Source organism: Cajanus cajan, chromosome 2 (genome assembly GCF_000230855.2).
Source record: "Cajanus cajan strain Asha chromosome 2, NIPB_CcT2T_4, whole genome shotgun sequence".
NCBI lineage: Eukaryota > Viridiplantae > Streptophyta > Magnoliopsida > Fabales > Fabaceae > Cajanus > Cajanus cajan.
Window position 1 is genome coordinate 60,584,532 of NC_138518.1, and position 123,371 is coordinate 60,707,902.

Here is a 123,371-nt window from a genome sequence, read left to right on the forward strand (position 1 = left end):
ACAAAAAATCTAGGGCATGAAGCATAACTTGTTGAATCGCCTTCTGAAAACCACAAGTGTACTCCTCAAACATGGCATTCTCCAATGTAATCACGTAGGCCTAATGATCCCTTCTCTATGCCAACAATAATAACTGCTCAAATGACAAATTGCCCACTTCCTCAGCAAAGCTATCACACTCTTGCAACATTGTATCCTTCTTAGTAGTGATCTTTGCCACCAGGGTAGTAAGAGTGTCTTCCCTCCTCCTTAGAGATCACCTATTGCCAATCAACCTCTCCTTATCGCCATCAAGACTTGCACACATAATGGTTAGCACAACCCTTTTTGATCGGCTAGTGTCCAACTCAAAGTGAAGCATCCCAATTTCTACTATCAACACATCTTTCTCCACATGATCAAAATCGCCATTTCTTGACCCAAGCTTCACATTCTCAACCTTGGCTTCAAACTCCCTTGCTTTGACATAGTATCTGGATACACTACACAGACAAAAACTCACATCGCAAGAATCTAGAAACCTAAATACATGGTCTTGCATAAACACTCACAAGATAAATTCCAAGAAATGAACAAGAAAACATTCCACCTCATCTTGTCTCCAGCAAACATGACAAAAAGGAAGAAAGATACTTCAAATCTTCCAAACTCAAAGCAAGAAAAGAACCCACCACCAAAAGGACTGTCAAAGAAACAACGTGAAAATAACAATAACTAAGACAACACCCTCATTTATGGAACACCATAACCATCACTTCCCCATACAAATCAACAGCCAACATTCCCAAGCAATTACTGGTCAATGACCTAGATTCTCGGGTAGGCAAAGCATTTGGCCATTAAAACATGCAAAAAAAATTGACAACAAAAACAAATTAATTACACAAATACCACCAATATTGTCAGCAAACATCAAAAGAGTGTTCCTAATCTTCGTCGCTCTGAAGAACTCAAAAGCTTAGGGGGTTCACATATTTTCTTGCTCAAATAGTTTGAGCTCATTTCACGAGCTCGCCCATACTGTGGGCTCCAAACCACCAACATTGCAAGTGCTTATTGATCACTTCATCACTATGATCACATGTTGATCACTACAAGGTGATCACTTTACCATTATGATCACAAACTAATTCCTTCAAACTTCTAAAATTTTCAACTACAATAATCATAAACCGAACTCTTCATTGCAATCGCAACTTATGAGCCTTCAAGGTTATCATCTTAAATGATTGCATATTAGTCATTACTACTAACTTATCACTTCTAACAAGCTAGGCATGTATAATTATAAGCTAGAAAATGACTATTACAACCTACAAACATACTACCTCTAGTAGACATAAAAATGTTTACTAGCAAAAGGCATAAACCACTCATGTAGCATAAGTGATAAATAAAGTGACCTAAACACAAATAACTCCTTCCTTTTAAAGAGCTTGGGGCTTGGGGGACTTATGTATCGCCTAACTCAATCAGGTCGAGTTGGCCTTCTCTTGCTTCTCCATATTGGGCATCCATCCCATCATCAAAAGCAAAATCTTATACGGCTAATTGTCGCAACCCAAAAATTTCTGATCTTGCGACCTATGGTTTAGACATCCTTTTAAAAGTCTCATTAATTAAGGAATGCCCGAGCACCAGACTAATCCTTAATCAATGATTTTGAAAATAGGTTCATGGAGTCGCCACAAATATTTTACTCAAAACATTGGAAAAAGAAAAGGTTTTTAAAGATCCAATAATGGCCTTGATAACCATAATTGGGTTCGGGGGTCGGTTACGTGTAGGGAAGGTATTAAGCACCCCTACAACGCCCTCAATCGGTACCCTATGATGAAGTTAATATGATAAAAATTAATGAATTAAATATTGAATCCCCTTTATTAATATTTATTTACATATTTAAAATATAAATTAAACGATTAACCCTAAAATATCTACATTATGAAGTTTGTTATAACAAAAAAAAAGATAAAGATGAATAATAAAAGAGAGAGAAAAAGATTGACTGAAATACCTCTTGAACGAGCTTTATTGAATCTTCAAATATGGAGAAGGTGCTTTGTGGCGACCTTTCACACTACAATATGCCTCACAGATCTCAAGAAATACAATAGGAGGGAGAGAGAAGATAGAGATGCGACACAAATCTCAAGAAATACAATAGAAGGGAGAGAGATAGAGAATTTTCGTGCTCAAAGGAGTCTTATTCGAAATTTCTATGGCCGCCTTGAGAATTGTGCCCGAGGCTTCAATTTATAGGCATCAGATGTTGGCCGGAACGTCCTGTTCTGGATTCGAAACGGCCCGTTCCAGATCTGAACGTTATGTTCAAATTACGCACTCTAGAACGGCCCGTTCTGAAAACGGAACGGCCCGTTCTGGTATTGGAACGGCCCGTTCCGATATTGGAACGCCCTGTTCCGGTATTGGAACAGCCTGTTCCGGAATTGGAACAGCCCGTTCCGGAATTGGAATGACCCGTTCCGATATTGGAACAGCCCATTCCGGTATTGGAACGGCCCGTTCCGATATTGGCTTTTTAGGTGTTTTAGTCTCGTTGGAACGCCCGTTTTGATATTGGAACGGCCCATTCCGAGGTTTGGAACGGCCCGTTCCGATTCTGGAACAGCCCGTTCCGGGCTACTAAAACAACCTTATTTGACCTTTGGGCCTTCTGATATCCTGTCTTGTTGTTTGCCTGCTTCGGGAGCTCCTTTCCTTCATGATGTAGGTCCATTTTCTTGTTTGTGTGCCCCCGGACGAAATTGGGTGTCTACAGCTGTCCCTCTTTACTTGTCCTTTGGAGTAGCCGTGTTGCTTTTCCAAAGGCAAGTAAAGACGTAGACATTTCGTCCGGGTCTTCTTCTCATCTCTGTGTTGATGCTTCTACGTTGCTTCCCTTGGACAGGTGTATTTGCTCGTATTCTCACCCTTTAGAGCAGTTGAACATTGATTGCGTACTCTATTGGGTAATAAGGTTGACAAATTGTACACCTGATCTTCAGTCTTCGAGTAGAAGCTCCATTGTTTCTCTTGTGATAATGTGTCCCTTTATTTGTAGCTTGTTTAAGAGGGAGTATTATTATGGCTGGCCTCTCCAGGCTGCCTGCTGAACGGGGAGTATTATTATGCATGGCTTCTCCAGGCTGCCTGCTGAATGGTGAGTATTATTATGCCTGCCTCTCCAGGTCGCTTGCTAATGTTGAGTATTATTATGCCTGGCCTCTCCAGGCCGCCTGTTGATGCTGAGTATTATTATGTCTGCCTCTCCAGGCCGCCTGCTGAATGCTGAGTATTATTATGCCTAGCCTCTCTAGGCCGCCTGCTGAATGTTGAGTATTATTATGCCTAGCCTCTCCAGGCCGCCTGCTGAATGCTGAGTATTATTACGCCTAGCCTCTCCAGGCCGCCTGCTGAATGAATGCCGAGTATTATTATGCCTAGCCTCTCCAGGCCGCCTGCTGAATGCTGAGTATTATTATGCCTAGCCTCTCCAGGCTGCCTGCTGATGTTGATGATGCGATTGTCCTTTTCCTATGGGAGGACGTCTGATGAAGACGAGGATTGCTAGTAGGTGGTGCCCTTGTGATGGTGGGCAAATGAGTAAATGATGGGTGACAGAGATTCTAGTGTTGCCCCTGCCATGTGAGTATTGTGATGCCTCTCCAGGCGCAATGTTGAGTCCTTTTGATTCATTGATGACTGATTGTTTGATTGTTGATGGATGATTGTGGAATGAAAGACTACCCATAGGTGGATGGGCAGGAGATGTTTGTTGTGCCCCTGTGTTGGTGGGCAAAGAAGTGGATGACTGGCAGAGATTCCAATGTTGCCCCTGCCACTTGAGTATTGTGATGCCTCTCCAGGCGTCTGCTTGTGGTAGGTTTTTTTTTTTTTTTTTTGAATTGCATTTTTTGTTTAGCTTCGGCTTTTTCACATTTGAAGCTTGCCTTTTCTGGTATTTTTTCTTAAATGCTTCGGCTTTTTCAACATTTGTGAAGCTTGCCTTTTTCTCATGTTGTTTTTTGCTTTTTTTTCTTTATTGTCATCATTGGTAGAGGGATCTAATCACATGATGTTATTTGTTGAAACTTTATTGATGAGTATTACTTTGGAAGCCACTCCTGGCTCTGGTTAGGAAGTCATTCCTAGTCTTTGCATTTTTTGGATCATCCTTTATTTAGTTGAGGAGTAAGGCGCGATGGCCTCTTCATGCTTACAGACTTGCTTGTTTGGTCGATTCTATTCTATTCCACTGTTGATATGTCTTTGCTCAGTGGGAACATAGAATCACTTGGGGTTGTCGTTTGCCACTGCTTGGCTCATGGTTGGCTATTTAGCTTGTGCTTCGTCCTGATGACTCCTTCTGACTCATAGCAAGCAGAATGCATGGATGCATGGATGCAATGAAAATGCAAGACAGGAGTGATTTTATTATTACTATTATTTTTTGTAATGCCCTTCCATATGCCCCTACCTCATATGCATGCGATGTAGTGTATGCTCATGTGTTTGTTCCTAAACATGCGATTCAATTTTTTTGTTGGGAAATTAACCTGTGCGCGTTAAGGTTAATGTTGACGATTCCTATTTATCCGTGCCGATCTTGATTACTGTTGGGATATGTTCTTTTGAGCCCAAGCTTCAATGGCTTCTTGACTATCCAGTCGATGTGTGGTCAAGCGTCTCTAACCTCTATTTGAGGACATCTCGATCTTTCCTCTGTGAGTATTCACTGTGCATTCTCCGTGTATATTTTTGGTGCCATTTTAATGCCATAAGGGTCAAGAGAAAAGACAGAAGGGATGTTTGTATTTTTTCAGAAGGGTTGTTAGAATGGATGTTTTTTTCCAAAAGGATTTTTTAGAAGAATGGATGTTTGTATTTTTTAGAAGGGTTGTTAGAGTGGATGCTTTTTCCAAAAGGGGTTTTTAGAAGAAGGGCTGGCCAAGGTAGGCTTTGGTGTTTAGGGTTATTAAACAAAACGTATTTGCTGCAAGGAAGCTATCATTGTGTTTTAGCCTTTTTGGAAAGTGGAGTGATGACTTGGGGTTGTGCTTTGTTTAGACGATCCCTTGAGCTGCCTTTCAGTTTTCAACTCAGGTCGCTGCTTTGACGTCCTAACTTTTGCCTAGGTTACTTGAGATGCGTTCCCTAGCGGACATTTTCTTTTGATCATTACTTTTGCCTAGGTTACCCTTTTTGATTGTGGGTTGCCTAGCAGATCTTGCCCTAACTTTTGCACAGCCCCCTTGGTGGGTTTCCTGTCGGGCTTTCATTTTTGCAGCGTTTGTGTGGGACGCTCTATTTTTATTAAACCCTAGTCATGTTTGAATTTCTTATTGTTCCTTTGTTATCCTTTCCATGCTATTATTGAATGGCCTCTTTGTAGCAAATACATCTTGTTAATTAAGGGTTAATGGATGAGGCCTAGAGTGAATATTTAAAGGGAGAAGAGAAATGAAAGAATGTTATGGCATTTAAAACAGTACTTCCAATTTACACGTGCCCCTTTAGCAAAGCTCGGAGGCCCGGGCATGCCCCGAGTTCGTGATTCGTACATAGAGAGATTAACCGAGGTTTCCCCCTAGAGAGGCATGGTTGACGATTGGTTGAACTACGTTAGGAACACATTCCCACTTGCTTGAATGTGAGTGTTTCGACTTCGGAGTGAAACCTTTATGAATTCTTGCTTTTTGAAGGGAATACCAAACCGCCTTTCAATTTTCAACTCAAGCAGACATTGCTTTTTTTTTTTTTATATATATCCCTAACTTTTGCATAGGACGTATCCTATCGGGATTTTGATTTTGATTTTTTTTTTTGCCCTAGTTTTTGCCTAGGATGCCCTTTACGAGTTTTCATCCTAGCGGGTTTTTGTCGCGCAATGTCTTTATTCCTCAATTAGACTTTGTCTTGTAATTCCCTAGAAGCAAGGATTCATTCATTCTTGTTCATTCCTCCTATCCCGACAATTATCATTTCGTCATGGGAAAGTCTCGCTGTTTGAATCGTCGATTTGGGCGTGTGATGCCCCTGATTACTGATAAGTGTTTCCCGATTTGATGTATCAGGTTCGCATTTGATTACAGTAATTTCCATTATCTGGCTAACACGCACAAATTAGATTTCCCTTTTTATTCGTATTTATTATTTACAAGGAAGACGTGTTATCTATATGAAAAGTAAAATAGGATGCAAAGACATATGAGAAATTCAACGGATATCATTCTCATTGATTTTTGTTTAGAGAACATTCTTTGCATACTATTACATGTGTCTTCCATTTCTAATGAATGTATGAAAATGTACTATCCTAGGAGAAGCATGATATTTATTTTTTGCCTAAATTTTATCATGTTTTTAACTAAGAGTTATGATGCATGATTTTTTTTTGCTATATATATATATATATTTTATTTTATTTTTTTGAAATAAACTACCCTATATGATGCTTCAAAGTTAGGGTATACAGAAGGGAGTTAAAATTTTTATCATATTTTTTTTCATTAATATCTACTTGTTTGTAATTCTTATTTATTTGAAATAAATAAACACAAACAAATGCAACACGCATATGCTCAAACAAATGTATACCCGCGAACAGTCACGTTTAAATCCTTGGTCTGTGGTCCCTGCAAGAAAAGTGCATTGTATAGGACAGTTCTAATCTCACTGGTCTTAAGGCCCCCGAGGTGCCCCCATTATAGGAACCCAGTATCTCTGTCGCCGTCACCTGGCAAACTCTAAGGTCTGTCGCAGTATTTCGGGCTAGAGTAACCGGTTATCACCTTGAGTGTGATTTCTGACAAGGCTCGCAGGCTCCAAGGCCAAACTTGGGCCGGTCGTACGTCAACTACTCCCTATGTTTATTACCCTCATGCCCCCGGGTGTAGGGAGAACTGTTGTGTGCAAAGGTTTGTGTACATTTTTATTCAAACAGGTGCAAAATTTAAATAAACAAACAAACAAATATTAAATCCAAACAAATAAAATAAATAAAGAAAAGGGGAAAAATATTTAAATTATTATTTTTATTTTATTAACTTCATCAATTAAATGGGCCTGACCCTCTTTAAACGTCCCCAGTGGAGTCGCCATCTGTCGCAACCCGAAAATTTCTGATCTTGCGACCTATGGTTTAGACATCCTTTTAAAAGTCTCATTAATTAAGGAATGCCCGGACACTAGACTAATCCTTAATCAATGGTTTTGAAAATAGGTTCATGGAGTCGCCACCAATATTTTACTCAAAACATTGGAAAAAGAAAAGGTTTTTAAAGATCCAATAATGGCCTTGATAACCAGAATTGGGTTCGGGGGTCGGTTACGTGTAGGGAAGGTATTAAGCACCCCTACAACGCCCTCAATCGGTACCCTATGATGAAGTTAATATGATAAAAATTAATGAATTAAATATTGAATCCTCTTTATTAATATTTATTTACATATTTAAAATATAAATTAAACGATTAACCCTAAAATATCTACATTATGAAGTTTGTTATAACAAAAAAAGAGATAAAGATGAATAATAAAAGAGAGAGAAAAAGATTGACTGAAATACCTCTTGAACGAGCTTTATTGAATCTTCAAATATGGAGAAGGTGCTTTGTGGCGACCTTTCACACTACAATATGCCTCACAGATCTCAAGAAATACAATAGGAGGGAGAGAGAAGATAGAGATGTGACACAAATCTCAAGAAATACAATAGAAGGGAGAGAGATAGAGAATTTTCGTGCTCAAAGGAGTCTTATTCGAAATTTCTATGGCCGCCTTGAGAATTGTGCCCGAGGCTTCAATTTATAGGCATCAGATGTGGGCCGGAACGTCCTGTTCTGGATTCGGAACGGCCCGTTCCGGATCTGAACGTTATGTTCAAATTACGCACTCTGGAACGGCCCGTTCTGAAAACGGAACTGCCCGTTCTGGTATTGGAATGGCCTGTTCCGATATTGGAACGCCCTGTTCCAGTATTGGAACAACCCGTTCCGGAATTGGAACAGCCCGTTCCGGAATTGGAATGACCCGTTCCGATATTGGAACTGCCCGTTCCGGTATTGGAACGGCCCGTTCCGATATTGGCTTTTTAGGTGTTTTAGTCTCGTTGGAACGCCCGTTCTGATATTGGAACGTCCCGTTCCGAGGTTTGGAACGGCCCGTTCCGATTCTGGAACAGCCCGTTCCGGGCTACTAAAACAACCTTATTTGACCTTTGGGCCTTCTGATATCCTGTCTTGTTGTTTGCCTGCTTCGAGAGCTCCTTTCCTTCATGATGTAGGTCAATTTTCTTGTTTGTGTGCCTCCGGACGAAATTGAGTATCTACACTAATTAACTTCTACTGGTTAGCAGGGGTATCTTGACATGAATATCTTTTTAGAATATCATAATCAAACACATTATATTTATCTAATAAAATATTTTCACCTATTAAGAACAATAATATATCCACTAATCAATAACTATATGTTCACTCAATCATTATAATATATCTCCAAGATATCATACAACATTATCTCAAAACCTAGATATAAGAACCTATATATATGAAGCACCAAATATCATTATACTCTAATCTCATTCTTAACTTAGACTCCCCTCTAACTTGAACTTTAGAATGTCTTTACAGATACTCTCGTTAAAGTAGATATTGGAGTAACTATAATATTATAATAGATATATATGTGTGTGTATGTGTGCGCGTGATACTTTACAGAGACTAAATTAAAAATTAAATAAATTGACATGTCATCGTAATATGACAAGCATAATTTCTATGACTAAAAAGTGTGATATTACATACTGAAGTAACGATTAATGAAAATTAGCTAATGACAAAAATTAATGTAAAAAATTGAATATTACATGGATTAGTTAAAATAATAATTTTAAAATGACTATAAAAAAATAGTATTTCCTCTAAAAATAATTCAAACCAAGACATAATTTTTTTAAATCCTCTCGTGAAATCAATTAACCTAGCTAGTGTGTACAATACTTAAGTAGAAATATATTCTTTACAAGCGACAAAATCTAGTGAAGAAATATATTTTCATCCATTTATAAATAATGACATTATAAAAAGCAACAACTAAAAATAACAAATTATAATTCACTCATCTAATCTTTTTTGAATGGGAGAATCTTCTAAAAAGGAATGAAATATAGTATTTAACATGTACAACAATTCATCATGATTTGCTTTTGATAGCTTCCAGCTTTGCATTTGGTGTTTTGCTAGAATTGCACATCCTCTACTAATCTGGATCTGATAGGCGAACAAATCTATAAATAAACACAGTATAATTTGTAAAAAGTTACTCAATAAACTTTTATAATTCCACAATCACAATTAGGATATATAGCTTTTGGTTATTCAATTGTCCTCTACTCCGTTTGTTTTAGATTGAATTGAACGCCACAAAATGCTCCAAGAAAATCCTATGCATATGATGATGAACAAGTTTGGCACAAATCTCAATCATGGTTGTGAAAAGGAAGCATATATTCCCTTGCATCAAAGTTGCTCTGGGGCAAATTAAAATTCCAAATGAACAAGCTGATTAATGATTATGGATTATTACTCACCAGTCACTACATAGATAAATTGTTTATGTCTATTTTTAAAAAATGAATTCATTGAATGCAAATATGAGACTAATATATGCATAAATAATAAACACTGAAATATTAGAGTCGGCCTAATGTTAAAGATTAAGATAAAATGAAAAAGATATATTAAGTTCAAGTTTTAGTATAATGTATATTGATAGAAAAAAAAAAAACACCGACTTTCGTGTCTTTTCTACTGCTGTTTGGCTTTTGACATTCTTAAATACGATTTTTGTTGATATGAATGGAGGTTATGGTTTTTCTTGGTCTGATGTTCATTGTCTCACTCATGGCTGCACTCCGATAAAGTAATTCAATTTGATGAAGTAGTTTGTGTCCAAGACTGAGATGATATATTTATGAAACCTGTTTGTGAAACAATTTTTAAAAAAATCAAAACATAAAATTCTCTATTTAGAAATTATCTTTTAATTCAGAAAGTGTTCCGATTGATAGAGCAGATCATCATCTCCGAGAGCATTCAAGTGAAGTTATCCACCTCTTTGCGCGCGGTGAGTACTTTAAATGATCATGTGAATGCTAATTAACTTTCATAATCTTGATCATTGATGTATAAGTGTATGGTAAATACTGCTTATAAAAAAAAAAAAGTGTATGGTAAATACTTTTAACTCTCATTCCTCACGATAATCATGTGTATAAACATGTTTATTGATAAAAACTCATATTTATCAACTATTTCAATAGATAATTTCACCTGTACTATCCGTACTGCGAAGTCGAGCTCTCAGCTCGGCATCACAGCACAAGACGACCTCGGATACGTGTTGTATGATGTCAGCTCGTCACTTAAACAGGTCACAACTGATCTCGGGCCCAAGGCCCAACGCAACCCTAATTCACACCAAAGTACGTGCATTACTTATACGAGACTCACACTCATACAAACCCTAACTTTAGCATCGGAGTCTCTTTTGCAGGTACTACCCCCATCTTGGAACATCAAGCGTACCAACGAAGGAGGCTCACCGACCTTACCCAGCGGATCAACTCTACCTCAGATCCCAGGTAAGAACATTTGGCGCCCACCGTGGGGCCGATCAAGACAGCTCTTATCGGCCACGCTTATGGTTTGCACCAGAAGCCATAGCAGATGAATAACAGACGACCTAGATCATACATCTACCATGGATAGCGAAGCCACATTGAGGAGACTGATCGACCAGGTCGAACAGATGCGGCAACAACATGACGCCGATCTGCAAAACATGCGTGCCAAGCACGAAATCGACCTAGCCGCAATGCAAACTGCTAATGAAGTTGACCTAGCGGCACTACACGCTGAAAACGAGAGGATTCGTGCCCAGCTCCCTCGATGCCCCTCTGATCATCCTCCTCAGGAGAGCAACCTCCACGAGGAAGAAGGGCATTCAGTCTCTCAACCCTGGACTGCGACTAGGGCACCAACTCCACGACTTGCCACGCATCGGTCTCATGCACCGACAAACAAGTCGGCCCATGAACTCAGCAAGGCCCCTACTTGATGGAGCTAGGATGAAGAAGATTAAAGTTCTCCAAGTAGTTCCATGCTTAGGACCGTGAACTCTTGAGGTGTTCTTAGAGACTTTGAAGCTCCACAAAGAAACCTTCCATGGAGGAGAAGTCTTCAAGTTGATTCGGTTACTTCTAGCTTTGTGTAGAAGCTTGAGGAACCAAAGTTAAGGTTGAAAACCTTGGATAGAAAACCTAGGAGAGAACTCTCTACGGTTTTATGACTCTTGAGTGGGAGAGAAATTCAGATTTTATTTCTCAAATTTGTCAAAAGTGAGTACAAGAGAGGTAATTACAAATATATAAGGTAGAGGTAGCTTCTAGGAGAAGCTAACCTTAACCATGGTTCACTAGGAACCATGGTAAGGTGTACTTAACTCCCTACGGTTTAGCAAGCTTGCAGGAGAAGCTAACCTTGATCATGGTTCACTTAAGAACCATGGTAAGGTAAGCTTACCTTACTTGATTTTAGAAGCTTGCAAGACAAGCTTCAAAACTCAAGAAGGAATACTTGAAATTTCGGCCAAAGGAGAACAAGAGAGCTAGGCGGCCTTGAACCAAAAATGCTCCATGATTTAATTTGAAAATCCTTGATTTGGTTTAGTTAGGTTCATCATATGATGATGAGACCTAGCTAAATCAAATCTATGAAAAATTAGGAGCAAAATGAGTTCAATATGCAAATTTTTGCCTAGGCCCAACTCAGGCCCAATTTCTAAGCACACCCTCAAGCATTGCTAAATGTCACCCCCTTTTCTCTACTGAAAAAATACAAAATGAATGTGTCAACTAGGGAGGTTAAATGGAGTTAAACTCTCCAAGTAACCTACCTCAAAATCAATATACAAACACTAGGAAAAGCAAGTAAAGTGCTTCACAAATACAAAGGCAAAAATAACCTATACAAAAGACTATGTATAAACTGTACAATATAAACAAGTAGAACTAGGCCTTCTCTTCATGTTAGAGCATTCCAAGTGAAGATTACCTTGGACTTGACAAGCCCACTAGTCTTCACAAGGTCCAACTCTTCCTGTATTCTTTTAGCCATAGCTCTAGTCACTAGACCCTTGGTCCATGGTCTATCACTACTCATGTCACGAGGGATCAAGCAACCATCCGCCGTCACCCTTTCGTGGATGGCATCATGGAGACGCCACTCCCTCACGGATGAAAGCCTCTCCACCTCGACCGTTATGATGGCACGACGGACCTGGATGAGCACATCGACCTGTACACAACGCAGGTAAACCTCTACACCAATAACGATGCTATTCTGTGTAGGGTTTTTTCGACCTCGCTGAAAGGGGCCGCACTCAATTGGTACACCCAATTGTCAGCTGAGTCCATTGACAACTTCCATACTCTAGTGAGGCAGTTCATGGCCCAGTACGCCACCATTCGACCCCACCATGTCCCATCGGCCGCCTTGGCTAGCCTCCACCAGGGCGACGATGAGTCACTGAGAGCGTTCATGGAGCGTTTCGCCAACACCTCGGTCAAAATCCGAAATTTAAACCCTGACATCGCCCTGCATGCCATGCTCATTGCACTCAAGCCCGGACCGTTCGTCGACAGCCTATGTCGTGAGGCTCCTCGCGACATGGACGAGCTTCGCGCCCGTGCTGCGGGCTACATCCAGATGGAGGAGCACTCCGCTTTTCGTGACCAAGTCCGTGGCAAGGGGCCAATGAAGCCAGAACAGGCCCATAAGGACAAGATCAAGGTCAACAATGACACCTAGTTCAAGAAAACTGCTAGGACAAGCAATGGGGGAGATACGACTTCTACACTCCCCTGAACTCGCCCAGAGTCCACATCCTGGAGGAGGCCAGTAACAACAACCTGCTCACCCTGCCACCACCAGGTCACACCCCCAACAGTGCCGACAAATCCAAGCACTACCGGTACCACAGAAATCACGGCCATACCACTGAAGAGTGCCGCACACTCTGAGACCGCATTGAAGAACTCATCCAGGCGGGCCACCTCGGCCAATATATCCAGCGACAGCAGGGTCACAGAGGAGGCTACGACGGACGAGGACGAGGCAGAGGCCGTGGTTCGGGATCTCGCACGGACCAACTTTCTGGCTCTCAGCAAAATGACGGTGGAGCAGTGCAAGCCGATGTAAGCCTGGAAACACGGTCAGCTCCTCTACGAGGAGTAATCAACACCATTGCAGGTGGCTTTGCAGGGGGAGGCTCCAGCAGCTCAGCCCGGAAAAGACACCTGCACAGTATCAACGGCGTCCACTCCACCACCTCGGCCTCGCACCAGAGCTCATCGCCGATCACCTTCACCAACGACGACTACGCTGGCGTCTAACCCAACCAGGACGACCCGATAGTCATCACCGTGGAGGTCTCCAACTGGGAGGTCCACAAGACGTTGATCGACCAAGGAAGCTCGGCCGACGTCCTCTAATGCCGACGTTCCTCAGGTTAGACATCCATCACTCCCTTATCCAGCCTCACACAGAGCCACTAGTTGGATTTGCAGGAGAACGAGTTCACACTCGAGGGTACGTGGATCTGCTAACGACCTTCGAAACCCCTCCGGATACGAGGAGAATCATGATCCGCTACCTCCTCGTGGAAGCCAACACCTCCTATAATATCATCATTGGGAGGCCGATGCTAAACCAACTCGGAGTAGTGGTGTCCGCCCCGCATCTCACCATGAAGTTCCTGGGGAGTGACGGTAAGATCATCTCCGTCAAGGAAAATCAGAAGACAGCTCGGCAGTGCTACGCTGAAAGTCTCAAAGTTTCCTCACCCGACGAGCGACGCCGAAGTGATCCCCCCATAGTGGTTCACATCACCCACGAGGATATCACCGACCTTGACCCAAGGTCCGACTCCCACAATGAACGACCAAGTCCCATCGACGAGCTCAATGACCTCCAGATCAGGAGTCTTCCCGGGCAGTGCACAAAAATCAGCAGGCAGTTGAGCCCGGAGTTGCGACAGCAGCTCGAAGCTGAGATCCTCAAGAATGCCGACCTCTTCGCCTGGTCCAGTGCCGACATGCCAGGTATAGACGCTGACTTCATCTATCATAGGTTAGCGATACACAAGGAGGCAAGGCCAGTAACGTAGAGGAAGAGGAAGGTCGGTGGTGAAAGGCTGGAGGCCATCATCACCGAGACACAAAAGTTGTTGAACGCCGGCTTCATCCGCGAGGTCAGGTACACCACATTGCTGGCAAACGTGGTGTTGGTAAAAAAGAGCTCGGGGAAATGGCGAATGTGCGTCGACTACATCGACTTGAACAGAGCATGCCCGAAGGACTCATACCCCTAGCGAGCATTGACAGGCTGGTTGACGGAGCATCCGGGCACGCCCTCCTCAGTTTTCTCGACGCCTACTCCAGGTACAACCAGATAATGATGTACCCGCCTGACGAGGTTCATACATCCTTCATCACCGATCACGCCAATTACTACTACCGAGTGATGCCTTTCGGTCTCAAGAACGCAGGGGCCACTTACTAACGGCTGATGGACAAAGTTTTCCACCAACATATCGGGCGAAACATGGAAGTATATGTTGACGACATGGTGGTCAAAACCACCTCGGCCGCGGAGCATGCTGCCGACCTCGCCGAGGTGTTCGGCCAACTCAGGAGACACAACATGCGTCTCAATCCAGAGAAGTGCGTCTTCGACGTCCAGGGAGGTAAGTTCCTGGGCTTCATGATCACTAGCAGGGGGATTGAGGCCAACCCGGAAAAGTGTAAAGCCATCATTCAGATGCAGAGTCCCCAGATCGTGAGAGATGTCCAGCGTCTGGCAGGCAGGTTGGTCTCCCTTTCCCGGTTTATTCCCAGGTTGGCGGACAAGGCAGGGCCCATTTTCACCCTACTGCACAAGCCAAAAAACTTTGAGTGAACAGACCAATGTGAAGCAGCTTTCAAGAGCTTCAAAGCTTTTCTCACAACCCCGCCAATCCTATAGAGGTCGGATCACAAAACCGACCTCCTCCTCTACTTGGCCGTGGTAGAAAATGCCATCAGGGCAGTCATAGTACAAGAGCACCAGAAAGTACAAACGCCAATCTACTTCATCAACCGAGTCCTCTAAGACACGGAGAAACGGTACCAAATGATCAAGAAGCTGGCACTGGCACTCGTTACCACGGCTCGACGTCTCCGACCCTACTTCCAGAGTCACCAAGTAGTCATCAAGACCGACTACCCAATCAAGCAGATCTTGAGGAAGCCACAGCTCGCAGTATGAATGATTGCATGGTCGGTCGAATTATTCGAGTTCGGTATCCAGTATGAAAGTCGTGGCGCCCTGAAAGCTCAATGCCTGGCCGACTTCGTAGCCGAGCTCACGCCCACCTCTGCCGAGGAACCACAGGTATGGATTTTACACGTTGACGGGTCTTCCAACTCTAAGGGTGGTGGTGCAGGTATCATATTAGAAGGACCGAACCAAGTCACTTTGGAGCAATCCCTCAAGTTTAGCTTCAAGGTGACCAACAACCAGGCCGAGTATGAGGCGCTTCTCGCGGGGCTAAGGCTGGCTCATGACCTCGGAGCTCGGAGAGTGAGTTGTAACAGCGACTCGAAACTCATGGTAGAACAGCTCAGCGGAACGTATCAGGCCAAGGACGTTCTCCTACAATGGTACTTCCACATGGCATCACGGCAGATCTCGTCCTTTGATGAGTTCACTATACAGCACGTACCGCGAGAACAAAACACCAGAGCCGACCTCCTCTCAAAGCTTGCCAGCACCAAACGCCCTGGACAACATCGGACCATCATCCAGGAGACCTTACACTCACCTAGTCTGGACAACAAGATCGTCAACACCAGCAACATCGAAGACCAGGGATGGATGACGGGCATTTGGAGCTACTTGAAGGCAGAAGTTTTGCCCGAGGACGGGGCGAAGCTCGGAAGATGAGGTTGAGGTCAGCCAAGTTCGTGATCATTGGCGACGAACTATTCAAGCGTGGCATCTCCACCCCACTGCTCAAGTGCTTAACTCCACCTCAGGCAGCCTATGTCATCAAGGAGATCCATCGAGGCATATGTGGCATGCATTCCGGGGCACGCTCGATGGCGACCAGAGTACTCCGAGCAGGATACTACTGGCCCACTTTGAAATCAGATTGTCGGGACTACGTACAGAAGTGCAAAGAGTGCCAAGAATTCGGCAACGCGCATCGACAGCCACCCGAAACTCTCCACCAGATGATGTCATCGTAGCCTTTCGCCTAGTGGGGAATGGACATCCTGGGACCATTCCCCCAGCGAAGGGTCAACTCAAGTTCCTCCTGGTGGCAATCGACTACTTCACCAAGTGGATCGAGGCATGCCTACTTGTTAAGATAACCACTGAGAACATACGAAAATTCACTTGGAAGAGTATCGTATGCAGGTTCGGGATACCCCACGCCCTTGTTACTGATAACGGCCGACAGTTCATTACACAGGGCTTCGAAGACTTTCTTCGGGAACTAAGGGTCAAGCATTTTCCGACCTTAGTGGAACACCCGCAAACAAATGGTCAAGCCGAAGCAGCCAATAAGGTGATACTCCAAGAACTTAAAAAACGCCTCGGGAACGCCATGGGGCAATGGGCCGACGAGCTTCCCAGCATCCTCTGGGCGTATCATTGCACCCTCCAATCAACAACGCAAGAAACACCTTACAGGCTGACTTACGGAACTGACGCAATGATTCCAGTGGAAATCAGAGAGACATCTCACCGGCGCCAAGTCTTCAACAGCGAGCAAAACGCTCAAGAATTAGCAGCCGACCTCGACTTAGTTGACGAGCTTAGAGACGAAGCTCAAATCCACGAAGAAGCCTGCAAGCTCCGAGCTTCCAGAAGATACAATACGCGAGTGCGGCCTCGCTCTTTCCAAGTTGGCGACCTGGTGTGGCGTTTGCTAGGCGAAGCTCGGAAAGACACATCAGATGGAAAGCTTGCACCCACCTGGGGTGGCCCATTCCGAATAGCAGAAGACTTGGAAAACGGAACATACCGACTGGAGGAACTCAGCGAAAAGCCCATACCGCGAACTTGGAGTGCCACGCATCTCAAGTTTTACTTCAGTTAATTTTGTACGAATAAGTTGTGCACTCTTTTCCTGCCTCAGTTTTTTATCCCAAAAAACAGAAAAATGGGTTTTGGCTGAGAGGGTTTTTAACGAGGCACATATTTACAATCAATAAAATAACTCATTCTACTCCATTCATATTCTTTTAGTTTTACATCATGCTTTACGCTACTCCAAGGTCGAGTTCGAACCTTAGCTCAGGTTATTTTACTTTACGCATAGGTCGAGTTTGAACCTCAATCCTACTTACTCGCTCCTAGAGTCAAGGTCGAATACGAACCTCAAAATTATGCATATTGGGCTAAGTCAAGGTCGAGTTCGAACCTTCATACGATTCACTCTCCTTCACTCCGAGGTCGAGTTCGAACCTCGGTATGATCAACTCAAGGTCAAGTTCGAACCTTCATATGATCAACTCAAGGTCGAGTTCGAACCTTCATATGATCCACTCAAGGTCGAGTTTGAACCTTCATATGATCAACTCAAGGTCGAGTTCGAACCTTCATATGATCAACTCAAGGTCGAGTTCGAACCTTCATATGATCCACTCAAGGTCGAGTTCGAACCATCATATGATCAACTCAAGGTCGAATTCGAACCTTCATATGATCCACTCAAGGTCGAGTCCGAACCTTCATTCAAGTTGTTCTACTCTAGTCCGAGGTCGAGTCGAACCCCGGCTAGGTCGAGTTCGAACCATTAGTAAGAATCACCTTACAACAAATTGAGGTCGAGTTCGAACCCTAAAAGGACTTTCCCCACTCTAAGTCAAGGTCGAGTTCGAACCTTGACACGATTCCCTCAGGGTTGAGATAGGTTATCCAAAAGCCGAGGTCGAGTTCGAATCTCGGTAGGACCACTCTAACCTGAAGTCAGACTTGGACTCGAGTCCCGCCGCAAGGTACCTCGTTTTCACCCAATGTAAAACTCGAACCTCGGTTCAAATCACTTTATTCTAAGCCAAGTCTGAGCACCACAAAATGCGAAATGCAAAACAAATTCCGAACAAACTTTCAAATCGTGCAAACAGGCGAAGACTAAGCCTAAAACATAAGCGTGAAAATCGAAATCCAAACAAACTCATCCAAACACAAGATGAACAACTCAAAGGAAATGATATATACAAAACAAGTACGAATGTTCAATACATGAATTCAAGGAAAAGAAAACAACAAAGCAGAAGAAAGTAACAAAAATGGCCTAGGCGGAAGCGTTCTCACTAGATCTGTCCTCGAGGTCGTCCTCCTTCACCAGTTTTCCGAAGCGGACCTCCTTCTCCACATGCATAGCGGAGAGGTCGAACCCCGGCGCAAGCAACCTTGCCTGGCGAGCAGCCTTGAGGAATCCCCTCTTGTGCTCGAAGACGACGGCCTGCTCAGTCTCCTCGAGCTTCTTCTCCAGCCCTGCCTTTGGCTCCTCCAGCTTTGCCAGGTCCACTCTCAAAGCGGCAACCTCCTCCTCTTTGCCACCGAGAAGAACCTCGTCGCAGAGACGCTTCTCAGCCACCGCCACCAACTCGCTCTTCAGGGAGGTCACCTCATCCTCCAAAGAGCGCACCCAGCCACGGGAAGACGTCACCTCATCCTCCAAGAGACGCACCCGACCTTAGGATGAGGCGGCGAGCTCTTGCAGCTCACCCACTTGGGAAGCATAAGCCTCATTGGACCGCAAGGCGATCTCCGAAGACTTCTGAACCCTCGCAAGGTCGCCCCTCGTAGCTCGAAGCTTGGCCCCCTGCATTTTCGCTTCACCGAGGGCGGCACCTAGAACCTTGTTCTCCTCTTTCATGGCCTTTTTCTCCTCCCTCAAGGGTTGAACTCGGCCCCTCAACCTCGCCAGCTCCTCCTGCTGCTTGGACCACTTCTGCTTCCAGTAGTCTACGATGCCCATGGCTCTCTGCAGGAAGACCTCAGTGGCATCTAGACCTTCCACGGGCCTGGCTGACTCGATCATGGCTTGATCAGCCGTGCTCAGCGACCCTCTGGGAAAAAACTTCTCCGAGGTCACCCCTGCACTCCACCACGACTCAATATCCTCTGAAGCACTCAAGTGATCCAGCCTCACCACGGAATCCCCCATTTTGAAGCGCTGAGCAAGGTATTGACTTTTACGGGGCCCCTTTGACGAGCCAGATGGCGGTGCCGACGTCATTGGGGTGGGTGTTGGCACCTCGGAGCTTGGCCCCTTGCCACGATCCTCAACAGTAGCAGAAGCGGTAGCAAGCATCCCATGCTCAGCAACGGGGGCGCCCACCCCTGGCGCCTCTGAACTTGGAGCCACCAGGGTCTCGGCAACGTCCCCTGCCTGCAAAAAATGGCTCTATATCAAAAGACAAAAGAACAACATAGAAGATAGAAGGAAAAACAAAAAGCGAGGCACTCACCACGGCAGCCTGGGCGACTTGCTCAGCAACCTGGGCCACCACCTCGACAGTGTTCCCTGCCTGCAAAGGGCGATAGTACCTCAACGAACCAAGAAAAACCAACATAGAAGAAAGGTTAAAGAAAACAAGACACCTACCTCGGCGAATCGGGCAACAGCTTGGGCAGCCTGCCCCGCAACAGGAGCCCCTTCCTCAACCGACGTTCGAGGAACCTCCCCGGGCAGCGGAGAGCTCCTAGTGAGATCGATCGTGTCGGCGTCAGCGGCCCTCGAGGTCACCTCCTCAGCACTACAAGGAGCAGAGGTCCCCTCGACCTCTTTCTCTCCCCTCTTTCTTTTTCTATTAGTCTTCAGGGGGGAAACCTCCTCCTTTGGAGGCTTTGGAACCTCAATCTCGGCAACATTGTAGCGATGCTTCAGCTCTCGCCACTTGTTCCTGCCCATGATGCCTGCAAACAGAAAGAACAAACACGTCAGCAAGAGAAATCTTAAGGAACCCTCACAATCTAAAGAAGACGGGATACTCACTCTCTAAGCCCCTCTCCTTGTACGCCGAGTTCGCAAGCGACAAAACGAGCTTGCAATCCAGCAGGCGAGGAAGTGCTCCAAGATTGTCAATGGCGGCCGACTCCGAAGCCGTCAATTTCAACTCCCCTACTCCGTGAAACCGAGCCGGGACCGGCTGCCAGTAAAAGGGGAACTTCGGCAACCCACCGAAATAGAACGCCCCATCCTCCATCGGGTCGACATCCACAAGCGCCACCCAAAAAAGTTCTTGTTTAAAATTTTTATATGATTGAGAGTAAAGGGTAAACAGACCCCCATCCTTACTCCCACTCAGAGACAACAAACCATGAGGAGGAACCCCTATTTTTAGCTGGTAAAAATGCAAAAAAACAAGAAGAGACACCTCCATCCCCAAGACCGAGCACAAGACTTGGAAAGCCCTCAAAAAACCCCAACTATTAGGGTGCAACTGGCAAGGAGCCGAGTTGATGAAATTCAAAAAATCACACTCAAATTGAGTGAAAGGAAGACAGACACCTAAATCCATAAAAAAACCATTGGTATACATAGAAATGGGGAGGGTCAGAAGATCTCCCCATATACACACGCTCATCGGGCCGACACGGCTCGAGATGGATGAATTTGGAGACGGAAGGTTCACAGATCCTATGCGTTCTTCAAATCGCATTAATCTCCAGGAACGACTTGAACACGCTCCGGAACTCTCCCACGTCGCGCCTGACCCAGTCATAGCCAGGAACGCCGGGGACGAGATCCTTAGGCGGGTTCTCCGCCTTCTTCTTTTCGGCGGCAGCCGTACCGGTGGCCATCGCCTTGCCACGCGCCTTGCCTTTACCCTTGGCAGGCGCAGAAGAACCGGCACCACCCTCTCCAACCATCAAGAAACAAAAGACTAGAAGAAGATTTGGGAAAAAGGAAAAAGAAAACTGTAGAAAGGAAGTACCTGATACTCTTCCTCAGAAAACAACCCTAACAAGGACTGAGTTGCCGGAAATAAGCAGCAAAAATTGAGAAAATGGAGACGGAGGACGAACAGAAATGAAGGAGAATAGCGTGCGCAAGAAGCCATAAGAATGAAAAAGAGTAAAGTGGAAAAGGGAAGAGGCGCGAATGAGAGAAAAGAGTACCCCAAAATTCAAAACGGTCACAACACGTGTCACCCAAGGGACACGCCTGACCACGCATTAAATGAGGCCCATTATGATAGAGGAAGCCATCATTGCATAACCGTCACGCCCATTAACGCGCCGACCTCGCGTTTCGAAATATGAAACGACAGTTGCAACACGTGGCATCTTGATAGGCAGACATACGCGAAAGTTCATTGCTCCTAGATGAGCTCGGTCCTAAACTCCTCGACCCACAGTCTTTGGAGCTCGGGGGGCTAGTGTACTATCCGTACTGCGAAGCCGAGCTCCCAGCTCGGCATCACAGCGCAAGACGACCTCGGATACGCACTGTGTGACGTCAGCTCGTCACTTAAACAGGTCACAACTGATCTCGGGCCCAAGGCCCAACACAACCCTAGTTTACACTAAGGTACGTGCATTACTTATACGAGACTCACACTCATACAAACCCTAACTTTAGCATCAGAGTCTCTTTTGCAGGTACCACCCCCATCTTGGAACATCAAGCGTACCAGCGAAGGAAGCTCACCGACCTTACCCAGCGGATCAACTCTACCTCAGATCCCTGGTAAGAACATCACCAAACATTTATAATTCATTTACTAAAAAAAGCATTTTTAATTAAGTTTGTTTCTTAATTGCTTTTAACTATATACTATCTAGCTACAAACTTTCAACCATAAAGCTAGCTTTTCGATTACATTTAATAAACATTGCCTAAAATAGACAAGCTTTAATTTGTTCAAACTAAGAAACATGTTGATTCATTAATTTAAATATAATATTATTCTTTTTTACAATAATAAGGAGCTACTAAAAATATAATATGAAATATATTTTATAATGATATAATATTTGTCACTAAAAATTATTTAATATAATATATTAATATATTATTAATAATTATATATATAAATTATAGTAATATATAATATATATTATTAAATTTTATTTAGAATTAATATTAAAACTATATATAATTATATATATTAAATAAATTTATATTTATATATTTTATATTTTTAATAATATTTTATATATATTATTATATGTAATATTTTTTATTGTGAGTTTTTATAATACAATCTCCCAATAAACCGTGGGGATATGGATTTTTGGAATTTTCTTATCTAGTTATGTAATGATGCTCCTGCCTATTCATTAATGCTTTGCTATGACATTAACGATCGTTTTCTTCTCGAGTGTCAACATTTCGTGAACCTTGAATGCTTTTTCCTTATGATTTTAATTGAGTTAGTGCTTTTTGAGATTATAATATTATGGTCATTAATTACCTCATGTCTCACAAGTTTGGTCGCTGATCATTAACACAACTTTTTGACAATTGATGTATATAATAATATGTGTTGAACTTTCAAAAACATTTCTTAATAGTTAGTATCACTAGTACAAAATATACATTTTATGTTGGTTATTTTAGGGGATTTTACGTTGGAAAAACTTTTGACGTTAATGTGGGAGATGTAAATTTACGTCAGTTGTAAAAATTGACGTAAATTTACGTTGGATATACCAAGGTCTGACGTAAAAAAGTCATAAAAAAAATGAGTGCAAGTAGAAAGGGTCGTTCTGGTTGGAGAACGACCCGTTGTCTAAGTAGAACGGCCCGTTGTCCAAGTAGAACGACCCGTTTTGCATGGAGAACGACCCATTCTTCTTGGAGAACGGGCCATTCTCCAAGCAGAACGGTCTGTTCTGCTTGATAGGCCTAGGAGTGGGTTCTCCCAACCCGGACTTTGCCACTTCCTTCTCCAGCTTCAAAAACTTGAAAACATCACCTTCCTATTCCCGTGAACACACTTAGCAGAAGACGCCTCATAGAACCTCCCAGAAAAACTCATGACCAACGCAATCGTCTGAAGAAGAAAAACATCATCACACGAATCAACCTCTTCCCCAACCTTCCTAAGCTCCAGAGGGCGTTGATGCCGGATCACTCGCAGCGCATGGTGTGGAGGAAGGTGGACGAGGTCGTCGGGGGAGTGGCTCTGATTGCGAGGACAGCCACGATTTAAGGAGGAGGCGGAGGGATTTCTCGCGTGTGGCCTCCATTGCACAACGCGCGGGAGAAGGAAACCATGAAGTTTTTGAAATCTAACTAGTGTACACCTTCTTTTAAGGCTGGTCCTGTGGGTTATTTACGTCGGACACAATACATAGCTGACGTAGATTTTAAAATTTACGTCGTACCCTAGAAGGCCCAACGTAAATAATTTAACTAAAATTACGAAACATGCCACCGCATTTTTATTACGTCGAGTTTTTTATGTCCGACATAAAATAGGTGACGTAATATACTAATTTTCCACTAGTGTATTTTCAATATTTGACAACATTGTTGCACATCACCTATACAATTAGATGTCCCTTACACTAATCAAGAGATTGCTTGTATTAGAAATATTATACGCACCTGGTATTTTATGCATGTTGCTTAGCAAAAGTTGAAACATAATATTTACTAATATTTTAATTCGTGTATTTTTTTTTTTAAATTAAGATATCTTTTAACGGAATGTTAAAGATTTGTATTTTCTTTGGTGATTTTGTTAGAACCTCCTGTAATCTAATTAGAACTCTTGAGGCTAATGAATAGGCAGATTCATTTCTTAGACCATAGTGTCTTTTATAACAAAGAAAAACATGGTATATAATAAAGTTTTTTAATAAATAAATATTTTGTGTATAAATTTTATTATATAATTAAATCATAATAAATGGTAATTTATATCTACGGATACTTTGTTCTTACAAACATGATAATAGATAAAATTAAAAACTACTTCTATCTATAAATTTTAGTTCAAATGATTTAACATTCGTACTCTCCAATTAAAACCTAATATATTATAGTTAGATGACTATATAAAACTGTTTTACATCATTAATATATATATTTTTCTTATTAAAAATATTATAGAGACATTACAAAGTGTCTCGAGTAGTTGAGCCAAAAAGAAATTTATTTTGATGAAACCCACACCCAACAGCATGCGCAGGTGTTTTAAGTTTAGGGTTTAGGCCAAATCTTCTAACACCACTTAGAGATTAACTAAAGGGTGGTAAAAAGATGTATGAATAAACATAAGTTAGTTTGAGCAATGTGATGTGTGACAATGATGGTTTCACTTCAAAACCATGACTTTCACATGATGAGGATGTTAGAGCTATGTATTGTGTCCAAAGACAGAATCTCATCACTGATGGAGATTTGATTTTCAAGCTTCTAAAAAAGTGGTCTTTGCTAGGGATCCTGGAACGGTGCCAACAGTGAATGTTGGAAAAGGGGCAACTGCTATAAGCTTATTATCATTGATAGGGTTCAAAAGTAAAAATTACAATTCAAAGTTTTTTTTTTTAAAAAAAAGAACATTACTCTTTTAATGTTAGTTTTTAGTTTTTCTTCGTTGGTTGAATTTTTAATTAATTAATCACAAATTCTAAATTTTTAACTGATTAAATATTTAGTTTTTCCAAAAACATTATAAAAAAAAGCTTTTGTCATTTTTTAAAATTTGTGATAAAAATTAATTTTTCTATATAAAGACATAAAACTTTAAAAAAAATTAAATATTTTACGTAATGAATTATAAAGGATTATTATGATAAATTATGTATTTTGTTTCATAGGTGATGGAAACCACAACAATTTTAGAGAACGTATTTTGTTGATGATAAAAGATAATATAAAAATTTATTAAAATTAAAAATAACTAATACATATTTTAAGGATTTGTTAAATTCTTGTTCACATCATGTTAAAAAAAATATTATTTTTATTGAAATTACTTATTTATTTTATAATACATATTTAAATTTGAAATATTTATATATAAGGAACCTTTATTTATTATATCACCTTGAATTTACAAAATGTTAGTCTTGCGTGTCACATTCATTGAAATCAAAGAGAAACTTCAAATTAAAAATGCTCTTGTAGTCTTGTTGTTCTATGGGTATACCGTATGGTGGCCGACCAGTCCGAATACTCGAGACCATTACTTAGGCCGAATACCCGAACCCGCGAACACATTCCGATCACCCGAACCCGCCGACCACTCCCAAATAAGGCGATACCTGTCGGCGGGGTCGGCCGAGTTCGTCACCCTCGCCAAGATGGTTACGGAGAGATTAATTAACATAATGCATAGGATTAGTCCCCTAATTTTTCGGGGCACAGTCCCTAATCGCGGCCCAATAAGAACTACTATAAATAAGACCCCAACGAGGTATGTATTTAACTTTCAACTACCGCATTTATTACGCCGAGCACTTACTTGAGCGTTGGAGTGTCTTTGCAGGCACACCCCCCCTCACATCGGACTACCCGGATAGGAACGAGAAGACCGAGACCCAAGATCCGACCTGCTACAATAAGGATAATTGAAGTGTGTTTCCTAACACAGGAACAATGGGTTTCACACTTCTTCGAGAATTACTTTGGCCCTTGAAAGCATAATTAGGTGTTGATTTAATTTGATTTCAAAAATTTAGGATTTTAGGACTTAAGGAATTAAGGTGGAGTGTGTATGAAGAATTTATAGGAATTGGCTAGTTGATGACATGTTAAAGACTTGACTTTCATACACCTTAATGATGAGGTTGTTGAAAGTCACATATAAGAGTATTTAAGTTCGATTTTTATTATTGTGATTAAATTTTTAAAATAAAAAATATATATAGAAAAAGATTTCGTTAATTAAGTAAGATAAAAAAAAATTGTGTAAAAAAAAAGTAAGATAAAAATTAGCTATATTTACATATATTAAAATAACTCTTTAACTATGGAATCTGAAGTACCCTTGATGTATGCTAAAAGAACTTGCTTAAAACCATTAAAAAAAAATTCAAATGTTACGAAATTTGGATGTTACCAAAAGCCATGAATAAGTTATTTTTATGGATGTAATATGAGGTATGTGAGTGACAACTAACTTCAAGCAATAATAGAATTCCAAATATAGGTGTTGTCACAAATCACACATTATTTGTGAATGAATTGTCTATATATATGACAATATTAATAAGTGTCGATGAGTCGATACCAATAAAAATAATGACGTAAGTTGTAAGACTTTATCCACCGACGCAGACTGAGTTGTTACTTTGTACAAGGAAACTTAAACATCATGAAATTGGATTGTAAGTATCTTCCATCCCATTTTCTGAGGATGGAGAAGTAAAAGATATAATGATTGATGTAATTTATTATTTTTTATATATTATAATAGAATTTTGTTACATAAATAGATTGCGTGACATTATTTATTCTATTCATGTTTAAGTTTTATTATTTTGTGTTTTTTAATCCATAAGATCTATTATTATATTAATTATAATAATTAAGGTGGTTTTAACAAGTATATATTATGATTAAATTATTCAATTAAGTCTTAAATAGATTTTGATTTTATATAATATGGTAATCAATTTAATAAATTTTGTGGACTGTTTATTATAATTATAAAACTTTTTTATTATCATGATTTTATAATAATTACAGTAAATATATGATAATTGTGAATTTTTATATTACCTTAAATACTAATCTAATGAAACTATTAAAGTCAACTTAGTAAAGGAGATATGAGATAATTTGTATAAGATTTTATATTTAAATTTTATTATCGTCATTATAATTTGTATGAATTTAAAATATATTAACATAATGACTAATAATGAATATTTTTATTCTATTATATAATAGTTATAATATGTAATCCATACAAAAATTTAGTTTTTAGATGCATATGGGACATGTCACATTTTAACATAATTCACACAATTCCATTATCTTAATATCATTTTTAAGGAACCAACACACTTGTGCTAAGCAAAATGAAGATAAGCACAATTATACTTATCTCAAGCGTGATCGTGCTTAATTTTTCAAGCTTCTACCTCAAATCCATGCAAGGTCATGCTAGCCTCAACATGTTTGTGGTTGTACTCTCATATTTCCATATCACAAAACAAACACAGACATGTTCACCCAAAACACACTCATGTTCACCTAAAACATACTCATGTTCACATTACAACACGACTATATGCTCACCTTGAGCACACTCATACTCTCATATACTACAATACTTTAATCAATACATCGAGAATTCCAACATACAACAATCATAAGTATTCATAACTTATCCAAGAAACATGCCAACAAAAGCGTACATTATAGCACAACTTAATAGTGTTCAAAATCCCCCCCAAATCATGCAAAGATACAATCTAATGGATTAAGGGTCTATCCCGCTACCCATATTTGCAACACACTTAAGTGAAATAACTCATTCTCCTTTACCTGGAAAACAATAATGCAAGGAAAGGATTTCACCAATGATCTACTCCTTAACATTCATGTTTCCTCACTTGTGTTTTTAAAGGTACGAGGGTTTTAAAGAGACAAGAAAAGAAATAAGGAAACATTAGACTTAACCTAGTAAATTCTTTTTAAATAATAAAAGGGTTTATTAGGTTGACAAAGATAAAATTTGAAAGCATAAAACATTTTATTTTCTCCAAAGTTTTTTTCCTTATTTTGTCTAAAGCTTGTTTTAATTATAAAATTCACTTTTTCAGCTCATTGACTCCAAAATACACTATTATTTAAAATATTAAAATAAAATATTTAATATATATTTAAATAATTATTATTTTGGGGGGAAAATTAGGGTGTTACAGTTGATGTGACAAGTTGATTACTAATGTGAATTACTGATGTGACAAATAGATGATGATGTAACATAATGTATCATATCAATAGTCAACATGACATGTCAACAATCAATGTTTCACGTTAATAATCAACTAATAACATTAAACAATTAATTGATAGAGTGACAAAGTGTGTGAAAATTAGAAAGTTGAGTGACAAAATGTGCAATTTCAAAACTTGGGGGAAAAAATTGGTTATATATGGATTTTGATGATTCATGATAGAAAGTTTAAATTTGAGAGTTTTGTTAGATAAATATATTTTTGGTTGAGCAAGAGAAAGGCCTAAGAATAGAGATGTCCTCTACCTCATTTTCACTAAGCGACCTCATACTTTCTAAGAAAGAAAAGCCTTAGGAGCAAATGTGTTCTTTGCCAAAATTCTTGTTAGGTGATCAATGGCTTAACCTAGCAATGATTTAGTCTTATTGGAATTCACCAAGTGAATCATAACATAGGAATCAAAGGTGTTTCTTGTCTTAATTTTGCCAAGCTAATATAGCCCTTGCTAAGTAAAGAAACACCCCTAATGCATTTTCGTCTTGAAATTTTAAGTCCCTTTTTTTATTTTATGAAATGAATGACGCTAAATTTATAAGTTCCATTAAAATTTATTAAAAAAAACTTATTTGTTTAAAAAACATTTGAAAATGGTTGAGAAAATTTTGTTGAAATCATTATGGAAGTCCATGGTTGGGATTTCCACAAAACATAATAGGTTGCTAGATGGACTTTTTATTAATGAATTGAATGAATAAAGTTGAATTCTATATGGTTGTTGATGAAATGAATACTTAAATTTATGAGATAATTAGTTTTGTATTGAAATGAATTAATTGTTGTCATTCATGCATTATGCATAGTTGTGGTTGTATATGAGTAGGGATGTAAGTTACGGCTATTTGGTAGGGCCTTAACCTAATGCTAGGAGATTTTGGTGTTGGCTATATCTAAAGGGATATAGAAAATAAGAATGCAAGTGAATCTCCCACATTAGACTATGGTTGTTGCAAACCTAGTTGTGGTAAGCCATTATCCATAACCTCCATTTTTGGCAAAAGCATGTCCTCAACAAGATCAATTGTAGGACTTCTCTAATGGTCAAATATGAGTACCATGTTAAAAAAGGTGTCTATGTTGATTGCTTGAATGTTGAAAATCTCCTTAAAATAGAATTTTCACTATATGACATACATTTACAAATGTAAGTATCATAATTGTGTTGATTTTAGGAGTTATGATGTGTGTTAATGTTTGAAAGATAACCTAAATTTTGGAAGATCTCTTTGAATGTTAATTTCACTTGTTCATCTCTTTTGTACCTTAAGTTTTACTTCAAAATGAGCTTATCCTTGTTGTTTATGTTGTTGGATTTTGATGATTGTGTATTTTGATATGAGAGCATATAGTGTTGATGTAGCGAAAAAACATATTCTTGGTTGATGTAAGCCACTCCAAAGGGGATAATGGTAAACAATCATTATTAGAATGGTTGTTACACAATTGGGATTGAGGTCAAATACTTTATTTTATATATCTTCGTTGTTGTAATAATGGCTAACATATGGAATATGTTATGCTTTCATTTATTTTGATGTACTTTTTTATATCTGGGACACACTTGTGATATTTGTTTTGCTTTATAGCTTTTTGTTCAAATTGTAGTGCCATGAGTATAACAACCTAACAAATCACTGTCCAAGCACAACTTAAAAACAAGCAACATATAAGTTATCTACCCTAGGGTTATAATTCAATATCAACACATGGTATCAACATATATATGTACATGCATAAACATATATATGAAAGCCCAAGGGACATAAACATTTATCTAAGAAGTCCAGGAGAAAACAAGATAAAACAAATTCTCCTTATTGGATTACATTTCCCAAATATATGAATGTACACAAAACATCATGATAACATATCCTATCTTATAACCAATCTATATCTACACAACTATTAAAGTAGCATCTTTAAACATCAACCATCCTCAAGCATGGCCTCCACTACTTCCATGTAACTCCTCAAACCTACTTTTAACTTGCTCTCATATTCAATATGATAACTGCAGTCCAACATGAGAAAAAATTGGTAATTAAGCTTGATAAATAAAGAAACAACATATAGAAAATATATGAAAACTCCATCATTGTCATCCAACATACACCACACCTTAGAAATCTTCAACATAAACAACTTCACAATTTATCATTAATTGTCAACATAATGAGACATGATTTCAACTTACAACTTTACAACTTAAATGCATTGTCACATATATTCTACTTAGAGATCTCACACAACTTTGAGCAACTTAAGTGGTGCAATCCCACCAAACTAATAAAAACTATGGGTCACCTAGACTATCTAACATCTTTTTATTTCTTTTAAATAAATAAATATTTTAGAATTATTAAGTAAAAATATAAAGGAATATTTTATTAATAAATAAAATAAAGGGAGTGGTAAATTAGAAATGATTGGGTTGGATTTTGGGCCCAATCCAAATGGTTTTTTTTTAAAAAAAAAATAAAGGGTGTTAGGTTTCATATGCATCTTTTAAAAAACTAGAGCACTTGTAGAAGGTAAACTTGTGGAGAAAACCTAAGGGAGTGTCAAACAGTGGTCAAAGCTACAGGAAACACCTTGAATGGTGAGATCATCACTTTATGTATGAAGAAGTGAGAATTCTCACATTCGTGGGCATATACGAAGGAAAAAGGTAGAGAGGTAATCCCTTAGCCTTTTATATTTTTGGTTGAAATTCTAATGGATGTCCCTATATGAAATCTATTGATGTTGTCCTATGTTTTATTAATGAATTTGAATCTAAATTTGATTGAATAGGTATGGGAATGATTCACAATGCTTGAGGGTTGAGTTATAAAAATAGGGTTTTTGACATGGTTGGATGAATTTTTTATGGTTTGATGTTGTTAAATTGATGTATGAGTGGTAAATCATTATTGACTAATTTGATGATAAATTGTGGCAAAAAGATGTGTATGGACAAATTTCTGGTAAATGTATCGCACAACTCGTAATTTTGCGATATGCAAAATCTACAACCGTGCTAGACATGGAATGGGTCACATTGGGTGAGGGTATGCCAGAACGGACTCTATCCTTTCAATGTTGAGTGAGAGGTGTTTCATTTGACATCATTTAACATCAATTTTAGAGATTTGGGGATGCCATGTGTGGCCTTGACCACACCAAGCAAGAGGGTTCCAAAGGGGTCTCTGATTCCTCGACATAGGGCATGGGAGTATCCACACCGAGCGACATTAAGATGAAGAAATCTCGAATCTCACCATGTTGGGCATGGGTGACCCCACGTCTGAGGTGAGTTTGGTAAAGCGTTCATAGCCTCTCCATGTTGGGCACAAGCTCGACCTCTCCAAGTGCTACGCTATTTTCCCAAATACTAATAATTGCATGAATAAAATGATGTTTGAGGAGTCGTGATGAGGGATTAAGACTAAGAATTAAGAATATGAAAACAATATGTATTAATTAAATGATGTATTTTGATATGTATGTGTTAATATTGTTATATGAAGTGTTATATCGAGACATGATATATTGCATGAATATGAGTATTATGATGAGAAGTGATGGCTAAGTCCAATGTTACAGACTAGAAAATGAGAAAGAGAATTGTTGCATATTATGATGTTGTGATGTGATTCATGTGTACATACTTTGGTCACAAGATAGTGTTAGTCTATGTAAAAGGGATAACATAGGTCATCAACTTATGCCCTGAGGTGTTATGGTAGGAAACCTCTAATGGGAATAAGAGACAACCATGGTCAGTTGCAACACTTTAACAAAATCATGATAAACGTCCCTTGGTTAAGAGTGATTCTAGGGGGACCACTATAGATGGGTGATCCTTACACTATAGATGAATGGTCTCGTTCCTTTAGTCCTATGCTATTATGAGTTGAAAATGATGGAGAAGATATGACACCACATGCATGTAAAGTCAAGCACATGCATCTACATGAGTTTTTTCATAATTATAAGTGAATAAAGTTTATGAATTGTTAATTGTCGATGATGAAAAAATGTTTTTCCTATGTATTATAATATGAGCAATGTTGTCTTGGATGTGTGAATGAGACAAATATATATCTAAGCATCTAACTAATATGCATGTATGTTATTTGTATGTATATTTCATATATGTTGTGTATGGATGAGATGTATTATCACTCCCTATGTTTTGTGTTGCTTGTGTTTGGGCGTCATTGTCATTTGTAGGGATAGATCAAGTACTAGAAGATGTATTTGATGAAGGGGAAACTTAGAGCTTCACTTATTTTGGGGATTTGCTTTGATTAATGGGACATTTAGATAGAGAATTATTGTTTTGTATTTTAGTTAAAATTATTTAAATTTTAATTATTTATGTTTTATGTTGAGAGTTATGCAATAGATAGTTTGTGCCTTGTTTTAACTTATACATTGTTTAGTTATGTTCATTATATTTAAAAAAAGGTTTTAATTAAATATTTGTGAACTCTTTTAGTATGAATTGATGAATGAGTAATTTTTTTTATACATATCTTCCCTTTTTCTTATATTATTAATTGTATTTTAAATTAAAATTCTTAAACTATTCGAGGTAGAAGGGTGTCATTGACCACAAATACATCATTGGGTCACTTGAACCATAAATGAGTTTAAAAAGTTTGGTTTCTAATGTTTTTTCAACTTAGGCTAAGAAGGTTTGATATTACTGCTAGATATAATATAAGTTGGTTGTGAGTTTACAACGACATTGACATGCATAAACAAGTCCCAAATGAAATTAGTCTACTGCTTATCCTTTATATATATATATATATATATATCACATTCCATAATCAGTTAGGAATTATGATCAATCCCCCAACTTTGTGCTAACTCATGTCTACTTATGTCAAGTATGAATCAGCTCATCCTTCATATTGTTTTGAACAAAATTAAAGGAGATAATTTTAGGAAAATAATTTCCCTTTAGGAATGTCGAAATAAGGATCTCAATGGGAATGTCATAAAAATATTTTTAATGGAACTGTCACCACTATTTCATCTTGGGGAAAAAACATTTGAAATCCTTTGGAGAAAAATGGTCTTTGAAACAAAAATTGGATTTAGAAGCCAATTATGTAATTATGTAGGGAAAGTATTAATACCTTACAATACTTGTTAAAAATAATATCTTTAATTAATTTCACAAAATTGTTAACTTTATAAATATTTATTTTACTCCTATGATTTTTTATTTATCTTTTGCTTTTTTATTTTTTTATTTTTATGAAAAGAAGGGAAAACATTTTTTTCTTTTTTTTATGTGTGAAAAAGGTTTCTTTTATATTTTTAATTTTAAAATGAGCTTTAAATGAGGATTTGAGCTAGCAAATGAATAATATTTAAACTCTCACAATGTTGTTAAAGATAGAATTAATATTTAATTAATGCTATCAATTGTTTCATATATTTTTAAAAATATATATATATTTTATCAAAAGATAACAACTTTCATTTTTACTTTCTTTTTTTTGAAAAAAAAACCCTGCATAAAAATTTATGCTAACAAATAACTAATCATTAAACTTTAATAGTAAAAATAGATTGTTATTCAAATAATGTTATAGATAATCATTAGTATTTTTATTTTTCATATGTAATACAATAAATTTATTACACTTTATGTAACGACTCGCTTGGCCGTCACACACAGCACAACACCACGACATCACACAGAAAAGAGCAAGTATATATATATAAGCTACTAAAATATATACACAAGGTCCAATCCGGGGCTAAAAATCAGAGTATACAAAATACATCTAGCAATGCTACACTAAGTAGCTAAAACAGTAAAATCATCAAAAAGTATAGCTCCATCTGCCAGCTGCAGATCCGCCTCAAGACCAGCCTATCCCTGTTCTTCTCCCATACATAGTATGATCATCGCAGTCCAAACCACATGGAAAACATAAAAGGTAAGCTAGTGAAAGGAATCAGCATATACACATATAATTACAAGAATTAAAATCAGTTACAGGTAGCAGCATATCATCTGGTTCAGCAACATCAGCATATAATATATCACAACATACATCTCACATCATTCAACAATAATAGCAGTAAACAACAGTAAACACACAATGCGTCGTCACGCATATTAGCTCGGAGATCTCCTACAACAGCTCAGCCTTACGACTTACAACAGCTTAGGCTTACGGCCTACAACAGCTCAGTCTTACGGCCTACAACAGCTTAGCCTTACGGCCTACAATAGCTCAGCCTTACGGCCTACAACAGCTCAGCCTTACGGCCTACAACAACTTATATCAGTGTTAAGTCTCAATTATACCTCTTTTTGAATGAGAATTATTGTACAACTCTACTCATTCTTAGCACCATTGCAAGATAATTGTTCCCTTTTTGATTCATCTTTTGTGCAGATATAGCTAACCCATTTTAGCTAACAATACCTTAATACACCTCATTTTTTGTGCAGGTATTGAGCTAGAAATTTGAGGATTGAAGATCTTTGGGATTGGAAACATAAGGAGCCAAGGAGCAGAGCAGAGTGGATGCGCCGGGCGTAAGATGACGCCGCGCCGGGCTTGAGAAGAACAGAGCAGTGGACTTCTGGAAGTCATACATGCGCCGGGTGCGAGACTCCACCACGCCGGGCGTGATCGAGGCAGAGAGTACCTCAAAACTCTCTGGAACGAATTGCGTCGGGCTTAATAGAGAATTGCGCCGGGCTTGCTCTAAGGCAGAGAATGCTTGAAAGCCTCTGGAAGACACTGCGCCGGGCGTAAAAGTAATTGCGCCGGGCTTATAATGAGGCAGAAAGTGCTCAGAAGACGCTGCGCCGGGCGCGAAGACTTAGGCGCCGGGCGCGAAACCCTAATCTGACCTCCCAGGCTCGTATTTGAAGCCATTTTCGAGGGTTTCTCCCCCATTCTCACATTGGGCGCCTCCAGGAGCTGCGGAAGGGATTCCCAGGGCTTGGGATCGTCCGTGTGCGGATCTTTCCTTCGGTTCTTCATCCTCCTTTCATCTCTATTTTGTATTTGCCCTCTTTGTTGAGTGGTTTCACCCATTTTGTGGGGTTAGATGTAACCAACGTACTCTATTGTAATCTTTACGATTTTAATGATATATATACATGTTGTTTTATTCTTTGTTGTGTTTGTTTCTATTCTTAATGCTTGCTTTGGATTGATCACCCTTTGCATGATTTAAGGTTCCATGGGTATTGGAAAATAACCTGTGAAACTAGTTCTGAAACATATGCCTAGTGGTGATTGTATCTAGGGATAGAGCTTGACCCATCAGTAGTCTTAAACCCTAGCCCGTAATGCGGGTGTAGATATTGGGTACTCAAGGGATTGATATTCAATATCCGCACCTAGGCTCTTTCTCTAAGGGATTAGGTTTGAGTAAACTTATGGGTTGACTAAGCAATGAATTCAACAAGAGATTAAGGATACATTAGTGTTACGTTTGGTGAAATCTGACCCCCACAACCTCACAATACCACAATACCATTCCTTACCTTTTCCACTCACAAAACAATATTTATTTACAACTTTCATTCCAATAGTCACAACCTTGCATTCACTGCACAAACTATGAAATTGGAATTATTCTTTAGTCACGAATAGTTAATAAATGCTTATATTACCTTCTAATCCCTGTGGATACGATATTTTTACTACTTGAACGGCCGGTATACTTGCCGTGTTTGAGACCGTTGATAGAATTAAACGAATTTACAAATATTAACAAAAGTGTTTCAACGGAAATCTCAACAATCAGCATGCAGCACAACACAACATACAACAATATCAGCATACAACACAACTAAATAATATAAAACACAACTTAAACAACTCATAGCACGGCTTAAATAGCTCACAGCACAACAATATTATAATTCAACATTATCATCTAACAGCACAACAATATTCATCAATTTTAACTCAGCTCAGCATATATCAACATCTATCAGCAATTCACACCCTATATCAGCATATAACAGCATATAAATCAACATCCCATCTGCGCCCGGCGCACTCATGGTTGCGCCCGGCGTGGCCCAACCAGAGAGCATCAGGGCTCAAATTCGCCCGGTGCAATTCCCATTGCGCCTGGCGTGCTAGGAGACAAAGACCTCAAAAGGTCTCACACGCCCGACGTGCCAATCCCACGCTCGGCGCAAGGAAGGCAGAGACCTTCCCAAGGTTTCACGCTCGACGCAATACCAATTGCGCCCAACGCCACCTCTGGCAGAGACTCCCAAGGAGTCTCCACGCCTGGCGAGACGAAGTCACGCCCGACGCCACACCAGAAATCCATAAGCAATGTCACTTACTAATATCGCGCCCAACGCGGTCCAACCACGCCTGGCGTGGGCCATCTAGAGGCTCACATTTTCAAGCTCGCCCGGCGCACACACCCTTGCGCCCGGCGGGCTTGCTCAAATGGAGCCCTCTGGTGGTCATGCGCTCGGCGCCAAGAACTGCGCCCGGCATGATACTCAGCAACAACCCCCAAACTTCAAAAATTTCTCCAAAACCTGCATAAACAACCAGAAATCCACATGCAATCGGCCCAAAACATCACATTTTCACCAAACAACTAAAAAATACCATCTTTTACAACATGCAACCACAAATCGTTAAAAACCCCAAATTTTCACCCAACCCTGAAAACCCCGAAAACGAGTTTTCTTCAATCACAGCCAAAATCATCAATCATTAGCCTACAAATGAGTTTCTAAACTCATTTTCCATGCAACACAGCCAAGAACTAGCTTCCCTTACCTCTGTGCAAAGAATCCGAGCTTCTGGGAAGGAGAAACGAAAGAGAAAATGGAGAAGGAGAAAAGAAAGCTCCGTTCCTCAGCAAGCTCCACGAGATGTGCACCACCTTAGCTCACAACTTCAGCTTGGGGAAGAAAAGAGAACAAGATCAGACCAAAGAGGCTAGTGAGAGTGAAAAATGAAGTTTTGGTTTGTTGAGAGGGAAGGAAAGAGATGCGGAGGGTCTCACACTTTATGCACAAAAATTTATAATAGAAAATGATTATTTTATAAATTTTTATAATTTAAGTAATATTAAAGGTAGAATTATTACTCAATTAATAAACACACACTATTGCATGGGTTAAAATTATTATATTTATTTATAATTACAAATTTCATTAAAAAAATATACGTTATCATTAAAAAGCTAAAGTCCTAGATTTTATTTCTATTGTTTTTATGCAAGAGCTTTTTAGCCTTAAACATGTTCTCATTCATTTATTAGTAAAAAAAAGATAAAATGGAAAGAAAAAAGTATGAAGATTTTCAATGTCACTTTTTAAGAAACAAAATATAAGACTAAAACAAACTAAAGGCTAAATATCTTATTCTTAACAAAAGAAACAAATAAAAATGTACCAACACAATCATTGCACCAATATCTTGAAATTTCAAGATATTTCAAGTTTCTTCCATATTTCAAAAGAATACTCGCATCCAACCATTCTTTTATGAAGGCTCTTGGACATGGAAGCTAGAAGCCAAGAAGCAAGAAGTTGATCTTATTGTTCCCAGTTTGTGTATTTTACATTGGCTTTTCCTTTGGTTTCATCTTTTTTAGTTAAGTATTAGGAGATTCTTGAATATGCTTAAGGAGTTTTTGGCCTTTGATGGAGAAGACTGCTTGTTCTTTTCATGGCAAATTTTTTCTTCATTCAACTTGATTGCTGTAGGATTTACAAAAGTTTGAGCAACAAAGCATTACCCAAGAGTTGCACCCATTTTAGGAATAAAGCCCTGATACCATAAAGGTATCTAAGAAGTATGTAAGACAAAAAGAATGTACTTGAAGAGATAGAGAGGCTAAAAAAAAAGAATTACTTTTTACTTAATAGAAAACAATTACAAAGGTGAGAAACAAAATTTTTCAAGAGACAACATATTAACTAAAGCTTATATTCCTTTCAATTAGTGACAATATTTGTTCCAATCAATAATTATAAACATCAAATGGATCCATATATTAGAGTTTTAAATTCCTCAATTTTCATAAAAAAGTTAACTTGGAAAATATTGCAGTCGATGAACAAAGCTTAAGTGATTATGAAATTCTAAACAAAATGTTTACAGTAGAAGATGATACAATACTAATTTAAGCATGGTTGAGTGCTTTATAGGACCTAATTAGGGGGTTGATCAAAAGAAAAAAAATGGATTTTAGTCAAAAATCAAAGACAATTATAATGAACATCATAGTCATGAGGAAAGGAAGAAAATGATTGCATTAAAATCTTGTTGGATAAAGATAAATTACGTGATTTAAAAGTTTGCCAGTTACTGTATATAAGTCGCTTGAGGAAGAAAAATGGTAGTTTTGAGAATAATATCATGAATGATGAATTTTCAATTTTTAATCAAGATGAAGGAAAAACATTCAAATTTAGGCATGCAAAATGATAATTGAAAAGTAATCCTAAATGAAATTCAGAGCGTGTAAGGATTCTTCAAAAAGAACAAATATATTTGTTTTAGGAGTGTACACATATCATCTCTGTCGATCATGCTAACAAATTGTGAATTTGACCCAACATCATTTCCTTAAAGAAAAAGATGACAAAAAGGAAGATTAAATAAAATCTAAAAAATCATTTTTCAACCTTGTGCATTTTTTTATTGATAAATATTAGTAATTAGTGTGTTATGTTAGCTAGGGGATTCAAACTCACACTCCCTTCTTATCACTCTTTAGCCTTGTGTCCTTCTCCCGAAACCACTAGACCATCTTATAACTCCAGCCTTGTGTAGATTAAGCTAATATAAGAGTCATTGGATCAAATATTGATGACTCTAGAAGATAAAAAAATGCCTTAAGGAGACTAAAGTCTAACTAAGAGGCGGAGAAAGAGAATAGATAACTTTGAAGGATTTTGATATCCTCATTAAGGACAAATATGTGACGATAAAGACAATTTCAATATCACAACTAATTGCACAAAATAATAAAATTATAGGTTGAGATTATAAGAAAGAGATACATGCAAAATGATAAAATTAAAATAGTTGTGGGATGAAATGATTTGTTGGACCTTATGTATACTTTTACTGTTTACAATTAACATCACACGACTTTGTTTTACTATTTTCTATTTTTTTTACTTGTGTGAAATTCTTAACTCCCATCCACATCTTTCAAACGAATCTTTATGATTTAGGTCCCAGTGAAGAGCTAAAATAAAAGTTTAAAGGATATGAACTACTTAAATATATAATAAAATGTATGCAACAACATGTAACATCTTTATTGTAAAATAATTCATATCATAAAATTGTGATTATTTCTTGCAAGTTTGGTATACACCAGAAATCAATTTTGACAAAGGTTTCAAATGTGAAGACGTGTTCCTACACATCGCAAAAGAACTTGGTAAGAGTAATATGTATTTTAATTTCAAAAAAAGAATGACACACTTAGTAGAATGACTCTTTCATTGTTATATATATAAATACACTCTTGCAATTGACTTATAACTCAACGATATATAGTGTAGATGAGCACATATACGTAATAGTAAAAACACATTAGTAGAATGCTTAGACAAGTATGTCAAAGGAATGAATGAGGTATTTGTAATCAAGTATTTCAGAAGGCCTAACACTAAAACATTAAACATCTATTAAAAAGTAGTAGATGGGTATGATTTTCTTATTATGTTAGGTAATATTGGTTATATTTTATAAGTATTGAGAACAAAAAAAATATATTTTATAACATGTAAGAGTCAATTTTGTTGAAGAGATCACAATTAACCTACTATTATCCTAAAAATAGTAGTGTCAAAGGATTTGTGAATTTGACATTCATTCTTTGGTGTTAATACTTCAAATAATGACATCAACATCTTAGTTGATCTAATATCTTTAAGTTTAATGATATTTTGCAAGAATAAGCTCCTAAATTACAATTTAATTTCTTTTGGTATTACAATACATGGGATACTATATATATGATGACATTTACCCATAATGTGTTGCATTCATGAAAAAATCTCAATGTCATAAGGAGAGAAAATAAAAATTGTTTATTTGACACCAAGAAAGCAGAAAAAAAAAATGTTCAATGAGCTTTTGGAATACCTTCGTCACAAATCACAAATAAATATGACCCAACAAAATCTTAATGAATGGTTACATTGATGTATATAATACATGAGAAGTATAAGATGTGTCAATCTTAATTTTTGATGAGTATGATCATCCAAATAATAATATCCTGACACAAAATTTTAATGGTCCTTATCCTATTTCTAGAAAATACTTAAAAATAAGAGTGAATCTTTGTCAAAATGAATAAATAAATACATTATCATTTTCATAGAGCATATTTGATGACATTTGAATGTTAGAGTCACAAAATTTTAATGTACTTTTAATAATATATTATTTTGTATTTTTTCATATATTTTAAAAGTTATCATTAGTTTTAATTTGCATTATTTTTTATGTATTCTAAAAGTTATCATTAATTTTAATAAAAACTTCCATTAATTTTAATTTTCTTTATTTAGGGATAAAAAGGGTGATTTTTTTTTGAATAAATTTCAGATGTTTAAAAGGAAAGAGAAAAAAAAATTCAGAATTTAAAAATTATAAACTATTTCAATTAACTTACAAAATAAACTACAAACTCCTAAAATAAGTTATCATATTAAATAAATTTATTTTAATCGAACTAATTTATAAAATGATCAAATGAGCTTATAAATTTTTTAAATATTTTATTAAACATATTATAAAATACTCTAAGAAAAATAGTTTATACATTTAAAGTGTAAATAGTTATAAATTTATTAATTTTATAATAATTATCTTTAAAATTATATTTTTATTTCTAATTGGTTGACGGTACATTTCTCTTCTTAAACTCATGATAATTTTATATAAAAAAAATAATGTATGCATCACATTACTAGATTAGACATTAAGATGTATGATCAATAAGATTAATGATATTTTTAATAACTATTCTAAAAATTATACCTATTTTTTTTTATCGACAGTATAAGAGTTATTCTATATTTTCATAAAAACAAATAAGGAAGTGTTTGTTTATTTATTTATTTTTAAAAAAAGAGGGTAATGAATTTTAAAAAAAATATTAGAAAATGATAATAACTATTTATAGAAAATGAGAAGTAGTTGAAATTAAATGTTGTGATGCGTTTGTGCTTTATAATGTTTTTGAGGGATGATAGTGTGTGAGAGTACATTGGCCTTTTTGGGTCTCCTTAAAAGAAACAAATGCTTCTCTTTTCTCTCTATCTCTGTTTGAAGAACAAAACACACTTCTGAATTTCCTCTTGGGGAGAAAGTGAGGGACTTCGAGTGAATTTCTTGCAGCACAACACATTGAGTCACCAACCATGTCTCTGGGGTATGCCGAGAAGCTTTCCTACATAGAAGATGTGGGCAACGTTGGAATGGTCGAATACTTCGACCCATCTCACGTTTTGCGAGAAAAAGTGAGTCCCTTGTCTCCATTTTCCTTCTAGAACCTTCTATGTGTTGCTCTTGTTCTCACTGTTGCTTGCCCTTGTGCCCTTATTGCCTGTGATAACTTTGATGGGTGATGTTGATCTCTCGTGTGAAGTTTTTGTGTCTACGGGGTGCTACATGGAAAGGCCCTTCACTTCAATGAAATGGAGCTTGGTGTTATTTGTTGTTATGTGCTGCATGATTGGTTGATAATGGCTTTAATTTATGTTAGGTTGATTATGCTGAAATTTGGATGGAATTAAGTGGTACTTTTGTGATCACATGTATGATTGTGACTTAGTGAGTGTTTGCAATACTGGATTAGGGTGACTAACACTTTGGAACAAAGTTATAAATTGCATTCGCCGTCATGGTTTTGTCACGATCTTTGACATTGTGAGAAATTGCGGACAAATGAGGCTGCAATTGTGGTTGCGACGCTGTGAGCCCAAAAACCTTGATGTTGCGGCCAAAATTGTGGTCGCCGACTGTATCTTAAAGCCATGCTTTGGAATTTGTGAGCTAGAACAAGAGTGTTGATCGAGTGAAAAATGCTTTGAAACATTGAAATGTTGATCAGGTAGAAGCTTAGGTATTTTTTGGATTGTGTTTCACCTCAATGTGAGAAGGTTTTTCAATAGATATTGGTTAATACGTTGATGATTAATCATGTTAGTGCTATTGTGCATATCTGTGAGACATGCCCTATTGCCTTGCATAAAATTGTTGTATGTTAACCAATTACTTTTATCAGTATGGTTTTCATCAGAAAGGGAAGTTGTGTTTTGCTTTTTTTGTATCAATTGCTTCCCTGTTGAGGTGTGATTTGGGTTGGATAGCCTAGGGGTTAATTTCAATCCACCCCCCCCCCCCCCAATTGAAACTGTCCTTGATGATATATTGCTGGGGGTTGTATAAGTTTTTCATTTCTGTTTGTATTCTTCCTCATTGGCGCTAGGGTTGTCATTACCATCTTAAAAATTATTAAATGAATACAATTTTAGGTTTTCTTTATTCAACAGTTTAGAAAGGGCTCACTGATTTAGGATCCAGAGGTAGCACACATTGAATATATTTGTTTATGCAATTTGATATGTTGATTAGCTTTGTCAGCTGTTGGTTGATCCAAACCTGTTCACTGTTAGACAGTTAAATGGGTTTTGTACCTCGGAGATATATTATATCCTGCCAATGATGAACGTATGTTGCTACCCAATGTATGATTTTGGTACAATGTAAAAGTCTGAAAGGCTTCAATTTCTTTTGAAAATGCTTTTGATATCAACCTAATTGTATATGTAAATACTTTTTTATTTGATACTCTGAAAGATACATCTATAGTTATGCCATTTATCTTCTATTGTTTTATGGATGAAGCTTTCAGTGTTACCTTTTTCTGAGTATGATTTAATCAAGATCCGTTATCCATATCGACAGGGAAGAAGTATGATAATAGAATCATCAGCTAGGCCATTACAATTTATAGTTTCATTATCAGGTGGCTTTAGTACCATAATCATTAGAATTATTAAGCAAGAGTATTTGTTTTAAGATTAGGTTCCCAATTTTCAATATACATGAATTGTTGCCAGCGATGCTTTGAAGGGTAATGTTCCTGTTTTTTGTGGTTATTGATGGTATTTATCTAGGTTTGTCCACAAATGTGTTCAGTACACTGTTATGCAGATATGCATTTTTGAATGTTTGAGTAAATTTATTGAATGTTGATTCCTTTTATTATGATGAATGGTCACTAAATTTTATGACATGAATCCTTTATGCTGTTTCTTTCAACCATTTCTCTTGATTTATACTTTCATATTCTATGCTAATTTTCTTTCAAATATTCAATTGGTTTTCTTATTTTGAATTAGAATATAGTATGCCAATTTATCATCTCGTGACAAGTTTCCTTCATTTCATTGTAAAGAGTGTACATTTATGTAATAAAAGGTAATCATTACCTACCCTTGACCAAAATTAATGCTTCAAATGTTAACATAACTTTTCTTTCTTGGCAGATAGATCAACTTTCTATCATGATAAAAAAGGTATCAATTGCAAATGTTGATATTGGGGAGTTTCCTTTCTCTGTTATAAGTTTTTATATAATCAATCTTTTTTAATTTGTTTTCTTTTTCTACATGCAGAGTAAGCATCTTGTGGTGTTTACAGGTGCAGGAATATCAACTTCTTGTGGTATTCCTGATTTTCGAGGTCCCAAGGGAATTTGGACACTTCAGGTGATGATTTTGAAGCTTGGAAGTGCTTATACTATAATCAAAACTGAGGAATTGTTTACTTGTGTTTTCATTTCCTGTTTTCACTTTTTAATTACAAAATTTTCACCTTGTTTTAAATTTGTTTCTTGTTTTCAAAGATTTGTACAGGAAACAGAATAAAGAAAAAAATGTTGTTTTGTAATTATTTCCTACACAAATCTTTGAAAACAAGAAACAAATTAAAAATAAGGTGATTGTTTTGTAATTAAAAAGTGAAAACAAAATATGAAAACTCAAGTGAATGACTCCTAAAGTTTTATACCTTTTGGTGATTCACCAAGTTGTGAATGTATGCTTGACTATCTTAACAGTTTCTACCAGATTTAGAATGTAAATGCTAATGAATGAGAACAGTGACATTAATTATACTAATTTTTTATGCTAGACTATCTTAATAGTTTCTATCAGATTTATAATGTATATGCTAGTGAATGAGCAGTGTCATTAAATTTAGGATTATATATTCTTATATTAATAGTAGAGAAGTTGCTTGACCAGTTTGTAGTAAATATACATAATATTTCTTTGTAGTGATGTGAACAGAAGAATATAGTGCACCTGTTTTTGAATTCATTTAATTCCAATACTTAAACAATAGTATTCTCTAACAGTTTTAACTTGATTTGATTCAAATAGTATTTCCTTATGTAGGGGATAATGTTTCCTAGTTTCTATAAATTGAAATAAAAGGTATCCCATAATCAAGATAGGGGCTTTTGAACAACTAAATTTTTTGTTAGGAATTGGGATATGTGCAATTTCAACCTAAGTTCCCATTATGCTTATGCTTGCTAAAAAGAACCTTCAAAGCAGTTAATATAGTATTTATTGTTCTAGTTTCACTAGCACTTGATTTATCCTCTTTACAGTGTACATGAATTTGTTGTCAATCCTAACAATTAACAAGGGTAATGTCTTTTATGATGTCTGTAATGAATTTGTCTTCCAACAAAAAGAAAGAGGCTGGTGTTTTTGAACTTTGAATATAGATTTTTCTACCTCAGTATGAGGCACAACGTAATATAATAACTGATAAGAGTTGTGCCAAGCTATAAAAATGAAAGTTAGATGCTATTATTATTTGTTGGTACTCATTCTTTCAGGAATTGGAATCTTCTTCTTTTTTTTTTTCTTCTTGTTTATGGACTTCATATGGGGATCTTCTCATCTGATTATCTTTATTGTTGCAGCGTGAAGGTAAAGCCTTGCCCGAAGCATCACTACCATTTCATCGTGCAGCACCAAGCCTGACACACATGGCTCTGGTTGAATTAGAAAAGGCTGGCATTTTGAAGTTTGTCATTAGTCAGGTAAGTCATTGTGTTTTATTCTATGTATATTCTCACTTTCTTTGGATATGTAATTTTTTTTTTTTTTTTATCTTTCTGAAGTAATTTGGTGCACAGGTATTAATTTGTCGAATTGTTGGTTTAGCCATCTTTTTATTTTATTATGGTAGAATGTTGATGGTCTCCATCTTCGATCTGGAATACCAAGGGAGAAACTAGCTGAATTGCACGGGAATTCCTTCATGGAGACATGCCCTTCTTGTGGAGCAGAGTAAGATTTGATTGCTCACTAGTAGGATTTAATTACTCTAGCATATTCAATCAAATTTCTTCCATGAATATTTATAATGCAGATGCTAGTAATTATCAGCAAAACAAAAATAACTACAGTTCTTTCATCAATAAAGTCCTATCCTGTAGTTTCTATTTTTTTTTAATCATTTTTAATTTCTAATACTATCTTTGTAGATTCTGCTACAGACTTGGCCTGGTTTGTCTATTTCTTGCATTAAGTCAATCACATGGTGACTTTGGTTCATTTCTATTTTAGTCTTTTCTATCATGCCTTCTTAGATTCAAAGTTTAGTTTTGCACACTACAACTTATATCTATCAAGAATATCCAGCTTGCTCTTGTTGTAAGGGCTACATGGCCACCTTTGGGTGAATTTTTATAGTTATGCTCTTTTTTCTATAGCTCTGTTTTATTGGTGTTTATGTACACTTAGATCATGTCATTTTTTAAAACATTATGTATTAAAAGAATTGTAATATAATTGTATAATTGACACCTCTTGAAGGTACTTCCGTGATTTTGAGGTAGAAACTATCGGTTTAAAGGAAACATCAAGGCGTTGTTCAGTTGCCAAATGTGGGACAAAACTTAAGGATACAGTCCTTGACTGGGAGGTACTACATTTTTCATTTGCTTGATGGTAATTTGGTTGAGTTTAATCAATTATGATTCATTTTGGTTGCAAGTTGAGTCACATGAATTTTGTTGTTGGCATTGAAAATTGAAATAGAATTTTAAACCAATCCAATTTTCATAAACTGTGCTGCAATATGGCTTTTCATAATATAAATGTTTGGCCACAAAATCATGATTGCAATTGCATAACTAATGCACTTTGTCTGAGATGTTAGTAGATGTTCTTACATGTCTATTGTGCCCTTGCTTCTTCTATAGGCAATTGAAGAGAATAATATGACTTATTTTTCTTCGAGATATTGACTGGAGACAAACTTTTTTGCTGCTTTTTTCTGAGACTGGATACAATTATGAATCACCTTTGACAATCCCTGAGCTCAAAGATAAATAAAATTATCCATGGATCTAGTGTTGACCATGCTGATAGGAGGAACATTGGCTCACTAAATGTTGTAATGTTTATTTAAATTTTCAATATAAAATGCAAGTGATTTCTGCTTAAAATCAACAGATTATGAAATAATCTGTCTTTTCTCCATTTTGCTACTAGCTACCATTGTCCCTCATTTAACCTTCTTTAAATTTGGATCCATAACATGGTGTTTTAGTATTGTGGCTAGATTTTGATCCATTAGTTGTGGGGGGACATTCTAATAAATCATTTCAGTGACTGGTAAATAAGTAATTGATTATTTTAAGCAATTGTCAGGGTTGCTTTTTTTATGCATACTAGTCTTGATTTTTATGATGGTACTTTTGCCATAGATGAAATTGGATAGTTAATTGTTGAGGATGAATGGGTCTTAGGCATCATTTGTACATATATATAGTGGCTGAAATGGGCAAATAGCAATTGAAGCAAAAGCTAGGTGCATGATGATTTCAGTTAATATTTGTGCATACTAATTTCTGATTTCAGTTAATATTTGTGAAAATTATTGTCTGGGAAGATGATTACGGACATGTTGATAAACTTTTTTGGTTGCATATCAGTGTTTCCCTTGAAACAAAACACAATGTCTATGTCCTTTTATGTACAGGATGCATTGCCTCCAAAGGAGATGAATCCTGCTGAGAAGCACTGCAAACAGGCAGATATAGTGTTATGCTTGGGGACAAGGTAATAACATGACCTTTTTCTTATCACTGCAAGAATTTTTTTTTACTTTTTATTTTTCCTCTATTTTTTTCAGTACTTTGCTATCCTTAAGTCTATTTCTCTCTCCTTGCCTGTTTGTCCACACTTGTAGGAGCTTAACTGTTTATTATTAAATTGGTAAAAAAAATAGAATAGGTCTTTGGCTCAAGTTTTGTAGCAAAATCTTTACCGCTCATAGTAATTCTGAAGTGTACTGAGAAACTGACTTCTTGCATTAGAGTAATAAGTGGAAGTGATCTAAAGGTTTTGCTCAGTCTCTTCCAAAATGAACAGTCCCTGAATCCTCTTTAACATAGTTATATGTACTATGTAGAATCCAGTAACTGTGGTATGTGTGGCCAAGTCCAACAAGTATCTAACTACTTTTGGGGCAACCTTACAGCATAATTGGAATTTACTGTTGATGGATTTGTATGGTTTGTTTTATCACGAATGATTGGCCACATTATGATAGAGTTTCATTTAACCAACTTAAAAAATAAGTCGGCATATTTCATGTCTTTGAAGGGAATATCAATATGAGCTGAGCATCACCAATTTTCCTTATCATTTGAAAACGTTTTGCTTTGCTATATTTTTCATTTGATATTTGATATATGGTGGCTAAAATCTCAATGCAGTTTACAAATAACTCCAGCATGCAACTTGCCTCTGAAAGCACTTCGTGGTGGGGGTAAAGTTGTCATTGTAAATCTCCAGGTATGTTGCCCCTTTTGTCTTAGCTAAATTCTATATGTTAATCAAGTTTGACACCCTCTCCTAACTTATAGAATGCAGTTTTCTTTTCTGTTTACAAGGTGGAGACCTCTTATTTTCTACTCTTTTTTTTTTTGCTAATAAAATTTTAACAAAGAAAAAATGTTAAATTTGCTGCTCTTTGCTATGAGGGAACAATTATGCTATTGAAGCTCCACTTATTAGATTAGCAATCGAAATTTCACAGGTAGAACATGTAAGTTCTATAGTATTTAGTTGATTATCTCTTTTGGCCCAAAATGGATTATTGTGTCTGTTAGAATAGTGGATTAAGCCTAACTCAACCCTACAAAACCGGCTTGTAAGGTGAGGGTTGCTTTCCACTTATATACTATTCAATTGCCTAATCTCTAGTCGATGTGGGACTTGGGTTTTTCCCAATACACCCCCTCACGTCCAGCACTATTGGGCTTAGTACGTGGATAAATGATGGGTGACCCTTTTTTAATGATCTAGGATAGGCAGGACTTGGGTTTTTCCCCTTTTTTAATGATCTAGGATAGGCAAGACTTGGGTTTTTCCCAATACACCCCCTCATACCTATGAGGCATGCATCAATGGTGGGTGACCCATTTTTAAAGTGGATCTAAATGGCTCTGATACCATGTTAGAATAGTGGATTAAGCCTAACTCAACCCTACAAAACCGGCTTGTAAGGTGAGGGTTGCTTTCCACTTATATAGTATATACTATTCAATTGCCTAATCTCTAGTCGATGTGGGACTTGGGTTTTTCTCAATAGTGTCCAAAGGGTCAGCTGCTACATCAGTTGGCACATGGGCTCAACAAGGTTTGGAGAGTTGACACTTGCTAGGAAGAATAAAGGGAGAAATTGACTGCTGAGCTAGCAGAAAGAAATAAAGGAAGGTTATTACTGATTTGTAGTTTGTGGCAGTATATAGGTGGGAATGTAGGGTAATACAGAGGTATTACATGGAAAATATTAAAATAGTTATGAATGGAGGGCAATAGCTCTCTGTAGTAGCTTGGCTCTGTGGCAGTAGAAGAGTTCTTTCACTGTATTACTTTTATTAAGGCTCAGATATAATAGATTCTCATAACTTCTTGTTGAGTTAAATTTTGTTGAATCTAGCTGTGCGGTTCTGGTCTGCATCATTCTTACTATGCAGTCAATAATATTTGGTATAGAATATTTTACTATGCAGTCAATAAGATATGCCGTTGTTACAATAGAATGTCTTAAAATTGTGGGATGTTTATGGTTGCTAGAACTACGATTTTATCAAAGTAAAGTATTTATTGTATTATGAATCAACTCCATCCATGAACATGCTGTCTGACTATTATGTTTCAGAGTTTTTTATCTATCATACTTATATGATTGTTCATTATGGTAAACATCTAAACTATAAATGTTTGAACTCCACAGAAAACTCCAAAGGATAAAAAAGCCTGTTTAGTCATACATGGGTTTGTAGATAAGGTAAATGATCTGAATCCTTTATTATAGAAGATGTTTTCTTTTCATTGTTTTTTTAGTTTTTTCTGTTTAAGTTTACACTGATGTTACTGTTGTTAAAAAAAAAAACGCTGTACCCTATGGTAGAGATAAGTACATGTCTTAAAGTTGTTTGTATCATGACTTGTAGTGTCAAACACTCAAGACTACAATTCCATTCATTTGGAGTTCAAGGAAGTTGTTTGTTACGGGCTTTATATTATAAAATTAAACACACGCACATGCAGAGACTTAGCAGTAGTTTATCCTTTAGTAAACTTTATTGATATAATTTGTAACCTTTCTATAATTATACTTTAAAATGATTATCTAGTATGAATATGTTTAATGTTGCTGATTAGGTAGACTGGCAGATACTGGTGTGCATATTACTTGCATTCCATGAGAACAATGTTAAAAATACAATCATGGAGCTCTTTTTTCTTTTAAAAAAAAGAAAAAGAAATTAAGCAATCATTCAACTCTTTTTCAGCATGTTGCTGAATTCTTCTGTGGTCCAATTTCTTAATGTACATGACATTTCAAATCATGAATCCTTATCTATTTTCTTTGAGAATTTTTTATATTTTCATATTCTAAGATTCAGTTTGAGGTAGATAAGTGGCTTTTTTTTAATTGTCATAATAAATAAATACAGATATATTTTAATTCATTTTAACTTGCATTAATTCTACTGGAACAGGTAGTTGCAGGCGTGATGGACCAGCTTAATATGCAGATTTCTCCATTTGTCAGGATTGATCTTTTCCAGATTATTCTAATGCAAGCTTTGAGCATCGGTAACCAATGATTGTAACTTAAGATATATCTCAGCATGTTCTTGAATTCAAAATCATTCAATATCTTAATACAAACACTCACATAAAGATACATGAGGTTGTGATCTTGATTCCTCAGTGCCCCATGCTTCTAGTAAGTTGTGAAAATCACAAGTTGTATTCATGGATCCACCTAACAAACTCTTGATAAGTTTCAATCTGTTACATGTTATGACAGGAAAATATTTAAGTTGTTAATACAGCTTTCTAGCTCCAATAAGGAAGATTCTATACTTTTATTGTATTTTATTATATTGACAATTAGCATCATTCTTCTAAACTAAAACCAACTGCCTCAGATTTTTTGTTGTGTCAAAATTACCGGACGAAGCTTCGTTTTGACCTAATAGAATTAATTTGTTTTCTTATTCCTAATATTCTCTATCAACACATTTTATCCTGTCTGTGAAAATTGGTTGCCTAATTCATAATCTCGTAGTTGGTTTAATACTGCCTACATATTACTCAACCAAAATACTAACATACTGGAATGACTACCTATTCACGTGGCATTGATATATATGTCTTACACAGTCCATTAACTTCATCACAGATAAAAGATATGTGAACTGGACTCTCCAGGTTGCTAGTGCTCATGGACAAAGAGCGGCATTGCCTTTCATAAAGTCTGTTGAGGTGAGTTCATATGTTGAATGTCTTTCTGCTTGTATTCTTTTATATCCACTTTTCAAGTTTGCCTGACTTTTGTGGTGTATTAATGTTTTCAAAAATAGTAACTTCATTCCTAGTTTTCTCATTCTGTACTTTTGGGAATCTTGATGGTGGACTCCTTGCTCATTTCATTACTTATTATTGGTGAAATTTATGTGAAATAGGATGAAAGTATAGAATATGGATATCAGGGTTGTTAGTTATATGGAACTAAATAATATATTGGGAATTTACATTTACTCTAATTTCTTGATTGGTTTGGGGTTTCATAACTCACGAGAGATGTGATGAAACCATTCTTGTGCCTTCCCTTGTTCCAAACTTCTGTTTTCCTTTGTCAATCTTCTTCTCCTTCTTTATATCTCCTTTCAGTCTCTCTCTCAACCCTGCTTGTTTCCTTTTAAGAGTAAGAATGGATCTTTCTAGTTCGAATTTGTAACCTCTTGATTGGAATAGCTTCACTCCCTTCATCAATCTCATGTTTTTTGTGTAAAAGAAATTAAGGGAAGGCTAGATATTGAGTGGCGTATCTGTCCTTGTACTGCAGATCTCCTTCTTGGACAGGGAAGATTACAAAGCAGCTATTCTGGATAAGCAACCGTTTCGGCTTAAAAGGTTTTCACACACTATGCAATGTGTTTCTTTCTGTGTTGATAAATTTTTTTACAGTTTATTGGTGCTTATGAACTAGACAAGATAAAACTGATTTCGGAAGAATTGTGAAAATCTAGGTGAATTCTGGAATTATGGTAACAGAATTCTTCATTTCATTGGGTTGCTTGATTTTAGATTCTCATAATAGATGTCATGGCTTGCACTCTCTTCTTTACTATTTGGTTGACTGATATCTCAGGAGAACAGCATATAACAAAGCATTTGAAATGGTTCTGAAACTCAAATTCAGTGATGGCTGTGGTTGCTCATCCCTTGAAATTGATGTCCCTGTTGATTTTAAGGTGAGATGTGTTGCTTAACATTTACCTATCTTCTCATATGATGTCTCAGTCTCACTTTCCATAATAGGTGAATGAAAAGTGACAATGTAAGATTGGGAAACACCATTTGTTATTTAAAAATCCCACTCTTTTTGTCTTTTTCATCCAAAAAATGTTTTGCATTATGCATAAAATTTGTCTGTGGTGAATTGTTCTAGCTAATGCCTTGCCTGAAAATTCATTGTGGCAGGTTTCAACTGACTGCTTTGACTTTGATAAGGATTACATATTCCAAAAGCTGAGAGACAAGGCAGTTCTTGAATCAAGATGTGGTCAGAATGCTGTTATTGAGAGAAAGACCATCTTGACACCTAGAAGTGATGTCACTACCTATGCCATTGTGACCAATGTTGTTCAGTACAGCAAAACATGCGAAGCAGCCCTTGATTCTCTAAGTAATGGTGATCTTAAAAAAAGAAAAGCTAGTGTGGCAGGTACAGGATCATCTAGGAAGCGTTCAAAAGGGTCCTCCATGTGTAAATCTAGATCAGAGAATATTAGGGACTATTTGTAGGTTATATATGTATGATATTTCAAGCATTAGAAACTGACAGGAAGGAAGAAATGTAGAGACTGGGTGAATTTTGTTAGATGTTACACTCAGTCATCTCCTAAATGGTGTCCATGATATACTAAAAGGCTTTTGATACCATAATTGCTAATATAGTGGGTATTCTTGGTGTGGCTTTTGGAGTGTTTCCTCTATGAAATTTCCTGACAACTTTTGATGTGAATCAAGGTGTAAATGGAAATTTAGTTTGAGTAATGCAAAATATTTGTAGAACTCAACTAACTGGTGTAAAATAATTTTTTCGGTCCCTTGATCCATAATATTCTTATCTAGGATTTTTCATGACTCGCCAAATTGATCTTATTTGGAGTTTGAATTGCAAGTGGAAATTGCTGATTGTTGATATTAAAAATTGTCCATATTTTCGTATTGTTAATTAGTCAAGTACTCAATTTGTGTTTAATGGTGAATTCATCATGCTTAAGCTCTTCTTTAAGTACAACCTCTTCCACAATTTTTTGTACCTTCTGATCTATTACCTTTATTGCCTAAAATATAAAATCTAAAGTAAATAATAATAAAATGATTATGATCATGAAGTATTTTTTTTCTTCTTTTTTTAATGTGCAGGATTCTTTAAACGTTAAGGAATGGTCAATTGAGAAAATTTATCCTAATAAAACAAGACAGTGCCACTCGTGTTTATATATATACACGTATCTATGTATGTATGTAAGGCGATATATGATTTTTGAATATAACTGTTTTACTTCTAAAACATTTATTTTCTATACTTATCTTTTATTTAGTTTTTATTCTTTTTTATAACTTTTTTGTGAAATTATTTTTTGTAAATAATTACACCAAATAGGTCACTCTAATTATTATTTACTCACATATTTAATATTAATTATTTTTATTTATTATTTTATTTATGTAAAATAATCGGAGTTAGGAAGTATTTTTTTATGCTAGTACTTATTATTAATAAAGAAGATATTTTCTTTTGGTGTACATATTTTTCCTCCTATATTATATAATGGTGATTTTGTATTTTTGTTTACACTTTTTTATTTTTACAATTTAACCTTTTTAAATGAAAATAAAAATAAAAACTGTACGATAATAATTGTTGAATAACATTGAGATCATCACATGTGCTATATGTATACTATATGAATGTTTTATTTATGCTATCAAATCAATTCAAATGAACATTTGCTACCACCCACACAAACTGATAATCAACCACTTAAGCCGAAAACCATTGATAGAGTTGCATTACATCCAAGAGGAATCTGATATCAAAACATTCCTCACATTATAATTTTAAGATTGTGTTACAAAAACTATTATACAAATTTCTATTGCAAACCAAAATTACTTAAGAGATAGAGAAATTATTAAAAAAAATAATAATAAATCCCACTATTCCCTCATACTTTCTAGTTCTTAGAAGTCAAATAAATTATCCTACGAGACTCCTTTTTCGGTGGAGACAAGAAATTCAATCAAGATATTTCCCCTTTTTCCTTATGTCTGTGATAGGGAAAATTCAAAACCTCCACTAGCCACTGTTTGTATGCTAGGCAGAGGCTTCATTTTAGTGTAGTTCCATATGAAATTTTTGCCACAAAAGAAATAATCTTTGATTCAATTTGTAATACCCTTGTTAACGATGTCCTTTTTCTTACTTTTTACGAGGCGTTTAGTACAAGAGTTTTTTTTTCTTTCAAGAATATGAAGTTCATGAAGTTAGTTTGTTAGGTTTACTAATTAAAAATCTCATGAAATTGTTACCATAGGATATATAAGAATATAACATTCATGAATTAAATGAAAAGTCTTTTTACCTATCTAGTACAGTAAAAATCATTAATTTTCAAATAAAATATATAAATATATCCAAAAACATTTATATCAATCAAACACATTTTTAATTATTTTTAAAAATTATGATTCTCATTTCTCAATAATCATAATTTCCAGATATAAAGATTTTTCCCTTTCACCAAAGGGCCCTAGTGTGCGAGAGTTGTGATGTTATCATTTTTTTTCACAGTTCACTTCTTTTCTTTTTAGATGTATGAAGACTATGAAGATACGCCTAAATATTTCAATAAACTATTTATCACCATTATTTAATAAATATTCTGTATGAACTACTACCTATTTCGGTAGCCAATCAAACTGCACGTACAAAATATATATATATATATATATATATATATATATCTAAAAAGTAGCTAATGTTGCGGTAGAGGTGTCGCAACTGAAAAGTTTTTTTGGTATAGATTTTAAGATGAATAAATCAATTTAGCCATTTAATTTTGTAAATCTACTTCCCATTCTTTGAGGAGGTACCTCTAACGTATGTTGGAGATTAGTCACCGGCAGTGGATATTCCATGGACGAACCAAATTTTTTTTTTTGCAAATCTACTATCCTGCAACTGCAAGTAAATAAAACTGCTGGAAGGGAGACAAATACATGGGATAGACACTCCTTTAAAAAATTAAAATCACTTTCTTACTAAATTGAAGAACATTTCTGAGGTCATAAAAGATAATAAGCAACTCAACAAACTGTCAATAATAATTATATATATAAAAGGCTATTTCCAAGGTCTTGAATAATCAAGAGTCCTACAAATGTGGCACAGTGGATTAAGTGCATTCACTCTAGTAGAGTAGCCAATGAGTAATCTCACTGAAATCTTCAAAAAGAAATTAGTGATGTTGACTATCGCTTTACATGAAGTTGTGTTTTCCCAATCTAAACTTTGGCCTTACCAAAAAAAAAAAAGAATAAGCAACAAAAATGAGATTTTAACCTAAAGGTGAAACCAAACTTTCATGATAAGTTTGTATATTGTGCCAATGGTGGCCCCTAATCACAGGAAAATCCCACCTACCAACATTTGGGTCATACAAAACTAACTTGGAAAATGCAGTTTTAATGAGAATCACACCATCTTCTGAAATGCACAAGGGGATAATGGAGTGAAACCATCTCAATGGATCATGCTCATAGTGAGGAGACATGGTCAATTTATCCCAAGTGCAAACACCTTGAACAAAGTGAGGGACCGTCATCAATTTAGTCCAAGAATCTTGAACTCCATACTCCTTCATCTGCCACAAAACCCAATTCTTAGAGTCAAAGAAAGAAACACAGAGACAGTTTCTGAGGATAACCAGCTCAGGAATGCAAACAATGTCACTCTCCCCAGCAGGAAGCAACACTTCACCATAACTCTCAGTCACCAAATCAAAGGAAACAATCACACTTCTTTCATCATTCTTAGCCTTAGCAAACCAATTAAGGGTGCCAGTGCCAGTCACAAAATGCCCCTGTGACTTGGTGGGACAACACGGAAAATTCTGAATCACCTTCCAAGACTTGGAATTTGAATTTGCCCCAAAGGTGTATACTTTGGTGACGGTTTTTTGGTCGTTCAAAGTTAGGAACAACTTGTACTTGTGATTGACGTGGTCATAGCCAAAACCACGGTGAGTAACATACTCACGAGGATTACTAAGACGGGTTAAAAACGATTTAGAAGCAATTCTAATGGCGGGGTTCCACAATTGGATGCTGCGTAGGCGAATGTTGAACAAACAGAGTAAGCCATGGCATGTACCTAGAATGCTGAACTCGTCACTAATCATGAAGCAGGTGGATTCAGCAGGGGTTGATGGGTCTTGGAACAGAGATTCCACACAGCAAGATGTCATTTTGAAGGGGTCAGTCACCATGGGAGAGAGCAATCGTTGGTGGGTCAAGTCGCTCGAGGTTCCATCGAGGTGGTCCTTCACGAATTGGGGATTGGAAATTAGGGTTTTCCATGATTTGGAAACGCACCTGAATTGCAAAAGGAATTTCACCGGAACCCTAAGGAGGATCTCTTGGATGAGTTCATCCGGTAACACCGGTAACGGAGGGGATTCATCGGTGGCTGAAGAGAGAATCTTTGGCACCTTGGTGGTGGTTTCCGTCATCTTTCTGTGCAAACAGTGTTCTTGTGATGTTCTTCTCAACCCACAAAAGTTACATTCATATGAATCATGGTGAGATAAACAAAGTAAAAGTAATATAAAATAAAATAAAATATATGAAGATAAAAGAAACAGAATTTTTTATTTTTTTTACTTGATAGATACTACTGGATAGAAATATCTTTAGATCTGGTATAAAAACTGAAATAAAGTGAAAATAATAATAATAATAATAATAATAATAATAATAATAAAATATATGAAGATAAAAGAAATAGAAAAAAAAAATTACTTGGTAGATACTGGATGGAGATATGTTTAGATCCGGTGGATATAAAAACTGAAATAAAATGAAAATAATAATATAAAAAATAAAATATATAAAAATAAAAGAAATAGAAAAAAAAAATACTTGATAGATACTAGATAGAGATATCTCTGGATACGGTGGGTATAAACACTGAAATAAAATTATATAAAAAAAATAAAATAATAATAATAATAATAAATATTTGAAGATAAAAAGAAACAGAAAAAAAAACTGCATATAAGAGATATCTCTAGATTAGGTGGATATAAAAACTGTTTTACATTATATAATCTTTTTTATTTATATTTTTTATATTAAATATGTTAGCTTCGTATAGATTAGTTTTTTTTTTCTTTATTTTAAAAACTATTTTAAAAATATAAAAAACAGAAAAAATAAAAATGTGAAACAATGAGACAAAAAGTAAAAATTATTTTCACAAATATTTCTTAAATATTTTAAATAACAATATCTTATTTTAGGATAATATAAGATATGATAAAATATTTTAACAGAAAAATAATGATATGCTGGGATATGATAAAATAAGATATTTTATCTTATATCAATAAGTTATTTATATAACATTTATATTTTTAAATATAAATGAAATGTTTGTTTTAAAATCAATTGATACTTTCAAATATTTATACAGTAGATGACCAAATTACACATTTACTAACTTTATATAAAAAATGGTTAAGGGAGTTATCTTATTGAATATAATTTTTTTAATGTATATTTATATATATATATATATATAATTTTATATTAATAAAAATTATATGATACCGTATCTATATAAATAAAAATTAATATAATATATATTTTAAAATATGTATAATTTGATAATCTTTTTTATAGTTATTCAATTTTTAGAAAATTTGTTACAAATATTCAAGATAGTATTCGTTTCCAATTTAATATTAGATTGAGAAATTCATTTTGCATATAAAGTTATTTAATAATTTAATAGTTATAAATAGGATGAGAATAAATAAGGTCAAACTAAACTTTGAATATACATATTTTTTGTCATCATATCACTTATACTAAATTTTATACCTTTAATAATTTTTAATAATTTTGGGTAATGTAAATTAAATCGATCAAACTGTTAAATTGTATGATGCTATATTCAAAATCATGTACCAAATTTCATACGATTTCAAAATTATTTAGTAGTTTATCACATTGTTTTATTTAAATGTATAATGTGATATTTAAAATACATGTAGATATTCATTTTTGGATAATATATCTAGAAATTTTCAAATCACGTGAAATTTAATATATATGATCTTGAGTATAATTAGGGATAAGAATATGTCAACACTTAAATAAGAGTTTATGACTTGACATCTTTAAAGTCTGACTTGACTTGACCTCAATCTAGTATAATTTGACCTATTCAATAAAAAAACCAAATTTAAACTTTTAAAAAAGTCTATTTATATATATAAAAAAAAAAGGTTAGGTTTAGGGTTATAAAAAAATTAGGCTTAATAGGTCAACCTATTTATTTATATAATATAATAAAAAAATTTAATATATATCATTAAAATTATAAACAAACAAATAAATTTATAAAATAAAAATAAATTATCAATATTTAAAATATTTTTTATACAATTGTCTTTTTTCAATATAGTTTTATGAACTTACGATTTTTGTGTATGTCTAACATACATAAGCATAAATTGTCCCTCCAATAAAAAATAATTCACTTTTTCTCCTATATTTTCTAAAATTTGAATTTTAATAATATTGAGTAAATCACATGAAAATACGTATGAGACTTGTATGAGGAGAAAAATGCAAATCGCGAATTTGCAATGTGTAGGTTCTAAGACTGCATTAAGTGTGTGAATGGTCACGTTGGGTGTACGGTTGTAGAGAGGTCCTATACAAACAATTTGTGAGGCCTAGTGTATCCTTGGGAAGCATCTGTACTTTTAGTGAAGAAGAAGGATGAGAGTACGAGGTTATGTGTAGGTTACCGTCAACTGAATAAAGTAACCATTAAGAATAAATATCGGTTACCTAGGATAAACAACCTTATGAATTAGTTGGTTGGGGCATGTGTGTTTAGTAAGATGGACCTAAGGTCGAGGTACCATCAAATTCGCATTAAGTTAGAGGATATACCAGAAATTGCCTTTAGAACCTGCTATAGTCACTACAAGTACATAGTTATGCCTTTTGGTGTGACTGATGCACTTGTAGTGTTCATAGACTACATGAATAAAATCTTCCACTCTTACCTAGATAGATTTGTAGTTACCTTTATATATGATATCTTGATATACTCTAAGACGAGGGAAGAACATGAGGAACACTTAAGGATGGTGTTGCAAACCCTTAAGGATAGGTAACTTTATGCTAAGTTGTCTAAGTTCAAGTTTTGGCTTAAGGATGTTAGTTTCTTGGGACATGTCATATCTAGTGAGGGTATATCACTAGATCTTTCCAAGGTAGAAGCGGTTCTTAAGTGGGAAGCCTTAAGCTCTATAAGTGAGATTAGGAATCTTCTAGGTTTGGCAGGGTATTATCGGAGATTCATAGAGTGTTTCTCTAAGTTAGCGTTACCATTGACCAAATTGACTAGGAAGGGGAAAATTTTCCTTTGGGATAGCAGGTGTGTAAGTAACTTCTAAAGGCTTAAGAAGAAGTTAACTAATGCACCCATTTTAGTATTACTTGACCCTAATAGAACCTTTGTAGTCTATAACGATGCATCTAAGTTGGGTTTGAGGGGAATGTTTATGTAGGATGGGAAGGTAGTAGCATATACTTCTAGACAATTAAAAACCATGAGAGGAACTACCTTACACATGACCTTGAGTTAACAGTTATGGTTTTTCTCCTAAAGCTTTAGAGACATTATCTTTATGGTTCTAGATTTAAAGTGTTTAGTGACTACAAAAGCCCTAAGTATTTTTTTGATCAAAAGGAACTTAATATAAGGTAGAGAAGGTGGCTATAATTCCTTAAGGTTTACAACTTTGAGTTGAGTTACCACCCAGGAAAGGTCAATGTAGTTGTTGATGCCTTGAGTATGAAATTGTAACACCCCAGTTTTTATTTCACTTTTTATTTATTTATTTTAATTGAGGGTATTTTGGTAATTTTATAAAGGTGATAGGGTGATTTAGTAGCTTGGAACGGGCTGTTCCGGAGTTGGAACGGGCCGTTCCAAACTACCAAAAGGTATGTGATTTAGTAACTTGGAACGGGCTGTTCCGGAATTGGAACGGGCCGTTCCAAACTACCAAATTGTATGTGAGGTAATAGCCCAGAACGGGCCGTTCTCAAGATGGAACGGGCCGTTCCGGACTATTAAATATGCTATTAACCCTAAATGGGAACGGGCTTGAAACGGGGCGTTCCCAAAATTATGGTCGTTGTGAGTAATTAATACACACCAGAACGGGCCGTTCTGGTTTGGGAACGAGCCGTTCTAGATGTGATTTTTACCCATGGTTTAAGAATCCGGAACGGGCCGTTCCGGCGTAGAAGGCCTATAAATAGAGCTGTTTGCCACTCCCAAAAAGCACACCTCTCATTTCTGATTTCTTTTCTTCTACTTTCTCTCTTCTTTCCTCTACTTTCTGCTTCAGACCGAGGGGAACCCAGCGAGGGAGACCAACCAGATCTAGTGTAGATTCAGCTTCTACATATCCAGGTACGGGAGAAAAGGGGACTATTTATATGTAGAGTTACACGAGGGAATTGGGTAGAGGAAGAACCCTAATTTTATAATTATTTTTGTTTAGAGAATTCATTATTTTGTGTGATTCTATATGAATTTAGGATTATGAATATATATTTTATTTGTAAAAATGATGCTCTGGGAGAGAGAACAAAATTATAGAAAAGTGTCTGTAAGTTAAGTTTTAGGAAAAATTGGACTATTTCTGTTTGAGAAATTGAGGATCCCATTAGATTCTGTATGTGTTGAGGACTAGAAATATATATTTAATTTGTAAGAATGATGATCTGAGAGAGAGAACGAAACTGTAGAAAAGTGTATGTGGGCTAAGTTTTGGAACAATTGAGGGTTTTACCATTATGTTGAAATTATATTAAATTGGTAATTTTGTTGAGTATTATATTAATTTATGAATATCATTGTTATATTATTGATGATTTAAATGTGAATTGCTTGATATGTATGAAACCCATTATTTTGGACTTATATATATGATATGTGTATGGAATTGAACTATGAGATGTTGTGTGGAATGTGAATGAGATTGGTTGTGGTTCCTCACACCTATGACCAGGGGTGAGCACGGCCCGAGATTGTTACATGAGTATCGTGACCTTGGTTAACATGTCAGGGGTGAGCACGGTCCTAGGTTAGGGGTAACGTGACCTTGGCACAGTGTTATATCAGGGGTGAGCACGACTCTGGATTGTTATGTGGGTATCGTGACCTTGGTTAACATGTCAAGGGTGAGCACGGCCTTGGGTAGGGATAACGTGACCTTGGCACAGTGTTATATCAGGGGTGAGCACGGCCTGAGATTGTTAAATGGGTAGCATGACCTTGGCATAGTATGAAGTGCAAATTAGTGTGATTGAGAATTATGACGTGATGACGATGCATGGTTGATTGAATTACGTTATGTGGAAATATTTATGAATATTAAGTTAATATGTTGTGTTTTCTTATGTGCTATATATATAGATGTTTTCTTTTCTTACCGTACAATTTTATGGATGTTTTAGGTGAGGAAGATCCGGCTGCGAGTGACATCTAGAATGCCAACAGTTAAATTATGGATATGCTCTGATATTGTGACATCGGGGCAGAGGACTTTTAGGACAGAATTTTTATATGGATTTGAAATTGTAAATTTCATTTTGAAAATAATTTGTAATCTTTAATATTGTGATTATTGGAGAATGATTTTTAAAGTTTCTCATGTGAACCCTTTTACCAACTTTGAAAATGTATTCTTCTTAATTTAATTACATTATTATAATGTATGTGTTGGGGTAGTAAAGGTGTCATCCTTGCATGTGTCATCCTTAATGATTAGGAAGATGGATTTGATTGTAGATTTTAGAGACATAAGCTTAGCATGTGAGATTACCCCCTAGTAATATGAGACTTGGCATGATGAAAGTGGCTAGCAACCTATTAGTTAAGATTAGTGAAAGTTAGAAGGTATCCATTTTCAGTAGCTATAATAGAAGCTATAAGACAAGGAAAGAGGATTGAATGTTGAGTTTTAAGATAGGGTACATTTACCTAGTGACCCTTAGCTTAAGAAGTTGATATTAAAAGAGGATATAGAAGTAAGCTATGTTTCCACCCAAGAACCAATAAGGTATATTAGGACCTCAAAAAATGTTTTGGTGGCCTAGAATGAGAAGAGATATAACTGAGTTTGTAAGTGCTTACTTAGTGTGTCAGAAAGTCAAAATAGAATATCAAAAACCATTTAGGTTTATTACAGCCTTTAAATGTGTCTGAGTGGAAGTGAGATAGTATTTTCATGGACTTCATGGTGGGGTTACCTAGAACCATGAAGGGGTTGGATTCCATTTGAGTTATAGTGGATAGATTGACTAAATTTCCTCACTCCACCCATATTAATATCATGTATTCCCTAGAGAAGTTAGCCAACATCTCCAACATCTACACTGATGAAATAGTTAGATTACATTGTTTGCCTTCTAGCATAGTGTCTGATTGGGTTCCTAGATTTACCTTGAGATTTTGAGAAAGTCTTCACCAAGCCTTGGGAACCACACTTAGGCTAATTTCATCATATCATTTGCAAAATGATGGCTAGATTGAGAAAACCATCTAATCCTTAAAAGACCTACTTAAAGCTTGTGTTTTAGAGTAAATGGTAGTTGGGATAGTTTAACGCCTTTAATATAATTCACCTACAACAATAACTACAATTCTAGTATTGGGACAACATCCTATGAAGCTTTGTATAGGAAGAGGTGTAGGACACCCTTTTGTTGGTGTGAATCTGGTGAGAACCTTGTGTTAGAGCTTGATTTAATGCAATAGAAGATATAAAAGGTTAAGATGATACAAAATAGGGTAAGAGTATCCCAAAGTAGACAAAAGAGTTATACAAATAGGGGGAGGAAGGATATAGAGTTTCAAGAGGGCGACCATGTATTCTTGAAAGTCACTTTGTGGACTGGAGTTGAAAGAGCCTTAAAGTCTAAAAAACTCAACCCTTATTTCATTGGTCCTCATCAAATTCTTAAAAGAGTCATCCAAGTAACTTATTAAGTTGTTTTACCTCTACATTTGTCCAATCTTCATAATATATTCCATGTGTCCAACTCTATAAACATGTTCATGATCCTTCGCATGTGATCGAGTCGAATCATCTTGAGGTTAAAGAAATTTTGATAATGGAAGACCAAATGGTTAAACAACTCAAATGATATGATATTCCTTTGGTCAAGTTTGTTTGGGGAGAAGTTGCATTTAAGAGTACTACTTAGGGATTGGAAAGTAAAATGAAGGAAGCATATTCGAAGTTGTTTACAATAGGTAAAATTTGAGGACGAATTTTTTTTAGGGGGAGAAAGTTATAACATCATATTTTTTTAATAAAAACAAATAAATAAGAATAATTATGATATATAAGAGGAATATTTTATTAATAAAAATAAAATAGGGAGAGCTAACAAGAACATTTTGGGCTAGACTTTGGACCCAACTCAAAGACTAATTGAAAAGAGGAAAATTAAAAAAAAGGGTTAGGTCATTTTACACTTATTCTGAAAAATCTAAAGCACTCAAATTTTAGGGTTGGCATTGTACCTAGTTGGTTAGAAAGGTTTCAATGTCATAACTCACCCACATTTGAGGGAAGGCACAACCATGATGAAGTTGTGAAATGGCTGACAAAATTTGAGAAGATCCTCCTAATAATGGAATGTCATGTGGCTCAAAAGGTCAACTTTGCAACCTTCATGTTGACTAAAGATGCATACTACTTGTGGGAGAGTGCCATGTAACCTACGATGGCCACTGGTAAAGTTCTAAATTGGGATAATTTCAAGCTGGCATTTTTGGAGAAATATTTTCATGACAGCGAGAAGAGTCAGAGAGGGGTAGAAGAGTTTTTTCTTGCATGTCTAGTTTGCCAAAAGTCTAAGGTAGATCACAAGAAACCATCAGGAAAGTTTCAATCCTTAGATATACATGCATGTGTGAAAATGGGATAGCATATTCATGGATTTTGTGGTTGGTTTCCTTGACCACAAGGAATATGGATTCCATTTGGGTGATAGTAGATATACCCACTAAGTCTACTCACTTCGTTCTAATTAATATTATATATCCTTTGGATAGGTTGACTAATTTATATATAGGTGAGATTGTAATACTTCATAGGGTACCATTTAACAGATTTTGATAGAGACCCTAGATTTTGGCATAAGGCTTTAGGAATAAAGCTTAGGTTGAGTTCAACCTATCATCCCTAAACAGATGGTCAAACCAAGTGAACTATCCAATCTTTAGAAGATTTATTTAGAGTTTGTGTCTTAGAACATGGGGGTATTTGGGATAGTTTCCTACCTTTAATAAAGTTCAACTAAAATAATAGTTACCATTCTAGTATTAGGATGACACCTTATGAAACCCTTTTGGTAGAAGATGTATGAAACTTTTTTGTTGGGTAAAACCTAGTGAGAGTTCCATTTTAGGACTAGTGGTTGTTTAGTAAACCACAAAAAAAGTTAGAGTAATTCAAAATAAGATGAGAGCAACCCATAATAGGTAGAAGAGTTATCATGATAAAAGGAGGAAGGTCTTGAGTTTTAAAAGAAAGATCATATATTCCTTAATGTTAATCCTTGGACTAGTGTTGGAAGAGCACTAAAATCCCGTAAGCCTACTTCTCGATTCATTGGTTCTTACCAAATTCTTAAGAGGATTGATGATGTAACCTACCAAATAGCTTTACCCACATCTCTTTCTAACTAGCATAATAATTTCATGTCTCTCAACTCTATAAGTATATTCATGACCCTTATGTTCTTGAATTTCACAATATTTAGTTGAAGGATAATCTTATGAAAGAATTCCTTTGAGGATTGAGGAAAAGAAAGTGAAACAGCTAAGATGAAAGGATATCCCTTTGGTTAAGGTTATTTAGGGAGGGAACACGAAGGAAAGTGTCACTTAGGAACTAGAAAGTCAAATGTGTGAATCTTATCTAAGTCTTTTTACTTTAGGTAATTTTAGGGACAAAATTTCAAAAAAGGAAGAAAGAGTTGCAACATCTCACTTTTTCATAAATAAATTAATAGAAGATTTTTAATTAATTAATTGGAGTTATATTATATGACGAGTATTATTTTTAATTTTAGTAATTAATATTTTACATATTTATCTTGTATTAATTATGAGGAATAATAAATTGGGTTTTTGTTGATGAGCTATGCATGATTTAGGGTTAGGGTTTCTATAAGTACAATAATAAGTGTAGGGTTTCATCACTTTAGCCATTAACATGTGTGTCTTGTGATCTAAAGAAGAGGGAGAACCAAGGACATTGAAAGAAAGCCTTGGAGATCTAAATCAAGAGTTTAGCATCCATTAAGGTAACGGGAAAGTGAGAACCCCGCTCTAAGTGTGTGTTATCTATTGGGTAATGAGATTGGTCCTCAATCATGTTGGTTACGTATGTATGTTTGAAGGATTAAACCCAAACCTTGTTTGTAATTATAATGTGTATTTTTTGTTTCTTGATTTCTATATGTATATAGTTGTGTAGCTAATATATAAGTTTTATTTGTTGAGAATCTATAAGTGTCTGTGGGTTTTTAGGGGAACCCTAAAGATGACTACATGTAAATTATTGGAAAAACAATTTCATATAGAAAAATATTTAATAAGAGCAAATTAATTAGACTATAAAGACTCTTTTAATAAAATGAATTTGTGTAACTTGTGAGAATTATTGTAAGTGTGATTTGCAAATTATGCAAAATGAACTTTATTGATACCACGTTGGGCATTAATTGAGGCTATTGAGTGTGAGTATAACACAGGGCCCTCTATGATGATCACGTTGGGCATGAAAAGGTGCACACCAGGCATGAAAGTCACAAAAATGCTCACAACATTGTTGATTCCAAACATGAGCTTGGTCATGCCAAGTGCAGAAGCTTAAGGGGCTCCCTGTGTGAAATTTGCCAGGTGTTGGAAAAGTCACATCATGCATGATCCTTTTAAGGGCTTGTGGCCTCGATCATGTCAAGCGCAAGGCACCCATGTTGGGCACTTCCCTATGCATGTGCATAAAATGTATAATTAACAGAGTTAGCCTTGATCGAGTAATTATATGAATTAGTTAATTTACATAAGAATTGTATGTTGTGTTGGGAATTGAGAATATATGAGATGTTAATATGAGATATGGGATAAGTGTTAGTGATCATGTGAATACGACTAAGTATATCTTAGTAGTGATGTGACTTGTGAAATGTGAAACTGTGTGAATATGAATTATGTGACCATGTATATAGTCTATATGACATACATCATGTGCATTACGTGTTTTTGTGATGAGTATGATGTGAAATAATTTGCCATGGTAGGTCTCCCTTGTGTAAAAGCTTGGGGATTCATGACCTTGGAGATAACTAGGTTTAGGAGCCCTAGTCTTGCTACTTTGTGTACATGGGGTGAAACTTGGTCAACATAATTATCCCGACACGCCACTAATGTATTTTCTTCTAGTGTAAAGTATTGTGATGGCTTGACCCGACATGAACTCCTAGGCTACTCGGCCTTCGAGTGAGGATAAAGTGTTTTACTAGTGTCACATGCATGTGGTAAGGAGAATCTTTATCCTTACATGAACATAGCATACCAATTATGTTTAAATTGTGACATTGATATATGATTAGATGTGATATGATAGAATATGAATGAATGATTATTGTTTTAACTGCTATAATGTTATAAATGAAATAATTATTGTTGAATCACATGTATGTTATATATTATTTTATTGTATGTGTGTGATTACTTGACCATTTTCTACATTGGTAGCTGAGTGAGATTTTTTCACTCCCTTTTTTTGTTGTCTTGTTTTGATATGTTATGCAGGTAAATTTAATTACGGAGGAGTTTGGGGTTTATGCTGAGATCCCTCTGATAGGGTATGACATCAAGGCTTTAATTAGGAATTATCTTTCTTTTATCATTTCTTTAGGAGATTAGTTTCTTTTAAGTTATTTCAACTTCAGTTAGTGATCTTTGTAATTACTTTTAGTTGTTTTTGGTCTTGTTATTTGGAAAGTTGTAATGTGACACCTTTTCCTTTAAGTTTCAGTTAGTTAATGAAGTATTTTTTTAAACTATTGTTTTTATATTAATGAATATGCATGAGAGGTAAAGAGTGTCACAAATGTAATACAAATACTTAATTTATACCTATAAGCAATTCTTTTTTTATGAGATACTAATAAGAAAATTAGTCCAATAAATGAGTTACTTTTTTTATTTCAATAAAAATACAATTACAAATAAAGACATGAAATATCTCAATTTCACTAGTTTATATAAATATAATTAAGCATAATAAAAATATCAAAGAAGTGTGTACACAAATAGATGATATTCCCTTTTTAATAGTTATAAATTATAGATGTAGATCAAAATAAAATAAAAAAATAGAAATTATATATATATATATATATATATATATAAATTTGAAAATAAAAATACAGAAAATTTAGAAGTGATAATAGTGAGTAAAATAATTATTGGAGATATAATAATTTAAAGAAAGTGCAAATCATGAAGAAGTTACGCAATCAATATCCTTTTCTTTTTTTAAAATCAGAATCTACTTTATAAATATAGACATAGGATATATAGTGTATAGATATAGAGAAAAGTAAAATAAATAGTTGAAATCTAAAATAAATACACATTTAAAAATAAAAATAAAGAAAAATAGAAGTTACATAATAATGAGTGATCAAATGATTATAGGAGATCTAATGATCTCAAATAAGTAGAAACTGAAAAGGAGTTACACAATCACTATTCTCTTTATATGTAGTATAGTTGTATAGATAGAAGTATCGATTCTATATATTTAAAAAATACAGGCATAGATATAGATATTGATTATATATGGTATAGATATAAATATACATAAAAAAAATAGGAGTCCAAAAAATTAGAGATAATATTTTTTTGAGATGTAAGAACTATAATGACTACAAGAGATTCAAACTTAGGATATTGTGCATACTACCCAAATGCTTCCACTACTAAGCTAACCTTGGTGGTAAATATAAATAATATTGAAGTTACATAATAGTGATTGAGATAATTATAAGGAAAATAATTGTTTCAAAAAGTGGAGATAAAAAAGAAGTTACACAACAAGTTTTTCCTTTATATATGGTATTGATTACATATAATATAAATATAGATGTAGATTATATATATAGTATTGATATAGATAAAAATAATAAAAAAATAATAATTTAAAAATAAAAATTATTTTAAAAATAGAACCAGAGATTATTTAGAAGTTAAAAAAATAGGATTTGACTCCTCTAAAGCAAATGATATACTTTAGAAGATAAAGTGTAATGATAATTGTTGATTAAAAATCAATGATTGAGAGTTGTGATAAAATTTAATACATTTATAATAAAATCTAAAATTAATTATTATATTCACAATTGATTTTAAATCAATAGTTATTATTATACTTATCCTTTAATGCAAAATCTCCTCATTTTAGAGAAGTCAAATTCTAATAAATAATGAGTGAAATAGTTATAGGAGGTATAATAATCTAAAAACATAAAAATAAGTACAAAATAAAAAATAGTTTCAATAATAAAATTAGAGCTTACATAAAAGTTAAAAAAATAGCGAGGGAAATAGTTTTAGGGGGTATAATAATCTAAAAAAAAAAAAAAAAAGAAGTTACAAAATCAATATTTCATTTATACATTGTAGATTTATATCTAGTATAGATATAGCTAAAATTAAAAATATATAATAAAAATCTCAAAAATAAAAAAAGATAATGATAAATTAGGTTAAACTATATTTTTAATCTTTTTATTTATTTTCAAGATTCAATTTAGTTTCATTATTTTTAAAAGGTTCAATTTGGTTCTTTAACCAGTGTTTTAAAACCCGGACCGACCCGGCCGGTCGGACCGGTTGGACCGGGAACCGGTGGTCCAGCCGGTCCGAATCTGAAGTTGGATCGGTTATGCAGTCAACCCGTTTCAAACCGGATTGAACCGGTCAATTTTCCGGTTCAACCGGTGAACCGGTTCAACCACTTTTTTTTTTTATAAATTTTTTAAAGGACCATAAATCACAAAAATAATAATGAAAATTGAATCTCTTAATGAAAAAACAAGGAGTCTTATTAAATGTAACAATGACTACTTGTTCTAATATATTTGTTTGCAATATATACAACTTAAATAACTTTTATAGTATATTATTAATTTTAAATTATATATTTAATAATTCAATATCTATGTAAATATTACATATATTATTTTGTGATATTAATTGCAAGCATATTATATATGTACATATTATTTATATTTTTAATTTGTATTAATATACCGTTTAACATGTAATTTTTTTATGTATTTTTTTACAAAATAAAAATAAAAATAATTTTAAATAAGATAGAAAAATTTAAATTTAAAATAAGATATGAATTTATTAAAATTTATAAGTATAAATATATTTAATATGAATATTTTTTAATAAAAATAAATAAAAATCGAGTCATGCGGTTCAACCAGTGACCCACCGGTTCAACCTTTGACCCACTAACCCAATACCTTAACCGGTTCGATGACCGGTCCGGTTTTTAAAACTATGTCTTTAACTTTCAAAAAATGTTAAATCTTACTATTACGTCCAAATTAAAATTAATGACGTTAATGAAATTAAATAAAAAGATAACATTAAATATTGTTTAAAAATTAGATGACTAAATTAAACATTTTAAAAATAATGAGATCAAATTGAACACTTTAAAAATAGTAAGACTAATTTGAACACTTTAACAATAATAAGACCAAATTTAATAAAATAATTTCTAACATTTTTTTGTCTAAATGAATTAAATATTCTTTTAATTAAATTAACAAGATCATGACAACAAATTGATTACTTGGAATTAAAAAAAATCACAAAATGAAAGCATTATTTAATAAAAGAAATTATTAAATAAGTAAAAGAAAATTCAAATTTATCTTGATAAAAAAAATGTTGTATAATTTTGTTTAATTGAATCTCTTTATTTATAAAATGTTCAATTTGGTCCGACTATTTTTAAATGATTCAATTTGATCGTGTATTTTTCAAAAGATGTTTAACATTGTCCTTTTGCTCAATTTCATTAACATTATTAGTATCGATTTAAACAAAAAATAATATTGAACATTTAAAAAAAAAATAAAAGAACTAAACTGAACCATTTTAAAATAATAGAATCAAATTAAATTTTAAAAACAAATAGACAGACTAAAAATATAATTAATATTATCTTGGTGACTTTTTATGAAATAAAGAAAAAATTAACCGCTTATAAAGCAAATTGTCTTTTTTTTTTTTTTTTTTTTTGTGTATTGTGATATGAATTTTCTTTTTCTTTCTATTTTTTTCCCAGTATTTGAAAGCTGAATTCCTTGCATTCTCAAGTAAGCTTAGCATCTACACTTTAGAGGTGAAGATGGGATTCGGTATCCATGAGATCTTAAGTGATTAGGTCGAACAAAAAAAAGAATGTTGTGTTGTAATATGTGGATGGAAGAACTTTTAAGAAGCAAAGAATCTGAAAGAACGAAACATGGAATGTTTCGGTATTTTTAGAGATGACAAAACAATGATGACTTGCTGTTATTGTCATTAAAGATAACTGTGAATTTTATGAAATAATCATAACAAGAAAATTATTATATAGTAATATATATTTTATAATGACATACAAAAAGTGTTACTATAGATACAATATATGTAGATATATATCTATTTGACATATAATTATATAAAATTTTAGTGTTAATTTTAAATGAGATTTAACAACATATTTTATATGTCACTATAGTTAATACCAAAACACTTTTTAATAATACACCAACATATATTGTAGTTATTGTGTAGGTAAAAGTAATTTTTAGTGATATGTATAATGTCACTATAGAGTGTGTGTCACTATATGACAATTTTGTTGTAGTGATATATTGTTAAAAAGTATGAATATAAACTATAATTACATAAAATATATTGTTAAATCTCATTCTAAATTAATATTAAAATTGTATGTAACTATATATCAAATAGATATATATCTATATATATTATACTTATATTTTTATACTTATAAAAAATATTGACTTTATGTCATTTATTTAATATATGGATGGAAGGACTTTTAAAAAGCAAATAATCTGCAAGAACAAAATGTTTTGGAAAAACAATAATGATTGTTATCATTAAAGATAATTTTGAATATTCACTTTTGTTCTAGGATATGGAACAGTTTTCACTTTTGTTCTAGGATATGAAAAATATTGACTTTATGTTATTTATATAGTAAGAAGTGGTTTATATTTAATAATGATTTGTTTTTATTACTTGATTATATGATTATGTATATTATTTAAAAAATTAATTTTGAAATATGATTTTGAAATATGATTTTGAAATATGATTTTGAATTTTTTTATAAATTTAATATTTAAAATTTGTCTCATTAAATTCTTATATATGAAAATTGTTAAACGTATTTGAAGTTCAAACTAAAAAAAATTATAAACATAATGAAAATTATATAAAAATAAGTCTAAAAAGTAATTAAAAAAAATAATTTTGTATTATTTTTTAATTGTTCATTAAATATAATTTGTACATGATTTGCACTGTATTTATAATTTTTTTAAAATAAAAAGTTAATTTAAAATCATATCGTAAAATTAAAAATGATTATTATTTTAAAAGAATCAAATCAATCTAAATATTAAAGATAAAGAAATAAAATAAATATTTTAATTAATAAAATATTAAAAATAAATCTAAAATATAAAATAAAGAATCAAAAATATGATTTTTAGCCTTTTATTAACATTCTTTTTTTTATTAACTTGATTATAATTAATTTAAAATTAATGACCATCTATTATCGGGTCAAACGTAACTTATGCATGAACAGTTGAACACTATATAAGAGATTGCAAAACTTTGTTGAGACACACCAACAAATATTTTCTCTTCTTAACACAATTATTCATATACCTTCTCTTTTTCCTCTCCTCCTAGCTCTGTTCTATTAGATATTATTTTAGACTTCAACATGTTTCTGACCTTAAATGTGCAATTTAGATACGATCGAGTTATGGGTAAGAAGTTTGAAGAAGTCAAATTAATAGGGCATGCATGCATAATCGTAAGTTACAATCTATTTTGATTTAAGAAATTTTTAGAACACAATTTATAGGATATTTTTTCTGAAAACATTGTAGTTAATTTTGATACTATTTTGTATAATAAGTCCATGAATATTTTTGTTGGCATGTAAATTCATGATATTTGTAAGTTGGGTTTTTCTTATATATATTATATCCATGCATATTGCTGATTAAGGAGCTTCGTACTTTTTCTGTTGTTGACAGTGCAAATTCCTGAAGCATTACCAATCGCTGTATACGTAATACGTAATACGTATAATTGCTCGCCACAAGAACTATACATCGAAGAGAGAAAAGAAAAAATGGACATAATATTAGGTATATTTTGCCTTTTCTATATTATAATATTTCTTTTATGGCATTTTGATTAGTCAACCCATGCTTCTATGGGAAAAAAAAATTGTTCATTTGAAGAACCACAATACTTGGCGTTGGAAAAATATGTTTCTGGATTTTGTCGTTAAAATTAATTTCCATCGATATAATAAATGAAGTAGGAATCAGTGGTAAATTTATTTTGTTTAAATGTCTTCGGTCATAAACAAATAGCAAATTTATTTTGTTTAAATGTCGACTTTTTATATTATTAATTTTTTTAAATATGCATTTTCCCCATTAGATATAATTAATTGTTTATATTATTTATTTTTATGAACTAATTATAGATGTTTTAATTTTGAATGTTTTTATTTTGTATTTTAAATTTTAATTATATTAAAAACTAAACTCTCACTAATAATATGATTTTTATTGTTTAATTTTCATATATGCTATTAATGTTTTTAAAAAAATTGTACCATATAAGTATAAAAAATTATTAAATAAGAATGAAAAAAATAACACTGTTAATGTATTCTAATTAAATTCCTATCTTAAAAATGAGACCTTGAAACAACAATTTATTTAATTTTTGGGGGAATGGATTACATAAGCATCAAGTGAATAGGTTGTGTCCATTGACTTCTAGATTCATTGAAATTAATTTTCTGTCTTGGTCAAATAATATAAACAATAACAAATTAATATTGATTTCATTATAAAATAAATTTATCTTCATTTAATGATTTATTTATAGTTAAAAAATAAAGTGAGCTAATTAGCTCATATATATTGATTGATCAAACCATATAACGGATTGATCTATTAAATGTTTTAAGCTGACTTTTTAAGAATAAAATAAATATTTTAAAATTTAAGGTTCATGGATTGACCCTAACTCACAAATCTATACGAACTTTTTACCATGTGTGTGTTTTTAAGCGAATCTTTTGGTCATTTAGATTTTTTTGACCCTAACCTATGTGAATTGTGGCTTAGTGGGGCTGGTGGGGACCTTTGGCATCTCTAATATACGATACCAAATTCATAATATACTATAGACAAGACATCACATAGCACAAATTTCACAAACACTCACTAAACATAGACAAGAGTCACAAGACCTTATATCGGGATCTAAATGAAGGTTTTTATTGAACTTTATTGTCTTTAACCAAGCTAACCATTAAGTGACATTGACTAGTTGTTGATTTCAATTGTTAATGATTTTGAAAATAATTGTGCCAAGGGAAATGATTATGAACATGTTGATAAATTTCTTTTGGTTCCATATTTCTGATTCCCTTTTGTTTAGGATGCAATGCGTCCAAATGGAGATGAATCTTTATCATGCAACAACTTTGTTTTACTTTTTCCTCCATTTGTTTTTGGTACTTTCTTATACTTATTTCTATTATTCGCTTTTCTCATCTGTTTGTCCACTTACATTTACTTAATTGTTTATTATGAAATATATAAAAATAGATCAAGTCTTTATTTTTTAAATAGACCTAATAAGCATCATGTTGAAAAGTTATCTTAATTGCAAGTAGTCTTGATATGATTTAATTGCATATTATCAAAATTGGTTGTTAGTATTTTGAAAAAGGCTATACTCAAAAAAGGGTTTGATTAGAAAGATGAAGTAAAACATTAAAGAGTATAAATATAAGGATTTTGACTCTCATGGAGATAATACACCCTACATAGAATAGAGATGTATGACCAATGCAGTGTTGATGAAATTTGCCTATATTTTTCACTTTAGAAGTTAATTTTGTATAGTTAAGTTTTAAACTAAAATTTTAAAATGGTTTAAATTATAACCTATATTGGAATTGGATTGACGCACTTAAAGCCATAACCTTGATAGTGAAAGTGCATTGGAAAGTATCCTAAATCGCAGTAAACCTATCCACACTTTAATCGTGACATAAAACTTAATTCGTTAGTGTCTTAGAAAGAATGAAACATTCAATTGTCCGGATGCTAGTTCTCAAAGAGTTGAAACCCCACGTCAATTAAAATTATGACTATAATGTAGTTTTTATAAAATATATGAAGCTTTCATTTTACAAACTAATTTTGTTTAGTTGAGATAACTCAAGTTTTGTGGCAAAATGCAAAAGCTTTACCACTCTGTGTACTGAGAAATTGATTTCTAGAGTGATAAGGGAATGAAATCTGCATGTTTTGCTCAATCTTTCCCAAAATAAGTAGTCCCCGAGCTTGAATATCTTTAATAATGTTGTATGTATAATCCTAGCAATTTTTGCATGTGTGTGATAACGTTTAATAAGTATCTTTCTACTTTGGGGCAGTTTTATAGCATAATTAGAATTTACTGTTGGTGGATTTGTATGGTTTATTTTATAACCATTAAATTATCAAATTATGCTAGTGATACATTCAACCAACTTAAAAAAAATAAAATTATTAGCATATATCATGTCTTTGAAGGGAATATGAACATGAGCTATACAAGATCGATATTCTTTATCTTCCAAAAATGTTTTGCTTTGCTATATTTTAACTTGATATATATATATATATATATCATGAGTAAAATATCAATGCAGTTTAGCATGCAGGTTGCAGCTTATGGTGGGGTAAAGTTGTAGTTATAAATCTCCAGGTATGTCTCTTACAAGCCTACTCTACATGTTAATCCTGTTTCTCACCATCTCCTATTTTTTCTAGAATGAAGTTTTTGTTCTTTTAAAAGGCGGGGACCTTTGAAACCATCACGCTTCAATTTTATTTTGCTAATTAAAGTAAAGAAGAATTAATTTTGATAAATAAATTGAGGAGGAAAGGAAATATATAGAATAGGATGTTTGGTTAGATGGGAAACTATAAAGCCCCATTTGTTTAATCCTTAAAATCGAAATTTGTTAAAATAGAATCTGTTCATTGAACTGCTCAATATATTAGTTGAAGGTTCAATATTCAATTATGATCGAGTCATATTTGAATTAATAATAATAATAATAATAATAATAATATTAATAATAATAATAATATTATTATTATTATTATTATTTATCAACATAATATCATAATTTTACAATAAAAATATTTAAATACAATTTTTTTAATAAGACTTTAACATTCAAAATATACACTGAACTACAAATAAAATATTTTATAATACTTAAATATAAGTTTTAAAAATATACAACATTGTTTATTAACAACAATATACATCTAAAATAAAAGAAAAAAAATGATAAATACATTAGATTAGTTTTTCATTTTTTTAAGAAAAAATATTGTATTAATAAATTTCAAGATTTGTTGTGAATCATATTTTTGTCACATAATAGTCAAATTTCACCACTTTTACCGATTTGATAAGGACGATTTTTCTTAGGATTGTTTTTGTGGTTTGTTTGGGTCAAACATCGTGTAAGTTCATTAGTGGGTCTAATATGGTTTTAAAAACATAAATTAAGATCAAATTTTTCACATCATGTATATATTTTAAGGTAATTCCTATTGGAAGCATCAGATTTTCACTAATTTTTTTAGCTAATTAAGGATAAAGGTTAGTTAATTTAGAAGTTATTTTTCTATTATTGGTGAAGGATGATTAAGAGAGTTAACTCTTCAAAAAAGCACCATAAATTGTTTTTTAAAAAATTACCTTATAATAACAACAATAATAATTAAAGCTAATAAACATAGATATATATTATAATTGTGATTTTGTCCTTGATGAAGAAGAAAAGAAAATGTCAATGCATGAGAGTAAAAGATTAATAGATTTTGAAAATAAATTAAGGAAAGAGGAAATATAGAATAAGGAAATCCTCATATTCTATATTTGCTTTCTTTTTTTTCTTCTTCGTTAAGGACATGGTGACAAGAATATAATATCTATATTAATTAGCTTGGGTTATTATTAGTTAATTGTTTAAAAAACAATTTCTATGGCATTTTTTTTAAAGATTTAGCTGAAGTGATCACCCTCCACCAAAGATAGATAGATAACTTCTAAATTAATTAATCTTTATCCTTAATTAACCAAATTTTTAACGTAGTTTTTATACTTTCATTTTGAAAATTTGATTTTACTCTATGTTTTGAAAGTCAATCTGGACCATAGTGAATTGGGCTACCAATTCAAATAAATCATAAAACTAAGAGTTAATCACCTATTACTGTCAGTGTAAAGTTTTTTTTACACTGGTAACTAATTATATCTTTTAATTGTGTCATGTCACTGTTAAAAGTAAATGTGTTTACAGTGACATGACACAGTTAAAAGATATAATTGATTACCAGTGTAAAAAAAATTTACACTGACAATGTATAGGTGATTAACTCTAAAACTAATATCAGGAAAATATAGGTAAAATTATAAAAGATTGACAAAAATTTGATTCATAATGATAACTGAAAATTGTTTGATATGATGTCGTTTGAATTCATTCTTATGAAATGAAAAACCGTAGACATTTTTTATTTTATTATTATAGATATGAACTTGTTAATTAGTGTTGAGCATGAAGTTATATAAAATAATTACAGAGAGACACTCAGTGATTCTATTTAAAAAGAACAAAGTTATCTTTAATGATATATATATATATATAATTACTTTCTTTTTTATTAATTAATAAAAAATTATTATTTCTTATAAGATGAACCTCCACACTTTAAATATAAATTAGTCATTTCTTTCTTAAAAAATAATAATAATAAAAGCTTTTCATGTTCCATATGCGTTTTTTTTTTTTAAAAAATAAATTTAGGAATACATTGACATATAGAAATTTATGAATTTAGACATAAGAAAAATTTGGTATCCCAATTAACCTTTGCTTCCATAATGCTAATATCGAAGCAAGATTAGGTATTAATTATTTACTTTTTCTGGAAAAAAAATATTTATATTTAAACTTAATTATTAAAATACTTTCAATACATGTAATTATAATTAATTCTTGAATTTGACACTCAAATGTATTCATGTCAAAGTTCTAAAATCTACATCCAACATAAAAAGGTTTGCAATATTATAAGTATGTTATCACGTCACTTTTTATGTTAATAAATCACAATCAATATAAAAATTTCATGGTAAAAACATGATTTTGTACTTATGTAAAAATAATTCAGATTTTGAGGTTGATCAATTCTTGAATTTGATACTTGAATATATATATTCAAGCTCAACAATTAAATTTATAGAAGGTGGAGAGAGGAGTAAGGTCCAAGTACATTGTTATGAGATACACATAATTTGATTCCCTTAAGAGTCACTTTGGACCAAATTCTTGTGTATCTCAATAATTACTATGTACTTGAACCTTATCTTTCTCTACCTTCTACAAATTTAGTTGTTGAACTTAAATATATTTAGGTGTTAGATTCAAGAATTGATCAACTTCAAAATTTAAGTTATGTTTATATTAGTGCAAAATCATGTTTATATGATGAGATTTTATGTTAACTATAATACATTAACATAGAAAGTGATGTGATGACAAATTTATAATATAATAAACCTTTTTATGTTGTGTGTATAATTAATTGACATAAAAAAAAAAAAAAAAACACATTTTATGTTAAGTGAGAGTGTGAGACAACATCAAACATAAAATAAGTTGGATGTGTCAACTAAGTAATTTATCCCAACTTTTCTATGTTGGCTGACATTGCTCTTATTATAGAATTATCATTCTATGCGGACGAAAAGCATAATCGACATAGCATAGTTTTTCAATAGGGCGCCCAAAGACAAGTAGGTTCGCTCTCACTGTTTCATTCTCTCTGTGACCCTATTCTGATGCCAACATCACCTTCAACTCCCACCTTCTTGCGTGGGTTAGTTCTATCATCGTAACTCTCTGGTGACGTCCACAAATCCGACAATAACCACAAATTCTATCATCGTAGGTATTTGTTTTGTTTTATTTTTTTGCTTCGTTTTTTCTTGGTTCTTCTTTGGTGTTCTAATCTAAAGTTATAATTATTGCAACAAGTATTGTTGTTTTGTTAAATATTGAGTGCATGATATGTCAAATGTTTATAGTTTGGAGGCTTTGTGATTGTGCATATAACATCTTCGGGGGAAAGTCACAATGAAATTGGGGCTAATTTGAGGTGGTTTGGGGTTGAATTGGTGGCTGTTATGTTTTTATGGTTTGACTGTATAATGAACTAACTCATTTTATGGGAGTTATTTTGTTGAATAGAGTTAAGTTCTAAACTCAAATTTCAAAATAATATTAAAATATATCCTAAGATATTAGAATACTTGTATTGACACACTTTAAACCATAACTTTGGTGGTCGTAAGAATGTATTGGAAAGCCACCTATTTTAATTATGATATATCAAATTTAATTTTTTAGTATCTTAAAAAGAATGAAACATTCAATTATCGGGATGTTGGTTCTCAAAGAGTTGAAACCCCACATCAATTAAAAATATGATTGTAATGTAGTTTCTATAAAATTTAAGAAGTCTTCACTTTACAAACAGATACTGTATGGTTGAATAAGCTCAAGTTGTATTACAATTCCAGTAATCTTAAGTGTACTGAGAAATTGATTTCTAGACAGATAAGTGAACGGGATCTGCATATTTTGCTTAGTCTCTCCCAAAATGAATGGTCCACGAGCTTGAATCCTCTCTAATATATATAGTTGTATGTATAATCCTATCAATGGTTGCATGTGTGGTAAAGTTTAATAAGTATCTTACTATTTTGGTGGGGGTGGGGGAATTTTATAGCATAATTAGAATTTGCTGATGGTGGGTTTGTATTGTTTATTTTATAACCATTAAATGGTTAGATTATGCTAGTGATACATTTAACCAACTTAAAAAGTAAAACTATTGGCATATATCATGTCTTTGAAGGTAATATCAATATAGCTGTACAAGATTAATATTCCTTATCTTTCGAAAATGTTTTGCTTTGCTATATTTTCATTTGATATATCATGATTTAAATATCAATGCAGTTTACATATAATTCCAGCATGTAAGTTGTCTTTGAAAGCACTTCATGGTGGGGTAAAGTTGTCATTATAAATCTCCAGGTATGTCTCTTACCAAGCCTCTACATGTTAATCATGTTTATCACCATATCCTATTTTTTCTAAAATGAAGTTTTTGTTCTTTTAAGAGATGAGGACCTTTGAAACCATCATGTTTCAATTTTGTTTTGCTAATTAAAGTAAACAATAATGAATTTGTAAATAAATTGAGGAGAAAAGGAAATATAAAATAAGATGTTTGGTTAGATATGGGAAACTAAAGCCCCATTTGTTTTACCCTTAAAATCAAAATTTGTTAAAATGGATATTTGTTCATTGAACTGCTCAATATATTAGTTATGATCAAGCCATTTTTGAATTAATAATAATAATAATAATAATAATAATAATATCAAACATAAGATCATAATTTAACAACACTAAATTTTAAAAACAATTTTTTGTAAGACTTTAACATTCTAAATATATACAGAAGTCCAAATAAAACATGTTATAATACTTAAATATAAGTTTCAACAATATACAACATTGTTTATTAACACAATACATCTAGAACAAAAGAAAAAGAAAATGATAAATACCTTAGATTGATTTTTCAGTTTTAAAGAAAAAGTATTGTATTAATAAATTTTCACAGATTTGTTGTGAATCATATTTTTGTCACATAATAGTCAAATTTTATCACTTTTACCAATTTTAAGGACGATTTTTCTTAGAATTGTTTTTGTGGTTTGTTTGGGTCAAACATCGTGCAAGTTAATTGGTGGATCTATTATATTCTGGTTTTAAAAACATAAATTAAAATCAAAATTTTAACATCATGTATATATTTCAAGGTAATTCCTACTGGAAGCATAAATTTTTTTACTAAATTTTTAGTTAATTAAGGATAAACGTTAGTCAATTTAGAAGCTATATTGGTGAAGGGTGATTAAGAGAGTTAATCTTCGAAAAAGCACCGAAAATTGTTTTTTAAACAATTACCTCATAATAATAACTAATAATAATAATTAAAACTAATAAATATAGATATTATAATTGTCATTTTGTCCTTAATGAAGAAGAAAAGAAAATATAAATGCATGAGAGTAAAAGAATAATGAATTTTGAAAGTAAATTAATTAATTAAAGAGGAAATATATTACTCTATATTTGCTTTTTTCTTAATTTATTTATCAATTTTATTCTTTTTTTTTACTCTTATTGACATTTTCTTTTCTTCTTCGTTAAGGACATGGCGTCAAGAATATATTATCTATACTAATTAGCTTTAATTATTACTGTTATTGTTATAAGGTAATTGCTTAAAAAATAATTTCTATTGCTTTTTCAAAGAGTTAGCTTAAGTGATCACCCTCCACCAAATATAGATAACTTCTAAATTGATTAACCTTTATCCTTAACTAACCAAAGTTTTAACGTAGTTTTTATGCTTTTATTGTGAAAATTTTGGTATCCCAATTAACCTTTGCTTCCATAATACTAATATCGAAACAAGATTAGGTATTAATTATTTACTTTTTATGAAAGAAAATAATGAAAATATTTACATTTAAACTTAAATTATTAAAAAAATTCAATAAATGCTTTTTAATTATAATCAATTCTTGAAGTTGACACTCGAATCTATTCATGTCAAAGTTCTTGAATCTATCTTCAACATAGAAAGGTTTGCATTGTTAAAAGATTAGGTATTAATTATTTTCTTTTTCTGAAAGAAAATAATGAAAATATTTACATTTAAACTTAAATTATTAAAAAAAATTCAATAAATGTTATTTAATAATTAATCAATTCTTGAATTTGACAGCAATTGAATTTGACACTCAAATGTATTGCTGTCAAAGTTCTTGAATATACACTCAACATAGAAAGGTTTAATGTTACAAGTATGTCATTTTGTCATTTTCTATGTTAATAGATTACAATTGACATAGAATTTCACCATTGAAACGTGAGTTTGTAACAATGTAAAAATAGCTCAGATTTTGAGGTTGATCAGTTCTTGAATCAAACACTTGAATATATTCAAGTCCAACAGCTAAATTTATAGAAGGTGAAAAAGGGTAAGGTTCAAGTGCATAGTAATGAGATACACAATTAAATTATGTGTATCTCATGACTATGTACTTGGACCTTACTCCTCCCCACCTTCTATAAATTTAGTTGTTGGACTTGAATATATTTAAGTGTTAGGTTCAAGAATTGATCAACATCAAAATATGAGTTATTTTTACACTAGTGCAAAATTACGTTTCTATGAAGGGATTCTATGTCAATTGTAATCGACCAACAAAGAAAGTGACGTGATGACAAACTTGTAATATAACGAACCTTTCTATGTTGGCTATAAAATTAACCAACATAAAAAATGCAGGTGAGACAACATCTGACATAAAATATGTTGGGGTGTGTCAAAGTAACTTATCCCAACCTTTCTATGCTAGGTGACAATGCACCTATTATAGAATTATCATTCTATGTCAATTAAAAGCAAAACCGACATAGTATGGTTTTTTAATAGGGTTCCTAAAGAGAAGTAAGTTTGAACTCTCTATCTTGTTCTCTCATTTCTCTCTAACGACTCTATTCTACTCCTAACATCACCTCATGCTCCCACCTTCTTACTCAGGTCAACTCGAGCATCCCAGCTTTTTGGTGACGTCAACAAATTTGACAACATCCACACATTCTAGCCACCACTACGACCCAATGAGTTCTATAGAGAAAAGATAAACACTAGAAATGAGGTTGAATAATGTGTATAAAAAATTTGCACATTTTTCATAATAAAGTAGTAATGCTAGTTAGATGGTGTGCAAAAAGAGGTTAGACAAAACACTAGGTATTTTTATATTGGTTCATCTCAACCACTGAGACTAAATCCAATTCTCAATTCAATCAGATTGAGTTTTACTATCTTTCAACAAAGATATAAGTATTCTTTCAACAAATCAAGTATTCCTTGAATTGTCTCTTCAAGCAATTACCTAAGTATCTTTTTCATAACATGCCTATCCAAACTTACCAATCAAGTATTGTTTTCCAGTCAAGCATTTCCAAGCTCAAAACAAGTATTTTTTTACAAACAAGCTCTCCAAACTCAACCTTATAACAATGGCTATGAATGTTACACAAATGTTATGTTCGTCTCACTTAGATGTTATATAATCAATATAGAGCAGTAAACTTTTACAAGAAAGAATAAGGATAATACACAAGTATAATTTATAGAATGTATGTTTTGTACAAGTCTCTTTTGTATGTTATGTCTCTTGTAGTACATATATCTTTCTTTCTTGAACTTTGAATCTTCTTATATAGTAGCTTGGAGAAGATGATCGTTGCAACACTTTAAGTCCAACTCACAAGTTTGTTTTATTTGTCTTCATCGTTTTTCCTTACAATGACAGGCAACCGTTGACTCATTTAATGTAAACATTAAATGCATTTCACCAAATGATACCCTTCATCTGATCAAGGAAGCTACTCATCATTTTTTCATACCAAACAAAGCTTTGCAAAAGTAATGTTAACGTAATACATCTGCAATAGTGACTTTATTTCCTTTTCTTTGTGATTTAAGGGATCTTCGTCCTTGATCCTAATAGAAAGTTTGATTCTTTTCTCTTTAACAGATTTGTGAGTTTCGAGATGACTTTTTAGTTTAATTTGTTAAGGAATGAAGTATTCAAAATAAATTTTGTCGTTAGTCTTAATAAATAATGAACATTTAATATATATGAGATAAACTGTGTTTTGTCTAATTCACATCGTCTTATAAACGATCTACATCTTATACTTTGTTTGATAAACATTTTTCAAAGACATTGTCTCTTGTAAAAACATTTTATTTGTTATCATTAAAACTTCAAAACTTGAGAAATTCAAGATCATCTTTTGACTTAAGAAGTTCTAAGTATTTGTTTTTTTGTTTCGTTTTAGCTTGGTTCTTCTTTAGTTATAATATAAAATTGTAACTGGTTAAATATTGGGTGCATGATATGCCAAGTGTTTAAGGTTTAGAGCTTTTGTGATTATGCATATAACATGTTCAGTATAACACCCTAACTTTTCTAAATAAATTAATAAAAAAAATTTAATTAAGGGTTTGTTTTTAGAAATATTAGTGTTATTTTATTTAATTATATATGTTTTAATTAATTATTTAATGAAGATTATTTTGGAAAAATGTATTTTTAATTATATTTTATTTAAAAATAAAATATAGGGAGGAGAAATTTTATAAATTAGAGGTTGTGAGCATAGTAGGATTACACTTTTTATTTTCATAGTTACACTTTTACCTTTATGCTTTGAAGAAACTAAGGAACTATTATGAGATCTAGTAGGCAACCACCCAAGAAGCTTGTATTTGTCTGCAATTTCTCAACAAGATAAGCATGGAGTGAGTAATCTCGCTCTAGGGTGTGGATCGTACGCCAAGTAGTGAGATTGATCTCCAATCTCTTTTTTATTCTTGAATTTGGTGAGGGAGAAATTCCAAATTTGCTGTCTAAACTGTGAATTTGTATTACATATTCTTCTTATATGTCTTATTTGTGGTGATTGAGATATATGTGTAACCAATTTTGTGTAAATTGAAATATGTGCTTGAAGTTTCCGTATGAAACTTTGATTAATAGAGTAAAGTAAAAATTAATGTTAATTGCTTGAATAAGTGAAATTAATGTTGGACTTGTGTAATTGGTGGTATAATATGTAGATTTAGGCATTAATCTATGTTTTTACTAGTTGGGTGGAGACTTTGGGTTTTAAAGTTCAACTTGTGTGATTTTCTCATATTTTGTTAGGTTTTTACAAATTGGTGTTGCGTTAGACACATGTTTATAGTGTCAGGTGTGATTATTCAATGTTTCCTATTCCTTTGGCACCAAGCATCAAATGCGCTTCATCGGGTGCCATTTAACATTTTTTTATGTTGTTTCATCCTCAGTGTGACCTCAGCCTTGCCAGGTGCAGGTACTATAGAGAGGGTTCTATCCTTTCTGAGCTGGACGTGAAAGACATCATAAAGGGAAGTCTAGAACTCAAGTTATGATCAAATTAGTAAGTTGAGATCAAGTTGTCAAATTTAGGCTCAAATGTTGTGGCTTTGTAATTTTTATAAATAGTAGATAGCAAAATCAACTTCTGAGGTGATCATAGAAGTTGTATATAATTTCCTTAACTTTCTAATAAAATTAAAATCAACTTGATAACATGTATATAGCTCTAGATATCGTGTTTGGATCACACAAGGTCATAAAAAATTGTTATGAAAATATAACTTACGAGTGGTGGTGGTGAATAACTTTACCCATAAGTGTTTGATCTTAAAAATAATTTGAGATACATATATTAATGTTTAGGAAAGAGAAATTATGGGAGCGAACAACTGTGAATAAGTTATGATGTGAGTTTGGTAGTGATGCTTAAGAAATTAATGTGTGATATCAATAATATTGTGAGACTAATTAACTTATTAATTTTAAATGTTTAGTTTGACGTTAGTCTCCTATTGACTATGCTTGATGTATTAAATATGATTAGATGATTTCATAATGACTTTATTTGAGATGTTATCAAATGATGTTGTGGACATTGTCATGTTTGAACCGTGAACATGTTACCCTAGTATGCTACAATGTGTTGTGCTTGTGTTTGGGCCATGTGATGGTCACATGATATAAAGTTTAAGTCGAGGTTTTGTCAGGATAAAGTCTAGGCTTGTTGCTTGACAGTGATATGACTTAAATATGATATGTGATATGAATTTGTGATGATGAATACATGATATGAATATGCATTAGATCTTGTGTGACATGTATCATTTGCATAACTTGTTTTGTGATGGGTATAATACGATATACGTTGTTAGGGAAGGTCCCCCTTATGTAAAATCTTAGGGATTCGTAACTTTGGGAAAAACCAAGTTTGGGAGTTCTAATGCCTTTTGATTGAGTGCATGGGTATAACTTACAAGACACCAATATCCCAATGCACCCTGACGTATCTCCTCCAATTGTAGAGTGTTGAGATGGCTTGATTCGACATGTGCTCTTAGACTACTCTTTGTTTGCCTTAAGGCAAGTGTTGAAATATTTTATTAGTGCCACATGCATATAGTCTAGGAAGCTCATGTTCATAGCATTATTGTGAACATAATGGTTGTGAGTTGAATAGATGAGAATCATAAATGTTGTATATGACAAACTATGGAATACTTGACTAGGGGTGGGTATATGAACTTGAGTCCGCGGACCGGTCCGTAAGTCCGCGGACTTCACAGATAACGGGTCCATTTTTTTTAATCCGTATAATCATACGGACTTTTTAGGTCCGACCCGTTTAGTCCGCAGATTTTGCGGATTTAATCCGCGAGCTCGCGGATTACCCGTTTAAATGTGGACTCAAATTTTATTATTGAAGATGCTTGATTATATTTGATAGATGTAATTGGACTTACAAATATTTTATGTTTGTTTTTAAGATATTAATTAAGACTTTGATGTTTTAAGGTATTTAGATTTTGATGTACTTGGACTTACAAATGTTTTATATTTGTTTGGTTGTGTATTAAGACTTTTAAAGTTTTAAGGTAGTAAGACTTTAATATTTGGTTAATAGTTGGTATGCTTGGACTTTAAATTTTAAAGGCATTGAGACTTAAATATTTCTATTAGAAATTTAGAATGTGTAAACTTTGTTATTTAAGACTTTGATTTATTATTTACAATGTTTGATGTTATTATTAGAAGTATATTTTATATGTTTTTTTTTCCTCATGTTTTTATAGGTTAAATAAAGGAAAAGAAATTTAAAATCTGAGTCAATATTCATTTAAACAATTTAGATTTAATTGGGCCCGCGGACTTATCCGTTTATCCGCGGGCTTCACGGGCCGGATACGGACTTGAAGATTTAAGTCCATTTATTTCGCGGACCGGATTTATCCGGCCCGTTAAAAATGCGGACTTCGCGGACCGGGCCTTAAACGGGCCGGACCAGTCCGCATACCCACCCCTATACTTGACTATGCAATTACTTATCTGTTGATCCATATACATGACATAAATATGTAATGCTTTTGATGTGAATCTAGTCGGGTAAAATTGAAGACTAACAAGCCCAAAGTCATATGATAAAGATGAAGGATTAATGAGCTGAAATTTAAGTAGTTTGGGACTGAATAATTAAATAAGTCCATTATCTTATTTTTTTTAATGTAATTTTCATTTTATTAAATAAGTCAGATGACTTTCCAATTACCTAGGCCAGCATTTAGTGTTTTAGGCTTCTTAGTGGAATTTAATTAGTTAGATGGGCAAGATGACATAAATTCTCACTAACAGTTAATATCCACTAGAATTGACTCCTCACTAGCCCAGGTAAAATTAAAGACTAACAAGCCTAAAGTCATATGATAAAGAAAAAGGATTAATGGGCTGGAATTTAAGTAGTTTGGGGCTGGATAATTAAATAAGTTCATTATCTTATTTTTTTATGTAATTTTCATTTTATTAATTTTATTAAATAAGTCAGATGGCTTTCCAATTACCTAGGTCAGCATTTAGTGTCTTAGGCTTCTTAGTGAAATTTAATTAGTTAGTGGGCTAGTGAGGAGTCAATTATAGTGGATATTAACTGTTAGTGGGAATTTATGTCATCTTGCCCATCTAAGCTTATAAATAGGAACCTTTTGTAAAAATTTGAGGGAGAATGAATTATTTAGAATTTGGATATTTTTTCAATTGAGAGGATTTTCTCTCTCTAGGTTCTTAGGAACTACTTTTGATTCTTATCCTTGAATTTCCTAATTCAAAGTGACAAATCTTCCTCAACTTATCAATCTTTGTTAGTCTTTTGGTGTATGTTTGGAAGCAGAGTTCATCATGAGGATGATGAGGCTAAAGACAAGGCATAGGCTTTTTGTTGAGTTGTGCTGTAAAGATATGACATTGGGGCAGAAATTAGGATTATATTTTTGTTGATTGGTTTTCTTTTTTATGTTAGGACTTGATGTTAGTTTTCACTTTGTAATTATTTTACTAGATCTTGATTTTGTTTAATGTTTTAGTTTTGATCATATGTGACACTTCTACCCTAGGGATTTGCATTACTCAATAAAATTATTTTGAAATTATTTTTTATAATTATTGCTTTATATGCTTATAATAATATGTAGGATAGAAAGTGTCATGTTTAGGGAAAAGCCACAATGAAATTAGAGGCTAATTTGAGGTGGTTTGCGGTTGAATTGGTGGCTGGTATGTTTAATGTTTATAGTTTGACTGCATAGTGAATTGATTCATTATATGGGGGTTGTTTTGTTGAACTTTTTAGTTGGCAACTTAGGTTATATGGGGTTGTTTTAGTGACCCTATTAAGTTGACTAAATTAGATAATAACCTGTATTAGAGTTAATTTAGGGCTCCGTATAACTTTATGCACTATCTAAATAAATTCATAACTTAATTTGGGTTTATTTAGGTAGAATATAAGTTAGAAAAATAAGTTAAAATAAATGTATTTAAATTATATTATTATCCTAGAAAATTCATAGGTACTTATAACATAGTTCAATAAACCCAAAAATCATTACGAGTTTGTATGAAAACTAAAATCTAAGCAACAAATTGGCATACATCAAAATAAAGTTTGCATCCATGGGTGTGTCTACACAACCTTCATAGACCTTTCTTCCACCTTTAGAGGTTTCACCTGTTCGTGTCAGCACAAAGGAAAATTGTACTACATTTCACACATCAGGGAGGATGCTAGTGATGATATCCCATTATAGTTGGAGTTATACGTTGAGGCCTCCTCGCAACAATTGGTAGCCATAGGTAATATAAGGTACACATTTTGGAGTCAATCATATATCACCAAATGATTCTAAATGATATGATACGAGTGGTGGTTGTAGAGATTTGAAAGCAAAGCACTTGAGTCCTTATGCCCACTATGAAGGTGGACATACTCCCTGTACCTTTATTGTATGGTCCAGTAAGTCAACTAGGGCGCATGTACCAAAAGGTAATCATTGTTTGACTTTGCTTTAAAATGCCAAGTTTTATAAGCTATTTTGGTTTTATTGATGTTTAGGTTGATTCTCGAAAGAAAGAAATAAGTTGCTACTAGAGATGCAAAACCTACTTAACTTTATGCTTTCCGTTGTTTGGTTGTAACAATAATGATTATCAGGAGGCACGAAATACATATAAATATGCCTCCCAAAGTCATAGGTAAGGATGAGCCTACTCTTTTCCTTATATGCAAAAGTGATGTCTTTGACATTGTTTCTGGTGATGATTTGCTTTCAATATCAATATTGAAACTATGAATGTTTTAAGTATAATTTCTATTATTTCTTATGTTAATATATTGAACTATTTTCCTAACATTAATTTAAGGTATCTACATTACATATGCATCGAGAAGTAGAATGCATTTATTTATGGATTCATTGTCCTTGTTGTCATCTAGTGTTTTGGGAATAAAAACACTAAGGTGCAATAATGTTTGATAAATCGATCTTGGTTAGGAGATAAAGAGACCTACTTAGCACCTTTACTTGAATGTGTTAGTACAAATTTTAGTTTTATTTGAAATTTAAAGTAAGTTATTTGTTGCTAATGCTTTTACAAAATGTAGGGACCATTAACAATTGCTCATTCACTACAAAAAATATACAATTTAGCAACCATCAAAATCGGTCGCTAAATTGCAAAAATCGGTCGTTATTTACCTTAATGACTGAATTTAATCAGTTGCTAAAATCCTAGTCACTAAACTATTTAGCGACGGAAAACTTTTCAGTCGCTAAATGGTTGAAATGATTTTGGTCGCTGAAGTGTATGGGACCAAATTAGTGACCGAATAAATCGGTCGCTAAATCGATCGCTAAATATTTATTTTTTATTATTAAATTTTATAGACGTCACAAATTTAGTCGTTATGAACCACTCATATTTGGCCTCTTAAGAATTTTATTTCACAATACTTAACTTTTTAGCATGTTTTATCCTTAATTACACAATATTTGGAAACTTCCCAAAAGGTCACCCATCCCTATATTACTCCAAGTCAAGCACGCTTAACTGTGAAGTTCTTATGAGATAAGCTACCGAAAAGTAAATGCATCTTGTTAGTATAAGTAATATAAATTAATTCATTTAAGTCATCCTCAACTATCCAATCTCATACTTATATTATTTTTGGATCCTTATCATTTTGGTATATCCGGACCGTTATAAATATATAATAATTTATATAATAATTATATTACTAATAATAATTATTATATTATATTTAATTAATCTTTATTTATATATATACTTACATTTATAATTAACAATCTACTTATTTCTATTTAAAATTAATTTTATGATACAATTTAAATTATTTATTATAAATTTAAAAGTTTAAGTAATAATTTATATATTTTAAAATGAAAAGGGTTATAATAACACTGGTATAACTTTTACTAAGTATTACACTGCTCAATAAATTTATATTAAATGTGAATTTTGTAAATTCAACCGCTAGATTGAAAGTTCATATCACTTTATATGTTTATATCATTTTTTGTTAAAATTGAACAACAACTTAAAAGTAATCAAAGTGCTCATATTGTATTTAAAATGTATATATTACGTCAATTTTATTTTACAAGAATGAAGTATCAAATCATTTTGAATTCATATAAGATTCTGTATATATGACTTAAGAGTAAAAAACTTTCAATCTAACGGTTGAATTTATAAAATTCACATTAAATATAAAGTTATTGAACGATGTAATATTTAGTAAAAGTTACACCGGTGTTATTATAACCCTTTTCTTTAAAAATATTATTTTTATAAATTAAATTTTAACATTTTAAATAAATTATTAATTAACTTAATATATTTATTCATCTTAAATCTAAGATATAAAATTCAAAAAATGTATTTATCCTTGTTTTATTTTCTAATTATCAACCATTAATAAAATATTAATTTAAAATTTAAATAAAGAAATTTATTTAAAAATAAAGTTATCATAAATTAGAAATATATATTATAAATATGGATCAAAATAAATAAGAAATTTTAAAATTCATATACTCTAATTAAAAAACTGCCTAAAAATCCAATCATAAAAAAAAACCTCTAAATATTTTTTCACATAAATAACTATTGGTATTAATTATGTAGGAGTGCATATAAATATTTTTTTATTATAAATTAATGTCATGCTCTTACAAAATAAAAGAAAATGGGATTGATACTCAACAACAATAATATCATCACTTTTAAGCAATTTATAAATTTTTTTAAGTTTTACTCAGTGACCAAATAGAATTTCGTCGCTAATTTTAACTAATAGTTAGCGACTGAATAGAATTTCGTTGCGAATTTTAACTAATATTTAGCAACCGAATAGAATTACATCGCTAATTGTAACTAATATTTAGCGACCAAATTTAATTTCGTCGCTAAAAAATTCAAAAGATTTAGAGACCGAATTCAATTCCCTCACTAATTTTAACTAATATTTAGCGACCGAATTCAATTCTGTCGTTAAAAAAATCAAAATTTCTAATTTAGCGACCGAATTCAATTCTGTCGTTAATTTTAACTAATACTTAGTGACCGAATTCAATTCCGTCTCTAAATTTAACCACTATTTAGCGACCGAATTCAATTATGTCGCTAATTTTAACTAGTATTTAACGACCGAATTAAATTCCGTCGCTAAAAAATCAAAAATTATAATTTGGCGACCGAATTCAATTCTGTCGCTAAATTTAACTACTATTTAGCGACTGAATTCAATTTTGTCGCTAATTTTAACTACTATTTAGCGACTGCATTAAATTCCGTCGCTAAAAAAAATCAAAATTTATAATTTAGCGACCGCATTCAATTCCGTTGCTAAATTTAACTACTATTTAGCAATCGCATTCAATTTTTTCGCTAATTTTAACTAATATTTAGCGACCGAATTAAATTCCGTCTCTAAAAAAATCAAAATTTATAATTTAGCGACCGAAATAGCGACCGAATTTAATTCTGTCGTAAAAAAATCAAAATTTATAATTTAGCGATCGAAATAGCGACCAAATTTAATTTCGTCGCTAAAAAATTAAAATTTCTTATTTAGCGATTGAAATAGCGACCGATTTTCTAGCAATGACTTATTTTGGTCGCTAAATCGGTCGCTATTTTGATTATTCATAATCGGTCGCTAAATCAGTCGCTAAATAGCAACTGATAAATTTCGGTCGCTATTTTACAATTTTCTAGTAGTGATTATTTTTCCTCGAAAATATATTGTGGTTCTTTTGTGTTCATTGTATAAGAAAACTATTGAATTTGTTATGCACCTCATTAATGTGTAATTTTTAATTTAAATAATATATATATATATATATATATATATATATATATATATATTAATAATGATAATCTTCATTAATAAATTTGAATTATCAATCATTATCATAGAGCTTTGGATGCTAACTTGAGATTTCGGGGACTTCCTCAAGTATCTTAGAAGAAGTTTCTATATTGTCCCAAAAGTAAGTTTAATGTTAAATTAATATTCAATTAGAAATTAAAATATATTCTAATTGTCAATATTTAAATTGTAGTGCCTAACTACATTAACTAGGTAATCATGAGTGTAATTATTACTTAATGAAGCACATGCTCGCAATTATCTTTGAGGATATTATGGAGACATGGAAGAAGGTAATATATATCTAAATCAATTTATTTACTTTAATTTTCATTTTATTATTTATTCACATATTAATATTTAAATTATCTCCATTTTGAATTTGTAGATATTAAGAAAATCCACTCCATTCACTTATGTAGAGTCGGAAGACTTTTGAACTAGATGGACAACATGTTTCCAAAAATTTGTATGAACATTGTTTGGTTTTAGTTGTATGAATACAATTAGTTTAGTTTTTGAAGTATAGTTGATTTACATTATATTTGTTAAATTTAAATTGGTTATGAAATTCATTTTAGTTAATATACATTGTCTACTTTAGCATAATGTTAATTGGTTGATAGGTTATCAAATATATAATTGTAGTTTGTTATTTTAGTTTACAATACATTATATATATATATATATATATATATATATATATATAAATAAGTTGATAATATATTATATATGGTTGTTATTGGTCAACCTTATATTGTATTGAACTAGTTAGATATTTTCTTCTCTTACTTACAAGATGAGAAACATAGAAACGAACAACATATAAAAGAAAAAACAACATTCTATGTCGAGTCTTATGATAAATCATAATTTTTGTGCATTTTCTTACCTTTGTAACCCCCTATTAAGTATTCTCAGTGCTTATTTGTTTTCTCTTGCCATATTTCATTGTTTTGAGGTTTATTGGGCTATTAATTCAAAATTTTAGTCAATTGGATTTATTAGTCTAATTAATTTCATAATTATTTTGCAGAGAATTTGGAGCACTTATTGGACTGGGAGCACTACCACATAGGCCTGCCACGTGAACCAATTTCAGCACAATTTTTAATTTTATTTGTAATCTCATTTTGTTGCTGGATGGGCCAACTGAGCCAACCCACTCTCTTGAACCGGATGCACTCAAACTCGTAAGGGAACAAGATGCACACTAGGCATCAAATTTAGGTCAGACTTGGAAGGGATAGGAGATACACAACTACCACCCCCTTTTGGTTAAAAAACGAGATACAGAAGAACACCATTTTTGTATTGCACATGGACTTGGCTACAACTTATTTTCTATAGCTTTTCTTCTCCTTCTTCTTCTTTTTCCTTCATTTTTGTCTTCTTCTTTCATTCTCTTCTTCTATTTCTTCCTCAATGGAAGGCTAATCTGTAACATTCTCGTACTCAGTATAAACACACCATTGAGGTTTGTTCATTTTAATGTATCTTCGTGTTCTAATCCTTGTTATCTCCATGCTTAATGGTTTTTTGTTCAACTAGATTGAATGGCTCCGCTCATGGTTTGCTTAATCCCATGAATAGAGATAGAAATGTATGCTAATACTTCATTTGTATGCATTTGATAATGGTAATGACGCTTAGTGATTATTAGAAAATGAACCAAGGTTTAGATCAATAAGAGATAATATTTTGAACCAATGAAATGGGTGTTAAGACTGAGTTGGAGAATGTACTGTTTTATTGAATCATTGTTTCATTGTTTTATTTAAATCTGAAATGCCCCCCCCCCCGGTTGTGTTTGTTTGGTTGTATTACACGAACTTTGGATTGGCTTGTTGCTCCTTGAGAGACGACCTAGAAGTCGCTTCCTAGTACTACAAATTCCACAATTTATTTGATCGGGTACGGCACTGGTCATCTCATCAAAGAAAGTGCATATTTTATGTTGAGTGATGTCACATCTAATATAGAATGGGCCACATTCTAGTTGGGTTGGAAAACACCTGACATAGAATGTTGGCACTAAGGGTGTCAAAACATCACATTTGACACCCACATTATGACAAATGTTAACACTTGACATAGAAGAGACCTATTTTATATTAGGTATTTGATCGACACACAATTCGAAATGCAAAGTAAGAATGACAAAAAAAAAATCATAAAAGAAATCTTTGTTTGTCCTTATTGTTCATGTATTGAATCTTATCTTCCCATCATGATATAGTTTTCTATTCTATTTGATTTCATAACAAGATTAAACATTGAGAAATTTTTTTTTTCCTTTCCTTTTGATTTACCATAGACTTTATCCCGTCTCTCTCACTCAATCCTACTCCTCTACCATCCATTCTTCTTTGTTAGCGTCTTCCTTCCCATTCTCTCTCTCTCTCTCTCTCTCTCTCTCTCTCTCTCTCTCTCTCTCTCTCTCTCTCTCTCTCTCTCTCTCTCTCTCTCTTTTACACACACACACACACTCTCTTTCTCAAAACCACTACTCTAAGAACCCACACACCACTCAAACATTACCTCTATGTTGTAAGCTCCCATCACCTCTTTTAATGTGTTGAAGGTCCCCATTCAGTGCCAACACCTCCCAATCCAATTTGTATATCTTCGCTGACTACCTTCCTCACGGTTTATTCCTCCCTTGTGGGTCTTGTCCTATATCATGATACTCATCCTTTTCAAGAAGTTAGGCTTTGAAACGAGCAGAATGTTGTTTTGTGATGGGTAGGTCTAAAAAGGATTGTTCATCTGCCACCGCAACAATTCCTTTCCAACAGTGTTTCATAGCATAACTTATGTTATAGGTCTAGAGATTTTGAAGGCATGATTTCAAGTTTTAAAAGCATAGGTATTAGCTATAGAAGAGAAAGGACGATACGGTTTCAAGGTTAAATTAGGAGAAAGTGTAAAAAAAGACAAAAGGAAAAAATCCTAGCCATTCATTTAAAACTCATAAATCTAAAGGTAAAAAAACTAATCTCCCAGAATAAGAGATATCATCAAGTTTGTCACTTTAGTCTTCACCCCAAACTTATGGCTATTATTCTTTTATCCCTCCATTATTTTGCAAACACAACAAAAATCTCAATAGCAAAACTTGATCTAAATAAATATTTTTCCCCTTACACATTAAACTCAAATCATTTAGATCAAACAAAGCCCCACCAATATGTATGTGGTTTCCATTGCATCATAATCACCTTCACTAAATCATTCCTAAATTGTCAAAATTGTGAACTTATTTTGGGCTAATAAACTGAATTAGTAAGTGAGAATGATGTTTTAGATGTAAAGATGTTTAATTGATGACTTAGTTATATAGTAATGGTCTTTAATTTTAGATCTTACTAATTAGATTTGGATTCAAAGTGTTAAGGAATGATGTTGGGGGAGTTAGAAACCTATGAATCATATAATATCATATTCTAAACTGTTGTAGCTCGCTATAGTGACTGTAGGCTTGCTCAATCGAGTTTGTAAAAAGGAGTTTCATGTAACAACTTGCTCAAGCGAATTAACTCTCGCTTAAGCAAATGATTGGCTCGTTTAAGTAAGTAGATGACCGAATTTTCTTTTGTGGTCTTCATGAAAATTCTAGATGTTAGCTTTCAAATGTCATTCAATTAACCTATAAAAGAGATCTAAAACTCAAGTTATGACCAAATTGGCGATCAGAGGTCAAGTTGTCAATTTTAAGTTAAAGTGTTGTGGTTTTGTAATTTTTAAGCATACTAGATGGAAAAATCAATTCTTGAGGTCAAGATAGAATTTTTAGATAATTGTCCTAGATTTGTAACAAAATTAAAATCAACTTAATATCATAAGTATAACTCTGGACATCATATTTAGGTTCCACAATGACCTAGAAGTTTAAGATAAGAAGAGATAGTTTATAAGCTATAATGATGAGTTATTTTACTTTTAAATACTTAATCTTGATAATGGTTTGAAATACTTAAACGGATAACTAAGAAAAAGAAAGTATCAAAGAAAATATTTGTGAATGAATTATCAGTAGATTATGATGCAAGTATTCAATTATGTTTAATAATCAGTTTTTGTTAGAGATACATTTAACCAATACTTAAAAAGTAAACCTATTAGGATACATTTATCTTGTTTTTTTTTTTGCTATATTTTTATTTGATATATCATGGCTAAAATATCAATGCAGTTTACATATAATTCAGCATGCAAGTTGCCCCTAAAAGCACTTCATGGTGGGGTAAAGTTGTCATTATAAATCTCCATGTATATTATGCTCTCTTTTTTATTTTTCTTTTACCAAGCTTATATACATTAATAATCATGTTTGTTTCCATGTCCTAACTTCTAGAATGATGTTTTCTTTGTACTTTAATTTTAAGAGGTGGAGAGTCGACCTTTGAAATCATCATGTTTTAAGTCTTTTTCTAATTAAATTTTAATTATAAAAATTTCATTGGTTAAGGATGATGAAGTGAGCAAACTCTTGCAAAAAAAAATATTTTTTTAAATAATTATCTTATAATAATAATAATTAAAATGAATTTAATGTTCTGTCCCTTAATGCAAAGAAAAAATAATTGTCAATCAAAGTAAAATAAGAATAAATCTTTATTGATATGGTATTTTTTACTTTAAATTTAAATTTTTTAAATTTATTTTTGGTTATCACCTAAAAAATCTCATATCAATAGAGACGGTGTTTATAAATTTATATTTATCTTATTATTCAAATGATATAAAATTTTGATTGTATTCTAACAGAAAATAAATTAATAAATAAAAAATATTAAATAAAACATTTGGTTAGATGAGAAACAAAATATTTTATTTTTTTATTAGTATAAATTATAATGATAATAATTAAATTTATGTTTAAAATCCTATACATATTATCCAAATCTTTTATTATTAAACTAACCTTAATATTCAAATCTCATTCATTTTACATATAAAACAATTTACATATTATGTATACATTTCATGGTAATTCCTAACGGAAGATCAAATTTCTACTAAATTTTTGTTAATTAAGGATAAATGTTTTAAGAGATTATTCTTCTATTACTATAGGATGATCAATTAAGTCAACTCTTAAAAAAAGTACATCAAATTACTTTTAAACAATTACCTTATAAAAACTAATATTAAATATAATTACTACACATATTTTACTTTGTTGATTTGTCCCTTATTGAACAAGGTAAAACTAAAGTCTCATTTGTTTTACCTTAAAATCAATATTTTTAGAAATGGATTGCTCATTAAACTACTCAAAACATTGGTTTATTGTTTCAATTGTGATACAATTATGTTTGAACATGTATTAAAATAATAATAATAATAATAATAATAATAATAATAATAATAATTTGTAACTTTTGAATGTAGCAACATGTATTAAAATAATAATAATTTGTAATTTTTGAATTGTTTCAGCTACATTCAGTGGTCTATTCGATGCTTGTTTATTTAATTACTAATGGTTCCTCGTGCATCGCCGAATCCTTAGTTCAAAATGTATTTTATATAATGATAATTATAATACAAAAATAATATATTTTAATTAATTTATTGTGTCTTTTTAAGTTTATTCTATAATTCAAATTATTGTCACATTGGATTATAATAAAAAATAAAGAAAAGTTGATTATAGATCATTTATAAATTAATGTTAACAATAAGGAGTTCAATATATTTATAAACACACATAGGTATCGGGGTCAATGGAAAACCACCATGGTATACTGTCATACAAAGTTCATTGTGTGAAATGTATTAGTGTCTACAAAGTTCATCTAAAGACAATTACCCTTTAATTAATTAAGAAAATTTTAATATTTTCAAAAATATTTACCTCACCATATAGTTAATTACTAATTAAAAATTAAAATGTATATATCTTGGTCCAATTAATTACAACATAAAATGATAATTTTAATTATTTTGCATTTGTTTAATTTTAATTATGAGGGGGCTTGACATGGGTTGTCTCATACTCCTACGTAACTCCTTATACAATGGAAAATCAGAGTCTATATAATTTTTGAAAGAAAAATGCATATTGATATTTTTATTAAATTTAGGATTTCTAAGTTGTCACAATTTACATGTCCTAAAATTAATAGAACACCAAAGTTAATTCATTGAAATATTAAATTTTGATTATAATGTTACTTTTTAATATCTTATTTAGTTTTTTATTTTAGAAAAAAAATTAAATTAAAATGTTATATTAGTTTTTATATTTTAATTTATAGAAGAGCTTTGAGATAATAAGTTGCCACAACTTAATTAAGAAAATGCCACACTCCAATAATCTTCATTTAAAAAAATAGATTTTAAAGTAATCACTATTAAATTATAAATCTCGTTTCTTCAAATATTTTATTTTATTTTATTAACATTGAGTAAGTTATGAATATTCATTTAATTATAATCATTAGGATTATTATTTTATGATTTACTTTTATCAGAGATAGAAATGGGTTTCTCTAATTTATTTAGACTAAGAGTTACATATTAATCAAAAATAATTTAAGATTATATCCTAACTATTTATGTTTTTTTTTATAGATAAATATAACAACAACTTATTATAATTATTATAATCATACAATATATAGTAAACATGCAAATATGTGTGCAGTTAGTATATAGTAATCTGTTTTCAGAAGAATATGGGCCGAATAAATAGGTGCGGCCCGAACAGGAAAAATTAAAAAAATAAATGAGGCCCATATAAACAAAAACTAGAAAATAAAAAAGAAGGCATTAGCCAGCCCATGAGAAATTAATTAGAAGCTTGTGTTAGGGTTTGGTCAAGCAGTGAAGAGAAGAATGGAGAACAATACCAATCACATATAATGAGTACTAAGTTTTGTCCTTTATTTATTTACCTTCTAGTTACTTTTCTTCCTTTTTTTTTATTCTCTTTGTTATTATAAATGGATAGTAGATGGACTCAGAAAATGAAATAAAATAAAATAAAAATAAGTAAATAAAGAAAATTAGTCTTTTTTTATTTGGGTAGAAAGCATACAAAACTCTAATTTTATCTTAGGAAATTGAGCTTAAGTTTGTCTTAAATTCTATAGTGAAAGAAATTGAGTCAAATGAAAAGAATTTTATTTATTTGGTAGGATTTGATTTGAAGATGTTAGACAAGAATAAAATCAAATAAATAAATAAAAATGTTAAATTGGATTGACAAAGTAAAATTAATACATAAGCATACAAGTGCGGAAGGAAAATAAATTAAAAATAAACATTTAGAGAAATTAGTTTTAATCAAATTAATAACAAAAACAGAGATGACTAAATACTACTTTGTGTTGACTTCAAAATATAATTGATAGAATTAATAATTTAATTTTGTTAATTAAAATGAAAAATATGTTTTCTCTATTATTACTAAAATAGAAAATAAAAAAACAATTAAATGTAAGAATTAGAAATAACATAACACAAGTCGAACAAGATTTCTTTTTCATAATATATTAATTTATATACATATATATAAATTTACTTACTTATATATATATATATATATATAATTTATTTTTTAACTTTTTATTTTATTTATTATTTTAATAAACTATTTTAAATTTAATTATATATTTTACAGTTTCCTATGAAGTGAACAAATCACAATGAACTAAATATATTTTAATTAAAGTTATATTTTAAAATCTTGTAATGAATATTTTTTTTAGAGATGTTAAGTTAAATACTCTAAATTATATTTTAATATAATAAAAGAGTGATATTATAATACTCATATCTTTAAGGGATAAAAGTGTAATTTATTCTATATATTATTATATAAAGGAGAGATAGTCTAATACTTGTATGTCTCAAAGAAGGGATATGTGATTTATGTAAACGACGTCAAATTAAATGGAATAAATTATATATTTTAACATATAAGGAAAAAGTTATGTAATAATCTCATCTTAAGGAGGTAATATAATTTATATAAAATTTAATTTTTATCATAACTTTAAATTATTGTTATCTTCTACATCTAAATCAACTTGTAAGATCACAAAATATAAATTTATTCACATACATCATTTGTTAACATGTGTCAACCCTTAAAAAGTTAACAATAAACAAGATCCTATATTAAAAATTGAAAGAAAATTTTAAAGCACATTAGTAAAAAGTCAATATTGCATTGAAAGTCTTTGTCATTACATTTTTATTGAAAAAATTGCATTTATTTTTATTTTCTAGGATATTAATGTTTTTTTTTTAATATTATTCAATTATTTGTAAAGGAATCATAATGATTTTTTTTCTTGGATATTAATGTTTTTTCAATATCATTTGAAGCATATAAGAAGAAAATATAATTTTGATGATTAATAATCAATATTATCAAAGCTACATATTTTGTAACAAAATTTGATAAAGTAAATAAGAAGTCATAATTTAATTGAATATAAGATAAAATAAAAAGATTAATTTAAATGTATAATTATTTTTACTTATATATATATATATATATATATATATATATTTGTAAACTAAATTTGAAGCAATGTTACTCCCTTCGTTTTTTTTTCATAGTCGTTTTGTCAGTATTTGTTATTTTTTTTCATTGTCACTTTTTTAAAACTAATGACTTATTAATTTTTTTTCATTTTTACCCTTGATAATTAATGTATGTTTACTGAACAATGTGTCTATTCATTTTTCAATGTACCTATTTCTTCTCCAACCACCTAAAGGGTATAACAGAAAAATAGGTAATAAATATTTTAAAAAACTAAAATATCAATCATTGTCTCAATTCTTGTGCATAACCTTAAAGACAATGAAAAAAAATCGGAGGGAGTAATATTTAGTATCTTGATCTTCATTATTTTTAATGAAAACATTGAGACCTTTTTCTATTCAAGCACATTCTCAAATTTATTTTCTATTTTTTTCATAACACATGTATGAATCTTCTTACTCCGTACAAAGTTTGTAACATCTTGTTTCTCGAAAATGAAAATAAAATAAAGTTATTAAATAATATTTATAATAAGACTTAATTAATTTATTCAATTGATCTTATAATATAAATAAGAATTTAATAAATAAAATATAGTTTAAGAGGTGGGTTAAATAAAAATATTTGAGTTTGAACTCTTAAGCCAACTCAGAGTCTTGTAAAAAAATAAGTAAAGGAGAAAATAGGTCATATATATAATGTGTCAATTTTTTGAAACTCTAAGAGTATTTTCTAAGAAGAACTTAGACTATCAGAGAGAGATTTGTCACTTGAGGTAAGAGGGAGAATGAAATTGTCTTATAGTGTGGGCACATATGAGGGATATGGGTAGTAAAGTGACCTTAAGCCTCCATATGAATTATTTTGGTATGTGTTTGATATGAATATCATTATGAAATTATTATTATGTTTGGTTGTGGATGGTGATGAAATTGTTGCTCTTGATGATTGAATGGTGATATGTTATGTATGGTGAATAAATTGGGGGTTAGGGTTGTATGTATGATTTGAGAGTTTTGTGTGATTTTATTAATTTTGAAAATTTTAGTATAAAAAAAATATTTTGATATTTAGGTGATTTCTCTAAGTGTGATTAACAAATAGAGTTTTGTTTGTTGGTTTGGAAAGTATAATTTTGGGGATACAATTTAAACTTAAGAATCACATAAAAAAATTTTTAAGAAACAACTGCGTGAATCATAAGATGAGCCTCAAGTTTTGCACATGAAAATTAACGTTTGTAACTTGTAAGTCTTATGAAGACCCTTAAATGATTGAATTATGATTTGTGATCTTCATAATAGATGTAGACTTGGATGTTAGCTTTCTAATGACGTTGGAATCACTAAAAAAAATAGGTCTAAAACTTAGGTTTTGATCAAATTTCTTAGTGGAGGTTAAATTATCTGAATTAGACTAAAATACTACGGTTTTGTATTTTTAAAAAATAGTAAATAGTAAAATAAACTCTTGAAGTTGACATAAAAGTTGCATATGATTTACCTAAACTTTCTAATAAAATTAAGATCAACTTGATATCATATGTATAACCCTATATAGCATTTAGACCACACGATGTTATAGAAACACATAATAATACAAAAAATAATTAGCAAATTGTCATGATGAGTTGTTTTATTCTTTAAGTGCCCACATCTGATATAAAAAAGAAACTTATTTATTATATTTTGGGGTAGAAGGGTGTCATAAAGTTAACAATAAATAAAACCCTATGTTAAAAAAGGCTCAAGGACCTAATTAAAATTTCAAAGACCTATTGATGTATTGCTTTTATATATATATATAGTTTTGTGTTTTGAAATATAATATTATTTTTATTTATTTATTATTATTACTATTATTATTATTATCATTATTATTGTTATTTTATTGAGACCAATTCAATTATATTTTAGTAACCATTGAACCTTGAACAAATATCTTAAATTGGACAATGATTAATCCAATTTTAGAAGTATTTATTTTACTTGTAAATTAAATATATATATAGAACTTTTATTTCCTTATAATCAAATTCCTTATTGGCTTATTCTATTTTCCTTTTTCTCCCAACTTACTTTTCAAAATCATAATTCTTTTATTTTGTTGACTTTTTATTTTTTTATTCATTAAGGATAAAAACTGAAAAAAGGTATAATAATTATATTAATTACATTTAATAATATTAACAATAATTAATTTTATTATTATAAAGAAAATATGTGAAACTTAACTTCAAATGATTTTTGGAAAAGTCAATTCCCTTGATCATCGAAGGCAATAGTAGCAATATATCTTCTGTATTAATTCACTTTTATCCTTAATTCTAGAAAAATTTAGTGAAAATGATGCTTTCAATAGAAAATACTTTTAAATGTTCAAACAATTTATTAGATTTATCATAAGTAAACAAAAGAAAAGTGAGCTTTCTTCATATCAATCAATTTGTTCTCAAACAAGAAAAACGGAAAGAGATTACCCAATCACTTCCTTCATCATATTTATTTTAATTTGTGTCTCTAAGTAACACTTTGAATTAATCAATTGCATTTCACTATTCTTCCCAATAGTAAAAACGAAATTATTTATACTTATACTTATATTATATATATATATATATATATATATATATATATATATATATATATATATATATATATAGACAACAATTATTTTTCATTATTGATAATCTTGTTCAAGCTAACGAAATTGTTTCTATAATCTTAGAAGAAGAAAAAAATATAAGTAACTATTATTTAGTTTTATAGAATTATAATTGATATCAAAATAATAAAATATGTGGTCTCACAATGAATTGTGAGTATACAGTTGTTTTAAATATTTGAAATTAAGAAAAACATTGTCATTTATAATAATTTTATTTGATATGAGTAGAATTGTATTTAGTAAAAAATACATGTGTTTTATAAAACAAAAAACTATTAAATTATATATTTTCTTTTCTATCAATAGTTAAAATTTTCATTATTTCTTTCAAAACAGAACCCCAAAACTTTAAATGAGCTAATTTTTCTCTTAAAAAAAATAATAACTTTTCATATATGTTAGTTGTGCATATAACATAAAAATATTAGGAATACATCTACATATAGAAATTATGAATTTAGACATAGAAAAATTTGGTATGTCAATTAACCTTTGCTTCGATAATACTAGTGTAGAAACCTGATAAGGTATTAATTATTTGCTTTTTTTCAAAAAATAAATTAATGAAAATATTTAGATATATAAGTGAAATTATTGCAATATTTTCATTAAATGTTTTTTTTAGTAATGATAAATGCTTTGCAAAAAAGCAAGCAAAGAAAAATTGTTTTGTATACTTTTATAATAAATTTAACCATAAAAAATATTGGGGAAAAATAATTTAGTATTAGGATATACTACATTAATCACCAAAACATTAATATATTGTTAGTTTGAGTAATACTGAACTTGAATTTATTATAAGTAATGTCTCAAATTTAGAATCTTATGATTAGATAAAAAAAAAATATTAAAAAAAAGAAGATTTTACTAAAAATTACCAATCAAGTTTCTTAATAAAAATTAATCGTTAGTAAAACAAGTAGATACATCATATAATGATGACCAAAAAATATTAATGACAAAATCCTATAAAACTACTCTTAAGTAAACCAAATTCTGTGTGTCTTGTTACTATACACTTATACACTTGCACCCTGCTACTACATCTTCTATAAATTCACTTGTTGAAACCTGAATATATTTGAGTGTATGATTCAAGAACTGTTCAACTGCAAAATCTGAGCTATTAGTCTTTAGGTAGAAAAGCTAGTTTTGTTTCAAAGGCTATGGAGCATGGAGATTCATTGTTTCACCAACCCGCGAAATCACGTTCTGGTAAGCACTTGACAAAAGAAAAAAGAAAACTTTTTTATACACATTCATAGAGATGGTCTTTTGTATAGATATATCGATATTTGGTTTATGATTGTAATGGTTTTAGTAAACAAATAAATTATTGTTCGAATGAAACTGATATCAATCTTCTAAATTAAAGTCTCTATTAAAGATAAGGTCTCCATTAAAGATTATTTATTAATTAAATTAGCAAATATTTTGTGCCGGTTATTAAAAGAATATTGGTTTATCTTTTTTAGTCAGAATTTATATATTTATTTTTAAAAAAATTTGTTTTGAGTTTGCTTTCTACTAAAGATATGCATCATTTTGAGTAGAAATAGGCACATATTGATTTGGATTGGATTTGTATTATTTTTTGTGTGTGATCTAATTAAATTTAATTGGATTAATTTGGATTGGGTTTCTCTCTCTCTTTCTGCAATCTAAACAAATCCAAGTCGACTATGATCAAATTGGTTTGAATCGAATTACTGAATTCATCATTTAAAAAATAAAGATAAAAAATCAAAAGTTGGAAAAATTAAATTAAGGTTGTATTCTTTGTCATTTAACATGAGTAGTTGTAGCATGTCTGTATTTAAACTTTAATCCTAACAAAGGGAGAGAGGAATAGAAGTATAGAATTGTAATGTGTGGATTGTAGAGTGTCAATTGAAGTGTTATAATATTAAAATGTGTGAAAAGTTTGGGTGGGCTTTTATCCCAAATTCTAAAATTCTTTTTATTGATAAATTCTAAATCTTTGTAAAAATCTAAAATAATAATAATAATATATAATAATTGATCGATTGGATCATATTAGATTAGATTTTCAACATCAAAATTAGTAATCCAATTCTAACTTATTTGATTTGTAATTTTTTAAATCCAATTAGAACCAATAATCCAAACTAAACCAAATTTTTCGGTTTAAATTAATTTAGTTTCATTGATTTTTTGAATTTATCCAGATCCATAATCATCCCTAATTTTGAGCTTTACATACATGGGAGTATACAAAATGATAATTTTTTTTATTGTTAAAAAATGAGAACTATAAATATGTATGTATATTGGAATTAAGAGATAGGATTTTTATTATGATAGAATGTGGTAGGAGTAAATATTACCCTTAGAATAAAATTATAAAAAGTTAAGATAAATCACAATTCAAATGGCTTAAGTGATCATGTAACTATTAAATAAATTTTAATCCTAAGCATTCATGTATACTTATAAGATAAAGATTATTTCTATCTTCTTATACAAATACTGAACTAAAAAAATTTAGTTTTATATATTCAGTCAAGTTATTAATGTTTTTTTGTTAAAAGTTATTTTTTTCCTTAAAATTTATTTTAAAGTAAAACATTAAAATAATAACATGAAAAATTAAATAGAAATTGTTTGTCGGCTTTAACTTCATAACTTCATATATATATATATATATATATATATATAAGTTATGTCTCATTATTTAATATTGATTAATTCATGAAGAGAAGAAGAAGAAAATATAATTTTTACGTTACTCTTAACAACTATATAAGTTAATTGTTTTATCTTAAATACTACTTTTTCCTTTTTATATAAAAATATTTTTTAAAAGTTTTTTTTTCAAACCTTTTTAACCAAGTTTTAAGAAGTAGAAAAGCTAATATTTAGCAAAACACACCTTCAATTTTTTTGTTGTTGATAATTTTCATTTTTTTAATTGTAAATAAGTGATGTGAAAAGTAGTTCCGAAGAGAGCAAAGGAGAGGGAAAGTAAGATAAAGAGAGAAAAGGGGGAGAAAGATGAGAAAAACTCAACTTTTTAAAGTTATTTTCCCTTCTTTTATTTTTATTTTTTGCAAAAATAATGTGCTTAATTTCTTACAAGATTCTAAGTTAAAACCATTACTTCCCTAGGCACTTTGATACAAAAGTGTTATGCTTGCATATATTATAAGGTTTTAACATATTGAATAACGAAATAATTTCTTTGAGTGTTTCAGGTTCGACACTCCCCTCACAACAAACAAACACCTATGCAAACATAGAAATTCCCCCACCAAACAACAATGGCCTAATTCTCAATTTTGATGTGCAAGATAATAGCAAGATGCCAATTACAAATGTGACAAAAATCACAAGACGAATTCTTCCAAACAATGCAAAACTTTCAGACAGTGCCAAGGAAATGATTCAACAAAGTGCTACAAAGTACATAACCTTTGTAACTAGAAAAGCCAAGGAGCGATGTCAAAGTGAGTATAGAAAGATTATGAATGTTGAGGATGTGTTATGGGCCATGGAGAAGTTGGGATTTCATGACTATGTTAGGCCTCTCAATATTTTCCTCCAACGTTATCGTGACATTGATGGAGCTGACTATTTTGCTCACACAGTGGACCCTACTCCTTGCACCGACAATAATAATGGACCTAGTTTTGGGGTTGAGCCCAACCTTGTGCCCACCATGGAGATGCTTCATGCCCCTTTACCACCACCAGTTCCTTCTTCTGGATCAAACTTTTCCATGGACCCAAACACAAATATGGAAATATTTGACCCAAATGATGTGAACGAACTCTACTTAGAAGGACTTGGTGTTGATTGCTCGGATGGTGCTTTCACAAACTTTAGCCCCTCTGCTCTCTTCAAATATGATCAAGTGTGAGATGGTAATGGGAGAAATTGAGGCGCGATTAATAATTATGGTAATGAACTATGATACAAGGAATAAGAAGTAAAAGCATAATTATTGTTAATTAAGAACTATAATTTGTTTATGTTTGTCTTAACTTTATTATATATGCTTAAAACTATAGAGAAAAGGGAGAGTTTATGGAATTTTATTTTGCTTTTTGTTGTCTATGAACCATTTTGGAATGGGGTTCACAAAATTGATTTGTTTGAATTTTAAAATGCCAAAAGTAATAGCGTAATTGTCATTTTCATTGTTCAATGATAAAATTATCAATGTTTATTGTGACAAAACTATATTGTCAAGGCTTGTTTATTCGATTGAAGTATTATACAAATTGTGATTCTACCTTGTTAGTAGTGAAATTGAACATAAAGGATAAAACTATTAAGGTTATCTTAAACATGGAAACAACTATAAGTCAAACTTTATTTGCTTACTTGAGTGGTGTTAAGGATGTATTCATATTGGTTTGATGTAGTTAGGTGAGAAATTCCTATAGATGCTTTTACAAAGTTCAAACCGGGGTGTCAATTCTATTTGTGTTGCAGTTTAATTAGATTTTTGCACAAAAAAAATTCAAGAAATCAAAGATAAAATATATACTATGATTTGAACGCAATATGAAACTGTACCTGTCTGAAGGGCACACTAGTAATTTTATAGTAATCTGAAGGCTGAACGAGAACTTCAAGCAAATATTCCGGCGAGAGGGAGGGTACCTCGAGATGTGAACTATTTATAGTGACATTAATGGGCCCTGCCCTCCATGGGCCCTGTACTGGGGTTATTTGATTAGGTAATACATCCTTAATTGGCTTATTCGCATGATTAACCCTTACTCATTATTTAGGGATGATTACTGGTTCCATGAATTACTTCACTCAAGGGCTTTCGACCATCGGGGATGCCGATCGGGTATCGGCCACCTGGTACGATGAGTTTTGCCAACCTGACTCAGTCTACTCGGCCTCTAAATAGGTCAATCTGTCGTAGGTGACCGATATGCCTTCACAGAGACGACTCGAGCGTGTCCAGCTCGGCTACGTGTGTCGAAGGGTATGGCGGAATGGCCCTACCCATACATGCTTAATGATGGATACTATTTGGTTGTCAAATGTTTATGCAAAAGCTTGGAATAGTGGCCAGGTTTGGAAAGAATGAATAAGTTGATGAAAGATAAAGGGGTGAAGAAAACATCTGAATGCAGTTCTATCATAGATGGAGTGGTTCGTGAGTTTGTAGTAGGAGATGAGACTCATCATGAAGCTCGAAGATACTTGGGGTATGGGAAAAATTGCTTGCGAAGATGAAGGCAAAATGGTATATAACATCCTGTTTTTTGGAAGAAAAAAAATATAATAAGTTATTTATTAAAAGATGGACTGGGTTTGTGGATTAGACTTTGGATTTGGACTCTAGAGTCCAAACCTAGAGTCTTATAAAAGAGACTAAGAAGAAATAGGTCATATGCATCAATTTTCTGAAAACCTAAGAATACATGTAGAAGAAACTCTAGAGAAGAATCTTGAGGGAGTCGTAGAATAGCTTTGGACTGTATAAATCATACATGTTATCTTGGAGATCATCGTTTGAGGTAAGAGGAGGAGTGGAATGTTTCACATTGTGGGCGGGGTATAGGTAGTGAGGTGATTCCTAAGTCACTTTATGATTTATAATTGAATGCATTGATGCATTGAGTGATGATATGCGATAGATATCATGGTATGAGAGGAAGTCGTATGGAGGAAGGTTTACCGAGTTTTGTCATATAACTTGTATTGAGGATTTCCAAGATGTGTCCACAAAACTTGTGAAGGAGGAATTTACCAAATTTCGTCAAAAAACTTGTAAAGGATGGTTTTTCAAGTTTCGCTAGAAAATTTGCGAGGAAGAGTTTCTAGGTTTCACTTATAAAACTTGTGAGGTTGGAGTTTTTAAGTTTCGCTCATAAAACTTGTAATGAGAGGTTTTTAAGTTTCATTCACATAACTCAATGGGACGATTTTCAGATACATATGCATTTTTTAGAATATTCTTATGGATGTAGACATTAGGGGTTGAACCACATTATATTAATTTTGTGTGATTTTCTATCTATTTATAATGTTTTTTTAATGTCTTTCTTGTAACAACCTATTTTATTTTTTATTAAATAAATAAATATTTGATATTAATTAAGCTATAACATAGAAAAATATTTTATTTATAAATAAAACAAGGGAAGAGGTAAATTAGATAGTATTGGGCTGGACTCTAGGCTCAATTTGAATGTTGATTAAAAAGAAGTAAAATATAGGAGATTGTATTTAATATTAAACCTTCTGAAAACCTAGAGCACTCATAGAAAGGAACATAGAGGAAACCATTGAGAAATGTGCAAAATAACGGCCAGAACTATGGGAAGCGCATTGAACCATGAGATCATCACTCCAGGTATAGGGGAAGTGATATTGTCTAATCCATGTGCAATATGAGGGATAATTGTAGAGAGACGATCCTTAAGCCTCTTAGATTAATGAATTTAATTTGTGTTAAGATATATAAGTGAATTGATGATTGACTCTTATTTTTACTTAATGAATCCATGTGCTGATTCAAGTTGTATTGATTGATTGGTATTGAATTAAAGTGGCGATGGATAAGAGTAATATGTGCATAAATTAGAGCTTTTGATTTGGTTGGATGTTTTGCAAGATTTGATGATGATGAATGAATATATGAGTGACAAACAAGTATTTGACTAATTGAATTGAGAATTAAAGTAAAAGGGTGTGTGTAGATATATTGGGGGAGACAACTAATGCAAATCACAGGTTTGCAAAGTGTGGATTTTGTGATTGTGCTAGGCGTGAGAATGATCACATCGGACATAGGGTTGCCAGAGAGGTCCCAAATCTCTTAGCATTAGGTGTAAGGTGTTTCGTCTGATGCCATTTGATGTCAATTTCTAAGAGAGTGGAATGCCAAGCATGGCCTAAACCACGCCGAGTTAGAGGGTTTCAAAGGGGTCCTTGACTCCTTGATGTTGGGCGTGCAGATAGCCACACCAGGTGATATTAAGACAGAGAGGTCCAACACCTCTTCATATTGGACGTGAGTTTGGCAGAGAAGTCCTTAACATCACTCTTTGCACTAGGCGAGACTCTGATCTTGCCAATTTTCACATGCCATTTTTCCAAATAATGTTATTTTTTTATGAATTTATGGATAATTAAAGAGCCGAGAAGGGGAATTAAGGCCAAGAACTAAGAGAATAATAGTAATGAGTAGTAATGTGTAAGGAATTGGCTAAAAGGATGTATTTTGGTGTGTAAACATTGATGATGTGCATATGTAGTTACCTTGAGATGAGATGTATTACTATGACTATTATAATGAGATATGGTGAATAAGTCTAGTGTTGCAAATTGACAAATGAGAAGTGAATTATTGCATATTGTATTGATGTGATATGATAGGTCATCTACCTATACCTTGGAATGTTACAGTGAGAAACCTCAACTAGGGCTAATGTAACCCTTCGATAAGACCCTACAGGTAGACATCCCTTGGTTAAGGGTGGCTCGAGGAATTATTATAGATGAATGGTCTCTACACTATAAATGGATGGTTTCGTTCCATAGCTCCTAGGCTATTTTGTGTTGATAATGATGAAGAGATTGATACCATATGCATGTAGAGTTAGAAGCACGTATATGCACGAGTCTTTATAATTATATAACTTTGAGTGAATGAAATATTCACTTTGTTGGTTGTTGATTGATGAATGAATGTGTTGATAGTACAATAATAAGAAGATCATTGTCTTAGATGTGTAGTTGAAAATTTAATGTATAATTGAGAATTTAGTTATGTTGTGCTCATGTGTGCTATCCTTAAACTTCATATATGTTGTGTATGGATGAGATGTATTCTCACTCCTTATGTTTGTGTGTGTTTGTTGAGATGTAAACAAAGTCTCATATCATTCAAACAAGAGGATGGACATGTGTTTATATACACACAATTGTCTCCATTGGTTAGAGGCTTTTTGAGTGATGTTCAAAAGCAAAACTGTGAAGATTTAAGCCCAAAATAGACAATATCTTACCAATGTAGAGACATGTGTTTGTGTGAACCTTGGGTGCCCAATAGTGGTATCCTTTTAGTAACATTGGAAGTTAGGAGCCTTTTAGGTGAGCCCTTTTTGGTGATGTCCAAAAAGAAAAATCATGAGAGCTTTAGCCCCAAACAGACAATATTTTACCAATGTGGAGACATGCATATGAATATCCCCAGATACACAACAAGTGGTATCAGAATTGTTAGTTCAATCAAGTGACTGACTTGGCGAGTATAATGGAGTTGGCAGGTGGATTTAGGTTTAAGATCCCATATATCAAAAGTTAGGTGGATCTAGGTTTAAGATCCTATATATCAAAAGTCTTCCTAATCATGAGTTTATGTGTGGAAGAAAGTCTTCTTGATAGCATGGAGGTTAGGTGTAAGTATTTAGAGTGCGACTAAGCTCTATGGGCCATCATCGGATAATAGTCATGGATTAGCTCCCACTTCAAGGAGGGCAAACCATAAATTTTTTGTTCGAGAGGAGGATTGTTGGGATATAAGCAAAGCCCCACATCTTTCAAGCAAGAGGATGAATATGAGTTTATATATACACAATTGTCTTCATTGATTAGAAGTCTTTTGAGTAATATCTAAAAGCAAAACTGTGATAGCTTAGACCCAAAACAAACAATATATTATCAATGGGAAGACTAATGATATATATATATACACACACAAACACAAACTCTTTATTTATATTTCTTTTTTACCCAACGTATTTTTCAAATCCATTTTTCTTTTATTTTATTATTCATTAAGGGACAACACTAAAAAATAATAATTATATTAATTACATTTAATAATATTATAAATAATTAATTTTATTGTTATAAGGCAATTGATATTTTAATCTCAAATGCCTTTTTGAAAAATTTAACTCCCTTAACCTTTACCAATTATAGAAAAATATATTCTAAATTAATTAATTTTTACCCTTAACTAATAAAAATGATGCTTTCACTAGAAATTACTTTGAAATATATACACAGTATATTAGATTTCTCAAAAGGAAACAACAACAATAAAATGAGGTTCCTTTCCCATTCAATTTGTTCTCAAACAAGAAAAAGAGATTGTACAGCTACAAAAATCAAAATACAATCAAGTTAATGTGTGTCTCTAAGTAGCATTTGAGTGCATTTCACCATTTTCCGAATAGGAAAAATAAAATCATTTATGTTTTCACTTTAAACCAAAAATATCTTTTATTAGAGAGAATTTTACTTAAGTTTATGAAGTTATTTATATATGAAGTTAATTAGATGAAAAAATTTAATTTTTTTAGTGCTATAAATAACTGAAATTATAATAATAAAATACATGTAATTTTGAGATTGAATGTTGGGTATACAATTATATTAAGTATTTAGAGGAAAGATTTTGTCATTCATAGTAATCCTATTTGACATGAGTATGATTGTCTCTAATGAAGGATTTATGTTGTCTATATAAAAAATAAAAATAAAAATAAAAAACCATTAAACTACTCTCTTTTTTTTTCTATGGATAGTTAATTTTTCTCACTATTTCTTTCAAAAATAAACCCCGCACTTTAAATAAGTCAATTTCTTTCTTAAAAAGAAAACTAATAATAAAAACTATTCATGTTCAATCTGTGTTTATAAAAACTTTAGGATCAACATATAGAAATGTACGAATTTAGACATAAGAAAATTTTGGTATATATGTCAATTAACCTTTCTTTCCATAATACTACAGCAAATAAGGTATAATTATTTATTTTCCTAAAAAATAAATTAATGAAAGTTTTAGATTTATAAGTGAAATTAATACAATATTTGCAATAAATATTATTGCCTTCGATACTTTTTATTATAAGAAAAGAGTTATAATACATTACTATAACTTGTTTGTTTTAATAAGAACCAGAAGAGGTATATAATAATGATAAAAAATTTAAAAAAAATCATGCCAAATAAATGTTTTATATAGTCTTGTATATTTTAATATTAAATTTAACAAAAAAAATTTGGAGGAAAAAGTAAATTTAATATTAGATGTATTACATTAATCCAAAACACCAACATATCACTAATCTAAGTAAAATTGGATTTAAGATCTTAAGTTCAAATCTTATAATTTAAAAAGAAAATATTATTATTATGTGAAATCTTATTAAAAATAATCAATCAATTTTTATAATAAAAATTAGTTATTATCAAAATTAGTAAACATTTCATACCAATAATATGATAATTAAGAAAAAATATTAATGACTAAAACCTACAAAGTAACTCTTAAGTGAACCAAATTTTGTGTATTTAGATACATTGCCCATGAACCTTACCCCTCTTCTCGTGCTATAAATTTAGTTGATGTACTTAATATATTAAAGTTTCATATTCAAGAATTGATCGAAGTCAAAATCTGATTTATTAATATATATAGTTTTTAAGGTAGAAAAGTTAGTTGTGTTTTCAAAGGCTATGGAGCATGGAAATTCTTTCATTCAGCAACATGCGAAATCAAGTTCTGCTGGTAAGCACTCAACAGAATAAAAAAGAAAAAGAAAACTTACATATATGCATGCATAGAGATTGGCTTTCTTTTGTATGGATATATCTTTACAGACTCATATATACTCGACTAATGGTTGTATATTGGTTTGTCATTTTTGAGCCAAAGTTCATAGATTTATTTTTGAAGATTTTGTGTTTTGAGTTTGCATTCTACTGTTGATATCGGAGATTTAAAAATCGGTTCAAATTGATCGGTCAAACTTAGAACTTATATACAAGAAGTGAATTGTTGTTTAAAACGTTTGAATTTTCAACTACTGTTGCACCCGATTTTTTGCGTTCTCTAATGTCTATTGTAGCTCCACGCTGTCCAACAATCTTGCACGTTTTCCCTAGCTCCATGTTGTCCAAAAATCTTGCACATTGTACAATGATATACCTGTGTATTCTAAAATTTCAATTCAATAAAGTTGTTTTCTAAATTTTTAGAGAAATAAAAGAAATTTGAGTGAGATGAGAATCAAATACAAGTAAGTTTGGATATTTAAAACCACCCTCACCACTAAACTAACGTATTTTATCTAAGTATGTTTTACTTAAATAATTTTTTGTAGTACATCTTTAATTTAAAATTATACATTTAAATAAATATTAATTTATGCAATTCAATCAATAACTTATTGGTTCCATCAGTGACTTACTGATCTAATGTATTGACCGAGTCGATTATTGGTCTATATTTTATAACAGTAGTTGATATACCTTATTTTCATATTTATATATAAGAGTGTATAAAATGATACTTTTTCTTGTTAAAAAATGAGAACTAGAAATATGTGTGTATATAGGACATATTGTTAGAACTTAAACTCATGACAAAAATCCAAACCAAAAGATTAGTCCATTAGGTGAAATAATTTTGATAGCTTATGTATTATGATGAACTTCTTATTCTACTTAATGGGGGATTCTTAGCATTATCTCCTCCTTTGTAGCATTGTTTTCTCCTTTAAGAGTCAATTTTCACAACGAATTTTACTCTATTAATATTGAGCTAATAGTAGCTTTTTTCTGTTCTATGACTTCACTCACCAATCAATATTTGGTTAGCACATTAATTCGGCTTATAGATAAACTTTTTCGTAGCCCAATTCTACGAAAGCATCAATTTTTATTACATAAGCACATGAGGAGAGTCTAACCCAAAAGACTAGTCCATTAGGTGAGAGAGTGTTACATCTTAATTGGACACATATATTGTAATTAATTAGATGGATCCAAAAGCTATACATATGTGAGATTGTGTGGTTGTGGATGACTTAAAGGAATAAATTAGTACTACATATACCAACAAGATGCATCTATTTTTTGACAGCTCACCATTTAAGAATTTCATAGTTAAGCCTAAACTTAGAACAATTTAGGGATGGATAACCTTTTGGGATGTTTTTCAAAAATGTACAAGTAAGGATAAAATATGCTAAAAAGTCGTGTTGGTTTGTGGGTACAATCATTGATTTTAAATGCGGTCAAACATCTTAAAAAGAGTTATTCATAGAGGATTTTAACTGATGAATGGTTCTAACAAACAATAAGTCAATTACCATCGAGTGAAGTGTCATAGAGTGTAGCTGTCAAGACGTTAAATATAAGAGGTGTTATAGAGAACTTGATGACTTAAGTATCCCATTGAGCTTCTTATTTTACTTAATATGAGACTCCTAACATTTCCACCTTTTTAAGATTTGACATTTGCAACAACTTTCACTATATTAGAAAGTGGTAGCCCTTTTCTTTTTTTACATATTCACTCACCTATTAGTATTAGGCCTACATCTTAATCTGGCCTTTAAAATGTTAGGAGTCATGCATTAGGTAGAATAAGAAGCTTAATATGATACTTAAGTCTTAAAGTCCTCCCATCAAATAGACCAGTCTTTCGAGTTGGCTTTCCCTTTGTGCTTAATTCCTAAGCAATTGGTGATTTCATTAAAAGTTAGGTACAAATAAGGCTACCTATAGGTTGGATTAATGTGCAAATCATATATTGATAGATAAGTGAAGTCATATAAGTAAAGGGATACTAGTTGATAGAGTGAAAGTCGTTATGGACGTCAATCCTAAAAAGAGGTGACAATGTTAGGAATCTTACATTTAGTAAAAATAAAAAGCTAAATGTGGTACTTAATCCTTGAGATTTTTCCATCTAATGTATTAGTCTTTTGGGTTGACTCAATCTCTTCTTGTGCTTAAATCCTAAATAATGTTTTCATTTAGAATTGGGCTACAAAAAGGGGTTACATATTGAGTCAATATCGATGGAGTGAAAGTCGTTGTGGACAACAACCTTAAAGGGGTAGTAATGTTAATTAGGAGTCTCACATTGAGTAGAATATGAAATTTAATGCATTATTTAAACTTTGAAGCTCTTCCATCTAATGGACTAGTTTTCTGAATTGGTATATCCTCATATGCTTAAGTCCAAACAATAATCTTAACACATATCAAAAGAGAGAGGGTGATTGGAATGAATATTACTCGTATAGGATAAAATCATGAAAGATTAACATTAATTACAAAATCAGGTAACTTATTTAAATGATTGTGTAATTATTAAAAAATTAATTTTAATCATTTATGTATACTTATATAATCATATATGATCAAATTCATTTCCTCATTTCCTCTCTTCTTATATAAACACAAATCTCCCATACTTTAGTTTTATATATTCGACCAAATTAATTTTTTCTTAAAATTTATTTTGAAGTTAAAGCCCAAAATAATAGCATAAAAATAAAGTATAAATTATTTGACATCTTTAACTTAACAACTACGTTTAAATTAAAAGTTTGGTTTCATTATTTTACATAAATTAATTCATGACAAGAAAGAGAAGAAAATTAGGATATACATATTTTATCTTTAAAAACTACGCAAATTAATGGTTTTTTCTTAAATTTTACTTTTTCCTATTTCTTTTATTAAAATATACCTTTTTTCCAAACATTTTTAACCAAGTTTTAAGTAGTAGAAAAACTAAAATAAAAGGGTGAGCCAAACACTACCTTAAAAATATTTGATAATTTTAATTTCTTTTAATTTGAATTAAATGGCATGATAAATAGTGAAGAGGAGAGAAAATGGGCGACAGATCAAGGGAGATCCATTAGGAAGCAATTAAAGAGATAGAGATGGGGGAGAGAGGAGAAAAAAAAAACTCATTTTTTAAAATTTCTTTTATTAAAAATAATGAGCTTAATTTCTTATAAGTTTTTCAAGAAAATGTGTTCGGTCTAATTTGTCATTTAAAAAATAAAAAAATCATATATTAGTGGTGTATTCGGTATACAAACTATTATTTTTGTGTATCAATGCCTGAAATGTAAAATAAGAATGAACCTAATAAATAAGCCTTAAAAAATTATATATCAGTGACACAAATCAGGAAGTACAATTATTTTTTCATTACATTTATATTATTTTATTTTGAATAAAAAAGATTTAAATGGTCATGATCTTGTATTTGAACTTCAAATGACCACTCTCCTAATTCAACAAAAGTCATTGTCTTTATGTGCTCATCTTGTGTCATAATTGTTAGTTGTAATATTTTCCTATTATATGAGTTATTGTTCTTGTGTATACAAGTTTTTGAAGTATTGAATAATGAAACCACTTCTTTGATTTGTTGAGGTTCAATACTCCCCTTGCAACAAACAAACACCTATGCAAGTACAGAAATTCCACCACCAAGCAACTCAAGCGATAGTGACTTGGTTTTCAATTTGGATGAAGATAAAGGCAAGATGCCAATTACAAATGTGACAAAAATCACAAGAAAAATTCTCCCAAACAATGCAAAAATTTCAGACAGTGCCAAGGAGATGATTCAACAAAGTGCCACAAAGTTCATAACCTTTGTAACTAGAAAAGCCAAGGAGCGATGCCAAAGCGAATATAGAAAGATTATGAATGTGGAGGATATGTTATGGGCCATACAGAAGCTTGGCTTTGATGACTATGTTGGACCTCTCACTGTTTTCCTCCAACGCTATCGTGACATTGAAAGAGGTGACTCCTCCACTTATCACCCTCCTTTACCACCACCAGTTCATTCTTCTGGACCAAACTTTTCCATGGATCCAAACACAAATACTGAAATGTGTCACCCAAAATGGTGAATGAGTTCTTCCTAGGTGGATTTGGTGTTGCTCATTCAAATGGTGCTTTCACTAGCTTTGATTCCTCCACTCTATTCAAATATGATCAACAGTGAAATGATAATGGTGCAATTTATAATTATGGCAATGAACTATGATGCAGGCAATTAGTAGTAGAATAATTTTTTTTGCCTTACCTTTATTAGCAATGCTTCAAAATATAGAGAAAATTGAGAGAACTTATGGTACTTTTATTTTGCCTTTTGTTGTATGTAAACCATTTTTGTTTTATGGGGTTCACAAGAATTAATTGTTTAAATTTTTTGAACAATGAATATAATAGCTTAATTGTCATTCTCATTGTTCATTGATAAAATTACCAATGTTTTTTTTTTGTGTTAGAAAACAATATTGTCAAGGCTTGTTCATTGAATTAAAGTATTTGATATGATTTTTGTCAAATTGTGATTTCCTAATTTTACTTTACCTTTCTAGTAGTAAAATTGAAAATAAAGGATAAAACAATTAAAGTTATCTTAAACATGGAAACAACTAGGATGAGGTATTATTTTGTTTACTTAAGTGGTGTTAAGGATGTACTCATATTTATCCAATATAGTTAGGTGAACAACTCTTGTATAAGTATTTAAAAAGTTCAAATTTGAGTAATAGTCGTGTTTGTGTTACGCCTAATTAGATTTTTTGCACAAAAATCATTTCAATGATAAAAAAATAAAATAATATATAGTTTTATTTGAATATGTACTTATTCGAGGGTACACCGATAAATCGTGTTAGATCTTGTTGCACATATATATATGTATGATATTTCAAAAGAAAGAAATTTCACATTGCTTGAATCACTTAAGTGTAGAGTCTTTATATATCAAAGTGCTCCTTACACTTCCAAACGAGCAAGCAAAGGGTGGTGGACCTGCCCATGTAAAAATGGGCCTTGTGAGCCTATTGTAATTCAAATCTGTTGATTCTTATGTGAATCTTTCTAGGATCTTTTATTTTATTCTCTAAACGGTCATATTCGGATTAATTTTACCTCTTAATTGTCAGATGATTTACGTGGCCTTCGGCACATTGTTTAATCATCCTGAATAAACCTTTCTCTCTTCCTTCTCAAACTCAAATATCTAGGTGATCCAATAATAAATGAATAATAGTTTTATCTTTATTTATGTAATTATTTATACTTACCATAATAAGCATGGATCTGTTAGGCTTTAGTTTTTATTGGTCAACAACTTCGAGGGGTGAGATATCTACAAAAGATACTTTAACGCTCAAGTCAAGGTGAACTCAAATATTTAGGTAATCAAATAATAAATGAATAGTAATTTTACCTCTATTTGTGTAATTATTTATACTTACCATGATGGACTTGAGTCCGTTAAATTTTAGTTCTTGATTACCAATTAAATAATACGACTATGGATGACAGGTTAGTCTCTTAATCTTCAACCTAAAAATTCAAAGGCCTATGAAAAATCATCTACTTTATCTTATCTAGGCCTCGATTTGGTCAGTTTCGGATGGGTCAGAAATTTTTTATCAGTTCTACCAAATAGAAGGAGTTGTTACGTGTGTCATTCAAAAATAACTTGTTTTTATAAGATTTTGCATGATTGAGAGATTTGCTTGTTCTTTTTCTAACACAAAGCATATCTAAATCTCTTTTGTAATTAATGCGAATATCGAAGAAATTTTTTATTTCTTTCAATTTGTTAAAAAATAACATTGACAAATATAATTTAGTTATCAAATATCATAAATAATGTATATAAAATATTTTTGTCTTACAGACGAGTAATTCGTCTAAAAGACTTGAATGTAAACATAACTAAAAATCTATCACAGTTCATTTAAAATTACTAATTAAAATTAAAATGAATAGTTCGTCTGAAAAACTTTTCTCTTGAAAAATGTATAAATTTATTATCATTAAAACTTATATCTTAGATCGTCATTTATTTTTACATACATGATATTGAACTCTTTTGTTATAGCCATTAGATTAAAAACGATAGTTTAAATTACTCATTTAATTATAAACTATGCATTATTTTCCTTTTATTTAATTAAAGATGACTAATATTTATAACTAAATATACATGAAACAAGTATTTCAATTTAATGATTCTCGTAAAAAGTAAAAAGTGAATGTTTATTTACAATCACTAATTAAAATTAAAATGAATAGAAGTGATAATAACAAATTAATAATATAAAAATTTGAATTAAATATACCTCATTAATTTCGCAATTTTTAACATTTTTAAAAAATATCTTAAAATAAATAATATTCTTACTTTTTAATATAATATTAATTATTCAACCATTATTAATAAAAGTAATGCATTATTAAAAAACGAAATATTTTTATAAATTTATATAAAAAGTGATACACTTATTACTAATTTTAATATGAATGAAAAACCTTAAACATTAGATTATGAGATAGAGGAAGCACTAAAAATTATGGGCAAATAATATTAATATAATGAACATATTATTCTTAAATATAAATCATGCGTTGCAAATCAGTGGAGGTTCATATCATATTAAGCATGGCATGTAATTCTCAAAATCATTCACAGCATATATTAGACCTTTCTGCTATTTTATAAAAATGAAAAAATTAGAAAGAACATAGCAGGCCAAGTCCTGCACCTTTCAGATCATATTTCAATTATCTATTACTTTCCTTTAGTTATCATAATAACAAGTTATGTATATCTTACGAAGTACTTCTTTTTAGTCAAGTAGAAGGACTCAACGGTGGGAGATGGGTTGTAGAATTTTAGGGATATAAGGACTAAATTTCTGAACCTCTCATTTCATTGTCATATAGCTATTGAGAGTGATCTACCAAACATAAAACACAACTGACATTCATTACATAGCCATGTCCAAATGCAGTCCAAATGCAGTGGAGTTTATGTAATCACTACTGTACCTGTCTGAAGGATACACCAATAATCCTCTCGTATTCTGAGGGCCGAACAAGTGCTCCGATCCAATATTCCGGTGTGGGGGAGGTACCTGCAAAAGGCACTTCGACGCTCAAGTCAGGACAAAGCGCAGATATCGATAGCAATTAATGAACAGTGACCTTACCTCGTGACAAGAGCTATTTATACTGACATTTATGGGCCCGGACTTCCATGGGCCCTGTAACAAGATTACCAGATTAGGTAATACGCTCCTAATCGGCTTACGGGTATGCTTAACCCTTAATCCTTAATTATGGGTACATTCTTACCTCTATTAGTAGGAATCTGAGTTCATAGATCACCTGGTAGCCGAACGGCATTCGGCCACCTGGTTCGGTCATTCAGGTGCCGATTGGGTGTCGGCTATCAGGTGGCCGAGTGGCCGAACCGGGTGGCCGAATGGCCTTACTAGTACACTTGCCCCCTAGCCTTGCGTAAGGGTTACCTTTTGCAAGGGTACAAAGATTAAGTGTAGTTGTGGAGGAAGTCAAAAAGTTGGATGGATCTGCATCGTTGGATTTTGAAGATCAGGCAGTTACACTTTTTCTGAATTTTGAATTTTCCCGCCCTTTTTCTTTGCTATATATAGAGATGCGTGGTGGGGTCTTTCCTCCGTATCGCTCTCAGCCGAATAGGGTTATCTTTAGCAGGTTCAAGGTTTGAGCAACGCGTGCCGAGTGACTTTCAATCTTGGACTTTTTGGTAAGTTTATTTGAATGGCTACTTCTTCCGAGGGCTCTTCGGTTAGTGTGGCTCGGTCGGCGTCATCCGAGGGGTCGTCGTCCAGGGCTTCGGGGCCGAATACGGATAGATCGAGCGAAAATGCAAGTACAGGAGAAGAGGCCTCAACTAGTGGGAGTGAAGAGGTGCCAACCAAAGCGAGGCGTGTCTCAAATCGGCAAAGGTATGGACCATCGGGAGTACCTGGGTACGAATGGGTAAACGGAGAAGTGACTTCGTATTATTCCCGGTACCGAGATACGGACATGATCACAAATTTGCTGGAATATACGAAATGTTTGACCTTTGATGCTCGAGAGGAGCCATATCTGATCGGGGTTCGTGCATGCCGAAACGATGCTTTTCCCAATCCGGACACTATATGCTTGGATAAGCAAGACGAGAGGATGGCTTCGTTCTACATGTATGACTGTCTTCTCCGAGACTTAAAGGTGAAGTTGCCTTTTGACGAATTTACCATGGGAGTGCTTCGGGTTTTGAATGTTGCGCCGACCCAATTACACCCTAATAGTTGGGCTCAACTTCAAGGTTTCAAGCATCTATGCGTATGTATAAATATTAGGCCGTCACCTTTGCTTTTTCTATCTTTTTATTCGTCCCGTCCTTCCGATTTGGCCAAGTGGCTATCTCTTAGCCGAGTAGGGACTCGGTTATTGTTGGACAGTTTTACTTCGTCGTATAAGAATTTCAAAGCTGGGTTTTTTAGAGTGACTGTCCGATCGAATGGAAGACGTTTCTTCTTCGGGGCTGACGGCCGAAGTCTTTTCCCGTTGAACTGGACGCACGCCCCTCGTCCCTATGATGTGGTGCCGGATGAGCTTCTCACGGCCGAAGAGCAACGGGATTTGCAGTTTTTACTTCGGCTTCCTCGGCGCTTGCCGACGAGGTCATTGATAAATGTGGTTGACTCTCCCAAATGGGATAATGACTTAATAGGTGCGTGATTTTCCCATTTCGACCTTTGTCTAAATTCATATTGATGTTCATTGGCTTATTCATGCAGGAATCATGGTGAAAAGTGGAGCCGACGAGTTTAACATTCGTAACCTTCTGGCCGGTCGGATTCGACAGGCTAAGGCCTCGGGAGCCGTAGGCAGTTCGGCAATTGCCCAAACGCCTCGTCCTGCCGGTGACAACCGAACCCCTCCTACTCCCGAACGGAAGCGGAGAAAGGTGAAGAAAGGGAAGGAGGTCTCTCATGAAGGGCCGAAACGGAAAAACAATGAAGAAAGGCCCGAGAAAGCCAAGAAGTCCAAACAGACCATGTCTTCTCCTGGCGGGACAACTATATGTGTGCCCCCCATGATAATGTCAAGGGCTTTTTTGAGCGAAGAAGTTTCGGCCGAGATGCTGGTTCGGCCAAGCACCATCTCGGATAATGGTCGGGAGTTTCTGGACCAGTTGGATGTTGCGGCCAAGTGGAAGTATTTTTGTGAGGTGCAATCTCGGTCAATGGCACTTGCACACCATCTCGCCCTACAGCCATTCGGCGAGTTGGTGCAGTTGAGACAAAGAGTTGAGGATGCCGATAGGGCAACAGCCGAGGCTGTGGCAACTGCCGAGGAAGCGCTAGAGAGGAATCGGCAACTCGCGGCCGAGCTGGATGTTCAACGGCGCAACAATGACACTCTTCGGCTGGACATGCAAAAGGCTGCGAATGAAGAGAAGCGCCGATTGGAGGAGGCAAAGGCAGAGCTGGAAAGGGTGAAGGAGCAGGCCAAGGACCGTATTGTGGCCCAACATGAAGCTGGCTTCCGTCATG

General features: G+C 32.4%; 4 protein-coding genes and 1 long non-coding RNA gene across 5 annotated transcripts; 4 read left to right on the forward strand and 1 right to left on the reverse strand.

The window, feature by feature from the left end:
- The first annotated feature begins 41,277 nt into the window (after nt 1–41,277).
- On the forward strand, nt 41,278–52,639 carry SRT1 (sirtuin 1). The gene is made up of 14 exons (XM_020377265.3): nt 41,278–41,559; nt 43,594–43,623; nt 43,723–43,815; nt 45,045–45,164; nt 45,314–45,414; nt 45,943–46,051; nt 47,114–47,193; nt 47,853–47,931; nt 49,379–49,432; nt 50,151–50,247; nt 50,840–50,922; nt 51,506–51,573; nt 51,812–51,914; nt 52,144–52,639. The coding sequence occupies exons 1-14, from the start codon at nt 41,461–41,463 to the stop codon at nt 52,465–52,467; spliced, it is 1,440 nt and encodes a 479-aa protein (XP_020232854.1). The 5' UTR covers nt 41,278–41,460; the 3' UTR covers nt 52,468–52,639.
- Nucleotides 52,640–55,033: 2,394 nt separating this feature from the next.
- LOC109813127 (F-box/kelch-repeat protein At3g23880) lies at nt 55,034–56,555 on the reverse strand. Its single transcript, XM_020377251.3, has one exon. The coding sequence runs from the start codon at nt 56,463–56,465 to the stop codon at nt 55,293–55,295; it is 1,173 nt and encodes a 390-aa protein (XP_020232840.3). The 5' UTR covers nt 56,466–56,555; the 3' UTR covers nt 55,034–55,292.
- A 21,574-nt stretch (nt 56,556–78,129) lies between these two features.
- Nucleotides 78,130–86,403, forward strand: LOC145954431 (uncharacterized). Its single transcript, XR_014431633.1, has 3 exons — nt 78,130–78,468; nt 79,542–79,619; nt 82,210–86,403. It is a non-coding gene; the product is annotated as an uncharacterized LOC145954431 (long non-coding RNA).
- Nucleotides 86,404–103,694: 17,291 nt separating this feature from the next.
- On the forward strand, nt 103,695–108,009 carry LOC109813140 (uncharacterized). Its single transcript, XM_029274323.2, has 2 exons — nt 103,695–104,418; nt 106,419–108,009. Exons 1-2 carry the CDS (start codon nt 104,370–104,372, stop codon nt 107,081–107,083), a joined length of 714 nt encoding a protein of 237 aa, XP_029130156.1. The 5' UTR covers nt 103,695–104,369; the 3' UTR covers nt 107,084–108,009.
- A 9,500-nt stretch (nt 108,010–117,509) lies between these two features.
- On the forward strand, nt 117,510–117,884 carry LOC109813103 (nuclear transcription factor Y subunit B-9). The gene has a single exon (XM_020377226.3). The coding sequence runs from the start codon at nt 117,510–117,512 to the stop codon at nt 117,882–117,884; it is 375 nt and encodes a 124-aa protein (XP_020232815.2).
- Nucleotides 117,885–123,371: the final 5,487 nt, after the last annotated feature.

Coding starts and splice junctions, on each gene's coding strand:
- SRT1 (XM_020377265.3), top strand. CDS start 41,461: ATGTCTCTGGGGTATGCCGAGAAGCTTTCCTACATAGAAGATGTGGGC. Junction 47,932..49,378: donor TTGTCATTGTAAATCTCCAG/GTATGTTGCCCC, acceptor TGAACTCCACAG/AAAACTCCAAAGGATAAAAA. Junction 50,923..51,505: donor CTTTCATAAAGTCTGTTGAG/GTGAGTTCATAT, acceptor CTTGTACTGCAG/ATCTCCTTCTTGGACAGGGA.
- LOC109813127 (XM_020377251.3), bottom strand. CDS start 56,465: ATGACGGAAACCACCACCAAGGTGCCAAAGATTCTCTCTTCAGCCACC.
- LOC109813140 (XM_029274323.2), top strand. CDS start 104,370: ATGGAGCATGGAGATTCATTGTTTCACCAACCCGCGAAATCACGTTCT. Junction 104,419..106,418: donor ACCCGCGAAATCACGTTCTG/GTAAGCACTTGA, acceptor TGAGTGTTTCAG/GTTCGACACTCCCCTCACAA.
- LOC109813103 (XM_020377226.3), top strand. CDS start 117,510: ATGCCAATTACAAATGTGACAAAAATCACAAGAAAAATTCTCCCAAAC.